The following is a 144179-nucleotide window of genomic DNA, read 5'->3' as shown; positions in this document are numbered from 1 at the left end:
TGTCCTCCTGCTGACAAGCCACATGGAGCAATGTTGATGGCAGCCAGAGTCTTGGAGCTGGAGGAGCCACATAGAGACCCACACCAATGCTGAGATGCTTCCACCACCACTGGATTCACAAGACTTTCCACCCACTGGCCTGTGATCTTCCGGTATTAGGTGTCATTTCATGTGTTGTGTTGAATCTGAAGAGGAATTTATAGACTGGTAACAGACATATGGGCTAATATTGAACTTAATAAGGACTTGATCTAGGCTGGGCTGGGATGTTTTCTTAATGTACAATTGCTCTTTGATATAAAGTTCTCTCTTACACACACACAAAAAAAAGATAATGGGTTCAAGAATTAAGAAAATGTTCTACAATTGATTGTGGTGATGATGGCATACTCTTTTCGGTATATTTAAACAATTGAATTGTATGATATATGAATTATATGTCACAAAAGGCTTTAGAAATGAATTAATGGCAATGGAAAGATTACTGCATAAATATATTAAAGAGCTTTCGTTTTCTCCTGAAATTGTGTATACCTCAATTCAGACTAAAGCAACGAGGTAAATTACACAGCCTAAGCTGTACGCTCAGATAACCTATTTATACTGGAAGCATCTTTGACTATAGATGGGCTTATGTTCACAAGTTTCCATTTATAAAACTTGAAATTCTAAGCCTGTCATGAAGAACAATACAAAAACATCACCATCGAGTCAAATTCCAAGTCAGAACAGCCCTATTGGCTACACTATAGGGTTCCCAAAGCTGTGAGCCTTCACGGGACAGACTGCCACATCTGCCCTCAGGGAGGCTGGTCGACTCAACTCGGTAACCTTTCAACTGTCCACCAGATGCTTGCCAACTGTTCTACCAGGTGTCTTTAAGTTGACAATAACGAGGTCATTTGGGGAGGAAGTCATAATGTCAGCACTGGAGAATGGTGTTCCATCTCCAGACATTTGCCAATTATTTCCTCGGTGCCTCACATCATGTAAAATTTTACTCCTTGAGGTGCGGTGCCTTTGCTAAAATCTGTGCTTTGATGACAAAGCACGAGATTCAGAAAATCAATTCTCCACTCAAATTTATTAAAGATCCATATGGGCCAAAATAGAACTGTGCTCCATAAGATTGTTCAATGATTTTTGGAAGTACATCACCAGGCCTTTATGCTGAGGTTCCCCTGGATAGACTTGAACCTCCTAACATTCAAGGATTCCACTCAATGACTTCTACCCAAACAAAAATATTTATCAAAATGTAATCATCTTAAAGGGAATCTCAAATAATAAAACAACATGCAATTTTCAAAGAACTAAGTAATATTTAAAATTATAGAACAGCTTGTTAACTTTCTCCCTAATATCTGACTGTTATTAAACAGGGAAAAATATATTAAATAGAGATATAAATTGGTATCTATAAAGGCCCCTCTCCTCATTCCTCCCTGAAAAGTTAGACAACAACCGGAGGGAACGTGTTTCCCATAAGTAGGGATTACAATTAAGATTGACAATGGCCTTGACTGCATTGACCTCAGGCTAATAATAGCTAATATTTAAATAAATGTTACCAAAGCACACCAGTTTGATACAAATATAGTATCTCAACTGCTATCTCTTTTTATCTTCACAAAATTCTCATGAGATACATTAAGCAATATTACCTTTTTCAATTTTACAAACAAGAGTTATGAGAAACTGAGAAGAAAAAGATTTGAAAATGCCTGCACAATATTACACAGGCTGTAGTTAAAAAGCTGAGACAAGACTGGAGATCTAATTCTCATCCACTTCTCCTTCCAACAGACTAGTCCTGCCACTCATCCTCCCAACAAGCACCCTCACTGCCACAGGAAATGGTAAATATTAGTGGGATGAAACTGAAAATCTTAGTATTTGCGAGGATGGATAGAGTCTTGAACACTCAGATTGAATTGACATACATCATAGGGGAAATTATTGAAATATATCAGATAGAATCATAATGCATAAAAATTATGGCAGGTGAGGACATGGACCAAGCCGAAAATGCAATCCCTCCTTAAACTGTTTGTTCTATCCTTGGATGGTTCCACTATTTCAGCTTGTGATTCATAGCCATTCCAGCATGTATACCGCTACTCAAAATGTGTATATAGAAACATATTTTAAATTTTATATATAATGATTACTTTGTAGTGAGTATGCAGTTGTTCCAAGCTCTAACATTATAAGGTTATCAGTTAGCTATTATCACCTGTAAACTCAGCGAGTGGCTTAAGGCACTCAATATTGATTACAAGTGCTCAGATCAACAGAGGCTCTTCTGATATGAGGTAGGCTCATTTATGTGTCTGGTCAATTGGTGAATTGACAGGGTGTATGGTGTTCTTGTTGTTCTTACGCACCACACAGTCAGTTCCAACTCATAGCAACCCGATGGACACAACTGAACAAACTATTGCTCAGCCCTGTGCCATCCACAGAAGAATTGTTATGTTGGAACCCAATGTTTCAGCCAATGTGTGAGTCCATCTTCTGTTTTGCTGCCCTTCTACATCATCAAACATGATTCCCTTTTCTAGGAACTGGACTCTCCTGAGAACATGTCCAAAGTAAGTGAGACAAGGTCTCACCGTTCTCACCTCTAAAGAGCATTCTGATTATACTGGACAGATTTGTTTGTGGGTTTTTGATATTGTCAATATTATTAGCACCATGATTCAAAGTGCATTCATTCTTCTTCAACATCCAACTTTCAAATTCCCATGAGGTGGTTGTACATACCATGGCTGATGTCAAGTGCATTTAGTCTTCAACATGACATCCTTGCTCTTCAATACTTCACAGAGGCCTTGGACAGCAGATTTCCTCACTGCAGTGCCTCATTTGATTTCTTCATGGCTGCTTCTGTGAGCATGGATTATGGATCAAGTAAAATGAAACCCATGACAGCTTCAGTCTTTTCTTCTTTTATTATGATGATACCTAGTAGTCAGGTTGTGAGGATTTGTTTTTTGTTATATTGAGTTGCAATCTCTATAGAATGCTGTTCTAAAACCTTCACTAATTGGTCTTGACTAGAGTAACAGAGTGATTGGCCCACCTAATTTTTTATCCTGCAGCAGAAAGTTCAAGGGTTCCAAGACAGCAAGCTGAAGCATACAAGGCTTCATAAGGTCTAACCTTTGATGTTGCACATTGTCACTCCCACTGCTCTCTACTAAGGAAAGAAAGCACATTTCTAGCTCAGAAATCAAAGGTGAGACCCTAGAATCCACATCTTCGTGGTGGTGCTATCGATAGGAGCCACTGACTTGGTTCAGACTCCTAGCAGTCCTCCGTACAACGGGACAAAACCCCGCTGGTCTTGAGCCTACCTCATAATTGTCCTTTTGTTTGAGCCCATTGCTGTAGGCACTGTGTCAATCCCTCTGGAGAGGAGGACCTAACAGTCACCTTGAAAAGGGCACGCCTGCCGGAAGTCACGAACAACTGGAGCCATCTTTTGTAATCAATCTCCTACAAATGGGGCCTCAAACAAGCACAGGCCCTGCCCAAGCAGAACTCAAGATATACAAGTATGTTGCTGAAGATTTCACCCATGAATACACTAGTCCTTAACCTCACCTAACCTCCTGTCCTCAAGTTGATTCTGACTCATAAGTGACCCTCCGGGATAGAGTAGAGTTGCCCTTTTAGGTTTCCAAGACTGTAAATCTTACCAGGTGGTTTCAAACTGCTGATCTTTTGGTTAACAGTTCAACCCATAATCCACTACACCATGAGGCTCCTTCTCCAAAGAATAAATTTAATCCCTCCTACATTATCAGTCTTTTAATACTTGAAGCCATCTTCCATCTCTCCTGTGAATTATTTAAATTGTGTCATTCCTCCTAACCTTCATGATGAAATATGTAACATCAGCTCCAAACCCACTAACATATAATCAGTTATGACTCATTGCGACCCTATATAGGGCTTTCCAAGGTTATAAATCTCTTTTAATCATTTTATTGGGGGCTCGTACAATGCTTCTCACAATCCATACATCCGTCCATTGTGTCAAGCACATTTGCACATTTGTTGCCATCATCATTCTCAAAATATTTGCTTTCTACTTAAGCCCTTGGTATCAGCTCCTCATTTCCCCCCTCCCTCCCCACTCCCCTCTCCCTCACAGACCCTTGACAATTTATAAATTATTATTATTTTGTCATGTCTTACACTGCCTGACATCTCCCTTTACCCACTTTTCTGTTGTTCATCCCCCAGAGAGGAGGTTATATGCATATCCTTTTAATCAGTTCCCCCCTTCGAACCCACCTTCCTTCTACCCTTCAGGCATCACCACTCTCACCACTGGTCCTGAGGGGTTCATCTGTCCTGCATTCCGTGAGTTTCCAGTTCCTATGTGTACCAGTGTACATCCTCTGGTCTAGCCGGATTTGTAAGGTAGAATTGGGATCATGATAGTGGAGGTAGGGGGTAGGGGAGGGGGGAGGAAGCATTTAAGAACTAGAGGAAAGTTGTACGTTTCATCATTGCTACACTTCACCCTGACTGGCTCATCTCCTTCCTGCGACCCTTCTCTAAGGGGATGTCCAGTTGCCCACAGATGGGCTTGGGTCCCCAATCTGCACTCCCCTTCATTCACAATATGATTTTCCCCCCCTTGATGCCTGATACCTGATCCCTTCGACCTCTCGTGATCATGCTGGCTGGTGTGTTTCTTCCATGTGGGATTTGTTGCTTCTGAGCTAGATGGCCACTTGTTTACCTTCAAGTCTTTAAGACCCCAGACCTATATCTTTTGATAGCTGGGCACCATCAGTTTTCTTCAACACATTTACCTATGCACCCTTTTGTCTTTAGCGATCATGTCAGGGAAGGTGAGCATCATAGAATGCCAGTTTAATAGGACAAAGTGTTCTTGCATTGAAGGAGTACTTACGTGGAGGTCCAATGTCTATCTGCTACTTAATACTAAACTTATAAATATATGCACACAGATCTATTTCCCCATCATCATAATAGGTATATTTACATATGTACATATCTGTGTTTAGACCTCTATAAATGCCCTTTACCTCCTAGTTCTTTCCTCTATTTCCTTTTCCTTTCCTCTTGTCCCACTCACATGCTCAGCCTTCACTTGGGTTTCAGTAATTCCTCTTGGTTATATTACCCTTGTTCAAGCCTTACCAGGCCTCCTACACCCTCCTCACCACTGATTTGGGTCACTTGTTGTTCCCTTGTCCCTGATTTTGTTAGCACCATTTCCTTTCCCCTACCTCCCCCTCTCCCATGTCCCCCCTGAACTGTCAGTCCGTTGTTTTCTCCTCCAGATTGTTCATCCAGCTATGGTCCCTTCTTGATTCGCTCCATTTGGGGGGATTCAGACTACTTCCTCTTTTTGCAGGCAAGTAGGGTATTGTAGAGTTTCATAATAAGTCCTTCGTCTGTTGTGTCATTGCTAAAAATCCTCTCCCAGTCTATGAGTTCCAAGGCTGTATGAACTGCCAACCTTTCAGTTAGCAGTCCAGTGCTTACCCGATACATCACCACCCGTACGTAAGAAAGTAATAGTGAGAAAATAGATCTTTTTTTAAAACATTTTATTAGGGGCTCATACAACTCTCATCATAATCCATACATATACATACATCAATTGTATAAAGCACATCCATACATTCGTTGCCCTAATAATTTTCTTTTTTTTTCCTTTTCTTTTTTTATATTTTATTAGGGGCTCATACAACTCTTATCTCAATCCATACATATACATACATCAGTTGTATAAAGCACATCCGCACATTCCCTGCCCCAATCATTCTCAAAGCATTTGCTCTCCACCCAAGCCCTTTGCCCTTTATATACCTTACACTGACTCTGAAAGCAGAAAGGAAAGAAATGTTGACAAGGCTATGCTGTGGCTTGTTTCACCCTAGAACTACATTGGCTACCTAACACACCATTGACTGATGGAATACAATTAAGTAAATATGAAAGTAAGCCAGCAGAAATTGTCCAAGTCCAAGTACATAAGGCATGGGAATGAATGAAATATCAAGAGGGAAAAATCCACAGACATAAAAGCTGGGAAGGTGTCCATGGTATTGGGCAAAGTTATCCTCTGCCCACAGGATTATGAAAAATGAGAAAAACGGTCAGAGATTGAGGGTAATTCAAACAGAGTGCTGACCATGGACATGCCGGTTGAGTAGGGAATGAGTCGAAGTAGTCCATTTGCAGCAATTTTATCACATATTTGCTGTAATAGAGGTGATGTCACATGTTTTTATCAATGAAGGGAAACTAACAGCATCCTCTTTTTAGGGAATGCAATAGAGTATGAGTAAACATTATGTTTCCCACATGACCAGAAAATAAACCACAAAAATCTACAGCAGGAAACCCTGGGATTACATCAAAATAAAGCAAACAACAAAATGACAACAGAAATACAGATGCAAATCACAAATACAGATGACACTGAATTTGTTTTCTCATATTACTGGAACTATTTGCGGTATTCAAACACAAAGGCCAGATTGACTCTCATTGTACCAGGAAAATATTTGGAAGATGTGAACGTGTTTCTTTATACAAGGGAGTGAGCGGTAGACCATTAAGGTGTCTGGTTTACAATGAGGTTTTCTTAAAAATGTTTTTTGACCCAAAACACTATCATCCACTTTGACCACCTATCTTATTCATCAACCTTAGCCCCAAATGGCCATTTCCAAAACTCAAACTCAATTTTAAAAGGCAAAGATATCCCATACTACTGGAACTGCATTTCCCAAGGCAATTCCAAAAGGAAAAACATTGTAGACACTTTATAATAAAACAACATCAGAATAAGTAGGCCTCTTCTAGTAATTGTATTAAAGAACGCTTTTGGTATGTAGGATGAAATTATATTTATCCAGGAAACACTAGAAAGATGTGTCAAATAACCTCTATTCTGATTCGTATTTGAATATTTAGATCAAAATAAAAACCCAAATTCACTATCATTGGGTCAACTCAGGTTCAAAGTCACCCAAGAGAGATAGGCTTTCTAAGGCTATAAATCTTTATAGGTATAAATAGCCTTATCTGACTCCCTTGGTGGGTTTGAACTCTAACCTTACACATTTTGCTTAGGATTGGTGAATGCTGACCCCAAGGTGAAATGCAGAATTCAGTTTATTTTTAATAAAATTATATTGTATCATAGTTAGGGTCCCTTGTTTACCAAATAGTCCAAGATTGATTTCACCTGCAGTGGTAGCATTGAGTAGTTGAGGTAAAGTCTACAATGTTTATAATTTATTCAATACTTTACAGAAAAGCTTTCCAGATCCCAATTTAGACAGACACCAGTGTATGTATTTACTGGCACATTTGGAAGCTAGTCGTCATCTCTTTTTGTGTACATTAATAGTTCTATATTGTTTTTATCAGCTGTTTGCTTATTTATTTGTATGTGTTTACTGCTCTTTTAAAAACCATTCTAAACCATTGAGCCATTCTAGTGCGAAATAAGAGAGAGACTGAGAATATCATATAACCAATTGCATGTTGTTGTGAGGATCCATCGAGTCGGCTCTGACCCATAGCCACTCGATGCACAACAGAATAATACACTGCCTAGTCCTACACCATCCTCACCATTTCTCATGCGTAACCCCCTTGTCATAGCCACGGTGTCAATCCATCTCTTGAAGGGCACCCTCTCCTTTGCTGCTGCTCTTCAATATCATGTCCTTCCCCAGGGACCGGTCTCTGCTGACAACATGTCCAAAATACGTAAGTCTGAGTCTCACCATCCTTGCTTCTAAGGAGCACTCTGGCCGTACTTCTTCCAAGACAGATCCATTTTTCCTTTTGGCACTCCATCGCACTTTCAATATTCTTCTCCGGTGCCACAATTCAAGTGTGTTGATTTTTCTTGGGTCTTCTTTATTAAATATCCAACTTTCACATGTGTATTTAAAAATATCACAGCGTAGGTCAGGTTCACCTTAGTCCTCAAAGTAGCATCCTTGATTTTCAGTACTCTTAAGAGGTCTTGTACAGCAGATTTACCTAATACATTTTGGGTTTTAAGCTCTTGAATGTTGTTCCTATGAACATTGATTATGGAGCCAAGTAAGATTAAATCCTTAAAAACTTCAACCAATTCTCCATGTATCATAATATTATCTATTGGTCCAGTTGTGAGCATTTTGGTCTTCTTTACATTGAATTTTAATCCATTCTGAAGGCTACAATCCTTGATCATCATCAGCAAGTGATTCAAGTTCTCCTCCCTTTCAGCAAGCAAAGTTGTGTCATCTGCATATTATGGGTTATTAATAAACCTCCCTCCATTCTTGATGCCACATTCTTCTTCATCTAAGTCAGTTTCTCGATTATTTGCTTATCATTCAAATTGAAAAAGTATGGTGAGATACAACTGTGACACATCTTTCTTGATTTTAAACAATGCACTATTCCCTTTTTCTGTTCACCCAGTTGCCTTTTGATCTAGGTAAAAATTCCACATGAGCACAATGAAGCATGCTGGAATTCCCTTTTTTCTAAAGGTTATTCATAATTTGTTATGATCCACCCAGTCAAATGCTTTGGCATAATCAACAAGACACAAGTAAGCATCATCTGGTATTCTTTGCTTTCATCTGAGATCCATCTGACATCAGCAGTGACAGCCTTTGTTCCACATCCTCTACAGAACACAGCATGAACTTCTGGTAGCTCCTTGACAATGTACGGTTGCAACCATTGTCCGATGGTTTTCAGCAAAATTTTACTTGCAGAAATCCATGATGCTGTTCAATAATTTGAGCACTCTGTTGAGTCATCTTCCTTTGGAATCAGTACAACTATGGATCTCTTCCAGACAGTTGGTCAAGGAGCTGTCTTCCAAATTTCCTGTCATAGACAAGTGAGTGCTTGCAGTACTTCATCACCTTGTTGAAGCAATTCAATTGGTATTCCATCAATTCCTGGAACTTTGCTTTTGGTTAATGCTTTCAGGGCTGCATGAACTTCTTCCTTCAGCACCATTGGTTCTTGCTCGTACGCCACCTCCTGAAATGGTGGGATGTTGACTAGGACTTTCTGGTAGTAACTTTGTATATTCTTTCCATCTTCTTTTAATGCTTCCTGTATCATTCAATATTATAGTTTAATGAATATTATAAAACTAATAATAGTCAAGAAATAGAACTCTTCCAGTCAGGTCAGAAACCCCTCCCTGAGTCTCAGCCTGGCTGTGGGCCCTCATTATTCCCAAATGCATAATTTTTAAAATAGCCTAATTTTTAGATACCCTAATTTTTAAAATAGCCATTTCTTTGGATAGTTTTAGTTATTTCCTATTTATGTATCTCTTAGAACCTAATTTTGTCTTATGAAGTTTAAAAAAATGATACCTTCCCTTTCCTGAAAGCTCTCTGTTAAAGGCCCCACGTGATTTGAGCTGGAGAGTTACCTACAGGCTGGGTTCTTCTGCAAACTCATCTTATGACATGTCCCTATCCTAGAGAGTTCCTGAAAATGGGAAGCTGTATCCGGAGGCCTGCTCAGAGTGTTTGGGTTTATTTTCTAAGCAGCTTTTTGAGAACAGACTTGAGGAAGTAAATGGAGTGCAATATCTCATTTTACTAAACATGAAAAAAATCAATAAGTCAATACAAAGGTAAAAAAATGTGGCCTCAGAGCAGAAGCACCCCCCCACCCGACACACACACACACAAACCCTTTATGATTGGTTTTCACAATACCTTTTAGGATGTTTCCAGCTGTGGGAAGCTCAAAAGATTAAGGACTTCACCCAATATTATTCAGCCAGTCAAGAATACACCTTCTGTGTCCCAGGCATCTGAGTTCATTCCACTAACCCACAGTCTCCTTTCATGTTTGAATACAATGGTGGCTTAATTTCTTTAATATTACGTGAATTCATTAAACATCTATGATATGCTAGATGATGGGGACGAACACACATGGCTCGATCCTTCAAATTACACAATAGTCTAATGGAAATAAGAAAATACCTCAGTTGTTCAAATAATTGTTTAACTGACAGTGTATTGTATGCAATAAGAGGAAAGCCCAACTAACCCACCCAAGGGGAGGGTATATTTATATCTCCACAGGAGAGGGAGAGAGAGACCAGGCTTCAACCCGATGCACCAAGACTTGAATACAACATACCAGCATGTACCAGGGAACCAATAGAGAGGTCTGCGGGGCCAGGCCCAATCCAGCACTGGAGACACAGTGTGGGAATTGTGCACAATCTGACCACATCATGCTGGGACAAAACATGAAGAGCATGCAGCAGAGCAGCAAGGGGAGTAAAGTGATGAATTCCCCAGGGAATCCCAAAAATAGACTTTGGAGTCAGTGTGGCATCCCATCAGGTTCGACTGGAAAACACTCGTAAAGAGCAACAAACAGACCTTGAACTATTTTTGTCAATGGCTTTCTTTTTGTTGTTGTTGTTTTATTGTTTTGTTGGTCTTGACTTCTTTTGTTCTTTTGTTTGGCTTTTCCTGGTTTTCCCCCCTATTAATGTATCTGCATGTCTGTCTAGATAAGATAGGCGGGATAAACAATTCAGAAATGAAAAGAATGGGACCAATGGTTCTGTGGGGGGTGGGATGCGGGAGAAGGGGAGGTGGGGTAAAGGAAGTGTAGGGGGGGGACCAACCCAGGGACAAGGAAACAACAAGTGAACTAAAATCAGTGGAGAGAAGGGTGTAGGATGCTTTGTAAGGCTTAATCAGGGGCAATGCAACAGCAAGGAATTACTAAACCCAAACGAAGGCTGAACATGATGGTGGGACAAGAGGAAAGTAAAAGGAAATAGAGGAAAGAACCAGGAGGCAAAGGACATTTGTAGAGGTCTAAATACAGGCATGTACATATATAAATATATTTATATATAACAAAAGTGGAATGTAACTATGTACTCATATCTACATGTTAAGAATTAAGGTTGAAGATGGACATTGGGCCTCGATTCAAGTACTTCATCAACACAAGAACACTTTGTTATAACAATCCAGCATTCTGTGATGCTCACCATCCTGTCGTGATCACTGGAGACACAATGGGTGCACAAGAAAATGTGGTTAGTGGATTCTGGGTAGATGGCAGACCAGGGGACCCGCATACTCTGAGAGCTCTTTCGAACAAAGCAGGTTTGGTGTCCAGGTAGCCGAGTGGAAGGAGTCTGGTGAGTGAAATATCTCCCGAGGACAGCACACCACCCCCACCACACGCATTTGTCCTGAGCAGGATCCTTGGCGATACAGGACCCGATTCGTGGGACACCTCCAGTCACTAGGCTGCTGCCATTGCGGGGACTAGCTACAGCCCCACTCCATCCCCAGATCGGGACCTCTTGCCTGCCCTGCTGAGACATGCACAGCAGTCACGGTACCCCCTACAGCAGCTGCCCACTCGTGGGACCCCAATAGGAGAGAAGCTTCCCTTTCCCATGGTTCCCCTCTTCCCACGTGGCAGCAATCTGCCCTTGGGCACGTGTCCCTTCCTCCATTCATTCAAGGCCTGGATAACTGGCCTGTAGGCCATCAGGGGCTGCCTGGCGACCCTCACAGGGGACCATTCACTGCCAGCGCAGCCTGGGACCCCCGTCAGCTTAGCACCCACTCCACGCCCGGCCCAGTGGCCGGTGCAAGCGCATCATAGCTCATCCAGCTTCTACCCTCGACACTGCATTAATGCCAGAGCCACATCAGGCTGGCCTGCAGAGACCTGTAGCCATGCCCGGGGCGCTGAGTCTGCCTGCTGAGGGTGCCCCTTCCAGTGTTAATAGCACCAGGTGAAACAGTGTTAGCATTAGCGACAGGGTTCCGCATTCCTGCGGGAGTGGCATTGTCCTCCCAGATGCGCTGTGGGGATTCCATCAGCTGGTGGCTCCGAGCTCTGAGCCTCCGCGGAGGACAAGCGCCATTACCCGGAATTTCCCCCCAGAGCCACTGCTGTCCGATCCGGCTTGGACCACATCATTGCGGGGCCTGCACTGCTCACAGGGCCGGCGGTTTAAGCAAGAAATGTCCCCGCCTGCTAGGGAGCCTAGGACACGACTTTTAAGTCCCCACCGGAGCCGTCTGTGTGCTGCAGCCAGCTCTCACCACCAAGGAGCCCTGTGGGGTCCCCTGTGTCAGCTCCTAAGCCTGCCCAGCCCTTCCCAGCCAGCATAGGAGGCAAGCGCTGCACCTGTGCCTCCCACAGCATCCCCTGCACCCCAGCTTTTTCCAGCCAATGCAGGAGGCTCGCCCTTGAGTTGCTGCTCATGCCTGTGTAGCCTCTGCCCACAGGCTCAACCCTACAGGTCTGCAGGGACCTGAGAGGGCTTGCTGATCTGAAGAACATTTTCTCCCCCTCATAGGCCAGCACTGGAGCCCAGATCAGCACCATGTCCCATGACAGTGAGGCCTCCCCCACCTCCATGTTCTATTGAAGGGGGAAAAATTTATATATCTATACATATATACATCTTTTATCTCATGCTGGTTTTTCTCTTTTCTTTCTTTTCCTTTCTGTGTTGCCTTTTCTCTCTTCTTTCTTCCTCCATTTTCATTATTGCTAGTACTTCTCTTCTGCCCCTTTTCTATAGGTTTTCCTTCAATATCTTTTTTCTTCTCCTTCCACTTCTACTATTATCACTTCTTTACTCTTTTATAGATTCTCCTTCTTCCTCTCTCTCCATATTTTTCTTTTTGTGATCAAAATTTTGTTAAAATTTATTTTTTAATTTTTAACTTTTAAGTTATTTTTTATAACTAAACAAAAAAGGCTGCTAAGGGTACCCTGACAAGTCAGATCAAAGCAGCCTGAGGGCATTCACTGAGGCTCAAGCCCCCACGACAGTTGCTGAAACATCTCACCACTGCAGGTCACTAAGCCATCGGGGAACTCGGACTACACAGCTGTCTGACCCATCCTCATAGTAGGTCATAGGCAGTCGCATGAAAGAATAATTAACAGTAACACAGATAAGGCTACCCTGGCCTCCCAGAAGCAAGTGTCCTATGAAAGGATCAAGGAAAATCAACAGACCACATCACTCCCAACAAAAATAAACCGGGAAACAAAACATAGTAGCAGAGCTAACATCCCTCATAGAAGAAAGAGATACAGATCAGCCACAGAAGGAAATCTTCAGAAGTCCACTCACAGTATTAAAAGAACTAAGGGAAGATACCCAGAATAAGGATGTAATGATAGAGGAGATGAAGTCCACAATAGAGGGGATGAAATCCACCCACCAAAGGGAACTGGAGGAGCTAACAAAGGAGGTAGCAGAAGCCACACACAAGGTCACAGAAGTTACAATTAAGCTTGAGGAGGCATAGAACCGTATCAGTGATCTCAAGGACACTCAAACAGACCTAAGCAAATGAGTAAGAAAGTCAGATAGGAATATTAAAGAAACAGAAGACAGCCTGAAATCAATGACAGATGCTATGGAAAGGAATAATATTCGAATAATCAGTCTACCAGAACACAATACAACACACAAGTCGACAGGCAAGATCGCAAAGGAATTTCTGGAAGCAAATTTTCCCATCCTAACAAAGGAGAACCAGACACTCATACAGGAAGCAGAAAGGACGCAACCTAGACTAAATCCCAAGAAGAACATTCTAAGACATATAATAATAAAAATATCCAACTTAGAGGAAAAAGAGAAAATTTTTGGAGCAGCAAGAGAAAGGAAGACAGTCACATACAAAGGAGCACAGGTAAGAATATGCTCAGACCTATCAGCAGATACCATGAAGAGGAGGAGAGAATGCAGCAACATCTTCCAAAAGCTGAAAGAAAAAAAATGTCTTCCCCAGAATCCTGTACCCTGCCAAGTTATCCATTAAGATAAATGGTGAGATAAGGTCTTCCAGGACAAAGAAAGACTCAAAGAATATGCTGTAAGTCACCCGACCCTGCAGAAGATACTGGCTGACTCACTATGGCCAGAGGATCAACCTCCACCTAGGACAAACTGGAGACCACCATATAGCCCATCTCCATCTAGAAGCCAAAATACCAGGAACAATTACCAGAACAACAGGGTCTCAGATGGAAAATAGGAAAAGATAGGAACTCTCCACTCAAACACAGCACACTTATATGAAGTGAGATAGGTAAAGACCCAAAACACAAAACAAGGTATGGTAACTATGAATCCATAGATAGTGATAATTGTGGATTCAAATGGACTCGATTCGTACATTAAAAGAAAAAGACTTGAGAACTGGCTCAGAAAACATAATCAATCAATCTGTTTCCTGCAAGAGACACATCTTCAGAGAGAAGAATATGCTAAGAATAAAGGGTTGGCAGAAAGTTTACTAATCAAATGGTAACTCCAAAAAGGCAGGGGTGGCTATCTTAATCTCTGACAAAATGGACCTCAAGATCAAAACCATAAAAAGAGACAAAGAGGGACACTATATAATGCTCAAAAGTTCAGTAATCCAGGAAGCACTTAGCATATTGAATATTTATGCTTCTAATAATAGTGCGGCGAATTATGTCAAACAAACCATTAAAAAGATGAAAAAAGAAATCACGGAATCAACAATCATAGCAGGTGACTTTAAAGCTCCACTATCAGAGAAAGACAGATCACTGGGAAAGCAGGTCAGCAAAATGGCCAGAAAGCTAAACAATGTAATTAGGCAACAGGGCCTGATAGACATCTATAGAGCTTTCCACCCAAAAGCAATGGGTTTCACATTCTTTCCAAATCCACATGGATCTTTGTCAAGAATAGACCACATGCTGAGACACAAGTCCAGCCTGAGTAAATTCAAACACATAGATATTATCCAGACATCTCTCTCAGATCACCATGCTGTAAACCAGGAGATTATTAAGAGGACGTCCAGAAAACCAAGGGCAACTGCTTGGAGAATGAACAACGTTCTTCTGCGACATGAATGGGTACAGGCCCAGATCAGAGAGGATGTTAGGAAGTTTCTAGAAAGTAACGAGAAGGAGAATACAATGTATTGAAACTTATGGGACACTGTGAAGGCAGTTATCAGAGGTAACGTGATATCATTAAATGCATATATGAAAAAAGAAGAAAGGCATATGACAGATACGTTAACACAAAACCTCCAACAACTAGAACGGAGTCAGCAGCACAACCCCTCCAATAGCAATAGAAAAGAAATAATAAAAATCAGGGAAGAGTTAAACCAGTGGGAAGCGAACAAAGCAAAATATAAATGCAGTTACAAGCTGGTTCTGCGAAAGAATTAACAAAATTGACAGTCCTCTGGCAAAGTTTACCACGGATAGAACGGAACAAACATCAATAGCCAGGATGAGGGATGAAACAGGGGCAATAATAACAGACCCCAATGAGATTAAAGGGGTAATCACAAAGTACTGTGAAGTTCTGTATTCTAATGAATTCAGAAACATGGAAGACATGGATAAATATTTGAAAAAACAGTCTCTCTCTAGATTGTCTCAAACAGAGATCAAGAACCTCAACAAACCCATATCGAAGGAAGAAATAGAGAGGGTCGTCAAAAACCTACCAACAAAAAAAGCCCCAGGGCCAGATGGTTTCACAGCAGAATTCTACCAAGTATTCAGGGAAGAATTGAAACCAATCCTCCACAAAATATTCCATAACATAGAATAGGATGGCAAACTCCAAAACTCATTTTACAAAGCCAGCATTACTTTGATACCCAAACGGCAAAGACCCCACAGATATAGAGAATTACAGACTAATATCTCTAATGAACATAGATTCAAAATTCCTTAACAAAATATTGGCCAATAGAATACAAAAGTATATAAAATATATCATCACCAGTACTAGGTAGGATTGATCCCAGGGATGCAGGGATGGTTTCAAATCTGAAAATCCATCAATATTATACATCACATTGAGAAGAAAAAGGATAAAAACCATATGATAATATCCATAGATGCAGAAAAAGTATTTGACAACATCCAGCACCCATTCCTAATCAAGACACTCTTGAAGATAGGATTGGAAGATGAGTTCCTCAAGCTTATACAAGCTATCTATGAAAGACCAACGGCCAACATCATAGTCAATGGAGAAAAGACAAGAACAATCCCACTGAAAAAGCCTCCAAGACAAGGATGCCCCGTGTTCCCACTTCTATTCAATAGCGTTTTGGAGGTTTGGCTAACAACATAAGACAGCAGAAGGACATCAAAGGGATCCAAATGGGAGAAGAGGAAAAGAAACTATTGCTATTTGCAGACGACATGATCCTGTACATTGAAAACCCCAAAAGTTCCGCAGCTGGAGTACTTACAGTGATAGAGGATTATGGAAGAGTAGCAGTAAACAAGATCAATAAATAGAAGTTGGTAGGTTTTCTATACACATCGGACAGGGTCATAGAAGAGGGGATTAAGAAGGAAGTACCCTTCGCAGTAACTAAGAACAAATTGAAATACACAGGAATATATTTAACAAAAAACACTAAAGACCTATATAAGGAAAACTATAAAACCCTACAACAGGAAATCAAAAGCGACCTCTACAAATGGAAGAACATCCCCTGCTCATGGATTGGAAGGCTCAACTTAGTAAAAATGACAGTCCTGCCTAAAGCACTTTACAAGTTAAATGCTATACCAATTCAAATACCATCAACCTTCTTCAAAGAATTGGAAAAACAGACCATCAATTTCATAAGGAGAGGGAAGAATCCCAGAATTAGCAGAGAACTCCTCAAGAAGAAGAACACAGTTGGAAGATTTGCCTTACCCAATTTTAATGCCTATTACACAGATACAGTGGTCAAAACAGTGTGGTACTGGCACAACGACACTCAGACCAGTGGAAAAGAATAGAAAGCCCAGGAGTAAAATCATCAGCATACAGACAACTGATCTTCAACAAGTTTCCCAAAACCATCAAGTGGGAAGCAGATGCCCTTTTTAACAAGTGGTGCTGGAAACAATGGATATCCACATGTAGAAAGATGAAACAAGGTGTTTACCTCACCCCATTCACAAGAATAAACTCAAGGTGGATCACAGACCTAGAAGTTAAACCCCAAACCATCAGGATCATCAAGGCGGGAATTGGGACTAACCTCAGAGCACTGGCCCAGGGAACTCATAGGCTCACTGCAATAGGGAAGGGTACACATAGGTGAACTGGAAATCGACAAATGGAATTTATTAAGGATAAAGTACCTGTGCACCTCAAAAGACTTCACCGAGAGAGTGACAAGACAACCCACATACTGGGAGAAGATTTTTAGTAATGACACATTGCACAAAGGGCTCATTACTAAAATCTACAACACCATCCTGACCTGAAAAAAAGGAAAACAGTTAACCCCCTAAGGAAGTTGGCAAAAGAACTTTCAATAGGGACAAGACCCATATGGCCAATAAGCATATGAGAAAGTGTTCCAGGTCATTAGCCATAAGAGAAATGTAAATCAAAACAACCACCTAACACCCCTGAGGCTAGCCCAAATCAGAGAGCAACAAGTATTGGAGGGGCTGTGGTGAAGTAGGAACACTCCTCCACTGCTTGTGGCCGTGTAGATTTGTACAGCCACTGTGGAAAGCAATCTGCCAATACTTAAAGACAATGAAAATTGATCTACCTTATGACCTAGCCATTCCTCTACTGGGCATATACCCAGTGGAAGCAGCAAATAAAATACGACCAGTCATATGCGCTCCAATGTTTATTGTGTCACAATTCATAATCACAAAGACTTGTAAATAGCCTAAGTTTCCATCGATAGACGAGTGGACTAGTAAACTTTGGCACATACACAGAATGGAGTACTATGCAGCACTGAAAAGCACGGACGATCACATGAAACACGTTGTTTCATGGAAAGAGCTGGAAGGAATTATGTTAAGCGAGGTAAGCCAAACTCAAAAGGACAGGTATAACATGAGTCCCCTGAGGTAAGTACAATCAGCATGCCAAGAATTGAAGAATAAACATCTATCTCGCAATAAACAGGTGGAAGCATCGATAGTTGGAGGGAGGGCAGGCCACACCTAGGGAGGTACATGAGAGCACAACATAAAGAACGGGAAGGGGGCAGGTGGAGGGAGAAGCGGGATGGGGAAACCGAGTGGATGGCATGGGGGGAACAGGGCACTAACCCACCCGTGGGAGAGTATTGGTTGTGTCCCCACAGAAATGGAACATGCATACAGACCCCACCATAATACGCCAAACCAGGAGGGCAACATAAAGCCGGAGGAATACACAAAGGGACTGGACCATACGCCGGCCCCAACCAGAATTAGCCCGACCCCCACCATCGAAGGGAGTACCACAGAAAATGAAAATAGATCGTCTGGTGTGGGAACGGAACTGACATACCACAGGACACCCAGAAGGAAGCTGAAGCAAAGGAAAGAGGAAGAATAGAGCGGAGCACACCTGGGCTCACCAAGCTCAGAGGACAATAGCCGACTCGATGGGCCCAATGTACAGAGAGGACCATATAGCTGGCCCCATGGCGAGATGCGACATCCTGCACTGACCCATGACCCTACACGGGACAGCACCGGAGACACAGTGGGGGGTGTGCGACTGAGCTGACCCCACCACACTGAGGCAAAACACTAGGGGTGTGCAATGGAGTGGCGGGGAAAGCAGAGCAAAGAGGTCCCGAGGGAATATAAAGGATGGACTTTGTGGCTAGGACTTGGCACCCCATCAGACTCATCCAGAAAACCCTCCTAAAGGTCAACAAACAGACCTCAAACTATTAACCGAATTTTTTTGTTTGTTTGTTTTGCTTTTTTGCTGTCTTTTTGTTTTGTTTTCTCTTCTTTTAAATTTTGTATGTCACTCATTTTTTTGTTTGTTAGCATGTTGGTGTTGCTGCTGTCGATGCCATGTTCTTATGTGCCACTTTAGTGCTGTCCACTAAAGCTGCAAGTCCACCTAAATAAGATAGGCTGGACAAACAATGCAAGAAGAAAACAATGGGACCAACAGTCTCGTAGAGACATGAGAGTGTGGGATGTAGGGGAAGGGAGGAGGTGTTCGCCAACCCAGGGACAAGGGAACAGTGAGTGGTTCAAAACCAGTGGAGGGAGGGGATGGGAGGACTGGTAGGGAGTCACCAAGGGCAAGGTAACTGAGAGGAATTACTGAAATGAGAATGGAGGCTGAACATGGTAGTGGGACAGGAGGAAAGCATAAGGAAATAGAGGAAAGGAGTAGGAGGCAAATGACAGACATAGAAGCCTAAGTACAGACATGTACATATGTAAATATATTTATGATTATGGGGAAATAGACCTATGTGCATATATTTATAGGTTCAGTAGTAGGGTAGCAGGTGGACATTGGGCCTCCTCCCACGCACTCCCTAAATACAGTAGCACCTTGCTCAGCTACACGGTCATTCCATGATACCTACCTTCCCGACATGATAGCTGAAGACAGATGTGTGCATAAGCAAATGTGGTGAAGAAAACTGATGGTGCCCAGCTATCAAAAAAATATAGCATCTGGGGTCTTAAAGATTTGAAGGCAAACAAGCGGCTATCTAGCTCGGAAGCAACAAAGTCCAAGAAGAAGCACACAAGCCTGGGTGGGCAGGAGGTATTGAAGGGATCAGGTAGCAGACACCAAAGAACAAAAACTATCATTGTGTGATCACCTTCCCCACATAAATGCTGAAGATGAATGTGTGCATAAGTAAGTGTGGTGAAGAAGGCTGATGGTGCCCGCCTATTGAGAGATATAGCATCTGGGAACTTAAAGGCTTGTAAGTATACAAGTGGCCATCTAGCCCAGAAGAAACAAAAGCCATATGGAAGCAGTACACCAACATGTGTGATCATGAAGGGCTGAGGGGACCAGGTTTCAAGCAACAAAGGTGTTGGGAAAAAAATCATATCATCGTGAATGAGGGGAGTACGTGATGGGGACCCAATGCCCATCTGCAGACAAGTGGACATCCCTTGCAGAGCGGTAGTGGGAAGAGATTAGTCACTCCGGGTTCAGTGTAACAATAATGAAACTCACAACCTTCCTCTAGTTCTTAAACACTTCCTCCTCCCCAACTATCATGATCCCAATTCTACCTTGGGGACCTGGTTAGACCAGAGGATGCATAGCGGTGCAGCAGGGATCTGGAAACACAGGGGATCTAGGACAGATGAACCCCTCAGGACCAGCGGTGAGAGTGGCGACACCGGGAGGGAAGGGAGTGTAGAAAGGGAGAACCAATCTCGGGGATCTACATGTAACCTCCTCTCTGGGGGATGGGCAACAGGAAAGTGGGTGAGGGGAGACACTGGGCAGTGTAAGATAAGATCAAATAATAATTTATAAATTATTACGGGTTCATAAGGGAGAGGGGAGGGAGGAGGAGGGAAAAAGGAAAATGAGCTGATTCCAGGAACCCAAGCGGAAGGCAAATTTTGAGAATGATGAGGGCAACGAATGTATAAGGATGCTTTACTCAATTGGTGTATGTATGGATTGTGATAAGAGTTGTATGAGCCCCAATAAAATGATTTTTTTAAAAAAGAAAGAAAATGTGGTGAAGAATGCTGATGGTGCCCAGCTATCAAAAGATATAGCATCTTGGGTCTTAAAGGCTTGAAAATAAATAAGCAGCCATCTAGCTGAAAAGCAACAAAGCTCACATGGAGGAAGCACACCCGCTTGTGTGATCATAAGGTATCGATGGGATCAGGTATCAGGCATCAAAGACCCAGAACAAAATCATACACAATATGAACAGGGGTATGGGGCATGGAGTGGAGACACAATGCCCATCTGTAGACAATCAGACATCCCTCACAGAGGGGTCACAGGGAAGAGATGAGCCACTCAGGGTGCAGTATAGCACCGATTAAGCACACAACTTTCTTTGGTGCTTCCTACCCCCACTACCATGACCTCAATCCTATCTTACAAATCGGATTAGACCAGAACATGCACACTGCTACAGACAAGAGCCAGCAACACAGGGAATCCAGGATAGATAAACCCCTCGGGGTCAACAAGGAGAGTAGAGATACAGGGAGGATTAGGGGAGGGTGAGGGGAGAAAGCTGGTTGATCACAAGGAACAATCTAGAACTCCCTCCTTGGGGGACAAACAATTGAAAAGTGGGTGAGGGGTGATGGAGGACGATGTAAGATATGAAAATAATAATCTATAACTTATCAAGTGTTCACGAGGGAGGGTGGGCCGTGGAGGGAGGGGGAAGAAATGGGGAGCTGATATCAGGAGCTCAAGTGGGAAGAGAATGCTTTGAAAATGATGATGGCAGCATATGGGCAAATGTGCTTGACACACTGGATAAATGTATGGATTGTGATAAGAGATGGAAGAGCCCCAATAAAAGTTTTTTTTAAAAAAAGAGGAAACCCAGGATATTCTGGCATGAGTAATAAAGGGAGTTACTGCATTTGAGGTGATGGTTCGGGAACGTGCTGTTGAACCTGAATGCTAAAATGTAAGAAGTAGGCAAGCTGGGAGGGGGTGGAGACAGAGTGGACAGAGCAATGGATTTCAAGCAGACTGGATTTCAAGTTCTTGGGAGGGGTCTAAAAGAAAGTCACTGAGAAAACTAACAGCTAGTCTGCCACCTACTTGAACCTGGTCTTAGGCAATTTATTTCATCTAAGTCACAGTTTCCGTGGGGCCAGTGATGATTCCGTAGTAGAATCCGAAGTTCATCACTGGTGTTTGCTATACACGTGGAAGACCTGGGTTCAAATCTCAGACCATGCTACTCCTCCTGTGCCATGACCTCCCATCCAGCAGTCAGAGTGTACCTGTTCTATGCTATAGAACAAGGTTCAGTGGGGGAACTCCAAACCAAAAAGGACTAGGAAGCAAAGCCTTGCAATTCACTTCTGAAAAACCTGCCAATGAAAGCCTTTGGCTCTAAACAGTTCAATTCACATCCGATTATGGGGCAGGTGCAGGAATAAGCAGCTTCTGTTCTATTATGCACAGGACCCATTCAATGGCAGCTAGCAACATCAAGTTTCCTCATCTGTGAAATGGGAATGTGAAACAAAAAAACAAATAATAATCCTGTAGGATTGTTATGGGATTAATAGGACTTAATGGAGTATTTACAATGAGAATACAGAGAAATCGACAGCCCTTAAGTACACTGGTAGGCCCTGAAGCTTTTAAACAGGATTGTAACAGGGTCAAAAGGATTGGGCAGAAACAAATGTCTGAAGCAGCAGCTATGGCAAAATTAAGAGTAGATAATCGATCACTTGACAACATTAGTACAATCACACACAGCTTAATGTGTAAAATACATTTGTACAAGTTGAATCTGTACAAGCTGGAGCAGTTAGGTACAGTTCATATAGAACATCAGCTAATCAAATATTTGCCTTACTATAAAGTATATAGTGTACCTTTCTAAGTATTAAAAATATTTCAGACACACTTCCAGATGCACTAAGACATCTTCTCTGATATAATAATACAGTAACAAATAATGTTTTTGCACATCAAAAGTTTTACTATGAACTACTGAGTATACGTTGGATTTTTAATATAATAGGCTTTATGGGGGCTGGGACATTTCCTGAGTGGATGTTATTTGGCACGTGACTGTACACTGTTTGCTACAAACTCCTGAGGAAAAGTACCACTATCAATTAAAGAAACAAATAGTTGGATTAAAATGGAAGTATCCACAGAAGAATAATCTCTTCTCCACAGCTAATGAATCATAGGTTATGAATCCAACATTTGAAAAGGGATGGTTTAGAAGATGCTGAATAAACCTGGAAATTGAAATGCTATGTTTCTGTCCTTTCGAAATTGTTATCTGTGTATGTGTGCCAAACCCAGACTGTAGAGATAAAAGTCAGGCAGAAATGAGTCAGGTCCATTGCCATGGTCACGCAGTAGGTAGCAGTGGCAAAGTCAAATCTGATTTTAACCTCCTTCAGGGCAAGGATTTAATCTTACTCCCTTTGCAGCTCCCGTCTGGTATTTTTCGGTAAGATGATTGTTGCAGTGAGTGAAACACTTCTGTGACATTTGAGCTCAGAACTGCCCCCATTTATGCCTCTTTACACCAGGAGAAGAGCATACAAAACACCCAACTGTGAAACCGAACCACGTGCCAGAGATACAATCAGGCTAGAGACCTTTCTTATTGACTCAGGAACGATTCCACTGAATGAAATACATTTCCACAGAAGCTGTTACTGGAGGACACTCTAGGCTTATCCTAGAGACTGCCAGATCCCCTCGGTAACACATTATGGTACACCTGGAAGACTTGAGTGCTTCCTTTACTTTAATTGACCCCTTCTATCTTGCCTGGGAGCCCTGGTAGCCTAGTGGTTATGTGTTGGGCTGAGAACTGCAAGGTCAGCAGTTCGAAATCACTAGCCTTTTCGTGGAAGAGAGACGAGGCTTTCTACTCCTGTTGAGTTACGGTCTTAGAAACGCACCGGGGCAGTTCTACCCCGTCCTGTAGCATCTCTATGAGTTGGCATCAACTTGATGGCAGTGAATTTGGTTTGCTTTGGTATATCGTGCATGACTACAAGGTGATGAACACTTTCTTGGTAAGCTCAAAACCTCTCATGTCTTATAAAAGTGTTATTTCAATAACTGGCCTTGGTCTCAGAAGTCCCAACGCAATCCGAAGAGAACTGGAATTGAAAGTATTCGATCTGGTGACTTCCTAAAGAAACACCCCAGAGAGCACGAAGATGACTTCTGCCAGGGTCATCTTCTCTCCCTGCTTGAAGTCAAGTCACTATGAGTAAGGATTGACTCAAAAATCGTGAGAAGGTCATATACCGCTTCTAACAGCACTACCTGCCATGGCACGATGGCAATGGACCTCACTTTGACTTTATCATCTCTAAAACAAGACCTACCCACTGCGCCTGTGGAAGCTATCAGGGCATAACGTCTTTGCCTCCTTCCAGCCGCACAGATGAGAACACAATCAACGTGAGCATCTCTTACCTTTCCAGTTGCTCTTCAGAGCAACGAGTTCCAGCCCCAATTTTCCACTGTCCCCAATTCTGAAAACAACAGTGTTAGTTCACTTTAATTTTAAAAGTGCCACACAGCACTGTTGAGAGGAGTGGGAGGGTGCCACGAAGTCAAAAGATCTGCTGTTTGCAATTTCAAAAATGGTCGGGAATTGTGACGTAGAAGTGGACTATTTTAGGCTGACCCTGATGCCCCACTAAGACACTGCAGCAATATCCTGAGTTGTGCAGATTGAAGGTTCGTTTACTATCTGAAAGGTTGGGAGCTCAAAGCCAGCCAGCACAGCGTATCGGGAAGCAAGCTTCGCAATCTGCTCCATAAGACACGGTTGAGCTCCATATGTATGGTTTGCGACGAGCTGGAGTTGGCTCAATAGCAACTAACAGCATCCAGGTTACATCAGACCTTCAGGGGAACCCACAGGGAAAGGGGCTCACTCAAGATAGAAGGCAAAGACATTCCCGGAAACAGGCTTCCAGAAAAGGAGCATGGAAACTCCTGGCCAAACCCTTTTGGACAATGCCTCCAAATTTAGTTGACCTATAAGCCACTTTTTTCTTCTTCAATGTAAACTTAATACAGCTGCCACAAAGGAAGAAAGACCTACCAAACAAATGCCCTGGGGCTTGAATTCTGATCTGTTCTCTCTCATTCTCTCTCCCTCTCGTCAGTCTCAAGCAGCTCATATTTCAGAAAATAAGATTAATTTTTACTGTGTACTGCAAATAAATGACAAATGGCAGTGCCTTCAGTTTTCAGCCACATGGGCAGCAGCTAGCCCTGGAAAAGCTATGAGGTGAGAGCATTCACTTGCCTTCAGTCTCTAGTAAATGAAATCTCTCTGTTCCTTATTCATCAAAGCACAAATGTGGCCACTGACACATGGAACAGTTATTGCTTTTTGATTACAGATAAATTGTCACTTCTGACCAGGCTAAGACATTTTTAGCCTTGGAACTTGGGCTGTTTAATTTTTAATATTTTCTAGAGGAAGAAATTCTACCTTTCATGAACTTAAAAGCCCGAACAGATTCATTCTCAATGATAAAGACACCTGATCTGCTGCGCCGACCAGCAGTGAATATTAGCATGGTGATATTGTTCTTAATCTGAATACGTGCAGGCACCAGTTATCCACCCTGCTATTGCTTGGAAATCAAATGAGGAAAGAGCTAAGTATAGAAGATAAAGTTGAATATAAAAACCTCCACCTTCACCCCATCTATTTTCAAATTTCCTGGAAATGCAAATATTGGCCTGGAGAATTTCAAAGGTCCCTCACAACTTTCCATCTTCGACATCAACAAATCAGTGTGAGCAAGCCCATACAACTCTTGCAAATATTTAGCTAAAAGGGCTGCGATAAACAAATGTAGTTGTAGATTGAAGCAAGATTAGTGATGCTCTGAGACTGGAAACTGTTGTGCAGGACAGGCATCACTTTCAGGGATCGGGAGCTGTTTTCTGCTCGGGATTATTTGAATATTTATAACATCATTCTGAGCCACACTGGTGAAACATCTAATTAACTCACCCCTAAGGAGACCTGCTACGAGTTAAAGAGTCACTATTTGAGTGGGCATCAACTCAAGCAGCGAGTTTGTTTGGGGATTTATAGGGCCCAAGGGCCAAATATGTCCCACCCCTGACTTAGGTTGTTACTCTTCATATTGTCTAAGTATGTTGATGTTATAGATTAAATTGTATCCCCTCCAAAATATGTTGGAATCCTAGACCCTGTAATTGTGGATACAATCCCTTTCAACAATAGGGTTTTCCTTTGCTGTGGTACTTATGCCACATCAGCGTACGCCTGTGTTCTACCTGATCCCTTCTGAGCAATGCAGACAAACAGAGCCAACTCAGAAAGCCCAGCTCAGAGCCGTGGAATCATTTCAACTCAGGAGAACCCTACACACAGTTTCCCAGACTCAATATTTACAGGAGCAGACAGCCTCGTCTTTCTCTCTCAGAGCAACTAATGGGTTTGAACTCACCTGGGATGAGCGACCCGACACCTAACCCACAAAGACAAGAACGTACAAATGAGGGAAGACCCTGGGTCCTAGTTTTCATTCTGATCTCACAGCTTCCTGTGTGATTCCAGGCAAGTCATTCTATTTCTCCATGTCTCACTTATACCTACTTTGTGAAGATAGGAAAGTATGTAGAAAGTGCTCAACCTAGGTAATTAGTTCTTTTGCAGTGTTCTTAGGAGGAGGCATAATTTAGAGTAAGGTCTGTTTGGATTCCAATTTTTCACTCCCCTTAGGACAATTTCCTTGAAATACTCCGTGGCTCCCTGCTCCCCCATTCCTTAAAATGGGGATACAAATATACATAGAATCTCATAATACAGTGTAAGTTCTGAGGCTTGGCACTATTTGAGGAGTTGATTCTGCCACTTTATCAGGAAAGCATCTGAGTCGCAGGATAGTCAGTATGCAGAATCAGCAAAGGTGAGGCTCTTCTCTTCCTGTTGCCAGCACTGTCCCTACAAGAACCTCTTTCTTACTGAAAAGAACAATTGTGTACTCCACAGGAACTCTGTGCCAAGCACCCTACAGAAATCACCTCCACAGGTTTGCTTCCATCTGTATGGTAAGGAATGTTCCACAACTTGGCTTTTGCTCTCCAGATTCCTTATTTAGTTATGTTTTTTTTTAATCTTGGACATATTTAACACAAGCAGCTTAGGGGAATTGAGTGATATCTCTGGCCTGGTCTAAAATATGAGGCCATCTGGGGACCATAACTTCCAGCACTCATTCCTGGTTGCATCACACCTAACCACAAACCCCATCCAAGCAGAGAGTCGCTCCGCCACTTTCCTCTTTCCATGGACTTAAATTCATAGGCCCACAATAACCTTTCAAAGCCCGCAAACAGCAATCCAGCCTCCATTTAGTCCACTCTGGGCTATTTCTCTAATGAGGCAATAGAAATATAAAGAAGGCAATATAGAAACAAAGCCAAATCATGCAGCCCAAGCCATTTCTCCATTGTTCTGGAATGTGTGGCACATGTTTTTTCTGGGAGCAAATTTATCTTCTTAATTAGATTTTATTTAGGCAACTTTTGAAATTAATTTCCATTCCCCAAGCACATTCTTTTTAATAGCAAGGGCAGGCAGCCTGGGATTAAATGTTCACTATGATTAAAGTGCATATGAAATAGTTCGCGTGGCTAAACAAGAACAACCCATCTTTGATACAGACCTACAGCTCTCAGGAATAGCATTTGGCGTCTTGCAGAATGACCGACAATCTATTAAAGGCGGCCTTCCTGCCTGCACATTTGGTCTTAATTCACATCCTGGTGCCATTCCCAAACTTTCCAACCCCATTGGACTAAATTTGCTCCAGAAATCCTCCCACACGAGATGCGATCATTATACCGCTCTTGACCACCTTGGCCCAAGCCAAGGAACACTGGCAGCCACACGGCCCCGAGGTGGCTTATTGTTACAAAGACAAGTTTTTTAGCGTGCATAATGGCTGCGTCTCCTGCAGCTCTGAGGTTTGGCTCGATTTGATAGGTTGATTCTGCCTGTGACCAAGAAAATAGCTGAGTCGCAGGGTGATGAGTGTCCCCAATCAACATAAGGTGGCCAGACGCTTAGGAAAAGGCACTTGTGCAATACACTGAATCAATGTCTACGTCCATTTATGGACTCTTTCTTTAGTTGTTACCGAGAAGATATGAGCAAATCAACAGCACATAAATAGTTCTCCCTCATGGAATGGAATTCTCAAAAATTACACTTGTGACCTACTCCAAAACTGCCACGTAAACCTAGACGCTTGCAGACATGTTGCCTGAGAAATCAACAAGGTGTTCCAATTGCATTCTTAGGTGCTGAATTTGATAAGCTCCTTCTTCCTCCTGGTAGTTAATAAAGAGAGATCTGAACTTGGTCAGCTGCTTGAAATGAATTGACCAGAACATCGTGTTTGTTTTTCCAAACAGTAAGGAAGGAACTGCCCCAACTCTAACAGCATTTACTGAGAGGAGACTTTTCCATACACATGTGATATAAATAGGTGTAGCTGGAAGCAACATAATGATAAATTTAGTAATACGATTTTCACCAAGCAATTTGTTCGATATGGCCTACTGCTAGCCCTAAGTGGCTTGTTCGCTGAGCAAAGGTTAATGGGAGAAATATTAGGAAGACACTGTAAACAGAGAGAGACTCTGGGGGCCTAGGGGGTTAAAAGTTAAGCTATTAACCTACACAAGCACACCAGCCACTCTGGGGGAGACAGATGAGATTGTCTGTTCCATGAAATTTTGTAACCTCTGTTGGATCCACCAGTCTTTGTATCCACTGACTTGGGATCTTCCTGCATTTTGAATCATTGCATGTGATGTGTGCGTCTGAAAAAGGATTGATGGACTACAGTCAGACTTATCGCCTAATATTTGACTTATGGACTTGATTTGGACGGAGCTGGGAAGTTTTCTCGATACCCGACTACTCCTTGATATAAAACTCTCTCTTACACATTTATGAGTCTTCCCGGATTTGTTTCTCTAGGCAACCAGCCTAACACGCCTGTGGTAGTCAGACATTGAAACTGGCCCTCAACTGTTCTCGCCCTTGGTATACATGCCTATATTACTCCTTGTAGAAGGAGCTTCAAAATTTTAAAGGAGAAATTCCATTTTTCCACAAAAATTTTGAAGCCCCCTCATGCAATCAACCCACAAGCTGTGACCAGTGACTATGTAGAACGTGATCCCTATGGTTAGGCTACAGGTCAGTTGACTTTGAGTTTGTGATTGATATGGAACCATCTTACCAAAAATGAATTTTGCTTTTAGTCCTGGTTCCTGAGGCTGAAGACGTAAACCTTTATGCAAATTGGTTGCATAGCCCCAGCTGGGCTGACCTTTATTTGATTGGCTAGGGAATCCAGCCTGGCAGTGGACCTTTAAGTGGATTAGCTAGAAGCCCCACTTTGTTCAGAAATTTATTCAAACTGGCAGTGAAGTCCCACCCAGAAACTGATCTTTAGCTGGCCAGTCATTGGTGGATTCGATGGGAGATCATGAGAGCTAGTTAACCTTTACCCACATTGACTGTGAGGGAGGGAGGGCTGCACAGTGATAGATGAGAAAACCCTAGAACCTGGGGACTCAGCTGGGACCTCAACTGAAGAGAGGCAAGAGAACATTTCTTTTGGACATTTGGCTGCCACCACAGATCTCAGACGCACTCCACAAGAGAACTGGCTTTAAAATTCTGCATAGCACACAGCTCTCCAGTGGATTCAGACAGTGGCAGGACTCAGACAGGGATGGACAAACTCCAGCTAACAGTTGAAATCTCTGAGAGCAGGGGCACCACAACCATGGGTGCGTTGGGGGGTGGGAGGGTGTCACCCACAGAACAGGTGCTGGGCGCTGGCTGGAAGATTGGAAGGTGAAAAAACAGGTAAGAGGAGTAGCCAATTACTGGGCCTGCCAAGTGACATCACTGAATTTTCAGTTTAAACTTTTCCTGCTGTAAGAGAATGAATGCTGTTTTTCAGGAAGGGTAAAGCAGATCCTCCTGAAGACACAAACATGTCTCCATATGGCGTTGTGTCTCTGCACCTAGGCTCTGCACCTTCTTTCACACTGTTCATACCTTTGTTTACATCCTTCTCTATAAATATCAGTTAATACTTAACCAATATTAAAGTTATCGCAAATAGGATACTTGGAATAGTCCTCTGCGATCATTGCATTGAATTATCAAACCCAGCTGAGGGGGTGCTGGCAAGGCTGGTGACCTTGAGAATGAGGGTGTGCTTGGCTTCCACCTCAGAGAAACTAGTTTGGTACAGATTCTCTTCTTGTTCTTAGGTGCTATGGAGTTGGTTCTTACCCATAGCAGCCTTCTGCACAGCAGCACTATACACTGCTGAGCCATCCTCATCCTCGCAATCGCTCCTGTGCTTGAGCCCATGGTTGCAGCCACGGTGTCCATCCATCTCCTGGAGGGCCTTCCTCTTTTCGACTGCCCTTCTGCTTCACCAAGCGCGCTGTCCTTCCGTTCTTGTAGTCAGGTTTATCCTGCGAGCTCATATCTGAGAATGTTCCTTTATTTCCTCTGATGAAAGAAAAGATATCCGGGGTGGGACTGACATAGCAGGTAACCCTTTAAAGGAAGGCAAAGTATCCGTGTAGTTCTCTTGCTGGCTTGGATACACCCTCCATGCGTTCTACAGCCTCAAGAACTAACATGACAGAAGCTCTAAATGCAAGCTTTGGATCAGACCCTAAGTCCTGGTAGTAAGCGAAGCCTTAGCTAGCATCTTCATTTCAGCCTTCTGAGACTCTGAGAAGGGGGTTCCATGCTGCCCTGCCTAAAGGAGTGCCCTACAGAAACTACGAGCGAATACACTTGTGTTGCTTTAAACTATTAAGTTGGTGGTATTTGTTTCAAAGCAATAAATAACGAACACAAGGGCCATCTGGAGGAGTGTAGAAACCTCAGCAGAAATGGGCTGCGGATGGATCACCAGCTGTCCAGAGCTGAGCAAGGTAATGTTGGCAGCCAGCAGAATGGGACAGAACACAGCAGGTGAAAGAACCGAAGGGTGGGGTGTTGGGAAAGGGGTGCCCCCAAACTGCTCAGGAGCACGCCACAGGAAAATTGGCTTTAAAAATGTGCCTAGCATTTTACAGCTCTCTTGTATCAGCTTACCACCACAGCAGTCACACAGACCAGGGCCTTCTCTCCGTTTTCTGACTCCAACCCTTTGTTATCCTCTCAGCCCCCCTCCCTTTCTCACTGTTGCCCTTCTACCTGCAGAGACCTCCAGCTATAATTTTGAAAGTGGTCTCTAGTGTTCCTTGGTTTTGTTTTTTAATAATAGTTTGTTGTCAGAGTGTATACTGCAAATTAAGTTACCATTTTAACAATTGTTGTGCAAACATCTGGTTACCATTTTCACAATGGATCCACAGTCTCATTTCCACTGTGTTGTTCTGCTTCCACCCATCTAGCTTCCCTTCCCCTCCTGAGTGCTTCTGGGTAAATGTTCATGGCTAAAGGGAGCACATTACTCATGAATCTGTTGTTTATTTTATACACTATTCTAGTGTTTGGTTGAAAACAGCCTCCATAAATAGAGTCCGTTCTAAGAGTATTTTAGAGCGAGAGCTTCGGGATCAGGTCAATACATCAGGTTTTATTTAGGAATGTAAATGTTGTTCTATATTTCCTGCCATCTTATCAGGGGCCTCATACAGGGTTCCCTGGTCCGAACAGCTGGTAGTAGAAGCTGGCACCAACTAGTTCTTCTGATTGCAGGTGAAAGTGATTCATAAATGCTAATGGACGAGTTTCTTCTTTGTGTCTGTATCCTTCATTCTCTTCTGCTCTGTATGAGTGGAGGCCAATGGTTGGATCGTAGAAGACTTTCAAGCTTTTACAACACCAGACACTACTTACTAAACTAGGCTGTAGAATAGTGTTTTCCAAAATGGGAGATTGATACCACCCTATGGGGGTCACTGGAAGGATTCAGTGGGGCTACAGAAGTAGATACATACACCTTATCTGAGATTATGTGACAAAAGGTTTTAGTTACCAGGGGACAGTTGAGGGGTTTTTTTTTGTTTTGTTTTTTTCCTGAATACTGGACAATAGGCCAAATAATGGGAATCTATAGTCTAGAATGTTATCTTTATGAATGATGCTACACAAATTGGCTACATTGCCTCCAAAATGGTTCTAGGCATTTGAACACAGTAAACAAGTCCCATGAAGTGGGTATCTATGAAGTCTTCATAACTGTATTCCATGTGCTCCTGCTACATGGATTAAATTGACACTTCACATAGATGGCTGCTGGTTTAAGACCCCAGACATGGTCTTTGTGATAGCCAGGCAGCATCTGACTTCTTCACCGCACACACATCTTCAGCAATTTCTTCATGAGGACAAATATCAAGTAGGGTCATGCCAATAACTAGCTGTTCTTAGATTAGGGTTATAATTAAGTATGAGTCCCAAATCCATTCATGAATCTATGGCTTATATATATCCTTGATTCACTTTAAAAACATCAGGATACTTTTAGTGGGGAACATTATAAATCATTCCCATGGAGCATATGATAGTTATATTGATAGTGTACTTAATTTCCCGATGTTATCAAATCCAAATACTATTTAGAAAAGAAAAGTATACATGTATAGGACAGTTTTTCAAACCAGAATACATAGATTGATGACCTGTACAGATAAAAAAGTCAAGTGAGTAGACCCTACTTTAACAAAACATTGGGGTTGTAAATAGGGCAAATTTTCCGATAATAATAATTTATAAATTATCAAGGGTTCATGGGGAGAGAAGGGGAAAATGAGGAGCTGATACCAAGGGCTCAAGTAGAAAGCAAATGTTTTGAGAATGATAATGGCAACAAATGTACAAATGTGCTTGACACAATGAGTGTATGTATGGCTTGTGATAAGAATTGTATGAGCACCCAATAAAATGATTTTTAAATTTTCATTAATGCTCATTCACAAAAGCATAACCAAGCATAATAGACTTATACACGCCATTAAAAAAAGCAAAGAAAGCATCCAAATAGCAGATATATGGTAGTCAAGAGTGGCCATTCATTGAGCAGCCACACAGCCAGAGATCCTAACTGAAGTACAACTTCCAACTCCATAACCTTGGGGTAGAAGTCATCTGCACCTTCTCACATTAGGATGGTTCAGCCACAAGTCCAAGAAAGCATTTCAGTTCCTTAAATTTACTATAGGTGAGTTTAAGTACAAGGCAGTTCATTTGGCGAGGTTTCTGTGTTAGGCTGGGTTGACTAGATAAACTAATCCAGAAGCACTCATATATGTGTGAGAGAACTTTATATCAACAAGTAGTTATATATCAGGAAAACATCCCAACCCAGTCCAGATCAAGTCCATAATTCTGATACTAGTCCACAAATCCCTCTTCAGACTCACACAGTCACAAGCAACGATGTAAAATGCAGGAAGACCACAGGCTGGTGGGTGAAAACCTCGTGGATCAAATGGCGGTGGAAGCATCGCCAGGGCTCTGGCTGCCATCAGCGTGGCTCAAAGTGATTGGTCAACAGGAAGGTGAAGCCTAGAAAGAGACCCTCACAGGTTTCAACAAGCCTCTGCATGGATTTTCAAGAGAATGTTGAAGACAGAGGGAGAAAGGGGAAGTTCCCAGGACTCTCCTCATGAGAAGGCCACACTCATAAGAGGTGCCATCAGGCTATGGCCTGATTGGGTCTAGACTTCACCCCTTCCCTCTCTTTATCAAGTTGACACAAGATTATGTAACTACCACAGTTTCCAAATCAGAACTTTCTGGTATGGCCTATGAAGGAAGTGGTGCACCTTGAAAGGACAGTCTAAACTCCTGGTTGTCTATAGCACATGCCCTCAGTCACCAAAGGCTGGTTAGAAACTAGGTCAAAAGTGCCCAATTAAGAACCTAATTCCAGGTGTATTCTTTCCTTGGGTGTCAATGTAGGTAAAGTTAGGTGTTTTTCACAAATAATGCATGCATGCATGCATACAACACCCATAGCATGCATAAGAGACTAAGGCATGACAGGGTCATGTGGCTAGTAAAGCACACACAATGTACATGTTATTAACACTTTAAAATAGTGTTAATATAATAACTAAGAGAAAAACAACAAAAGAAAAATTAAATAAAGGAAACTGCAGAAAAACTAAAACCTTTCATTCGTCAAAAGACTCTACTAATAAAAGTGAAAAAGCTAGCTACTGACTGAGAATATCTTCATAAACCATATATGCATTCAAATGACCATAAATGCATAAAAAGATGCTCAGTATTGTTAGTCATCAGAGTTATAGAAACCCAAACCACAATGAAGCACCACTTCACTACCCAATGTTGAGAGTAGCAGGGACAACCAAAAAGACAACAAATTTGACTTGGAAGCAATAGAGCCAGAATGCTCCTTGGAGGCAAGGATGGTGAGACTGCGTGTCAGCTATGTAGACATGTCGTCAGGAGAGAACAGTGCCTGGAGCAGGACATCAAGCTTGGTAGAGGGGCAGTGACAAAGAGCAAGGCCCTCAACGAGGTGGACTGACTCGGTGGTTGCAGCACTGAGCTCAAGATGGGAACACTGTGCGGAGGGTGGAGGACTGACAGTGTTTTATTCTACCACGCACAGGGTTGCTGTGGGTAGAAACCGACTCAAGGGCACCTAACAACAACAACCGAATGGCTGAGATAAAAAGAAAATAACAAATGTTCATGAGAATGTGGGAAATTGGAACTATTATTCATTGCTGGTGATGATGAAAAATGGTACAGCCATTGTGGAAAACTGTGTGACAGGTCCTCCAGAAACTAAAATTATACCCAGGCTACGAGCCAGGAGTTCTACCGCTAGGTATATAGCTATGAACATTGAAAGTAGCAATGCAAGCAGGTGCTGTATGGCAGTGTTCATGGCAGCAATGGTCACAGCTGTCAGAAGGTTCCAACAAGCACCTATCAGTAGATGCACGCATAAACAAAATGTAGCACATACATGAAATGGAATACTACTTATCCAGTAGGAGAAATGAAGTTTGAATACATGCTACATGATTAGAGTTCATCATAAAAGGACAAACATATCTTGCCCTGTTGAACAAAATATATGACAAAATAATAATTTATAAATTTTCAAGGGTTCATGAGGGAGGGGGGAGTGGGGAGGGAGGGGAAAAATGAGGAGCTGATGCCAGGGGCTTAGGTGAGAACAAATGTTTTGAGAATGATGAGGGCAATGAATGTACAAATGTGCTTTACACAATTGATGTATGTATGGATTGTGATAAGAGTTGTATGAAACCCTAATAAAATGATTTTTTAAAAAGAGTGAAAGGGTGGAGTTTAGCCTGTTAATCAGGTCGCAGCTTGATGACCTCAGATGGAAGTGCAAAGGAGATAAATAGCTTGTTTGAGGCGGGACAAACCCTCACTCCCTATAAGACATTTCTGACGACGAGCCAGATGGAGCTATACTGATGCAGCCAGAGGTCTGGAGCTGGAGGAGCCACATGGAGACCATCCCAGCATGGAGATGCTTCTACCACCACCGGATCCACAAGACTTTCCACCCATTGGCCTGTGATCTTCCTGCATTCAGCATCACTACATGTGTTTTGTGAGTCTGAAGAGGACTTCATAGATTGGTATCAGACATCTGGGCTAATATCAGACTTATGGACTTGATCTGGACTGGGCTGGGATGTTTGATCAATATTTAATTGCTCTTATATATAAAGCTCTTTCTTACACACGCACACAAAGGACAAACATAATATGACCTCACTTATGTAAAAAGACAAGGAATCACAAATATAGAGAGACATCATTAGTGACTGGCAGAGGGGGGAGGAAAGGTGAGGGAAAAGTCACATTGACTAAGGGTAGTATAGCACAGCTGGTTATTGTAACTACTGTTGACGCGTTTTGCACCAATAAAAGGTGAAATAGCAAAGTGATGTCATAAATACATTTAAAGCAACCACACACAGAGACGTAGAATGGGTGATGAGTACTGCTGATGTACAACCAAATACCTCATGGGCTTTGATTCCTAGGTTTGGAAGTTTAGCCTCATGGGTGCAGGGGGCGTCCCAGTTAATTGGCATACTAATGTGTTTAGTGCTTAGGTTTGAGTAACTGGGCTCTTGAAAGCTTGCAACTCACTAACAAAGGCATAACAATTGATTTCTTGCAACTCACTAACAAAGCTTGCAACTCACTAACAAAGGCATAACAATTGATTTCTAGTCACTTGGGATAGCAGAGGAAGAAGGAGAGTCAGCACTAGGACCAGGATATGTACTGTCTGGTTAATTGCCTCCTTTGCTATGAGACCAGAAGAATTGGATGGTTCCTGGAAGCCCAGGACAGAGCATTTTGATCTTGGACTCTGTAGGAGAATCCTGCCCCAAACTAGGAAAGCATAAAACCAAATTTCAAATGCTCAGGATCTCTAGACTTTCAGGAGCTCAGGAAGGTAGATGAAACTCTGAAATGATTGCTCTGAGATGATCCTCAAACCTTAAATGAAAAATATCCCCGAAGTCTTCTTAACTCGCCCCCACCAAAAAAAAAAAAAGTTTAGCTGAACTAGTCAAAAAAAAAAATCTGCCTTAAGCATTGTGCTCTTTTATAAACTATCTATAAGGATCAAATTGAGAGCAGTAACTCGCTTGAAAGATTAGCAGGCAGTGAGTTTATGTCATTGAGGGACAAAAATCTCAGAAAACTCAAGTGAAAATAGTTTCACAATTCAAAGAATGTAGCCAATGTCCCTAAATTGCACATATAGGAATTGTTAAATTGGTGTATGTTTCCTATGTATATTCTCAAGAGCAACAAAAGAAGTAAAAATTAAAGAATAAATGGAGTGAGACAAAAGGGTTAAGAAGAAGGCCTGTATCCCGCCCCCCCCAGAATCATCGATCCCATTCTTATTGTCTCGAATTGTTTATCCTGCCTATCTTATTTAGATAGACATGCAGATACATTACTAAACGCAAAAAAAAAAAAAAAAAAAACAGGCAAAGCCAAACAAAACAACAAAGGAAGTCAAAACCAACAAAACAATATAACAACAAAAAGAAAGCCACTGACAAAAATGGAAAAGCTTATCAATCTTTCAGGGTCTGTTTGTTGACCTTACGAGTGTTTTCCAGTGGGGTCTGATGGGGTGCCTCACTCTGTCTCCAAAGTCTTTTGTTGGTTTTCCTTTTGCTCCCCTTGCTGCTCTGGTGCACGCCCTTAGTGTCTCACCCCAGAGTGATGGGGTCAGACCAGGCACAGTTCCTGCACTGTGTCTGCGGTGCTGTCATAGCGCTGTCATTCAGTGAGAGGTGTCGTGTCTCGTGGTGGGGCTGGCCCTATGCTCCTCTCTGTGCATTGTCTGCTCTGAGCAGGAATATTGTCCTCGGGGCTTGGTGGGCCAGGATGTGTTCTCCTCCCTCTCCATCCCTCTTCATTTCTCCTGTCTGCTCTAATCTGATATGCCCCTCTCCCTGAGCTGTAGTTTCAGTGCTGTCCTCTGGAGTGCATTTTTCTAGCGGGTGTGGGGAGCGGGGAGGGGTTTGTCCACATAGTTGGGATTGCAACTAACCTGCAGACCTCTCTATTGGCTCCCTGGTACATGCCAGTATGTTATATTCACGTCTTGGTGCATTGGGTTGAAACCTGATATAAAAATATCCTCACCTTTGGTGCGTTAGTGTCCTGCTCCCCACCTACCCCCTCCCAGGGGAATGGACATCAGAAAAGTGGGTGAAGGACAACAGAGGATGATTTAAGATATGAAAATAATAATCTATAACTTATCAAGGGTTCATGAGGGAGGACAGACAGGGGAGGGAATGGGGAAAATGAGGAGCTGATATAAAGGGCTCAGGTAGATCGAAAATGCTTTGAAAACGATGATGCCAGCATGTGTACTAATGTGCTTAACACAATGGATGATTGTATGGATTGTGATAAGAGATGTAAGAGCCCCCAATAAAAGTATTTAATCAAAAGAAGAATAAGAAGAGGCCTGAACCTGGGACCAGAGAATGGAGCAGAATGCATCAAACTAGAAGGACAGGGGCATCCTTTCCTTCTCCTATTAGTGTATTGGACTCACCCCTGGTGAGGATTAGAACTGAGGGTGGGTCTTCAAGGGAAGGTTTGACAGCCACATTTATTCATGCATGGGGCAAGAGGATTATTGCATTCAGCTGTTTGGCACCGAAAATGTGAACAACCATTCATAGAGAACACTGAATTTGGGGAACAGTTAATGATGATGGTTGAACATATCTAATGTCATCAAACTTTACTTATGAATATTAGTGAAATGCCCAATATATGTTTACCTATATTTTTGCCAGAGTGAAAAAATCTTTTAAAAAAATTGTCATTCATTAATCCATCATATTTATAGAACACCGACTATGTGTCACTATTTTAAACAACAGAAGCAGGGAGTTTAGCAACCATTCGATACATGTATAATAAGTCCAGGAAGGCTTGGTGGCACCGGTGATTGAGTGCTGGCTATGAGTTTGGTGGTGTGAACTCGAGTCACCCTGGAGAAAGCTATGGCAGTTGGCTTCCGTGTGCAGCCCACCCTTGGGAACCCTAGGAGGCAGGTCTCCTCTGTCCTGCTGGGTCACTATAGGCTGGAATTCATTTGAAGGCAAATGATGATGGATGAAAATAACAGGGCAAAGCAAGGTGTAGATCGTAACAGAGGTACTCTTTTAAGTGGGTTGTCTGATAGAAGACAGCAAAAATAACCGAGTATTATGAGTCGATGTTGACCCATAGTGACCCTACAGGGCAGAATAGAAAGAACCCCTGTGAGTTTCCAAGCCTGCCACTCTTTACAGGAGTAGAAAGCTGTGTTTCTCCAGATTCATTGCTGGTGGTTTCAATGGCTGACCTTGCAGTTCACAGCCCAACATGTAACCACAATGCCTCCAGGGCTCCCTAAGCCACAGTAAAGATCCTGAATTTTATTCTAATGGTGATGGTTAGACATATATATTTTAAAGCAAGAACTCAGAAAACCAAACTCACTGCCATCAAGTCAATTCCAGTTCATATCAACCCTATAGGACAGGGTTGAACTGCCTTTGTGAATTTCCAAGACTGTACAGAAGCAGAAAGCTCGGTCTTTCTCCCAAGAAGCGGCTGGTGCTTTTGAACTGCTGACCTTGCAGCTAGCAGCCCAACATATAATCACTACACTGCCAGGGCAATAGGTGTGACATTATCTGATTTATATTTTAAAAGTTTATTTGAGATGCTCGGTAAGTCATTAACTAAAGAGGGGCATGGCAGGTTCAAGATAACTATGAATGTTTTGACAGTTCTTTTATTGAAGGTCTGGTCAACGTTTTCTCCCCTTGCATCTGTACAGGATCAGTGACTGCTCTGACCAACAGGATACAGAGACAGGGATGGCACATCAGCTCTTCAGGCCAAGATTTTAAAGAGCCTAGTCACTTCCATTTCCAGTGTCTGGAACACTCATTCTTTAAGCGAGCCACCATGATTTAAGGAAGTCAAAACCACCTCGGGGAAGGCCTTATGTAGTCTGAGGCTCTCAAACAGCCTGGCTAAACTCACAGTCAACAGCCACCGTGAAATTAGCAGCCATCTGAGTTGTCATCATGGAATTCGATCCTGCAGTCCTAGTCAAGTTACCCCAAATGATACTGCAAGAAACAGAACAAGTCATCCCACTCAGATGGATCATGGATTCTGATAAGAAAGATAAAATTGCTGCTTAAAGCAGATAATTTGTTATGCAACCGTCAATCATCAGAACAAAAAGCAAGGTGGGAAACAGACGACCTATGAGAAAGGTATTGCTCTAATACAGGTGTGAAATAATAATCCTTAGTCGAGGCTACTGTTAAAGAGTCCTGGTGGGGTAATGTTTACATGCTGGGCTGTTAGCTGAAAGGTGAGCAGTTCAAAACAAGCTGCCTCTCTGAGGAAAGCAGATGAGACTTTCTACTCCAGTAAAGAATTATAGTCTCAAAAACCCATTAGGCAGTTCTACCCTGCCTTACAGGGTTGCCATGAGTCAGAATTGACTCTTGGACAATGGGTTTTTAGAATCTGAGAGGATGCTATTAGTGGAGGGCTAAAATTATTAAGATTCAGGGTGTGTTGTTAGCTAGAAGCAACTGATGATCATATATTATTGCCTAAAGTTTTGTAGCTGGGTTGAACTCTGATTTAAAATCAATGGCAATAGTTTACATTATTATGTGTTTAAATAAATGCCAGGCACGGCCTGGAGAGTTCTTCTATGTTTTACTTAATCCAAACCTCTTGATGACCTATGAGATAGGACCTAGTAGTGCTCATGAGTTACAGATAAAGCAACTGAGGCATGAAGAAGTAACTTTCCAACGTGTCTTATTAGAAAAGGGGAGGAGTTAGTAACTTGAATACAGGCTGCCTGACTCCAGAATATTCTAACCCATCTCAACCACTGTGCTATTCAACGTAGACTGCAGTCTGAGCTATTCCAGTAATGATATGACTTTTGACAAGTTATTTGACCTTTCTGGGACTTGGTTTCGCAATTTGTAAACTAAGAAGGCTGAAAGATGAAATTCATGGTCTCAGCAAATCATATCCTATGACTGTAAGGCCAGAATTCCTAGAATTTGTCATGTTTGTTTCTGGAATTCAGAATGGATAACCTCAAGTATAATCCCAAGAAATTAGAGACAGAAAGTTTAATACAGAGTCTTGGTACACTCCAGGCCTGTACAATGTATTAAAGATTGGACACTTCAAAACCAGCTCCTTCGAGGCAAAAATCATGCACCCACACTCAGAGTTTTCTGTCCTCCCTCCCTTTTCCTTCTGGCTCGTCATCCCAATGTAATGAGCAACACTACCCAGAAGCCTCTCCCCAAGTTCATGTAACACTGACTAGCAAACTGCAAGTCCACTGTAGGACCAAATACCCACAAAGCTCCATGCAGATGGGGCAGAGGAATATTTAGCATTGCTTCTACATTCCTGGAGTTTAATTCTGTCTGTGGCACTGGTCACATCACCTCTAGGACATTACCACAAATAAATTAATTTTTTAATAAGAACACATCATTGGCTTAGTCTAATTTCAAATGCCCCATTTATCTCAAGTTATTTCCAATCCTTACGATACTAAGAAAACAACTATGTATGAATTTAGGAAAACACATTGATCTTAGAGTACTGGGGCTATATCATAGACCTACGAGATATTTTTTATTTTTTAACAAATTTTCTTTTCTTAATGCTTAGTATACATCAGTATAGTGTTTCATGTATATTCTTTCCTATGAAATTTATGTTTTGCTACCATCATCCCCATTTTATAGATGAAGAAATTAACATTTAGAACCAGAAAATGGCAGATTTATGTTCAAATTTCTCAGCACCTTCTCATAAACCCTATACCATATAGCTCTCCTGTTTTTTATAACATGAAACTACAGTGATCTCTCCTGTAGATGTTGCATTTTAATATAACAGAAGAATAAAGCTCTCATAGCATCAGGCCGTTAGTCATCAGAAAGTCAAATTTTCTACACCTTTGTGTTACACAGGTTTCTCTAGAGAAACAAAACCAGAACACTAATAATTTTGCATATACTTATATAGATAGATAACATAAGAAATAAACAGTCCATTAATCTATAAAGCAGTACAAATGGCTCAGTGCAACTCACTTCCATGAGACAGCTAGTACACTGGCAGTCATTCAAGTCTTGAGGGCCGCCGGGTAGTCCTCCAGGGAGTACTTCAGACTATCCGGGCACAGGCAGGTCACCAACAGTCAGCCAGATGACAGGGTCCAACAGTCCTCAGCTCAAGAGATGTGCCTTCCAGTAGTGTGGAAAAGCAGGTCTTGAAGGAGCCTCAAGTTACAGCGACACAGTCCACGGGTAGGCGTCCCACAGGTAGTGTAGCTTGTAATGGAGGCACAGAACAAGCAAGGCAGCTGCACACTGGTCCCATGGTGTGTGTGTGTGTGTGTGTGTGTGTGTGTGTGTGTGTGTGTGTGTGTGAGAGAGAGAGAGAGAGAGAGAGAGAGAGAGAGAGAGAGAGAGAGAGAGAAAGAGAGAGAGGCTCACTAAGCCATTTATCTCTCTGCCCTTCAACTAATCTCACATGTGTTCATTGGCCATGTTGGCACAACAAACCTGCCTATCACAACCTTATAAGTACTAAGGATCCTTTTGAAAATGATGTAATTCTATGGGGCATGAATATTTTAGTGGGGGAAATATCCTAAGCGCTCTCTACCTACCAACACACTGCTACTCATACACCAAGAGAAAGGGCTACTAATACTTTGGGCAGATTTTATGATGCTGACAGAGTCAAACCAAGTAGTCATTGTGCATTAAAGGCTAATAATCAAGGTAATTCTTTTTTCTCCTACTTCCAACTCCCATGCCTTTTCACTGGAGTATTGATTTTTTGGGACTACCATCATTAAGTACTGTATACTTAGAAACCTAAAATAACCAAAATTTATTGTTAGGTCTGAAGCTGGAAATCTGAAATCGGCATGTCAGTAGGATCCGGCTCTCTCTGAAAACTTTAGAGGAAAGTCCTTCCTGGCCTCACCCTATCTTCCTGTGGTTGTTGACAATCCTTGGTGTTCCTTGGCTAACATAGCATGACTCCAATCTCTGCCTCCATCGTCATTCTGTGGGTCTTGCTTCAACTTTCTCTCATCTTGTAAGGATATCAGTCATTGGATTAAATCTCACCAGTCTACAATGACCCTGGATCTTCCCTGGAGGTGAGGCAGGGTGAATGGGGAATGCAACTTGAGAGACAATCTAACAGTTAAGACTAGAATTGAATTGAACATGTTGTTCTGACATTTGCTACTGTACTTTTACATGGACTGCCTACTGAGCTGAGAAAAGGCTCCCTTCAAATTTCGATCTGTTGTCTACCCTCCTATTTTCCTGTAGGTAAATGACTGGGTAAGGGACCAGGAGCTAAGCCAGACCCATTCATTTCACCTCTCTGATGCTCTCCCCATGCAGTGAGTTTTGCTGGTCAAGATCTACTTGGAGATTTGTGGACTCGATGCTCTTTCTTCTTGACTAACTGAGCTTTAGCACTCTCATTTCTCTAGACAAGATCCCAGGTAGTTGGTGATGGGGACCTAGGTCATTGGGCAAAAGCATTGTGCATTTGAAGACCACTAAATTAGGCACCAGGAGCCCTGGGGGTGTAGTAGGTTATGCTTTGGGTTACAACCAGCAAGAACGGCAGGTCAAACCCAGCAGATGCCCATCAAGAGAAAGATAAGGCTTTCTGCTCCATAGAGGTTTAGACTCTCAAGAGCAGTTCTAGTCTGTCCTCTAGAGTGGCTATGAGTTGGAATTGACTCAATGGCAGTGAGTGAGTTAAGCAGGGCCTGGTTTCCTTTCATTGTTCTCCTAGGTGAGTCATGTATTCTCACCTGGCCAGGCCAGGTCATCTTGCTTTCCTGTGTGACACTTGCTCCTCTTCCAGGTAGATCCTACCAGAAGCCGTGCTAGGATATCCTGAGGTCTACATTCTTCTCTCTTCTCAAACATGACCACAAATGATGACAGGTAATTGTGCGTGTATCAGTATCTATTGAATTGTTGAGAGAAATGAAGAGTCAAAGATCTGGGGCTTGTGGAAGAATCGGCCTTTGGTTGAGCCAATGGTCACAGCCCACCTTTCATTAGGGAGTCCTACATTGGTAAATTGATGCTCATAAATCTAACTAAAATGTAAAAGTTGTTTTTATATTGGTAGTTATTTTTTCTCATGCATGTAGCTTCCTGGGAAATTTCCTACGGTATAAGGGTCATGGAAAACTAATGCACTTGGTGGGTGGGGTTCTTGACTGTGTTGTCCTGTTAGTTGCTGTTGAATTTATTCCCACGCATGACAATCCTGGGCAGGCATTCTGTAGGTTTCTTAAGGCTGCGACTCTCGCTAACTATTTGATCTCATAAGACCGTGGAAACCTAACCCCAGTTCCCACATACGGTAACTAACCCAGCTTTTAACAGACAACTCTGCATTGTTGTATCAGACATCACCCTCATTTTAACAAAACCAAAATGTTACTTGCTGTGTTTTCTGTGTGTGTACACCACAAGAAATTTACCTGAGGAAAATGTGTGCCCGATACAGGATCTAGGCATTTCTCTTTCCCGTCCCACAAAAATCATCAAAATTACACCCTAATTCTTAACAAGTCTCTTCTCCTTGGAAGTGGGAACTGGGAGCCATATTTTCTCTTGACTACTTGGAAGCAGCAGCATGGTGGAAGTTTCCCTATTACTTTGCCTTGTTGCAACCAAAGGCCACTTACTTAATTCAGATTGAGGAGGATAAAGTTCCACTTCAAGTTCTATTTCCACCATTCTCTTGATAAGTTTGTCACCACCAGAAGCATGTACAGCAGCATTGTTTCAATAGGAAAGGTGGGCACGCACTTCAGTGGACCCACAACCACCTGACACATTTTCAGAAGCATCGACAGGAAGGAAAGTGCCATAGAACATCCCATTAAGACAGCCTGAGTGCTCAGTTCCACCGTACTATCTTATAATTGAGGCTGGCCTTTAGAAATCACACAGTCTCTCCCAGATAGAAAAATACTGTCCACAGCCTGCTCAGCTTCTGGCACCAATCTCTGCTCTGGACACCAATTGAAATGTCTTAGAATGAGAACATCTTTCTCCCTGATCTGTTTCTTGCCAATGTCCTAATTCTGCCCTTTACAGGAACAGATAGCAGTCTAGGGCTGCTTACATTCATTACCACATTTACTCTTTTAAATTAATTATGGTTCCCTTCTTGATCCATCACCCTGATCAACCATCAAGTCTTCTCTTCAAAAGATGAATCCTAATTTGACTGGACGTGTGTTGCTATGGTACATGTTTTTCATAGCTCATGCCATTTTGTTTACTTATCTATGGATGTGCTCCAGTTTGTCTAATTTCTTATTCAAGTGGGATGCCACAAGGAAGCACTGTAACAGCTATGTTGTGGCTATCACAGAATAAAACAGAATCTTCCTTTCTGTGATAGAATAATGTATCTTTAGCACAGTCCATGATTGTGACACAACTTCACTACATGCAGCATTCCAGTGACTCCCTATCTTCAGGAATCAAGAACTAGACCACCAGGCTGTGAGGACCATGTTCCCAATTATGGACGCCAGTCCACAGAGAGGAACACATGGCCAACCCCACTATGAGACATGACATCCCTCACTGACCCATAGCCCTACAAGGGACAACAGCAGAGACACAGTGTGGGAATTGCACCCAATCTGATCCCTCAACACTGAGGCAAAACACTAAGGCGGTGCAACAGAACAGCAAGGGAATGGAGCGGTGAGGTCCCTAGGGAATGCTGTAGGTGGACTTTGGTGTCAGGGCATGGTACCACAACAGACTGGACTGGAAAACACTCCTAAAGGGCAACAAATGATCATTGAACTAACTACAAGATTTTCTTTCTTGTGTTGTGTTTATTGTCATTGGTTTGTTGTTGTTTGTTTTATTGTATGTTGTTGCTTGGTTTTGCTCTGTCTTGTTTTTTTGTGCATGCTATTATCTCCGCAGTTCTGTCAAAATAAGAAAGGCTGGATGAACAATCTTGGGGAGAAAACAATGGGACTGAAAGTTTCAGGAGGACATGGGAGAGGGGGTGGGGGAAAAGGTAGTGATCCAAATCGGTGGTGAGGAGGGTGTAGGAGGCCTGGTAAGGCAGGATCAAGGGTAATGTAACCAAGAGGAATTACTGAAACCCAAATGAAGGCTGAGCATGAGAGTGGGATAAGAGGTGATGTTCACCTTCCCAATATAACCGCTGAAGACAAAGCGGGTGAATAAGCAAATGTGGTGAAGAAAGCTGATGGTGCCTGGCTATTAAAAGACATCGCGTCTGGCGTCTTAAAGGCTTGAAGGTAAACAAGAAGCCATCTAGCTCAGAAGCAAAAAAAGCCCACATGGTAGAAGCACACCAGCCTGTGTGATCACGAGGTGCCAAAGGGATCAGTTATCAGGCATCATCAGAACAAAAAAATCTTACCATAGTGAATGAGGTGAGGAATGTGGAGTGGAGACCCAACGCCCATTTGTAGGACACTGGACATCCCCTTACAGAAGGGTCTGGGGGAGGAGACGAGCCAGTCAGGGTGCGATGTAGCAACGATGAAAAATACAACTTTCCTGTAGTTCCTAAAAGCTTCCTCACACCACCACCCCGCTACTATCATGATCCCAATTCTACCTTGCAAGTCTGGCTAGACCAGAGGATGGACACTGGCACAGCTAGGAAGTGGAAACACAGGGAATCCAGGGAGATGGTCCCTTCAGGACCATGGGTGTGAGTGTTGATACTGGGAGAGTAGAGGGAGGGTGGTTTGGAAAGGGAGAACCAATTACAAGGATCTACATGTGACCTCCTCCCTGGGGGGCAGACAATAGGAAAGTGGGTGAAGGGAGACGTCGGACAGGCAAGATATGACAAAATTATAATTTATAAATGATCAAGGGTTCATGAGGGAGGGGGGAGCGAGGAGGAAGGGGAAAAATTGAGGAGCTGATGCCACGGGCTTAAGTGGAGAGCAAATGTTTTGAGAATGATGAGGGCAATGAATGTACAAATGTGCTTTACACAACTGATCTATGTATGGATGGTGTTTAGTGTTGATTGATCCCCTAATAAAATGATTTTTAAAATGAGAGAGAGAGAAAAGGAAGGAGTTTGGAAAATGACCAAGTCCCTAACTCTTCCTCATTGTGTCTAAACTCTTTTGTGGTTCTAAAACCTACTGTGTTCCTCATGTGTGGAGGGGTTTTACTGCCCTTGCTACACACTGTAGCTGACTAAAGTAAACGGCGAGCGAAAGTTTTGGTGCAAGGCTACAGAAGGTGATAGAAGGGGCCACTCGAAGGAAAGCAAGGAGAGCGTTAACAGAAGCTGCTGGCCGCACCTCACTGGCACATTCTATTGACCTGACAGAGGCCACGCAGAGCACTTCAGCAGTAGCGGTGAATGGATGTGCTTTCTCATCCACTGCACTATGCTTTTTCAACCTGCTAGTTTTGCCTTTCTCAAATTATAATCCCTAGATACTTCCATCAAACCACTAACGCCACACTCACTCTCATCAAGTCAAAACTGATTCACAGCAAACCATAGGGTAAGGTAGACCGGCCCCTTCGCATTTTCAAGACTATAAATATATAAGGGAGCAGAAAGACTCGTCTCTCTCCCAAGGAATGGCTGGTGGTTTTGAACCACCAACCTTGCAGTGAGCAGCCCACTATATCCCCACTATATCCCCAGTCTCCTGAAAGGCAATTACATCAGAACCATAAAAGGACAGATTTGGTTTGGATGCCATACCAGCCTATTGAATCAGATTCTCCTATGGGGCTCTGGAATCTTTGTTGTTGCTGCTGTTTAAAGTAAAGTGGTTCCTAAGTACAGCACTGTTTGAGAACCAATATCTTAAGCAATTCCACATAAACAAAGATCCTTCTCCTGGGAGGATAAAAGGATAACATAAACCAGGGAACCCTTTAGGAAGGTGAGAAAAAAAACTGCCATGTGTATAAGGAGAAACTCCTTCTTGACTCATTTTAAAGACTGGCTGTGTTGCATGAGAGCCCCATACAGTAGCTGGGGCTCACAATAGGCTTTTGTTTGGTGGGAAAAGGTTGATAAAAGCTGTTTGGGCCCCTGAGACTAAAGATAAGGAGATGAAAAGATCTGAATAATTGTTAGTCTCCTGGAAAGAGTATCATTATAGGAGCTATCAACACCTGAAGTATACCTATGATTTACTGACCTGAGATGGAATGGAGTTCAAGAGCAAGATGAAGCTCTAAAAGTACATCATAAAGGACCTTGCATTCTTGATAAGGAGTTTATAGATTTTATCTCTGAGATAAAGAGATGTGACCCAGACAGATTAATTGTTCCCCAACGCTCTTTTCTCTCCTCCTAGATACAGAAGGGAGTGCAACCAGATTGCATTTCCCAGCCTTGCTTCGGTTAGGTGTGGTCAGCTAACTGGCTTCTAGCCAGTGGGCTTAGGTTGGAAATGTTATACGCCGTTTCCTCTCCTGTGCCAGAAAAATTTCCAACACTCTCCTCTAGGTCTCCCAGATTCTCAATGGGATCAAGTATAGTAATAATGGGGAGATGTGAGACTGATCAAGGTTTCATTCTGTTCCATGTAAGGTCATGATGAGTCAGAACCAACCGATGGTACCTAATAGCAACAACAAATGAAGGGAGAGCCCAAAGGTGACAGTAGAGTTAAATGATGGGAAAGCCTGGTCCTTGACTTTCCAACTCATTGGTGGCTGTCTCCTGAACACTCATTGAACACTATGGCTTGAGCAAAACATAAATGTTTATTTTGTTAGGTTATTGAGATTTGGTGATATATTCCTTACAACAGCGAGGATTACATCAGCTAACAAGTTATTACCAAACTTCGAGTGATATGATAAGCTATCTCTATAGGGAGGCCTGGTAGGGGTGACCAAGGGTAATGTAACCAAGAGGAATTACTGAGACCCTAATGAAGGCTGAACATGATAGTGGGACAAGAGGAAAGTAAAAGGAAATAGAGAAAAGAGCTAGGAGGCAAAGGGCATTTATAGAGGTCTAAATAAAGGCAGTTACATATGCAAATATATGTATATTTGAGGATGTGGAAATAGATCAATGTGCATATATGTATAGATTTAGTATTAAAGTAGCAGATGGATATTGGGTCTCCACTCAAGTACTCCCTCAATGCAAGAATACTTTGTTCTATTAAACTGGCATTCCATGATGCTTACCTTCCCAACACAATCACTGAAGACAAAGTGGGCGCATTAGCAAATGTGGTGAAGAAAGCTGATGGTGCCCCACAATCCAAAGATTTAGTGTCTGGGGTCTTAAAGGCTTGAAAATAAACAAACAGCCATCTAGCTCCAAAGCAACAAAGCCCACAAGGAAGAGGCACATCAGCCTGCATGATCACGTGGTGCTGAAGGGATCAGTTATCAGGCATCAAAGAACAAAAAATCATTTCATTGTGTGCTCACCTCCCTGATACAATCACTGAAGACAAATGGGTGCATAAACAAATATGGTGATGAATGCTGATGATGCCCAGCAATCAAAAGATACAGTCTGGGGTCTTAGAGGCTTGAAGGTAAACAAGCGGCTGTCAAGCTCAGAAGCAACAAAGCCCACATGGAAAAACCATACCAGCCTGTGCAATCACGAGGCGTCAAAGGGATCAGGTGTCAGACATCAAAGAACAAAAAAATCATATCATTGTGAATGAGGGGGATTGCGGAGTGGAGACCCAAAGCCCATCTGTAATCAATTGGACATCCCCTTACAGAAGGGCTGCAGGGAGGAGGCAAGCTAGTCAGGGTCCAGTGTAGCAACAATGAAACATACAACTTTCCTCTAGTTCCTAAATTCTTCCTCCCCCAACCCCCTACCCAACTATCATGATCCCAATTCTGCCTTGCAGGTCTGGCTAGCTAGACCAGAAGATAGAAGATGTACACTGGTACAGACAGGAACTGGAAATGCAGGGAATCTAGGATGGATGATCCCTTCAGGACCATGGTGAGAGTGGCGATACCAGGTGGGTGGAGGGAGGATGGGGTGGAAAGGGGGCACCAATTACAAGGATCTATATATAACCTCCTCCCTGGGGGACAGACAACAGAAAAGTGGGTGAAGGGAGACATCAGACAGTGTAAGATATGACAAAATAATAATTTACAAATTATCAAAGGTTCATAAGGGAGTGGGGTGCAGGGAGGGGGTGGAAAAATAAGGAGCTGATGCCAGGGGCTTAAGTGGAGAGCAATTGTTTTGAGAATGATGAAGGCAATGAATGTACAAGTGTGCTTTACACAATTGATGTATGTATGGATTGTGATAAGAGTTGTATGAGCCCCTAATTTAAAAAAGTCTAAGTTGTAAACAAACAAATAAAAAAACAAAATAAAAAAGAAAGAAAGAAAGACCATCAGCATGTCACATCACTCTGCAAAATTCGATGCAAAATGTAAATAAGGACTCAATTTAATTGCACGGAAAACTTGCAATTTTTTAAAAGAAAAAAATCTTTTGTTTAAAAGAAAAACAAATCAAGATCAAGAACGACTATAGAGCCCAAACAGTTTCTGCAGTTCATTTAACATAGTAAACTATCTATGGGCAAATAAACATCTTTCAACTAGCAAGATCAAAAGATAATGTCCATATTCCTCTGACCATGCAGTGGTCACCAGGTCACTCACTGCTCACCAGCCGCTCCTCCAGAGCAGGGAAAGGTTTTCTGCTCCTGTGAAGATTTACAATCTCATAAACCTTCAGGAGACGTTCTCCTTTGGGTCAGCACGAGTCAGAACCCACTGGAAGGTAGTGAGAAAAAGAGAAGGGAAAAAATGTTCAAAATGAATCTGAATTGTTTTCAGGTCAAGATATTTTCCTTTCTATATAAACAGTTGTGCTGCATCTAAGAAGTATTCTGGGCACAGCTGATACTGTGATCTGCTGGTTTCCCTCAGAAGCATAGTGAGATACACATTATGCTGTTCACTGAAAAGATAGCCGTTCAAACCCACCAGAAGATGCTTGGGAGAAGATGAGGCTTTCTGGACCTGTAAGAACTCAGAAAGCCACAGGGAAATTTCCAGCCTGTCCCCTAGGGTCACCATGACTTAGAATGGACTCCTGGGCTTTGAGTTTGTCTTGGATTTTTGAGTTTCCCCCCAAATCTATAACTTCCTTCTTCTAAGCTATCATAGTTTAATCAGGGCATGTGGCCAACCAATTAGAGACTGTATTTTCCAGTCTCACTTGCTGCCATTTAGGACCAGGTGACTAAATTCTCTTTGACAGAATGGAAATAGAAATGATGGCCGTAAAAGAAAAAAAAGAAAGAAAGAAATGATAGTTGTAATCAACTCAGCTAGGGAGCACATTTCTTAATATAATAGATAGTTCAGTGGGTTTTGTCGCTTTGTTTTACTTTTCAGAGATCCTGAAAACCTGATATAGTCCATAAATGTTCATTTATTTATTAACCTATATTATTTCTGTCATGAATTAAAACAATAAGTTTAATGTGATACTATATTCTGGGGGGAAAAGATCAAATGAAAGTTAAGGACAAAAAATGGACTCTGTTTGGCTCTGACTACCACATTTCACGCCTTCCATTTGCAAACTCACTTTGTAGGCCCACAAGTCCCTTTAGGACAAAGGCAACATTTCTAAGCAGTCATCTTTTCCTACTCCTCTTCTTCAATTTGAAAATTATGTTTCTCTTTTAAGTTTTATAAAATTAACCAGCATAAGTTAGGGAATTAGAAAAAATACAGATAAGAACCAAGAAAAATATAAATAAATATCAATAATTCCATTTATGAATAAAATTATATCCTAATATTTTCTTTTTAATAATATTCACTTATAACTTTTTATATGATGCAAATAACATTATCAGCATAAGGAGTTAATTTACTTTTTTTCAGTTCCTTTGTCATTGTTTTTTTAAGACAGCTTAGCTGTCTTAACATAAAATTCATACCTTTACATTCTACAAGCCAGTGAGTTTTAGTATATTCAGAATTGTGCACTCACCTAATTCCAGGAAATTTTCCTCACTCCAAGAAGAAACTAAAGATCTAGTCTCCTGGTCCCTGGAAACCGCTTTCTCTATATATTTATTTACCTATTTTAGACATTTAAAATAAATGAAGTCATAGCATATTTGTCTTTTGTGTCTGGATTCTTTCACCTAGCAGAATATTTCCAAGGTTTAGCAATGTTGTGCCTATGTCAGTACTTTAATTCTTTTTCAGGCCAAATAATATTTCATTATGTAGACCTACCACATTTGATTTATCCATTTGTGAAATGATGGACATTAGGGTCCCTAGCTTGTTTGTTGTTGTTGTTTTAGGGCTTTTTAAAAAAAATTATCAATGTTTCATTAACATTAAATGGCCTTTAAAATCATAGTTAATGCAACCAAGTATATGTTTTAGATAAGCAAGAACCCATTGAATGTGATTATATAAGTCAATCCTCTACTTAAGAAATTACTATGCAAAAAAGATAGTCTTATAGAAAAGTATTAGCAATTCTGCCTCACTTATGTTCCAAAGGGCAACCAAAATCGGATGATCCTTTCTAAACACTAGTGCATCCTAGGGGGGAAAGAGGGTGCAAACACGGAGGTGTGTACAAGTAAGGGGGGGGGGCGGGGAAAGTCTCTTTCATAAACCATCCTCGATGGCAGAAGATTCAGAAATACACCACCGAAAATGTTTGTCCTCTTTCCGAATCAAATGATTTGCCTGACCTGGGGCAGATTGAGGTCACAGACCGTCAAGGTGTGGTCCTAGCTTTCCTTAGACCTGGAGCAGCCTGAGGCAGTACTCGCCCTGCCCTGAAAGGCTGAATATAAATCGGGCTTGTTGGCAATTTCTGCTGACGTGCTGCCTGACACATGGCTAAAAGCCTTTCTCAGAGCTGAGAATAAATTCCAAGACAGCATTGACAGCTCTAACAATGATGCCACATGTTAAAGTGTTTAAAAGCCTCAAAAGGAGTAGTCATCCAACACAACATCCTTTCCTTAGATAGACCCTGCACATCGGAAGACAATGGGGAAGGGAGGGGTGGCTGCTGTGCTTAAAAGAAAGGAGGCATAAAGATCCGCTCTGCAAAGACGAGAGACCGATGTTTATAAGCAATATTTGGATAAACCAGCCCCTGTTCTGCCCTCTTCTTCCCAAGTCCAAAGGGATCAAGTGCTTCTTACACATTTCAGCCATGAGCAGACATTTCAGCCATGAGCAGATGTCTACTATGTAACGAAGAAATTGAGACAAAAGAGGATACAGCATCACTTGAAAGAGTATAATAAACACAAATTATGCTTCCTCCCAAAGACTGCACAGCTTTCCTTTGCAATCTGGCTTATTCCACGCGATTTGTTTCTAAAGGACTCAGGTTTGTTCTGGGATGGGGTGGTGGGAGGTGGCTAAACTGACATTGTGTCCCTCCATCAACTTCTATAGAACATGTGCAACAAGAGTGCTTCTAAGATTCACAGGCTTTGATTTAAAAGCAAAACCACAAAGGGGGAGAGATTTGCACATCTCTTTGAAAGGATAAAAGCTGTCCCTTTTTAGCAGTGTGCCTTTGCAAGACTGTGCCATGGATTAATTTTTAACCAATAAGACCGTATGTACGTGCATGTGTGTATGTTGTCAGAGAGTTCTTTTGCAAAAAAGAATACGCCTTAAGATTTACAAGAAGACTTGGCAATGTGGAACAAACTGAGGGACCTTCTTGAGTCCAAAGGGGAAAAAAATTCCCTGGTGGTTGTTGGCTCACGGATACCCTGAAAAATGTCCTGGGATGGGGACCATCTGGATAAAGATATTCCCACCCCACCAAACAAAATACAAGTTAGAAAACAGGAAGAACACCGCCCCCCCACCCCCCCACCCCCACACAAAGCTGAGCCAAGAAGCCAAATGACTGCTGAAGGACGGCTCCACTGCGTAAAGCCAGAAGGAAGTGGAACTCCATTGGCACTAAATACAGTGGGAGGGGTGAGGGGAGGTTTCAGAGCCTGTGGAAATGCCCCCGAATGTCCAGGAGAAGGAAAGAGCATGGATTTTACTGAATACGAAACTATAGAAAACTGCCTGGTCAAAGGAAAAGGGGATGACAAGAAATTAGGGAAAAAAATTCTGTCACCATTTTTCATGCTTTCCTTAAGCACTCACTAGCGATCCACAAAAAAAGGCTATTCCCTGGTGGACTTTGGATAGAAGGATGGCCATTCCCTTGGATTTATTGAACTGTTTGAAACCTCATAAGGCCTACAAGGGGGGAAACTTTCATCTGTTAAATCAGATGGACAGATTCTCAAGCTATAAATACACAAAGAGAGTCACAAAAAGCCAAGGAGGGACCTTTACCAACATAAAGTATACTCTCAACAAACTCAATCAAACTCTTAGCTTACTATTATTTACTATACTCTTAAATTGCTCTTGCTAGACCATTGTGGTGGTGGTCAGTTGCTGTTGAATCGGTTCGGACTCTGTACAACAGAACAAAACACTATCTGGACCAACACCACTGGCACAATTGTTATTACATTTGAGTCCAGGAATGCAGCCACTGTGACAGTTCATCCTGTAGAAGGTCTTCCTCTTTTCTGCTGCCCCATTACTTTACCAAGCATGATGTCCTTCGACAGGGACTGGTCTCTTCTGAAAACGTGTCCAAAGTATATGCGACAAATTCTCATCACCCTTCCCTCTAAAGAGCATTTTGGTTGTACTTCTCCTAAGATAGATTTGTTTGTTCTCCACTACACAAGTTTCTCTAGATTTATAGAAGAAGAAAAAAAAACCTACCCATAGTTACTAGTGTGCCATGGGGTTCACACAGATGGGCTGGCTGCAAAATCATTAGTGCTCAAGCTTCCCCCCTTACATAGAAAAATTGCAATAATTTTACTCGGAGTATGTGGTAGTTACATAATCTCATGTCAACTTGAGGATATTAAGAGTGAAGGGGTAGAGTCTAGCCTGGCAATCAGGTGAAAGCCTGATGATGCCTCCTTGTGGGCATGACCTAACCATGAAGATTCTGGAAACTTCCTCTCTTTCTCCCTAGAGGAGGGCCATACTCTCTCTGCTTCACTTTCCTGTTGAGGAGCCATGTGGAGACCCTCCCCAGCACTGACATGCTTACACTGCCACTGGATCCATAAGACTTCTCACCCACCAGCCTGTGTCCCCTCTGTATTCAGCATCATTGCATGTGCTGCATGAATTTGAAGAGCAACGTGTAGACTAGTATTGGACATATGGGTTAAATCAAACTTACCGACTTGAGCTGGACTAGGCTAGTATGTTTTCTCAATATGCAATTGCTCTATGATATAAAGTTCTTTCTTAAACATACATGAGTGTCTCTGGATTTGTTTCTGTAGTCCACCCAGTCTAACACCATCTCACCCAGACCATACATTTGAATTGTGGAGCTGGAGAAAAATGTTGGAAGTACAATGGACTGCTAAAAGAGCAAATGGATCTGTCTTGGAAAACATGAACAGAGTGCTCCTTAGAGGATGGCAAGACTTTGTTTTACTTACTTTGGACATGTTGTCAGGAAAGATTAGCCCCTGGGGATCATACTGGGTAGAGCAGAGGGGCAGCGGAAAAGAGGAAGGTCCTCAAAGAGATGGACTGACACAGTGACAACAACCATGGACTCAAGCACTGGAACAATTGTGAAGATGCCACAGGACTGGGCAGTGTTTCATTCTGCTGCGTACAAAGTTGCTACGGGTCAGAACTGACTTGATGGCACCCAACGACAATCACAACGGAGTCTAAAAACACTGCTTCTCGTTACAGTGGTGAAGAGTCCCACTCTTCTTCACTCCTCATTAGTCCATTCCACCTCTCTTTCTTTTCCCTCTACCTTTGTGTTGTGTAACCAGAAATTTTCTGACAAGCAGTAGCCCATCTTCCACTTGAGAAGTCGGTTGGTTGTGGATTTTTTATTTCCCAGAACAGCTGTTCTCAACGTGTAGTACATAGTTCTATGTTGATCCACAATGACGTGGCTAGTGACCCAAGGTGTCCTCCTTAAATAGAACTGAGGTAAAAAGAAAGATTGAGTGCTGCCTAAATAAATGAACTCAGAGACACGCTGGAACTCACTAATCCAGGCCACAAGACACCCGTTGTTATGGAGTCCATTCTGACTCATAGGACAGAAGAGAACTACCCCACCCACCCCAGGGGGTCTCCAAAGCTATGAAACTTTACAGGAGCGTACTGCCACATATTTCTCTCAAAGATGGGTTTGGACCTTTGACTTTTCCGTCAGCAGCCGAGCCCTTAAGCATCATGTTTCCAGGTCTCTTTGGGTTATAAGATAGTTTCCAGCTATTATTAGAATTTTGACAAAAATCAATCCATGTGACCAGGCAAGGTCCTGGTTGCTAAGCACCCACTTTCTAGTCGGGAGTTTTGTATCACCATCCAATTTCAATTGCTTCCCGCCCCCCTCTCCTAAAACGCTTCCTTTCATGGGTCTTGCCATCTTCATCTCTGAAATTGAAGCTAAAAATATATAGGCAATTTAAGATGACACTAATTAGGAAAAGGACATAAAGGGGATGTGGGTCATGTGGTTGTCCCTTCCGTTCTCCCACCTTCCTTCCTTCATCCTCCCTCAGCACCACTCTCCCTCCCTTCCTTTCTGTGCTCTTTTGGCAATGAGAGATTTCTCCTTAGAAACATGTTAAACATGACTCCCATGGATAAAAACGTAGAAGTGGAACCAGAGACCCTGATTCCTGCTCAAGTTCCCCCTTCAAGCAAAACTTCCATTTGTCAGTCCCACAGACCCTTCCACTGTGCCTGTGGACCCACAACTGATCGGAAAAGTCTGTGCTGTAGGTGACAGAACACCAGTGGCTGGAGTCCCAGCTTTGCACTTAGAATAACAGGAACTTGGGTCCTGCCACACCACCCCAGGGAGGAGGAGGACCAGGATGACCTAGGTGCTCAGGAGACCATATCCACAGGAGGTAAAAAAGTTAAAAATAAAGTATAAAGGAAATCTGGCAGTAAGTCTAACTGGTGGTAGAAGGGAGGTAGCATAACACCTAAAGCTCAATTAGACGAGCTTCTCTTAAAATTAGTTCCTATGTTAGAGTTTTATTTGGGTTCCATTATTTATTTTTAAAAATACCAAAATAAAGGTCATCTATTCAATCAGATCACCACTGTTTGTCATACTATGGTGACATGTGTGCTACTGTGAATTAAAACAAGCCCTCAAAGGCCAACATACAACCCTGAGTCTATCCCACTGGGATTTCTTGAACATCTCAAGAACAAATTTAATACACGGGACACTAATGATAGAAGACCTAATGAGTGGTGGGATGACATCAAGATCATACATGAAGAAAACAAAATGTCATTAGAAAGACAGGAAAGAAAGAAAAGATCAGTGTGGATGTCAGAAGAGGCTCTAAAACTTGCTCATAATCAGAGAGTAGCTAAGACACGTGGAAGAAATAATGAAGTCAAACAGTGGCACAGAATATTTCAAAGGTAAGCTGGATAAGACACAGTACAATATTATAACGAAATGTGTAAAAACCTAGATTTAGAAAACCAGAAGGAAGAATACACAGCATATCTTAAACTGAAAGATCTAAGAAAAAAAATTAAAGCCTCAAGGCACATTATTGAAAGATTCTATGGGCAAAAGATTGAATGATGAGGAAGCATAAAATAAGATGGAAAGAATACATAGTCATTGTATCAAAAATAAGCAGTACACATGCCATCATTTCAAGATGTGGCATCCAAGAATCAATGATAGGAAGGAAGGGAGACATTCAAGCTTCAATAAAACATTAACCAAAAACAAGGCTCCAGGAATTGATGAAGACCAAATGAAATGTTCCTTTCTCTTTTTAAATCATTTTATTAGGGGCTCATACAACTCTGATCACAATCCATACATACATCAATTGTGTAAAGCACATCTGTACATTCATTGCCCTCGTCATTCTCAAAACATTTACGCTCCACTTCAAGCCGATGAAGCCCTAGAAGCACTTACTTGTCTATGCCAGGAAATTTGGAAAGTAGCTATTTGGCCAACAGATAGGAAGAGATCCATATTTTTACTGATTCCAATTTTTTTAAAAAACCAACAGAATGCTCAAATTATAGAATAATATCATTAGTATCACATGTAGTAAAAATTTTGCTGAAAAGCAACAAGAGTTGCTGTGAATTGCCAGAGGTTCAGGCCAGATTCAGAAGAGGATGTGCAACAACAGATATCCTTACTGATGTCATATGGATCTTAGCTGAAAGCAAAGAATACCAGAAATGTGTTTGCTTATGCTTTATTGACTACTCTACGACATTCAAGTATGTGGTCCATAACAAACTATGGATAGCCTTGAGAAAACTGGGAATTCCAGAACACTACATTGCAGAGTTTGTACATGGAGCAAGAAGCAGTTGTACAAACAGGCCAAGGGAATATTACATAGTTTAAAATCAGGAAAGGTGTGTGTCAGGGTTGTATACCTCTTATACTTGTTAAATTTGTATGCTGAACAAATAATCAGAGAAGCTGTATTTATATGAAGAATATTGTGGCATCAAGGTTGGAGAAAGGTTTATTAATCACCTTGGATATACAGATGATATAACCTTGCTCTCTGAAAGTGAGGAGGTGTTGAAGCATTTGCTGATGAAGTTCAAGATTGTGGCCTTCAGTATATATAACGACGCAATTTAAAAGAAGACCAAAATCCTCACAACTGGACCAGTAGGTAACATCACAATAAGTGGAGTCAAGGATTTAGTCTTGCTTGGATCCACAATCAATGATCATAGAAGATTAGCCAAGAGTTCAAAAGGTGGGTTGCATTAGATAAACTTGCTACAGAATATCTCCTTAAATTATTGAAAAGCAAGGATATTATTTTGAAGACGAATGCACACCTGGCTCGAGCCATTGTATTTTTGTTTGCTTCATGTGCATGTGATATTGGAATACTGAACAAGGAAGACTGAAGAAGAATCAGTGCATTTGAATTATGACACTGGAGAAGAATATTAGAAGTCCCACAGAAGAAACAAATGGCCCCCAAAGAACAAACAAATCTGTCATGGCAGAAGTATGGCCACAATATCCTTAGAGGCAAGGATGGCGAGACTTTGTCTGAAGTACTTTGGACATGTTGTCAGGAGGGACCAGTCCCTGGAGAAGGACATCATGGTTGATAAAGTAGTGGGGCAGCGACCAAGGGGGTGATCTTCAACGTGACAGAGTGACACCATGACTGTGCCAATGGGCACAAACATAAAAATAATTTGAAAATGCCACTGGACTGGGTTGTGGCTCATTCTGTTTAACCTAGAACCAAGCCCATGGTACCTAAGACCAACAGCATTCAATCACATAGGAGTCCTGGTGACATTGTGTAATACGTATTGGGCTGCTAATAACAAGGCTGATCATTCAAACCCACCAGGGGCTCCAAGGGAAAAAGATGAGGCTATCTGTATTTATAAAGATTCATACTCTCATAAGCCCTAAAAAGCAGTTCTACTGAGTCAGAATTTCATTGAAATGGGGTTTTATTTTATTTTTTTAAGTTCATTCAATCACAAACGTTTATACTAAAGGGCTCACTTATTTGTTAGTTTTTTAGATAAGGTTATCTAGAGAAGCAAAACTAGTGACACTTCTATGGGTTTTATATAGTAAACAATTTATATTAAAAATATGGCTTACACGGTTGTAGAAATAGGTAAGTTCAGTCCGGTTCAAATCAGCTTCTCCTGACGTGGAAGCAGAGGAACACAACACAGGAAGAGGATATAAAAGCAGCAGAGGTCACAGGTGGATGCAAAGGCCCAAAGTCAGTCAAATGAATCCACTGTTGGTATTCACTGATGGCTCGTGCTCGGCAGGTGACGCATCAAGAAATTAAGGGACCAAGCACAAAATTCTGACCTGGACGAAACTGAAGGACTAAATAGGATTTCCATCAGTTGGGTCTCTCATATACAGAAAGGCTTATGACACCAATGAGGGGCCCTCAAACTGTGATCCAATTAATAGGGTAGGAAATCAGGAATATAGCCAATTTATTAATTTCCCAGTTGTTGAATGAATGTTACCAGTATTTTCTAGCAATCTTTCTGCTATTGACATTTTCAGGTATTTTAAACAAAGCTTTTGTGCCAACCTGACCGATAAACACATGTGGGGTTAATTGAAGGGCAGAGGGATAAATAGCTCGGTGATCCTTGCCTTTCTAGTTCTTGGGTCTCTTGTTTTGTGATGGCCAGACCAGGGTGCAGCTGCCTTAGTCAGTTCCCTGCTTTAGCTGGCAAGGCTCACTTCTTGCAAAACATCCCTGAGAAGTCACACGGACCTACCCCAATGCCGCCCTGGGTGCTGGAGCAGCCTTGTGGAGACCCCTGCCAGTGCTGAGATGCTTACACACGCACTGTTTCAGCTTTCCTCTTGCAGTCAGTATCATAGTCTGTGTTTTGTGAGATGGAGGAGGACTTTGTGGATTGGTATCAGACATATGAGTTAATGTTGGATTTGTGGGCTTGGGCAGCACTGGGTTGGGATGTTTTCTTGATGTGCACTTACCCTTTATAGAAAACTCTCTCCTACATGAGTTTCTGTGGATTTGTTTCTCTAAAGGACCCAGATTAACACATGGGTCTTCAGTCATGTATTTCAGAATGGATAGGCCCTAACTTTCTTCAACCATAATTTGGATTTCAGATGCAGTGGGTGGTTATTTTGATTATGTTTCACATATGTTTGAAGGGTTTTGTCAACGGGAGCCTAAAAATGTCACTTCTTAGAAATGTTCCTTTTGCCCCGCTCTTACTGTTACTCCTTGTCATTTTTGCTCTAAAACATGCTAAATAATTCCACCCAACCAATGTTGTTTACACCTTTCAAATGCTCGTAGCGGGTACATAGGACTGTATAAATACTAACGAGGAAATCAGTCTCAGAAAAGTGCTAAATAATCACATTGTTGGAGTTATAACAGCAATACAAAGCACTTTCATTTTCACAAGTACATTTTGAATGTAATAAAATAAAGAGTGTTAGTTAAACAGAGACATTTGCACCATGGGAGGTTGTGGAACTATTCATAGGTAACATTGACAGTGGCTAATATATGAAAGGGACTGTTGGGAACGGATTATTATTATTTTCAGTGGAAATATACTTATAGTATTCAAAAAGATCAAGATAATTTTATCACCAAGTATTTTCAGGTTCTTGATATTTTTCATGTAAATTTCCATATTACTCTGTATCGTTCTAGGGAAGCAGAAATTCTTCCAACATTTCTCTACCTTATTTCTTTTTTCTCAAAAAGCTTCCAAACTTAGGTAAAAGAAGTTGGTAATGTTTAACTAGGAAAACTACTGGTTGGAAATGTACTTTGAATCCTCCAGCCATAATTTTGCAAAGAATAATGATCAGGTTCCTTGGCTGTTGTTCGAACTCAGTTGTCATGAACAGAATAGAATCCTAGTCTTTGTCTCCACTTAAGAATGGTGTTATTGAAACTTCGAAGATAGAAACCCCTGTAATCATCAACACCAACCACGAGCAAAAAGTATTTTGTGCCAACAATAAATGCATGTTAGGTCTTCTCCCATACCCCTTCTGGAAAAAAAAATTGAAAACTATACTTTGGCAAATACTCACATTTTTGGGAATTTTATTGACTCACACAATCATAGCAAGAGAGATAGACATGCCAAGTCAATACTTAGTATTTCAGAATTACCCTAAAAGCATTTAATGTCTCTAAAGTGAACCCAAGGCATAGATAAACTATAGTTATATGATGAATTGGGGCTCAAACTTAATCGTAGCCCTAATCTAAGAACAGTTCATTCTTAAGGTATGGCCTTACTTGATACTCAACCTCAAGAAGAGATCACTGAAGATATGGGTGCTAGAGCAAAGTGTGGTAAAGAAACCAGATGGTGTTCAGCTATCAGAAAGAATCTGGCATCTTAAAGGCTTGTCTTCAGGCAAGTAGCCAACTATGTGAGACATCAACTAAGTCCACATGGAAGAAGCCCATCAGCCTGTGTGCTCCAAGGATTATAAACAATAAAAGTCAAATACAAAGGAAGGAATGCTATCAGAGCTTAAATTCTGAACACCTGGTTTGCAGAAGGTAATGGATAACATTGGAAACCCAAATCCCATTTGCAGAATCCCCATGTGGCTTAAGTCTCTGGTGAATTCCCTGACCATTGTCCAGGGACATAAATAGCCTTGCTATTATGCAGACTGTAGCCGCTTTGTTTGTTTGTTTGTTTGTTTGTTTGTTTGTTTGTTTGTTTTGGGAATTGAGGGGGTATGATGGATTTCTGTATACGAAATCCAGGATAGGTAAAACTAAGATAGTGATTGCATTGATGGTTTTTGGGGGTATAGCAGGGGATGCTGGTAGTGGAAGGGGTGGAGAATTTATAACAATGAGTAATAGAAAGAAGAAAATGTTCTCAAATTGATTGTGGAGATGGTTACAAAGCTCTTTGTAATATGATTGAATTATTGAATTGTACAATAAGTGAATGATATGCCAATTAAACTGTTAAGAATAGAAAAGAAAGAATAAAATATTAAATTCTGAAACAACTTTAAAATGGGTAAAAACAGAGGCCAAATGATCAGGTGTTACATTTTAATCTAATTACGTCTGCCATAAACTTGACAATGCTCTCTGTCTGGTAGCAAGAATGTTCACATCTCGGGACTATGGTCAAAGGGGATTCACCTAAGGCTTACACCATGTGGGGATCCTACAAATGGATTTCTTTCTGGCTTCTACTGTCATCCACAACCTTCTGCTAAACTTGGTGTTCACAATTTAAGCTCTGATACTATTCCCTCTTCATATTTATATTTTATTATTTATAATCCTTGGATCACACTGGTGATTGGGCTTCTTCTGTGTGAGCCCAGTTGACACCTCTCTGTTGACTGTGTTTAAAGACAAGCTTTTATTAGAAAGAATATTTTCTTTCTAATAGCAAGGCACCATATAGTTTCTTCTCCATAGTTTTCTATAGCACCCATATCTTAAGTGATCCCTTCATGTGGGTGAGCATGAAACATGTCATGGAACTAATCTGAGATTACACCTAGAATTAAGTGTGAGCTCAAAATCCATTTATATACCTATGGTTTATATATGCCTGTGGTTCTTTATAAACATTATTATCACTTTATGTTAGAGAACATTATCAATAACCCCCTGGGGCATAAGTTGACAATAATCTAGCCAATGATATAGAATTTAAAACAGTGTTGTGGAAAGGGAACTACACAAGTCTGCTTTCACCCCTCTCAGCTCCTGCAGCTATTGTGCGGCTCCTGAAGTAGGCAAGTGCATTGGGACAGGCAGCTGTGGGCAGGTGTCAGGATGTCCCTTCTCCTGCCGACTCTGGGCTGGAACCGATTTGTGACTGCTGAGGAAGGGACAGCTGGTGAGAGACAGAATGAATCTCTGAACTTAGCAAAAAATTTCTATTAGGATATCTGAACGCCACTATAATCTCATGGGACCACAGATGGGACCCTACCCAAACAGGCTTTAAAGGATGCAGCCTTGTATGGTAGAAGTGTCATACAGTCCTCGATAGCTTTAGCTTTAGTAGAATTATCTTTTCATAATTTGTTCCTTCTGTTTTTTTGTAAAAGGTTCATGTTAAAAATAATAAAACTACCCACCTTGGCAAGACTTATCCTGCCATAAAATCTTTCCATTTGAGTAAGTGTAAACATCTTCTCAACGTGAGCAGGAAATTTAGGCTCCACTAGGGCATGTTCATGTACAATAAACACAACGTAATAAAGATATCGTCACCGCAATAGCAGCACAAGTCTGCAGAGAGCCTGAGAATCCCATAATCTCATAATGCTATCATTTCAAAGTACCTTTAATGAGCATCTGTAGAAATTGAGTTATGTCTTTTTTCAAAAGATTTGTAACATGACATGAATTCCCCATAGACACGCACCTCACATTAACATCCGATTTAAAATGTTACAAAAACGACATTATTGCCCAACATCTGCTTTATCATCCGATGATGCTGTTGTAAAATTATGATGGGAAAGTTGTTTCAGCAGAAGTCAAGAGAGACCCTTCTGTTGCCATTATCCTTAGATTACTTTCCTATTACTTCCACATCAGATGCATTTCTGGGGAGATAGAGGACCATCTAGTCAAGAGGAGGCTCAGATGAGGGAGGTAAAAGTCTTGAGATTCCATACATTGTCTTGGATTGTTTGATTTTTTTTTTAGCTCTAAGTCACATGTAAAAGCATTAAAGATTAATGTATAAATGCCCTCTTAGGACTTGGCTGTTCATTATGGTAAATGATGGCTTGTTTGAAATTTGTAAATAAAAAATAATTTCTTCAAACTTCATGAAGATTTTCATCTAAATCAATAAGACTCTTGATATCATTTAGAGTGGCAGGAGAGTCAGATGGGGAAAACATTTTAAAATGCAAATCAATACAGGAATCCCATAAAAAGATTGAAAAGCAGTATCAGTAAAAAATAACTACTATGGTCCTTATTTATTTTCTGAGACAAAAATTGAACTAGGCATGGTATATTGAATCACATCAAAAAGTCATCAATCTCCAGACTAGAAAAGCAGCCCATTCTGGGATGCTGTGATATTGGCAGATTTATAAATGAGCCTTGGTTCACTCAATCATTTTAGAACATATAATATATGATCTTTGAGTCTTTACGGAGGCATGTTACTCCAGAATAAAAGTACTGTAAACACCACACTTCACTTGAGTACCCATATCTTCAGTGATCTGTCCATGAGGGTATCTAGTTAGGGCCATGTCTTAAGAACGAATTGTTCTTAGATTAGGGCTAAGGTTGAGTGTGAATCTAAAGTCTAATTTTACAGCTATGGCTTATATAGGTCCCTGGTTCATTTTAGAAACAGCATTATCATTTTGTTTGAGAAGATTATAAATCATTCCCATAGGGCACAAAGCAACTCTAGTGATATTATCTGTTTAGCCAGTGGAATAACATTTAGAGCATTGTTGACAAAAGGAGTTATACGTGTAAAAGCCAGCTCTCGAGACTGTGGTATGTGAATTGTTGATTTGCACAGATCAAAAGCTTAAGTGACTAGATGAACAGGAAGGGCTTGGAACAGGGCAAAAGAAATTAGATGGTGCTATCAGAAAGAGGAGCACCGAGGGTCTTAAAGGCTTGTCTCAATACTCATAGCCAAGTAAGTGAGGCATCAACTAAGCCCACTTGGAAGAAGCACACCAGCCTGTGTGATGCAAAGATTATAAATAATAAAATCACAATCCAGAGGAGAGAATAGTATCAGAAGTTAAATTCTCAACACTAAGTTTTCAAAATATTATGGATGACAGTGGATGCCCAAAATCTATTTGCAGGGTCCCCATGAGGATTAAATCTCTGACCATTGTCCAGAGATGTGAATCGCTTTGCTATCAGATAGAGAATATTATAATATAGATTATGGAGGGTGCAGTTAGGTTACAATGTAACACTTTATCATTTGACATCCCTTTTGATCCATTTCAAACTTTTCCCAATATTTAATATGTGAAACTTTCTTTTCAATTGAGGTTTTTCTCTGTTTTATTTTGTCATTGTTGGATATTTTTTATTTGTTTGTTTGTTTGTTGTCTTTTAGTTTTATTTTGTATATTTTGGTTTGGGTTCATTTTGTACAGGAAATCCAGAATAGGCAAATCTCTAGTCAATAATTAGCTTAATAATTACCTAAGGACATGCCAAGGGAGGTTGTGGGGAAAGGTGTGGCTATCAACACTGAGTACAAGAACAAAGAAAATGTTCTAAAATTGATTTGGTGGTGATTGTACAATTGTTCTTAATAGGATTGAACTATCACATTGTATGATGTGTGAATCATATGCCAATAAAATAATTTCAAAACAAAAGAGAAAATACATCCACAGAGTGCTATAGATGCATACTAACACAGGAACATACCTACAACTCATCCCCTTTGTATTGTGATTTGGGTGACAGTTTACTGAGCACATGAGGGTTCCATTCAACAGGTCATCTATTTTGTTTTGTAACATTGATTGCAATCCCCAGAATAGAGCAGCATTCTTCCCACTGGATTGACCACTTCCATGTTATCCATTCTAAAAAGAAGGCAAAAAATATTAGGAAGAATTCAATGTTTAATTCTAAAACAGTATCGTTTTATTTTCTGCTACTCCCCATTTCATCCAGTAGAAAAAGCATTAAACTTTTTCTTTATGCAACTAATGAATCAAAAATATTCTGTTGGTAAAGGACTGATGATTAATACAATGGTACAATGGTTTTAAACCTCTATGGAAATATACACTTACATTTAAGCTAAAACCATCTAATCCAGTGATTACTCTTTTCCTTGCCTGAACCAAGAAGAATTTAACTTACTTAACAATGCTAAATATTTATAGGAGAAACACAGAATTTCTAGCGAAATTAAAGTTTATATTTTAACAGTCAGAAGTTAACTTAGAAGTCAGTTTAATAAAAATGTCACATTTCTAGAAATATTAAAGTCTTCAATAGCCTGATATAACAGGAGGAAGGATGGTGGTGAAGTGAAATTTCCCCACTTTTAGTAAAATAGGACATAGTTGTAAAAGAATGTTGGACTACTCTGGAAACATATGGGCCAAATAAAAAATGCATAGCCATTATTTTGAAAGAATTTGCTGACTTGAAGAAGTTTGAATTTCTAAATTAAAGATTAAGGTCACTTTTCCCACAGTATGCACTCAATAAACATGGATTTAGCAACAAACAAAGAAAGAATGATTCTTCAGTTTATAGACTAAGAAACTGAGGCTAACAAAGACTTAAATATCTTGGCCAGGTCACATTTAGAAGATCTAATCGGAGCTTCAGGCACTTAAGTCCTCATCTTTGACTAAATTAGAACCAAAGCCAACTCCATGCCATCAAGTCAAAGGCCTACGCACAGTGACCCCATAAGACAGGGTGGAACAGCCCCTGTGACTGTCTGAGACTGTTACTCTTGATGGGAGTGGAAACTCCCATCTTTCTCCCTTGGAGTCTGGGGGTTTTGAACTGCTGACAACCCCCTTGAAATGCAGACAACTCAAGTGAATTCCAAATTCTTCCAGGGGCATAGGAGGGTTGTAGAAGAAAGGGGGAAGGAGAAAGAAACTGTAGTGGGATTTATGTGCTGGGAACAAGGAACAGCGAGAATTCAAATTCCAAAGTTCAAAGGACAAGAGAAAAGTTCCATCCATCCTAAGTAGGGATTGATGGCAGGCAGGAATCAGACAAAAGAGAGGTGACGCCAAGGTTTCTGAAAAGTGGTCATTATACCACCTAGGGAGCAGACAAGTGAATCAAAGTAAAGGAGACATTTCCAGACTACTGAGCTGGGTTCCAGAGTGAACCTAAGAAGAGTAGTGTACACTGACCTCTCACATAGAGGCGCTACAGCAAAGAACAGAGACTGGTAACTTGCTCTAAAATCTGTTGGACTTGACTGGTCATGGAGCCATGGGAAAGCTGTGGCTTTGATGTCACCAACACAACAGTAGCCTTCAGACACTTGGGCAGTCAAGGACTATGTTCAAGCCCTCGAAGTGCTGGTCGGTTAAGCACTGGGCTAACAGGAAAGTCAAACCCAACCCACCAGCAACTCTGCCGAAGTAAAAGGAAGAGCATCTGCTTTGATAAAGAGTCGCATCCTCAGGAACTATATGGAGTAATTCTAATCTGTCTACAGGGTCACTGTGAGTCAGAATCAACTTGATGGCAATGGTTTTTGTTTTGTTTTACCACCAATAGGGATGTGGTTACAGAGACCAGGGAGTCTCTCAGTGGTGCAATTTGGTAAGCACTCAGCTACTAACCGAAAGGCTGCTGGTTCAAACCTACCAAGACATGCCTCAGAAGGAAGGCACTGAAAGATGGCATGGCCATGGAAGGCCGTACAGAGCCCAGCTTTCTATTGACGTCTGGTGCTGTCATGAGTCAGCGCCCCTCTGATGGTAACTGCTGGCCCCAGGCCTGCTTGGTTGGAAGGTCTGCTCAGTGGCCCCCCAAAAAAGAAGAGACATTCATTCCGAGCTGTCTCCATAGACTACAAGGCACCCAACGTCCCTGTGTCAAAGTAGCATAAATGGTGGCCTTGAAGCCACATAATAGTAAAATAAAAGAGAAACTAAAGAAGCAGTCAAATTTTTGCAATATTGACATCAACTAAAGAACCAAAATGATGGCATAGCACATACAAAATGTATCTTAACTCACTATTGACTGTTTTAAACACCAGTGTGCCATTTTAATCATAACTTGACAAAGGCTGTTTAATAGTATTATATTCAGTGACTGATATGGGACTCTCATATGTTGACAGTAGGTACCAAAACTGACAAGTGTTACATGACCTTGAGAATTAAGGGCTTTAGAAGACCTGGTGGTGCTTATAACCAAAAGGTCAGTGGTTTGAATCCACTAACCTCTCCAAGAGAAAGATGAGCCTGACTGTACCCATAAAGATTTACGATCTCAGAAAATCTATGGAGAAATTCTACTCTGTCCTAAAGAGTTACTATGAGTTGGAATAGACACAATGACAATGGGTTTGGTTTGACTTTGTTGTTGTTAGTTTTACATCCCATAGAGCCAGTTCCAATGACTCATAATGATTCAATGTACAACAACAAAACACTGACTGGTCTTGGGCCATCCTCACAATTGTTACTGTTTTTGAGGCCACTTTAGCAGTCACTGTGCCCCTCCACTTCCTCAAGGGTCTTCTTCATTGTCGTTGACATTCTTCCAAGCATGATATCCTTTTCCAGGGCTTAATCTCTCCTGTTAACATGTCCAGTGGATATGAGCCCAAGCTCACTTCTAAGGAGCATTCTGGTTGTACTTCCTCCAAGACGGGTTCGTTTATTCTTTTGACCGTCCATGGTATTTTCAATATTCTTCAAACATATACTATAATTCAAATTCACCCATTCTTCTCCAGTCTTCCTTATACTTCCTTATCCAGCATGTGTGTGCCTATGCAGTGATCAAGAATATCATGGCTTGGGTCAGGCACACCTTAGTCTTCACAGCTACACATTTGCCCTTAAAGAGGTCTTATTCAGCAGATTTGCTAATGCAATATGTCATTTGATTTCTTGGCTGCTGTTGCTATGGACACTGATTGTGGATACAAGCAAAATGAAATCCTTGAAAAGTCCAATCATTTCTTCATTTATCATGATGCTGTCTATTGCTCCAGTTGTGAAGATTCTAGTTTTCTTTCCATTAAGTTTCCATCCATGCAGTGCTTGATTTTCATCAGTAAGTGCGTCCCTCCTTTTCGCTTTCAGCAAGAAAAGTTGTGCCATCCACATATTGCAGGTTGGTAACAAACCTTTCACATCCTGATTGTGAGTTCTTCTCCATTTGGTCGCGTTTCGTGGGTTTATTATTAGGTTTATAAGGACCTTCAAAACTGTACTCATGCCTAATAATTCTACCTGCAGGTATCTATCATGAATAAATAACCTGAAATTCGCATACTTATGATATACTCGTATAATGTTCACTACAATAGTAGTTATATTACTTTAAAAATTGAACTTGTATCCAAACATAGGTGCATCATAATATGTACTTATATATTCCATGGAGTGTTAGGCAATCATAAAGCATGTTGATTTTAAAGAATTTTGAAGACCATATATTTTTTCAGGCAAACCATAAAATCAACATATACTATTTGATCTCAATTATATGTGTGTATGCATACCGGGGAAAATATGTATTGCCAAATATTTATCTATATGAATGTAAATATATTTTTCTACATAGATATAAATATAAGTACAAAAAGAAAAATATAGAGATAAAAGACACATAAAATGATCAAAATTCACCAGAATTTCATCAAAACTTATAGTACTTTATAAACTTACAAGTCGACTTGAGTTAGTCATTCATTCTTAACTCTCTAAGGTTCATATAATGAATCTATATTGGTTTATATAGATTTGATCCTTTTTTTGCCTTTCACTTTAGTTAGAAAGATATAGTTGGGCTTTGGAATCAGATCAGACATATTAGAATTCCTATTTTATCCCATGCATGAGTTCTGTGACCTTGAAAAGATTATGAACCCTTCCAGAGATAAATTTTCCTCCTATGTAAAATAGATATAATATCACCTGAAAGGGTTGTGAAGACAAGATGAGAATATGAATATAAAATATTTGGCATTGGACTAGGAAATAGTTTAGAGACTCAATAAAAGGCAACTATTGTAATACTATTATTTAAAATAAAACTGTTAAACAACATATTGCTTTGGGAAAATCTGCTGCAAAGGTTCATGTGGTAGTTAGACAATTTCACGTCAACTTGATAAAAGAATGAAGGGGTGGAATCTAGCCTGTCAACCAAGTCACAGCCTGATGAACCTCCTTGTGGGCGTGGCCTTCTCTTGAAGATTCTCTTTCTCTCTGCTTCACATTACTGTTGACAAGCCACATGGAGCCAAGCTGATGGCAGCCAGAACTCTGGAAATACTGCCACTGCCATTGGATCCACAAGACTTTCCACCCACCAGTCTGTGATCTTCCTGCACGTGGCATCATTGCATGTACTAAGTGAGTCTAAAGAGGAATTTATGGACTCGTATTGGACATATGGGCTAATATCGGACTTATGGACTTGATCTGGACTGGTCTGGGATATTTTCTCAATATACAATTGCTCTTTGATATAAAACCCTTCCTTATACATTTATGACTGTCAATGAATTTGCTTCTCTAGTCAATCCAGATTAACACAGACTACTTTGAAGTTTTAAATCGTGAAAAGATCAATTTGATACCTATAGTGTGTCTCACTCAAAGCATCTATGATCTTTTAAATCACCTCTTGTGTATGTGAAAGCTGGACAATTAAGAGAGAAGATAAGCTGGTGCATATGAACTGTGGTGTTGAAGAATATGAATATATTTATTTTAATAATCTCTTGTATGATTTCTTTTCTTTTTAAATTTTTAATCATTTTCTTTTGAGTTCTTATCGATATTATAACATTTCATAGTTCAATCACATCAAGCAGTATTGTACAATTGCTACCACAATCAGTTTCAAAACATTTACTTTCTTCTTGAACTCCTTGATATCAGCTCCCTTTTATCCCCTCCTTCCTAGCCCCGCCCCCAGGAATCCCCTATTCCCCCCTTATAATAGTATTTTTTGCCATATCTTACACAAGCTAATATATCCATTTACATACAATTCTACTGTTTGAGCCCATTGAGTGGGTTAATCAGCCATCAATGCTATTAGCTCCTTATCCCCAACTCCCTTCCCATACAGTCAAGGAATGATTACTCCTATTACTATTTCTGAAGGGTTATCTATCTTGGCTTCCATGTACTGAATGATCTTAAATATACAAATGAACATACACAAATGTAACATGATTAATGAGGTAAAATGAATAAAATATATAATAGTAAGGGGAAGAAATATTAGCTAACTAGAGAATAGTTATGTGGTTCATCGGTGCAATACCGCACCCTGGAGTTACCATGCTTTCCACGTGGCCCTTTTCAAAGGGACTGCTCAATTATTTTACAGATGGATTTGGGGTCTCCACTACATCCATGACCCTTCACATCAATTTGGTTACTTGTATTTGAACTTCTGATACCTCTTCCCTCGACACCTCATGATCACACAGGCAGGTGTGCTTTGTCCATGTGGACTTTGCTGCTTCCCTGCTAGATGCCCGCTTGTTTAACTACAAGCCTTTAAGACCCCAGACATTATATCTTTTAATAGCTGGCACCATCAGCTTTTTTTTTTTTTACCACATTTGCTTATGCACACATTTTGTCTTTGGCGATTGTATTAGGAAGATGGTGTCATACCATGCCACATTATTAGAACAAACCAATCTTGTATTGAGGTAAGATTGAAATAGAGGCCTAAATCTGCTTCCTTGTTGTATTTTCATAAAATAGAAGACTGGTAAGTATATATTTTTAAATAAGTCTTAGAAATATAAACAAGACACGACTTAGAAGGGAGGATGGCAAGACTTTGGAAAGATGAATCATTAGAAAATGGCGGCCGGTCCAGCATGGTGGAGGCAGTGTCTGAGGGCGTCCTGGCTGGCCCAAGCGATGAGCCAGTCCCAGATGACGCCATGATGGAGACTTCTGAGGAAACCAAGGAGCCTGCTGAGGCGGACATCAACGAGCTGTGCCGGACATGTTCTCGAAGATGGCCACTTACCTGACTGGGGAGCTGATGGCCACCAGTGAAGATTATAAGCTTCTGGAAAAAATGAACAAACTAACCGGCTTGAAGTCTCTTGAAATGAGAGATGTTGCTGTAAACATTAGTAGGGACCTAAAGGCCTTAAACCAGAAGTATGCTGGACTGCAGCCTTACCTGGATCAGATCAATTTAATTGAGGAGCAGGTAACAGCTCTTGAGCAGGCAGCCTACAAGTTGGATGCATATTCAAAAAAACTGGAAGCCAAGTACAAGAAGCTGGAGAAGCATGGAAAACCTCTTCCTGTGGGACAGAGTCTGTTTAATTTTTTTTACCGTTTAAGAATGTTTGATAGGCTTTGAACCCTGGGGCTGATGGAAATGTCAAAACGCCTCAGAGGGAGACGATGCTGGACCATGCCCACACTGGAGCAACCTGGAGGACTGGGTCTCCTGCACACAACTGGCCCCTCGGCAAGATGCCGAGGGTCCAAGCCAGCTGGAAACAGGACGACACTGCTCCCCGCGGGGGCAGCCAACTTCTGAGCCTTTGGAGGGCGATGGCCGCAGTCAGAGGAGCTGCCTGAGGACAGAGCTAAAGCGAGTTTCTTTCTCCAACAAGAAAAGTGGCTGGGCAGGTGCCACGCAGACTTGACAAGGCCAGACTGGCCAGCAAAACCGTCAACTGCCCGTGTTCTTCACCAGTCCCGACGGGCCCCTGGGCAGTGGCGGTCCTGGTCAGCAGCTCAGGCCGGGCTGTCCAGGGAGGGGCACGAGAGGGTGGTCACTTGAGAAGCTTCACGGAGAGGTGGAGCTGAACGTCGCAGAGGAAGCCGTCCGTGAGGTCACGGGCCGCCTCCTGCGCAATCTGGGCAATCGGCTGCCCCTTCGGACCAGTCAGGAGCCTCATATGGGATTCTTTGGGCGCCAGAAGCCTCTGGAGAATCATCAGCCGGCCAGCGGCCCCTCCTCCCAGACATGGGCTTTCCGCTGGCTGTTGTAGGGCCCCTCCTGGGGCAGGTACCGATGATGTTGGCACAGATCTCCTCAGGATTCTGCGTAGTGAGGACTCCACTGTAGAACTCCCAGGGCCCAGGCCGGTCCTGCGCCAGGAGATACTGCTTCAATGTTCCCGCATCGTCTTGGCTTAAGGCTGATAACACGAAGATTTCCTGGAAGTGTGGCCAGCCTGCCCTTTGAGGGCCTCCCCCCGCTTGGGTGCCTGGGCCTTTCACTTCCGGGCTGGAACCATGGGTGCTGGAGGGCGAGTGGAAGGCCTGCTTCAGCTTGAACTTCTTCCCATTGACCACACCTTCAGTGAGGGATGCCGTGAGCCCCAAGAGAACGGATTTCTGCTTCAAACAATCTTCCTTGTTCAAGACAAGCATGCTAGGGACCTGGGAGAACAAGCACCGGAGCACCTGCGGGCTAAGCTGGTTTCGAGCCCACTTGTCTGAGACATCCACAAGAACCACAACCAGATCAGCAGACTCCTTGCTCTTGCAAGGATCTTCCAGCAAAGAGTGCTCCAAATGGTTCTTCTTTTGTTGAATGGGGCTGATAAGGCCAGGTGTGTCCAGGAGAATCACCTGGGCCTCCTTCTCTGTGATGACCCCCAGAGCTTGGCAACGCATGGTGTGTGCCTTCTTGGAGACTTTTCAGCCCAGGAGTTGGTTGGAGAGTGTTGTCTTTCCTGCATTTGGGGCTCCTAGGAGAACCACTCGCAGGACCCGGGGGTTCTCGGACATGTTAGGATGGTGGACCAAGAGGAGATCCTGTTCACCTCTGTCCATGGACACTGCGGGGGTACAGGAGTCAGGGGACTGCTGGACTGCGGGAGTCCGAGGAAGCAGTCCAAGGCAGAGCCCTGGCCATGATGGCGGGACCAGAAAAATCCGCGCCTGCAAAACAAGACACACACCTCCCCGGGAGCCCAGGGACGAGGGGAGCCGGCTCACCCAGCCCCTCGAGGCTCCGGGGCCCGCTGCCAGACCCTTAGCACCGCAGTGGACCAACTGAGGGCCACAGCCTGTTTGCTATTTTCTTAAATGGCGGATCTTTCTATTACAGTGTAAATTGTGTTTGCTATTAATAATGCTAATGTATTGTTAAGAATCTAAATGAAAAAGAAAATAAAAAAGAAAGAAAATGGCACCATGATTGGTATGGTAGAAGGACAACAAAAATTAGGGAAACCTTCAATGATATGGATTGACTCAGGAGCCACAAGTGTGCATTCAGCCTACCAAGCAAATGAATATGGTGCAGGGTCAGGCAAACTTTCATTTTGTTATATTCTGACCACGGTACACATCAGTACCAACTGAAAGGCACTTACCAACAACATTACAATATTATCCCCACTAATCTTGTCCTGTTTCCCATACTGCCTCACCCTCTAGCCCTTGCCCTCTCGGTACACATGCATCCAGGCTTCAAATAACAGGTTTATGATGAAGTTCAATTAGTACCCTCTGTCAGGCAACCCACTATCTCCTGGGTTCTGAGAGACTAAACCCTAGGATTAAAACTGAACAGTGCCGAGAAGCACAGTGGTCTGTGCAATTCCATCCCGGCAGCTTCCCTGCCGGTCCCTTGTAGCCCCACAATCACTGCCTTTCTTCTCTGAAGCACTTTAGAGCCATGCTCCCTGTGAACCTGTGTTGAGTAGTACAACGTCCTACCTCTCACTTTCCGTAAAATGATTTTATGTTCCCTCACTGTAGCCATTATTTTAGAACTTTAACCTTCAAATCACTCTGTTCATATGTTGCATTAAATAATATGTTCAGCACACAATATCCCAGTTGTACTCACCCCAAAGTAAAGTGTACAACCAGTAATTCACTGCAAAAAGCTGGTGGGGGGCAAGGGGAGTATGGGCATATAGAGACTAGAGGCAATGTGGAAATTATAGATTAATATTCAGCCCCCTCCCAAAAAAAACACTAAACTCAGATTTTTAAACTGGGAAGGTGAAAACTGTGGCCTATAACTTACACAGTACTACAGGAAAAACTTTAACGTTTACAGATTCGTGAGATTGAAAGCTCCCATTCCAAGGGAAAAAAATAAAATGAAAAATAATTTTCAGGTATTAAGGCTCTTTCCTGGCAGAAATTGTACTTGGGAAAGCAGTGAATTCTCCTTTATTTGGTACTGCAAGAGTAGGTAGGGCAAATAGATCATACAGTATATTGAGATTATTTTTAGCCCTTAGATTTTGCCAGTCAAAATTATTTAATTATTCTACTCTATTCCTTTCCTTTAAATATTGTGTATGATATATAATATGTGGTAGAGACATTTTTCAGATTTCTGAGGTATTTATACTTGAGGTCAATATAAGAGGAAAAAACGACCCATGATTTTCTATACATTAAATGGCACTTGTAAATCATTCACGGACTCATTAATTAAGAGTCTGTTCTGTGCTATGTTGTGTTCTAGGGCCAGAAAGGCAGCCATGAGCAAAACCTACAAGTCCTTGATCTCATGACTACACATTTCAAACCATCAGCAAACTAGTAGAATAACATAGACCCCCTTTGCCATTGAACAGATTCCAACTCACAACCAACCTATATAGCCATCAAGTTGATTCCAACTCATAGCCGACTTATATTGGGTTTCTTAGGCTGTCAGTGTTTAAGAGAGCAGAGAGCCTCATCTTTCTTCCATGGAGTAACCTGTGGGTTTGAACAGCTGACATTGAGGGGAGCAGTTCAACAGTTTCCCAGCAGTGCTATGAAGACTCATTTTTGCAATAAAGATTATGTCACAAATAAATTAATAAGAATGCTCTGTATGTTTCATGCCCTGAAAAAGCAGAAGCAACAATAAATAAATGGATATATGGATGGATGGATGATGAGAGGCTAATAGGAAGAAATTATTTACAATGGAGTAAGATTACATGAGTTTTTCTTTATGGTGAAATATCTTATTTCTGATTATAGACAGAGTTTACCTTGAATCCTTCTGAGAGTGACTAACGCTAGTTAGGAGATTGGGCTTTTTGATAGGATGCTCTACAAAAGAGTCTAGCACTTAGAGATCTCCATATGTGCCAGCTGCTGACCTTGCCTGGCCACCTCCTCAGAAAGGGATATTTTCCCAGGCCTGTATTTGATTTCAACACTCAATTACTTTGTTCAACCTCACCCACATGCTAGTACATGTCCAATGAAGTGTTGATTTTTTGTTCGTCTTTAGCTATAAACACGGTACAGATCCAACTCCCACATAAACAGTATCTGCTTCAAAATCATGTAGCAGCCACATATTTGTTTAATGAAACAAGGCCCAAATGGAAACGTTACTATCTAATTTAAAGTTTAGACGCCTGGGGACAATTCTGATAATGTTTAGAGGTGGATAATTGTGGGAAGCAGAAGAAATGAAAGATAAATATTGGCAGTAGCTGAAAGAAAATGAAAAGGCTGTACTCAGATCTCTGAGCAACACCAATAAATGGCAAGATGTAAAAGACCAGAGGTTCATGAGTATTTGATGTCTAGGTACATATTCTCCTCAAATACCAGGAGCCTTCTGCTTCCCACTAACACAAATGTTTAGGAAAAGGAGGAAGAGGTATTATAACTACAATGGCCTTGCATTTACAACATTTCACTGGAAGTCATACAGACTAAGGACCTCTGGGGAGATAAAGAAAGCACCTGAACCATCTTGATCTTGGGAGGTCAAATTCCACCGGATGAAAACAGGAAGGGAGATGCTCTGACAGTCCTTATTCATTCCTAGGGAAGCGTCTCGGGGTGATGTCTTGAATACTAGACAAAAAATTGTTATGTCAAACTTGCCCGGAGGTGCCTCGGAAGAAAGGGTTGGCAATCTTCCCACAGGTCAGTTTTGGAAACTCTATAGAGCATAGCTCTTCTCTGCACACATGAGGTTGCCGTGAGTCAAGGCAGAATAGACAGCAATTAACCACATGCGTTCCCAGAGGAGTGGATACCTGGACCAACAAACATGAAAGATTCACTGAAGAGCCAAAACTTGACCAATGGAAGAAGTGTAGGCACTGATAACAAGACTTTTTTGATTTCCAAGATTAGAAATAGAAAGAAAGAAATTGTATCATCGAGCTTCAATATTTGAACATCTTAGAAGATCACGTATTACATGTTGACCAGTTATTTACAAGAAGCATTTAGATTTTGTTATTTTCATTGAAGAATACAAAACATTCCAAATTTACTTAGCATGGGAATTTACTTTACTTAGAAACATCTGATGGTCAGATTTTGTTCTAGTGATAATTATGCTTTCACTGTGTTAGTTTGTGGCTCTGCTTTGTATGTATATGTAGCTGGCATGTTGTTTTTCTCCCAGAACAAGCCCTACAAATATCCCCTCAGGTGCCCCTACTGACTGATCAGGAAGAACAATGTAAGAAAACGCTGGAACAGAAGGAGCAGAAAAGGAAGAATCCAGGAGCGAGGCTGGAAGAGAAATGGATCGAGGAAAAATAGTTCATCTGAGACTACGGTTTTTAGGGCGTCAGTCTCATGGACATTGACCATGGGATGGTGTGGTTTCATCGGCCAACTTAGACGCATCAGACTAAACTGACACTTCCATTGTTCTGTTCCTGACTGTGGTCACGGCAAGGTGGGCCTCACCATGTGATGCCAAGGTGCTAATAAGACTTATGAGTCCAATACCTACGCAAACCCATTTCCTATCCACTACTTCACTGCCAGAGACATCAAACTCACTCTCTCTGGTGCATACATCACTACCATCTTGGTGCACACTTATTAAAGGCCTTCTGACCTTACAGTTTCCCTATGGGACGTAGTGGCTGTAATGTAAAACGACTTTTGTAGTACCGCTGTGGGCTGGTGCCTTTATTTTATGCTCCTGCTCCGCCCTCCTCCTCTGCAGAAGACAATCTAGTGGAGATCTCTCTCTCTTTTTTAATTGATTAGTACTTGAAGCACGTCTCATGTTTGACGAATCTGTAACTACAAACTTGGAAGCTTGATAAAAGGCAAACCAATTTCCCATTAGGAACCTCAAAATGTGGGCCATTCATCAACTAGGATCAGCCTTGCCATTGAGCTGTACACCTGGTCAATCAGACTCACAACTCACGACTTTGACTCAAAGCATCGGGGATGGTGGAGAAGCCATTCCTGGGGTGGGTGGCAGAGTCCTGGCAGGAAAGCCTGCTTTCTTACACAGCAGAGGCAGGAAGGCCAGGGGGCATATCAGAGTTGGCAGCAACAGCCGTGCAAGTTGAGGCAGCTGCAACTTATTGGTATCAGTTCTGAGGTATGATTTTGGCAGAGGCCAAAAGCAGATGCTTCCAAGACAAGGAGGAAACCAGAAACAGAGGGGGAAAAAATCACTTGATCAAAAGAAAGTAAAAATAAAATCTTTATTAACTTTCTATGAGAAAAAAAAAGCCAATGCTATAAATCTCTTCAGCATTTGGCCGAATAAAATGTTCCCATCTGAAACCTTGCTGCTAGACCCAGATAACTTAGGCTCAACTGCGGCAGGTACTGCTCCCTAACACAGACACACCCATGCCTTCAACACCTGCTCCCATTCGCCTGGGACTGTCCTTTCTCACAGCCCCTCGCTGCAGCCTTTTCTAACTTTTACAGAGGCTGGCCTGATTCATTCCTTCATTTGTTGAGTTCTCTGTGTGCTTGGCAAATGCCTGTTGAGAGTATTTACCATGTACACTGTGCATTAAATGCCTTTCCAGGGGTCATTTAGGTTTGGGGGTGCAAATTATTAAGCACTTAACTTGAGCTAAAGGGTTGGGGTTTAAAATCCACCCGACAGCACCTAGGGGGAATAAAACCACTGGTGTACTTTCCAAAAAGTGCACGTGCACACACACACACACACACACACACACACACACACCACCCCCAGCCTTGGAAACTCTATGGAGCACAGTTCTACTCTCCACAAATAAGGTAACCAAGAATTTCAGCAGGCAAGTTCGGGGTCTGAACTTGGCCAGTCAGACTCACCTAAGCAAGACTTTAACTTACAGCATCGGTAACTCAAAAGTAAACTAACAACAGCAGCAGCAGTGAGACCTAGCACCCTGCTTGTGAGTTGACAAACACTAAACAAAAAATAGACAAGTAAGTCATAGGGTCAAGGGTCTACTTTGGGTAGGAGCCAACTATAATGAGAGTGGAAACTTTAATAATTAAGGGACAGTTTGATTGCAGCCTGGAAATGTATTGGGAAGAGTGTCTTTTACCAGTGAGTGTAATAGAGGGCCAGCTCGTAGATTGGGGAGTTAGTGAGCATGCGGACATTCTACATAAACATTCTTCTCCAACAGGGAGCCCTGGAGGTGGGGTGGTTTCAAGTTGTCTGCAATCTGCATGGTTGGTAGTTCAAAACCACCAGCAGTTCTGCAGGAGAAAGACTGGGCTTTCTACTCCTGTGAAGAGTTAAGTCTCAGAAACCCATAGGGTGTTGCTCTGAGTCGGCGTTGACTCGATGGCAGTGAGTCAAGTAAGTTCTCCAACAGTCTTTTCCCAGTGATGCATGAAGTGTTCAGAAAAGTTATGGAGGTCAAGATGACAAATCTTTAAATGACAAGGAAAGCAGAGTATTTCTCCTGCTTCGTGAAGGGCTTCAAATCAGGTTCCTGAACCATAAAAGCAAAGGTTTACCTGAGCAGACCTCATCGCATACTTCTTAAAATAGGCAGATAAATCATGAGTTCTTTTCAGGCCCAAAGGCACTGTTCAGACCTACAGAACACGAGGAACTGGGGATAAGCAAAACCCAATATAGGTTGGCTGAGTTTCCTCTTCTGCTTTAGTTGATGAGCATGAAAAATTACAAGGGGTTTCCAGGAGTTCTTGGGAAAATGCCACTACCTTTTAATACAATTTTTCAAATTTCTAACTAACATTTCGAACCTGCGATCTTTCTTTATGGCAAGATTTTCTCTCACATACTTTGCCTATCAGGAGAGCCCAATCCCTGGGAAAGTAGGTCAATGAAAAACAGGCAAGAGTCCCCCTGACAAGATGGATGGACACAGTGGCTGCATCAATGGCCTCCCGGATAAGAATTGTGAGGATGGTGCAGGCGCGGACAGGGCTTGTTCTGTCAGACATACATTGGGTTGCTATGAGTCAGAAGCAACTTGATGGTACCTAAGAATAACAACAGTAATGTTTCTTAAAATCTTTTCTATAATATCTCAAAAACATATCAACTTTAACATATTAAAAATTAAATCTTGGTTTCGCTCTGCAATTTCTTCTAACTCCAGCCTGCTCTAAGTGAGTAAATAGCACCTTTTCTATCCGCTACCCTCAAACCTGGAAGTAAGATTTGTGGTTTCTTTATCCTGCATCCCTCTCATTCTTTCCAAAGTCCTGACTATTTTATCAACAAAATACACCCAAAATCTATGACCTCCTCCCCACTCCAGCACCATCCCTGGATGCCAAATGGCTACGATGGTATCCTAAACTAAAATAGTTATATTCTATGTCTGTTCCTGCTTCTTCTTCAACTAATTCTCCACAAGCTTACAGTGGTCTTTTAAAAACATAAATTGAGATGTGTTGTTTCCTTTCTTAAAACTGTTTCATTCTCCTTAGAATAAATTCCAAAATGTTTAACATAGCCACATTCCTTGAATGATCTGGCCTCTGCACATAGCTTCATACTGAACTCAAACTCCTCAATCCAACCCCCTACACACACACGCGCGCGCGCACACACACACACACACACACACCTCCAGTACCTCTGGCTGACTTTCGGTTCCTCAAATACTCTCATTATTCCGTTTCTAAGGGTCTTTATACATATATTTTTACACCTGCTCTCCAGTACTTTGCATGGCTAATTCCTACTCACCGCTCCATTCATATTAATGTCATTTCCTGACTTCTCAAACTAACCTCACTTACAATCTTTGAATATATCTTATATTTCTCATTGATGGTTCTAAAAATAATGTTAACTATTCTAAATTTTTATTTAATCGATATCAGTTTCCTATGCAAACCCTAAGTTCCATGAAGATGGGAATTGTGTCTGGTTTGTTCACTACTGCATTCTCAGCACATACATCAGCCTCTGGTCCATTGATAAACATCTGTTGAATGAATAGAAAGCATTTGTTATATGAATAGGAAATTAACATTTTTGTGGAGCTGTATTTGAGTGTCCCCCCTTGAATTACAGAGGGTAGGACATTGCTCCATTCCAAAAGGGCAAAAAGCACGAGGCATCATTAGGACACCGAAAAACAACATGCGGATTAAACAACACAGCCAGGACTCTGTGATAAGCCCCAGCTCAGTTCTCTCTGGCTAAGTGATGCACAGAACAAGGGGTACGAATTTGTGCTGATCAGAGTGAAAACTTTAGTAGGCACCATTGCAATTATGTATTTTAACTTCTGCCTCATGTCCTTCTTCAAATGACTCATGAAGGTCAAGGCTCCCTGAGGGGTGGCGTAATGGCTTACAAGTTGGGTGGCTAACCACAGAGTCGGCCATTGGAAGCCATCTGCTCTGGAGGAGAAGAGGAAGCTTTCTACCCCCTGTAAAGAGTCAGAGCCGTGGGAACCCCCCACCCCCAGGGCAGATCTCCACTGTCCCAGAGGATCACCATGAGTCAGAGTTGACTCAATGGCCATGAGGGTTAGGACTTCAAGTACATCCACAAAGGTAGGATGTCCTTTGCCTGCAAACGTAGCCTGGCTGGCCGCCACACAGCACAGACTGCACGCTGCCTCTACTGTCCAGGAGGGCAAACCCGAGCATTTGACGTTTGATTCCATAACTGATCTTGGAACCAGACATGATGGAAGGAAGCCAAGAGAAGGTTGCCTGGATGAAGACAGCCCAGAGTGGTGAATAATATTCCTGCAGACTTTCAAGTAGATGGAAATAATAAACAAATCTCATATCAGTCTTGGCTCAGTCAAGGGCTAGTGATTAAAATATAGTCCAGACCTCCTGTCAATATGCTTGAGAATGACATGCTCCGACAACCAAGAGTCCTTGTAGCCCACCATTGCCAGACACTGTCCCAACCCTACTCACATCATCAAAAAGAGGTAATTTGCTTCTTTTTTTTATTGCCTGCCCCCAAACTTTCTCATTCAAAAGCTAAAACAAACAAACAAAACACCTATGCTAGGGATTCTTCCCTTAGCCAGTTGCATACTTTCTCAAGTATAATTTTATCCTATTCTACAGAATACTAAAATCATATGAATTAAAAATTAGACAGATACTGGGTCATTAGTTATATTGGTAAAGAAATCTAAATCTATGGTCTAACCTGGAAAATATACCTGAAACTTGAATATTCTGATAGAGTGTCTTCTCAGATAAACAGGAAGTGAAATACTACTCCATCGAACCATCTCACTTAGAAAGAAGTTTGACTCTCTTTTTGAAGCGGTAGTAAAACTTAATTAACATATGTAATATGAGATTTGATAGTGAGGGTTAAACAGCTTTTTCAAAATATGTTGCTCTTAAACTTTTGAGGATCTTTACTGATTTGTGGTTTTGCTGTGGGTTTGGGTCATTTTGGAATGTTAATCATTGTCATACAATGTAGTTATAGCTCAGCAAGTACAGGAGATTAAACAGATTTTTCATGAATCCCAAACCATCATCTCATGAGAGTTGGTGTCTAGCGAAAGGCTGGGTTAGTACTTCAACAGCATTTGCTTTCTTGCTCCTAGAAATAGATTCCATAAACATTGCAATCAACGGAGGTGTCTGCTAATTCAAGGCCTTTAGATCTGTATACAAACAAGCTGTTCTAAGTGGAGTTCTATTGGTCTAAACCAAGCCCACTGCCACCAGGCCAATTATGACTCGTGGTGGGTGATTCCACGTGTTTCTGAAAGAACTGTGTTCCCTCCTGGAGACTCCCCAGGGCTGCAATGACTTGTAAAGGATCCCTAGTGGCACAGGGGTTATGCACGAACCAACAAGGTGGTCATTTGAACCCACCCAGAGGCTTTGCAGGAGGGAAGCTGGAGTCAGCTTCTGCAAATGTGACATCCGAGACAGTTCTAGGAGCAGGGCACCTCTGTCACTGGAGGAGCAGGGCACCTCTGTCACTGGGGGTCCCGATGAGTTGCCTGTAGACTCAACAGCACTTCACTGCCATGAGAAGAGCGATGCTACAGAAGTAGATTGTCAGTCCCTCTTCCATGGGACCACTGGGTGGATTAGAACCACCAATCTTTCACTTAAGTCTCACTCCCTCATTGCCGTAGAGTCCACTCCAACTCACAGAGACCCTATAGGCCACGTAGAACTGCCCCTGTGGGTTTTCAAGGCCGTAAATCTTTACGGGAATAGAAAGCCTCATCTTTCTCTCGAGGAGCCATGGATGATTTCAAACTGCCAACCTGTGGGTAGCAGCAGCACAGAGCAGAAAGCATACTCGGGGACTTCCCATGTGTCTAGATGATGTCAAACAGAGTAATCTTTTAACTGCCTTAAAATCCTGTCATAAATCCTAAAGCAGAAGCTTTAGAATGCTCTTGGAAATCCACAGCAGAGAGATACTGGTTGGGAAGCGGAGTGGGTTCCAGAATCTAGAGAACGCTGAAGTTATTTGCTCAAAACCCTGTGATGTATGATTATCAAGTCAAGATTCCTCCAAGAAATATTTTGTAACAAGGTATTTCATAATCAATTGTTTTCCAGCTTGCAGAATCACAGCTGTTCACAATGAATACCCTCACATCCAGAAACTGACGCTTCTCAGGCTATTTTTCCCTTTGTACCTTGTCTGCTTTCCCTTGTGAGGACACAATAAGTCTTATCCAAGAGCTGAGTGAGAGTCAGCAATTTTTGAAATAAGCAGAAGTAATGCACAGACAATCATAAAGATTGCTTTAAAAAGAAAGAGGCCGTGGAAGGCAAAGGAAGCATTAGGAGACAGTGACCATTTGAACCAGGCTTATTCTCAGGTCCAAATAACCTACTCAGACACTCTGGCACATGTAGTCAGCCAGCCAAGAACAGTATCCTGGAAGAGTCTGATTTCCAGAGGTCTTTGCACAATGCAATCTGCGCTGCCTCCCTGGTGATGGCGCTCACTGTCTCACCTAGAAGACTCAAGAAAGTAAGTGCCCTGTGGAGATGCCTGTGCGGTCTCCTAATCCAGCAGGCCCTCTGGTCTTCCAAGTCCAAGCTGAGACAAGCTCCCTGAGAAGCCAAGCTCTAGGCAAATACATCCTTTTAATCCATCTTTTTACATCCCTGGACTGTCAGAAGTCAAGACACACAGACCAAACCCCTGGACTCTGAAGCCTTGTTCCTTCTTGAACGGACCTCAGGACCTGAGCCAGCCTATCATATTGGAAATGGAAGAAATGATGACTTAACGGAGATGTATTTCTTATCTGAGATCTCACAGCCTATAAGTGCCCAGGTCAAGAGATAAAACGACCGTTTTGCCCAAATTGTCCAAGTTTTCTTCTCGACTTTACTACCACCTAGACCAGGTAGCTAGAAGAAAGGCCAGTTCATGCTTTCTATATTTATTTTGCAACTGTATTTATTAGATGATTGTCTTCATTTCCTAGAGTTGCCATAACACCACCACCAACAACAACAACAAAAAAAAAACCCTATAAAATGGGTTGTTTAAAGGACAGAAAGAAGTGTATGTTCTCTTCGTTCTGGAAACCAGAAGTCCAAATCAGGGTCATAGCTATATTGATTCCTTTGAGGATTCTCTCTCTCTCTCTCTCTCTCTCTCTCTCTCTCTCTCTCTCTCTCTCTCTCTTTCTCCCTAGCTTCTGGTGACTGTCGGAAATCTTTGGAATTCTTTGACTGTCTGTTAAATGCATCTGCCTCTGTTGTCACATGGGGTCTATCTTTCATAAAATACCACTCAGCGGGGAATAGGATTCGAGCCCACCTTCCTCTGGTATGGTTTCATTTAATTTCACTGATTAAAAAAAATATTTCCAAACAAAGTCACATTCACGGAAGTTGAGATGACAATGTATCTTTTGGGGGACATGATTCAATCCATGACCAAAAAAGAAGGGTACTGCTATGTGAGAGTGCAGAAGCAAAGTGCCCAAGCAGAAAGAGCAGCGTCTGCAGCATGAGACCATCTCCGTGACGGGTATAAAGAGAGAGCTAGCACATCATTTGTCATTTCAGCATGTTTTACACATACAGTTCAGTGATACCATTTACATCAATCATGTTATGCAACCATCACCAAGATGCATTGCCAAATTATCTATCACCACAAACAGAAACTTGGCGCTTCCCAAACATTGATACCCCCTTTCTCCCTCCCTCCCACCCCTGGTAGTCACTATTATACACTTGCCTCTTTTAGGGATTCCACATCAGTGAGCCTGTACAATCTCTACGGAAGTCCCTGCTCCTGGTAGGGTGGTCCAGCTAGCAGCTCTCTGCTGCTCCACATTCCCCAGCCATTCTGGCAGAGCGTCACCTCCCCAGCCTTGAGCGCTACATATGGTGTAAGATCTCACTGTGTAAACTGACAGCAAATCCACTCCAAGTTCTCCTCCAGAGAAGGGATGAGTGGGATCCCCCACGTTGGGGAAATAGACTCTGGAAATAACAACGTTCACATGGAAAGGGGGCTGGCCCCACAGTATAGATTCTAAGCAAGGGTTGCTAAACCTTCTTGTGCATGGGTGCCTTTCGTCATCAAGGTAAGTCAAGGGCATCTTAGAATAATGTTTGAAAAAGACAAGTGATATGCAATTATTAATATAAAATATATCTAAAATCAAATTAGTCATATAGTATTTTTCTTTACTCACATTAGATAACATTCTAGTGGCAGATCTAATAATTATCCTATTTCCAAAGTAACCTCAAATGTAAATAATATCTCATTATATATAAAACAACTAATTGTGACACAAACATATCTGTGATTTCTATTAATAGCTAAGTCACAGGTACCATAAATACTACTGTAATTAGTTGCCTACACTCGTAATGAAAGAAAATGCTAAATATCACTCGAAGTTGGGGGGGGGGGATATAATTATTTTTCAGTCCAAATGTACAGACTTCCTGAATTCCATTCATCAGCTCCAAGTAGAGAAATTCTGTTCTAAAGAATCATCATTAGTCTCTGCCATTATGTCTCTCTGATAGCTGATTGTCTCAACTAATGAATCCACACCATGCACACTTGAGCATACTCAGTTTAACATTTCTTAATGTCATTACCTTTAAATTGAAGGTTAGCCAGGAGCCTGTAGGAATTAGATTACTCTACCATCACTTTCACTAAACCAATAGCTAATATATTCTCATTAGCTCAATTAGCTCATAAGCATTATTTCTCAGAGTGAGATCATAGCACGAGCAAATATTGATTATCCACATGCATTATAGCAGATCACAGGTGCAAGTCTCTCTCCGGGTTTGTATATGCAGGCTGGCAACTCAGCTAAGAAACTAGAGGGGAAATACTCCTTAAATGAGTCTTGTTGTACTGTGGTTAGTTCCCAACTCACGGCGACCTCAGTGTGCAGAGTGGATCTGCTCCAAGGCATTGGCAAGGCTGTGTCCTTTTGGATAGCTTTCTATGGGCACCTCTGTGTGAGCTCAAACTAGCAACTATGCAGCTAGTGGTGGGGCTCTAACCATTTGTGCCACCCAGGGACCGCACATCAGAGAAGTGAAGACAGGTGGCAACAGCTGTTGCCTGCCTCCACTGCATAGGATTAGGCAAAATCATGACTTCACAGAAATTCTATTTCTGCAGAACATTGCCATTGTCTTCTATTGTATTCACTCATGTTTCTAGCCTATTCTCTCACTAGTTTCTCCTGAGCTTGGGTAGGTAGTGAATGCATTCTTCACTGAACCATTTCCAATCGTGTTCTCTTTTTCCCCATGCATGTTCATTCTTGTTTTTTTAAGTACATAAATCATTGCGATCTAGCCGATGCCAAATCACGGTGACTCCATGCTTGTCAGCATATAACTACATTTCATATGGTCAACAATGGCTGATATTTCAGAAATAGATCACCAGACCTTTCTTTGGCAGTACTTCTGAGTTTACTTGCACCTGGGATCTTTTGATTAGCAGCTGAGCACGTTAACTGTTTCCATCGCTCAGAGGTTGCTAACTCCCAAGTTCAATGATTCCTTCCTGACACCTACAGTTCTGCTTCTGAATGGAGTTCTAGTAAACACAGTTTGCTTCATTGACAACCTTTTAGGGCTGTGATCAGCACACTGTGGCTCTTGGCCTATATGCAGCACTTTCAGGACACATGCGGGGCTCTGAAGTAAAATGGAAAATGAAAATAAAACTCTCGTAGTTACATTTGATGTTAGATAATGGTGATTAAACTTGTCCGAATATATTGATGGCTCTCAAATTATGTTTCAGTTGTTGTGAGGGACAGGACTAGCTCTTCCATCTCAAAAGTTTGCTGATTCCTGTTCTAGAGCATGGTAGTGTCGTTTCCAGTTGGCCCTGCCATTAACCGAGCTCTGGGAAGGAACAGCAACCTGAGCCAACCGCAGATACCGGAGAGCTTGGGGGTAATGGACTGCAATGTGAAATACTTTTGTAGAACAGTGGGAGATGCTGCCTGAGAGGAAAGAGCTTTGGGTAGAAAGGGCCTTCCCCGTGGTTAAGAGGGGGCCGTAGCAGGGAGAGGGAAATCAGACTCAACATCAGCACTCTGTCATTCCTTTGAGGAGGGCAGATATGTCTCCACTTTCCAAGCTTGTCAATTTGAATACTCACCATCTCTCCCATAATACTGTCAACTTCTCTGGTGGGTTCAATAACCCATTGAGATGGCCACATAGTGTTCACAGACCACATTCACACATACAGAGTTTATTTGGGAAGTACTGGGTTAGAAGCCAGGATCAGAAATGCTCAGGATAGAGTTCTTTGGTATGGAATTCCTCCCTCATCCATGCCCACGTGCCTAGCTCTCTCTCAGTTCTTCAGGTCTCTCTCCTGCTCAGATAAGAATCACAAAGTTCTTTTGGCATCACCAATAAGTGGCCAGAGGGCACTCTACTTCACCATAAACCTCAGCATCAAGGCACTGGCTCTAGCTCCGTATGTCAGGAATCCTAGCTCCCCTCATTAAGTGCCCAGCAGCACCACTCTACAAAAGCAGACTTGCTGACTGAATGCACTCAGCTTTACTCTCTCGGCAAGCCGAAAGCCCACTGCTATGTCTCCTGTTCTGGCCCTTGGTTCTGCTGCTCATCTGCTGTTTCTCTGGACTCATGGCTCTCTGTCTCCTTAATGAAGAAGGTTCAGTGCACAGGGACTTCTAGTCCAAATGGCATGCTCCATCCATCTGACTCCTCTTTCTTGATATGGTGAGATCACCCCAATCCCTGCATCTGAGATGATTCATTTTATACCTAGCAAGATGGCAAATCTTACCAGTCCCGCACTTTTGAATTCTGTACATCCTGTTTACATGATCCTATGCAGCAACTTGATGGAGATTATAGAAACCATGGCTAGAGGGTGAGTGGGTTGGAAAGAGGGAACCGATTACAGGGATCTACATGTGACCTCCTCCCTGGGGAATGGACAGCGGAAAAGGGGGTGAGAGGAGATGCCGGACAGAGCAACATATGACAAAATAATAATTTATGAATTATCAAGGGTTCATGAGGGAGGGGGGAGCAAGGAGGGAGGGGGAAAAAAAAGAGGACCTGATGCAAAGGGCTTAAGTGGAGAGCGAATGCTTTGAAAATGATTAGGGCAAAGAATGTACAGATGTGCTTTATACAATTGATGTATTATGCATTGTGGTAAGAGTTGTATGAGTCCCTAATAAAGTGTTTTAAAAAAAAGAAACAGAACACTTAAGAAAATAAACAATGATCAGCAAAGAAGTTAATACATTTTCTGCTCTTTCTTTTCTTTACTCTCAGGCAATAAGCAAGTTGTTATATAATCTCCATATTGTGTTTGGAACTGACAATAAGATGTGAGAGAGTAAATGGTTAACATGCTTGGTTCATGTCCCCTTAACTGGCAACTGGTGCCGTTATCAACTTGGGAGTTAGGAGAAAGGGACAAAGTTGTGTAATCATGCGTCAGAATTCATGGCAACTAACACAGAAAGTGTGAATAACCACAGAGGTTAGGTAGCTGAACTGCTGTCTCAAACGGGTGAGTCGGTTAACTACGGGACTTTGTTTTGGCTAAGTAAGATATAATTTTAACCTTTGGGCCAGAGTTGAAAAGAGGTTCAGAATGAATAAACATCCATGGTGGTCCTTTACTTTGATGTGAGTTTGTTCTTACCATTAAATAAATGGTGAGCAAGTATTTTAAGATCATCAGTTTGAAGAAAAATCACATCTTTGCCTGACTCCTATGCCAAAACAAACCAAACAGCACTGTCATCTGGTCAATATCAACTCATAACAACCCTACAGGAATGAGCAGCGCTGTCCTTTGGGGATTCCAGGACTGCAGACCTTTATGGGACCAGATAGTCTCATTTATCTTTCTGAGACCTGTTGGTGCATTTGAACAATTTACCTTGTGGTTCGCAGCCCAGGGTTCAACCCACAGCACCACTAGTGCTCCTCCTTCTATGTCAAGGTTCCCCAATGTCTTTCTCTATTATATTTTCCCTACCATCTTGCCTATCTACCGCACCCTAATGTCTCCATCCTCTGAACCCCCCTTGCCCTTTGTTATCTTCTGTCACTCAAACAACATCCTCCACTATCCATTTAGGCTCTAATATTCCTTCTAATGGTTACACAGAACTCAGACAATTCTCATGATTACTGGGTGTATTGGTCTGGGTTGACTAGAGAAGCAAATTCATAAACAAGCATATAAGAAAGAGGTTTATATAAAAGAGCAGTTGAATATTGAGAAAACATCCCAGCCCAGTCCAGATAAAATCCATAAGTCTGATATTACTCCATATTTCCAATACCAATCTGTAAAGTCCTCTTCAGACTCATGCAATACATATAATGATGCCAACTGCAGGAAGATCACAGACCAGTGGGTTGGAAGTCTACTGGATCCAGTGGCATTGTAAACATCTCAGCACTGGCAGGGGTCTCCATGTGGCTCTTCCAGTTCCCAGGGCTGCATCAGGGTGGGTCCATGTGGCTTCTCAAGGAGTCAGCCTTGTCAGTAGAGAGTCTTCAAGGGAGTGAGCCAAGAGAAGAGAGAGTGTCTCCCGCTTCCAAGAAGCAAGTCCAGGAATTCCCGGAATTCTCAGGAGAAGACCATATCCACACAGCAGCCTCATTGGCTATGATGTGATTGACAGACTAGACTTGATCCCTTCACTCATAATCCTTTCATATTGACACCAGATTATGCAACCACCACAAAGGGTTTATTTAGAAGTGAACAATTTGCCCTGTACGTGAGAAATGTTCAGGGTACAGCTGTTCATCAGGACATGTTACATAGTTCTTTCGGGGCTGCTAATCAATGCCCAAAGGGCATGCCACTCTGCCGTCATCCACAACCCAAAAGTATTCAGTGGAAGCTCAGTGGGTCAACAAACTTTGCTTCTTGAACTGAGTACCCCGAGACACCCCACTCTGCAAGCCAATCACCAACTCAAAAGCATTCTGTTTTACTTGCTCCCTGAGCTGGGGAGTCCACCAGCCTGTTTCATGCCCTGGCATGCGGTTCTGCTGTTGCTCCTCTGACATCACAGCTGTCTTCTGGATCTAAGGATCTAAGGCTCACAAGGATCTTGCGGTCCAGAGGCCACCCTCCACTCCACTCCTGGCTCCTGGTGGTAGTGAAATCACCTCGCAGGTGTCTCTGAGGGTTCATGTTATCCAGTGTTATTCCAGTGACTCTTGTTCGCAATTGCTCACAAGTGATTCCCATCAGCATCTTCCTCCATCTTGTTACCCAGCCCCAGGCAAGAAAAGGTCGTTTGGTGGGAATTAGAGACTTGGGGCAGAAGAGCTACCTTAAATAATCCACAGCCCCTGCGCTGCTGGTTGATTTCAGTCATGGCAATGCACTCTATATTGCTGTAGGTTATTTGAAGATGTGCCTATTTCCTTCTCTGGATGATACACTTCTTTGAGGGCAAGATTTACTTTCAATTCCACCTAGTATTCTGCTCAATATCTCATATCAGATAAAAAACAACTGAACAAATGAGAAAGCAAATAAACTATCTGAATGCTAAATCATAAAATCAGAGCTTAATTAGAACAAGAAAAAAAACTGCAGATGAATTCATGACACGTGATGATTCATTTGACATAGAATGGAGGTGTGAGCAAAGGACAGAGACTCAGTGAAAGAGTTTCCTTCGGCGTGGTCCTGACCTACAGGAATAGAGCCTCCCTATCCAGGCCTCTCCTCAGGCCATACTTAAGGGGCGCGTGCTATCTGACAGAAGTGTCTGAGTGGTGCAAATGGTTACGCATTCAACTGCTAACCAAGAAGTTGGCTGCTTGAATCCACCCAGGGACGTTTTGCAAAAGAGATCTAGCGCTCCACTTTTGAAAAATCAGCCATTGAAAACCGTACAGAGACCAGGTCTACTCAGATACACATGAGGTCACTATGAGTCGAAGATGATAAGTTAAAAAAAATTACTCAAAACAGCACACGAGCAATAGATGACTGTGCCTCACACATTCTGGTAACTGCAACTGTCCCTCAACTATGTAGCCTTGCCTGTTAGTATTTCACAGTCCTGATAGTTCTCGATTGATCTGCAAGACTCATGTCTACCTGGAATCACTGTCTGTTACTAGCTCGATCCTTCCAGAACTAGCACCCAAACTCAGCAGAGAAACCACAAAGCTCCCAAGTCAATGGTGCCTTACGCGGTCAATTGGATCACTTCCCTTTTTCATTCCCCCACAGGGGATCTCCAGCAAGCCAGTCCCTATCAGTCTCACTGCAACGATTATGGGACTCCCCGGTCATCACACCAAGACTCCAGTGTATTGCTTCCTGCTACATACTGGGTAGGAATCTCATTTGGATGGGTTTGGGCTGTCTGACTACCCGGGATTTTCCTAAGGTCCTGGTCAGAGCTTTTCCCCATATCACAGGCTGCAAGTGTTACCTATTTACACCGTTTCATGTTTATTTATCATGTCTGTTTTCTGTTTTATGAAGTTCCCACCAAAAACACTACTTTGAAAACAATTTTCTAAGTAAAAAAAAAAAAACATTAGGTTTCAGATGACCGCTCCCAGAGTGCTGATAAAAAGGTAGCCAAATGGACGCTGGCATTGCCCATTTGGCTGAAGGAAAGTCAGTATTATTCACGCTGTTGAAGTGAAGACAAAACTCTTCCTTCACAAAGCACCAGAAGACAGCCTTTTGTGAACCTGATTACGTACTGAGATTTACAGGACTCTTAAAGAATCTCTTGTCTGTAGGTTTCTTCCCCAGCACAACAGGCTGCCAGGGAACCTGGGGCTACCATACACACACTTACTCAGTTGAGTGAAGGCAATGGGTTCTGGCATACCCCACGTTGGGTAGTGAATGTCCCCTACAATACCTTAGACATTGCCAGTAATAGGCGCATGCTGCTTCTTGAGTCATTTCATCCCTCTTTTGGAAAACTCAGTTTAAAAATGAACGTTCAATGTCTAATAGGAATAAAAGAGTCCCAGTAGCACAATGGTGAACCTGAAAAGTCCACCGCTCAAACCTCCCTGGTACTCCACGGGAAAAAAGATGTGGCTGGCAGTCTGCTTCCACAAAGATTGCTCTCTAGAGACCCTGCTTGCTGTCCAATTCGACACTCTCCTATAGGCCTGCTGTGTGGCAGAGCCAACTTGACAAAAGCAGGCTTGTTTTATGGTAACAGAAAAAAAGGCACTCAAGTGGCCACCACTTACAATTTTTAATGTTCACGCTTTGTCACTTTTGCTTGATATTTACAAGCCAAGCAAAGGCAAACTCACTGTCAAGTCAATCACAACCCAATAGGACAAAGCAGAACTGCCCAAATGGGCTTCCAAGGCTTTTTAACTCTTTGTAGGAAGAGAAAGCCTCCTCTTTCTCACATACCACAGCTGCAGCTTTTGAACAGCTGACCTTGAGGTTAGCAGCCCAAAGTGTAAACCACCAGAGATCCCATTAACACAAATTGACTATTACAGATTCAATGGAAGCCCCTCCCCAGCTGTAGGCTCATTTCATTCCCCAAAAGAATGTATTGTGATTACTTCAAGACTTTTCCTTAAACCTTTATATATTGAGATTCAATTATATGAAATTGTTGTTGTGCAATATCTTTCCTTTTTGCCATACATTTGTATGTATACACACACATATGTATGTTTCGTGGAATTGACTTTCTTAAGTTTACATAATCACACTCTGCACCTTGCTAAATTTCACTCAGTGTTGTGTTTTTAGGGATATATAGCTATGCTTGAGAACTATAATCATGTGAGATTCCATTATGTGGTTATCAGATGCCATCGAGTCATTTCTGACCCATAGCGACCTTGTGCACAACAGAACGAAACGCTGCCCACTCCTGTACCATCCTCACAATTGTTCCTATACTTAATTCCATTGTGTCAATCCATCTCCTTAAGGATCTTCCTCTTTTTCACTGCCTCCCTACTAGACCAAACATGATGTCCTTCTCTGAGGACTGGTCTCCACTAGCACATGCAGAGTATGTAAGATGAAGTCTTGCCATCCATGCCTCTAAGGAACCACCTGCTGACCACACTTCTTCCAAGACAGATTCCTTTGTTCTTTCAGCAGTGCATGGTATTTTCAATATTCACCTCCAGCGCCAAAATTCAAATGCATAGATTATCCTTCAGTCTTCCTTATTCGTTGTCCAATTTTGACATGCACATGAGGCCATTCAAAATACCATGGCTTGGCCAAGGCACACCTTAAGTGACATCCTTGTTCCTCAACACTTTAAAGCACCTTAACTTTAAAGTTGAGCAGCAGATTTACTAATGTTATGCATCCTTTGACCTCTTGACCGCTGCTTCCAGGAGCATTGATTGTGGAACCAATCAAGACTAAATCCTTGACAACTTCAACCTGAGATTCTCTATCATGATGTTACCTACTGGGCTGGTTGTGGGGATTTGGATCTTTGTTACATTGCACTGTAATTCACACTGAAGGCAACAATCCTTGATCTTCCTGAGCAAGTGTCTCAGGTCCTCCTCACTTTCAGCAGACTAGCATGTGTCGTCTTTGGCATATTGTTAATAAGCCTTCCTCCAGTACTGATGTTGCTTTCTTCTTCTTATAATCCAACTTCTCTGATGATTTGCTCAGTATACACATTAAATAAATATGATGAGGATACAAGAGGTTCACTTTTCCTGATTTTAAACCATGCAGTATTCCCTTGTTCTGTTTGCACTACTGCCTCTTGATTCATAAGCACAATAAAGTATTTGGGAATTCCCATTCTTCTCAAGGTCACCCATCATTTGTTATTATTCACGCAATCATATGTAGTGGCACAGTCAATGAAATGCTAGGAATGTCTCTTTGGTAATCTCTGCTTACAGCTAAGATCCATCTGGCATAAGAAATGATATCCCTTGTTCCATGGCCTCTTCGGAATCTGGCCTGACATTCTAACAGTTCCCTGTCAGTGTACTGGATGATGGTCAGCAAAATTTTACTGGCATGTGTTATCAATGGTATTGTTCTTTAATTTGCCAATTCTGTTAGGTCCCCTTACTCTGAAATGGGTACAACTATGGATATGTTCAGTTGCTCAAGTAGCTGTCTTCCAAGTTTTCTAGCATCGACAGTGTCTGTCTGCTTCCAGTGCTTCATAAACATGTGGAAGCAATTCCTTTCCATCAATTCCTGGGGACTTGTTCTTGGCTAATGCTTTCAGCGCAGCTTGAACCTCTCCCTTTAGTACCATTTGTTCTTGATCATATATTACCTCTTGAAATGGTTGAATGTCAACTCGTTGTTTGGGGATAGGGACTCGGTGTGTTTTCTATTTTCTTTTGATAGTTCCTGTACTGTGCATAGTTTAATCGTAGAATCTTTCAACATTGCAGCTTGGGGCTTAAACTTCTTCTTGAGTTCTTTAAGTTTACCATATGAGGAGTGTGTTCTTACTTTTTGACTTTCTAATTCAATATTTTACTTTGTCTTCTTGAATTGCCCTTTGAAATTTTCTGTTCAGCTTTTTTTTCCATTTGCCTCATCCAGTAGACGATTAAAAGAAAATTTCAGTCTCTTCTGACACTTTGATCTTTGTTCTTTTCTTTTTTCCTCTCTTCTTCATGACCTTCTGCTTTCTTCATGTCTGATGTTCTTGATGTTAGCACACAGCTGATCACATTCATTAGTGTTCAACGTATCAAGTTGGTCTTGAGATGTTCCCGAAACTCAGGTGAGATATGCTCACATCACATTTGGCTTTTGTGAGCTTGTTTGCATTTTCTTCAGTTCCAGCTTGAGTTTACATATGAGCTACTGGTGGTCTGTTCCATAGGCAGCCCCGCCTTGTTTTAGCTGCTGATATTGAACATCTCCCTCATTTTTTCCCACAGATGTAGTCAATTTTATTTCTGTGTATTCCATCTGGAGAAATCCATGTGTATGTATCATTGTCTTTTGTGTGGTTGGAAAAAGGTTTTTCATGATGAAGAAATCATTTGCCCTGCAAGATTCTATCATGCCATCACCTGTTTCTTTTCTTTAACCACGGCCATTTTCCCAACTACTGCTGCTGCTTCTTGGTTTCCAGTGTTTGCATTCCAATCACCAATTATTATCAATGCATCTTGATTGCATGGTTTATCAATTTCAGACTGAAGAGATCAGTAGAATTCTTCAATTCTTCAATCTGAATCACTTACTTTAATGGAGGAAGAAAGGTGAGAATTTTTATCCCAGTAAAGAGCTACAGTCTTGGAAACCCACAGAGGTAGTTCCACCGTATCCTATAGGGTTGTTATGAGTCAGAACTGACTGGATGTCAGGAAATAGTCATCACTTTAGTGTTGATGCATAGATTTGAATAATAGTGGTACTGACTGGATTTCTTCATGAGGATTGATATTCTCATACCACAGATGTTATTGTATTACAAGAAAGATATTGAAATATCCTTTTTGAGGGTTAATGAAATGCCACCCTTCTTAAATCTACTATTCCCAGCATAGTAAACTGTTTTTTATTCAAAATGGCAATATCAGTCCAATTCGGCTCACTAATACTTAGAATATTGATCTTTATGTCTTCTTTTTCACTTTTGAGAGCTTACAATTTTCCTAGTTTCATACTTTGTACAATCCAAGTTCCAATGGCTAACTGATGTCTGAAGCTGTTTCTATTCCTCTGGATCATGACCCATTAGCAAATAAAGATCCTGGAGGCTTTTCTCCCACAGTGCTCATTCCATCCACATCATCAACTCTACTTCAAGAGGGCAACACTTCCTCAGTCATATTTTGAGTACCTTCCAAATTGAAGGCCTCAGCATCTGGCACTATCGCTGCTGATGTTCTGCTTCGATTCATTGGGATTTCAGTAACGGGAAATATTGTGACGCTATCCGTAGGCTGATTCCTTGAAAGCAGGCAGCCTATTCTGTGCTCAGCCGAGAAGCCCTGCTAAAACCCACTCACTCTCAGTGACCCTGCTGGTATTTGAAATACCGGTGACATCGTGTCCAGAATCACAGCAGCACACAAGCCACCACAGCACCAAAATTTGGCAAACAAGTGATGGGGAAGATATGAAAAATGAAAATCTACATTAGGGGCTAGAAATGGGGGATGTGAGGACTTAGAATGGGAAGGAAATTCAGAAAGACACTTCCAGTGTTCTAATCACCTAGAAATCGCCTGAGCTTTTATTAAAGTGACCTTTTCTATGTTCACTTTGTGATAAGTTTTCTATTGCTACAGTAGCTAATTATCACAAATGTAATATCCTAGACTTTGGTGTGCTGAAGGTCAACCACGGGATCAGTGAGCTCACATCAAAGTGTCCTCAGAGCTGCATTCCTTTGTGGCAGCTCTAGGAGAGAGTTTATTTCTGTGCTTTTTCTACTTTTCAGAGGTCACTCCATCCCTTGGTTTGTGGTTATCCATCCCTCTAACTTCAAGATGCAGAGGGTGGTATCCTTACATCACATCTCTGTATCCTCCCCTTCGTCCTTGCTCTTTCACATTTAAGAACCCTGAATAATGGGTACAGATGGGGCTGTTCACTCCACAGTCAACAGTTCAAAACCACCAACTGCTCCATAGGAGAAAGATGAGACTTTCTGCTCCCATAAAGTCCTATAGGGTCACTGTGAGTTGGAATCAACTCAATGGTAGTGAGTTTGGTTTTTGTGGAGGTTGTAATTACGTTGAGCCCACCAAATAAATCAAAATAATCTTCCTACTTTCAGGTCGGCCAATTAGCCATCTTAATTCCATCTTCAATCTTAATCCCCCCTTTTCAACCCAGTAATGTGTTCCCAACCATCAGAAGGTAAGCATCTTTGAAGGACCATTATATCACCTACCACACATGGTATAGGTTACTTTGGGAGCGTCCTCAGCTAGGATTAAAGGAATAAATGTGAATAGGGAAATACACGATAACAAGGAAATTCACTATTTTTGAAGACATATTGGTTTTGTTAAGAACATTTATACATTTGATACAAGTATTTACTCTCAAAGATAATACAAATTGAAAAACAATTAAAAGTCACAAGTTTCTACACAGGTAGAAGAGGGGACTTCAAAAAGTTCATGAAAAATGGAATTAAAAAATAATGGAATCCTCTTCACAAACTTTTAGAATCCCCCTCATATTTTATTCGTTTTCATTTCTCTGAGCACCAAGCATAATGCCTAGCAGATGGGAGTGAATGTTTGTTGAGTAGAGCGAAAGGATTGACAGAAAGAAGAATACAGTTATACCTTCGCCTATACACACATTCTGGAAGGCAAAAGAGGATGTGCGTTAAGGTAGGACTTAGAAATAAAGGGGAGCTGAGGAAGTAGATTTTTGTTAATTCCAAGTCTGTATTACATTATCTTATTTCAGATATCACTCAAAATAGTAAAATTAAGTGGGCTTACATAGGGAGGAAAGACAGCTTTCTCTCTCTTCAAAAATGCAAAATATTCGCAAAATAAGTTCCAAGCTGGTAACTTTCAATTCAGAGGGTAAATTTTTACGGTTGCATTAAATTACAGCCCCCTGAGGTTTCCATAATGGAAATGCTGACAGACCCTGAAATATAGCAGCAGTGCTCAGGGACTCCCACCCGCTCACGCTATTTCTCTCGCCTTCCCTACTGTAACTCCCATTTCCACTTCCAAGGAGGAACTGAGCTATTTTTTGGACCCGTGTTTGATTTTCTCACTCCAAGAAAATCCTACTTTCTACAAGAAAAATTCATTAAACTATTATTTATTTGCCAGGACCCACAATATCACTGATTGACATGTCTGACTAGAACATGTGGTCTTGCAACTCCTATCTTACGTGACCACTATCCTCCTAATGAGGGCCTTGGAGGGGCAAAAAAGAAACACTAACTTCCAACTCTTGAAGTCTGGGTCCCTTGCTAATTTTGTAAAGAGATCTGAAAAATGGCAAGGGAGAATCAGCTGGTAGCAGGAAGTGGTGGGAAGGTGTCTTGGGACGCTTTGCCTCTAATAGTTGTCAAAGCTGCCGTCCTCTTTGGAGAATTCAATGATTGTGATTGTCTCGGCATCACCCTGTGGGTTTACATCCCTTGAAGTCTTTGGGTGGGGATCTTTTAAAGATGTGAATGTGTTTTGTGGTCTGTGTTATGCCGATTGATCTTGATGTCCCCTGAGACCAGGGTTCTGAGGCCCACATCATATTTGGCTATGTCTAAGAAGTTTTCATAGCTTTCCCCACTGTATTCTTCCCCACATTCATGGATGTATTTGAAGCATACTGTACATACTCAAATATAAGCTGACCTGAGTATAAACCAAGGTACCTAATTATTACCTGGGAAACCAGAAAAACTGATTGACTCGAGTATAAGCCTAGGTTGGAAAATGTAGAAGCTATTGGTGAATTTCAATAATCAAAACAAGTAAAAATAAAATTACTAAAAATTGAGACCTCAGTGAGGTAATATATTTAAATATTTATTTTAAATAAAAACATAAATCAAAGGACAACAAGTTATTTAACATTAGTAAAACAAGCACAGTAAGTGGAACATAGGTTCATCAAAAACAATAAGGTATCAACAATGATACCTTAAGAGTACTATTCCCTGAGCTCAATCAGCAACCAAGCTAAAATGTAAAGAGTTAAAATCCTTCAAAACTGGATTCCTCATAATCATCCATATCCCAGTGCAGAGCTTCAGCTGGTGTGAGGTCCTCATAGACGCTGTCCTCACTGAGATCGCCGTCATCACCATCACTGCTGTCATTTTCATACAAAGCGCAGTCTTCACTGCCATCCATAGCATTACTAATACTACATTTCTGGAAGGCACGTCGCACCATGTCTTCTGGAATGTCTTCCCATGCATCTCAGACCCACTTTGCTATTAACTCAGGTTTCATGAGATTTCCTCCTTTTGTTAGTTGAGATTGACCAGATGACATCCATTCATGCCACATCCTTCGCACACAGTCTTTAAAAGGCTTATTCAAAGTTACATCCAGAGGTTGCAGTACAGATGTAAGCCCACCTAGAATAATGACTAAAGTAACTTTACTAGATTTTTGCCAATTTTTTAATGTCATCCGATAGGTGGGCTCTGAACATATCCCAAACAAATAACCATGGCTTTTTCTTTAAGGCTGCTCTGAGTCGTCGGTTCCAAATTTCTTCCAGCCAATTTTTTTGTCCCATCTTCATCCATCCAGCCTTTAACATGTGCATGCACAGTAATTCTTGGTGGGAAATTGATCTTTTTAGGCAAGGTCTTTCTTTTAAAAATAATGACAGGACGCAGTTTAGTTCCATTAGCCAAACATGATAGAACAACTGTAAAGTGTTTTTTTTTTATTTCCTATGGTTTTGAGAAAAATGTTTTTTCCTCCTAAACTTGCCACAGTTCTGTTGCTTGGAAGATCAAAAGTCATGGAAGTTTCATCCGTATTCCCAATATCTGCCAGGCCATAATTATAAATCCTTCTTTGTTTTGTAATAAATGACTGGAATGAAATAATTTTTTTCTTCAAGGTATTGTGGCAATCTCTGGGAAATCTTTTTTCTTTGTCTCAAATATAGTAGGCCAAACCTATTCATGAAGCGGGTACACCATCCTGCTGACACAGCAAATTTTTCAATGCCTGGTGCTTTATATTTGTCATCCTTAGCCATTTGTAGAGCATGTATGCGGATTCCCATGCGTGTTATGCAGTAACCATTTTGATGACACTCCATAACCCATTTATACAATTCACTCTCTAGAGCCCCATAAAAAGATGTTAAACCACGATGAACTTTTTTAGCTCTTGGAATCTGTTCAAGACAGCCTTCATTTTCCGCCACTCCCTCACTTGCTTTCCGTCAACCCAGAATTCCCTTCTTGCAATACTGTTATTGCTCTCTTCTGCTCTTGACACAACCTTCATTTTGAAATCAGTCTCATATGACCTGCTCTTTTGTTTTGGTTCAAGAGTATCCATTTCTAATAGGATTAAAAAAAACAAGACTTTGAAAAAGTACTTTCATGGTAATGCCTCCCCCCCACACGTGTTAGCCGAGAGGAGGGGGGAGTCCATGGGGGAAGGGGATGCAGGATGCAGGATGTGAGTTAACACAGAGACCAGAGGGGAGAGAAGGAGCACAGCCACAGACACATCCTTACAAGTTCAGCTGCCGGCGTAAGTGAATCACTACGGGTGCTTCTGTGAATTGTAGCTGTCCACGTCATAGGACGGCTCTGATTGGTTAGATGTGAGTAAACAAACATTCAAAGCCCTGCAGTGTCAGTGGGGCTTTGAATGAACAGCGGAGGAACGGCAATCACCCGCGAGACAACGGGGCACTCTTCCCGTTACCCCGGGGGTGCTCCAGAGAGATGTTACACCTCACTGGGGTACCACTGACCCGTGTATAAGCTGAACCCCAGTTTTTCAGCCCACCCTTCCTCCGACATCTATTCAACCTATGTGTCTACCGACGCTACCCATACGTCACAATTATTACAGGATTGTGGACATAATGATATTACCTCTTGTTGCCTTCAACTGTTATACTTCTCTCCAGTGTCTTCTCTTGCCTCCATCATTTCTGTCCACCTCTCTCTTATTATATATTGCCTTCCTCTTCAATCAAGTTGGCACATGTCTATCCTCTAGTTAGTAAATCACCTGCTCATCCCCTTTTAACCCCTGGTAACCACAAAAAAACCAAAGTTCCTTTTAGTGTGAAACCCCATTTTCAATTTTTAAAAAGAGTAATTTCATATGATTTTATTCTTTTGTGATTGGATAATTAATTCCACAGAGAATAATGTCCTCCAGGTTCACTCATGAGGTGTTTCATGTTCAACATTATTCTTGAACATGGCATCGTTTCCCATTATGTGTATGTATGTACCATAGTTTGTTTATGCATTCTTCCATTGGTGAGCATTTAGGTTGCTTACATCTTTTTATTATGTAATAGTGCTGCTAAGATAATGAATGTGCAAATATCTTTTTGTGCCTTGGCTCTTCTTCCTCTAAAATATATACCAAGTAATGGGATTGATGGATTATATATTTATTTATTTTTGTTTTATTAGCTCTTGTTGATTTTTTTGTCTTCTTTTTTGTCATGTTTTTCTCTGCTTTGTTTTGGCACATATTATTGTCCATATATGTCTATCTGGACAAGATAGGTGGGATGAACAATCTGGAGGAGAGAACAATGGGACCAACAGTTCCAGGGTCACATGGGAGAGGGAGAGATGGGGGAGTGGAGGGGGATGCCAACAAACCCAGGAACACGGGAAGAGTAAGTGATCTAAAATTGATGGCAAGGGGGGCATAGGATGCTTGGGGCGGGGGAAGGGGGAGCTCGATCAAGGGCAATGTAGCCAAGAGGAGTTACCAAAACCGGAATAAAGGCTAAACATGACAGTGGGATGGGAGGAAAGTAAAAGGAAATAGAGGAACTAACTGGGAAGCATAGGATATTTATAGAGCTCTAAATACAGACCTGTATACATTTATATACAATGACAAGAGAATAGAGTTATCTTCATATATTTATAAAGTATTATGGTAGCAGATAGACATTAGGCCTCCACTCAGATACTCCCTCAATGCAAGAAAAATTTGTTCTACTAACATGGCCCTTTGTGATATTCACCTTCCCTGATACAATAGCTGAAGACAAAATGGGTACATAAGAAAATGTGAAGAAAGCTGTTGGTGTCCAGCTATCAAAAGATACAGCATGTGGGGTCTTAAAGGCTTGAAGATAAACAAGTGGCCATCTAGCTGAGAAGCAACAAATCCCACATGGAAGAAGCACACCAGTCTGTGTGATCATGAGGTGTCCATGAGATCAGGTATCAGGCATCAAAGACCCAGAACAAAACAAACAAACAAAAAGTATATCAGTGGGACTGAGGGGAAAGGGAAAGTGGAGACTCAAAGCCCATCAGTAGTCAATTGGACACCCCTGTCAGAATGTCCACAAGGAAGGGAAGAGCCAGGCAAGGTACAGTAAAGCACTGATGAAACACACAACCTTCCTCTAATTCTTTAACGCTTCCTTCCCACCCACTATCATGACCCCAGTTCTATCTTACAAATCTGGCTAGACCAGAACATGTATACTGGTCTGCATGATGAGAGCTCAAAACACAGGGAATCCAAAACAGATAAGAGCTCACAGCACAGGGAATTCAAAACAGGTAACCCCCTCAGAACCAATAAGGGAAGCAGTGATGCTAGGAAGGTAAGGGGTGGGGGGAATAAGGGGGAACCGATCACAATGATCAACGTATGGCCCCCACCCCAGGAGGATGGACAGCAGAAAAGTGGGTGAAATGCAACAGCAGTTGGTGTAAGACATGAAAAAAAAAGAACTTATAAATTATCAAGGTGGCACGAGGGAGGGAGGGGCGGGAAGGGAGGGGGGGAAACATGAGGAGCTGATACCAGGGGCTCAAGTAGAAAGAAACTGTTTAGAAAAAGATGATAGCAACATATGTACAGATCTGTCTGAAAAAGTGGGTGGATGGATGGGTTTTGATAAGAGCTGTAAAAAAAGAAAGTGTGCCATCGTTTTCCACAGTGGTTGCACCATTCTGCAGTCCTCGCAGTGTGGATGTGGGGCTCAGCCTCTGCACACCCTCCCCGGCACTCGCTGTCTTGTCTTGTTTTTAAATGTGGCTACGAATGCTCTGTGGAATGACACTTTTTTATTTGCATTTGTTGCTGTAAGTTAACTTTGGATGGTTAACTGCAAAGCCAGCAGTTCACGCTCACTAGCCACTCCGTGGGGAAAGATGACACTGCGCACATACAGATTCACAGTTTGGGGAACCCTATGCAGGATTTCTGTGGGTCCTAAGGGACTCAGAGGCTGTGGGTTCGAGTTCATGTTTGTTGTTCATCTGAATATTTATGTTGTCAAAGTCCTCTATTCATTTTTCTTGGATTATTTGTGGATTTTAGTTGAGGCGTTAAGATTTTCTGTAATTATTAGAGATTAGTCACTTGTTCAATAGGACATTGCCAATTTTTTTCACAACTCTCCTGATGAAATCTTCTGATGCACATATAGGTCTAATTTTTAGACAATCCCAGTCATCTAGTTTGTCTTCTGTTATTGTTGTCCATTAGGTTTGAGAGTGACAAAGATGCTATGTATTAAGGATCCCATTTTGTTTCTCCCGCTTTGTTTCATTAATGATCTTCATGGCTCTGAGTTTTCCATGTAGACCAGTGGTTCTCAACCTTCCTAATGCCATGAGACTTTCATACAGTTCCTATGTTGTGGTGACCCCCAAAATCATACGATTATTTTTGTTGCTACTTTATAACTATAATGTTGCTACTGTCATGAATCAGGCGACCCCAGTGAAAGGGTCATTCAACCCACAAAGGGGTTGCGACCCACAGGTTGAGAAACGCTGATTTCGACCTTTGATCCATCCTGAGTTCGTTTTTACATAAGGGGTGAGATACAGTTCCAATTTACTTATCTCCAAAAGGATATACAGTTTTGCCAGCACCATTTGTGAAAAAAAAAAAAAAAAACCAATCTCTTCCCATTTAAAGCATTTCAACCCTGTATCAAAGATCAGCCGTCTGTAGGGGGATGGATTGACTAGCCCTCCCTCCATCATGTTCTATTTGTCTTTTGTTCTAGCACTGAGCTGTTTGCCTACTTTGGTTGTGCAGTAGGTTTTGAGATCAGGAAGTGGGAGACCACCTGCCTATTCTTTTTGAGTAGTGCTCTGCTTCCCCAGGGTCTGTTAAGGAGGTGAATGCCTTTGGGAAACGTCTTCTATACCCGAGTGCAAGATCAGCAGAAAGCCTTGTCTTTCTCCCATGAAAGGGGTGCTGGTTTCAAACTGCTGCCCTTGTGCTTAGCAGCACAACACAGCACCACACTTCCACCAGACTCCGTGCATTTGCAAAGGTAGCTTCGGACTGTGTTGCATAATCTAATACAGAAGAGTTTTTGAGTTGTCCAACATTTTTTTCAATCCCCATTATCCCACATTAGGAAACTTATGAAAGATGCAAAACATACCTCTTTTACTTGTCAGCAGGCTCTTTCTCTCCGGGCTCTCTGCCTAGGACTATCCAGGCCAACAGTATCCCGACTCCACATCCTATCCATCAGTCTCCCCTTCAACCCACTTCTAGCTTGCATCCCTGGCATCCCTGCCTTGAGGCTCTCAGGTTGCTGTGAGTTGCCGGAGGGTTGACTGCACGTGTGTGCAGAGTAGCGCTGCTTGGTGGATTTTCCAGGGAAGCAGATTGCCAGTCCTGATTTCTGAGGAGCCTCTGGGTGGGGGCAAACCGCCAACCTTTCGTCTAGTAGTTGAGAACTACTAGACATAAGCCCAGATGTTTTCCAAACATTTTAAGTTATTAACTCTAAAAAGGCAAAAAAGAAATGAAGAATTTTCAAATCTGAAAAAAATATATGTGATACCATGGGCCCTTTTTGGTACTCCCTCAAATGAAGTCACATATTTTATTGGTAAGTTAAACCTGAATATGTCCCTTCTACCTGTCTTTCATTCACTAAAGAAACGGGTTAGCCATTGCTGATACCAAGACTGTCATGGGTTGAATTGTGTCACTCCACCCACTGCCTTGAAATAGGTGTCTTCTTGGCTGGTCAGTGATTCTCAATGGCTTTCCAGTTGCATAATAATGTAATTTGGCAGTTGTGTAATGATATAATTATCCCCCATGAGGTGATTTGATGTGATCTGAGGATCAGTGATAAGGAGATTAAGGTGGAATGAAACACCTTTGCTTAGTTCCCAGTCCTATGGGATGGAAAGGGAGTTTTCTTGAGGTGTGATGTGTATCACCTTGCATTTACAGGAGACAAAAGGAGAGGGAAATGAGCAGAAAAGAAGGGACCTACTACCACTTAGAAAGAAGAGCTAGGAGTGGAGCACGTCCCTTGGACCTGGGGTTCCTGCACTGAGAACCTTCTAGATATAGAAGAAGATTGGTGCCACAACCCATGAGCTCTCCAAGGGATGCCAGACCTACAGATGTTGAAATATGGCAGAGATCTTCCTCCAGAGACAGCAGAGAGTGAGATAGAGAGATGATTGAGAGATAGGGAAGTTGTCCTTGAGCAGATGGACTGAATTTGATCTTCTCGTTTCTAGCTAAGAAACCCACTGGGGGTTGCTATGAGTCAGCACTGACTCGATGGCAGTGAGTGGTCTTGGGTTTGGGTTTTGTTTTGTTGTTTGTTTTTCGAGTGGTTCTGTGTTGGGATGCTACCAGCAAGGTCAGCAGTTTGAAACTGCCAGCCACAGCTCTGAGAAAGACAAAGTTCTCTACTCCTGGGGAAAGTTTCAGTGCCAGTAACCCGTCCTGTAAGGTTGCTAGGAGTTAGAGTTGACGCATTGGCACTGGGTAGTTAAGGGAGGTACATGAATAAATAGAATACTAGGAAGAAACTTGTAAACAAAGAATGGCAACACTGCAAATACTTAAGCATGTCTTCCTCCTCTGAACCAAGGTATGTCCACTTGAGATCAAAGGTACCTATAATATGATCTTAGATACATGGGCCTGTGCATCTGAAATACAGGGTTTGTGAAAATTACCAAACATCCCTTGGACCAAATCTGTCTTGGAAGAAACGACGTCAGAATGCTCTTTAGAAGCAAACACGGCAAGCCTTCATCAAACGTACTTTGTACATGTTCGCAGTCGGTACCAAACCCTGGAAAGGACTAGTATGCTCGTAAAATAGAGGGTCATTAAAAAAATGAGGGGAAGGAACATTCAACGAGATGGATTGACACCCTGACAACACAATGGGTTCAAACATAGGGAGGACTATCCGGGTGGCATGGGCCAGACGTGTTGTGTGATCCGTGGGACCTCTCAGGGTCAGAAGTAACTGGCTGGGACCTCACAGAGCCAGCACTTTCTCCAACCAAAAACACCAGTCCTCCTGGAAATCTTTCTCAGCCAGACCCCCTTGCTTATGTTTGGTTTAATGACAGCAAAAGCCAATGGGGGGGGGCATGATTTGATGAGAAAAGAAAGCAATTATGTAGCTTATAAAAATGGCCAACGTGATTTTTCCCCGCATCAAGCTGTCACTGATTTTTTTTTAAAAGACCAACCTGTCACCTGAAAAAGATAGCAACGAAGACTGGTTGGTCTTGTCGCAGATTAAGAACATTTGGAAATGCATCACAGTCCTTTATCCCCATGGCTTGGGCAGTGGGTGCAGGGAAGGGCACCCGTGGCTCTCTGCATCTACACATTGCTCAGATACAACTCAACACCGTCTTCAAAGGTGCATTTGGAAATATTTATTGGTAGGAATAGCATCCTAGGCTCCTGGATATTTTATTGTTATCATTTCAGAAATCTCACCTGCCTAACAGATTGCTTTGCTTAAAGTGAAAAAAAAAATCTTGTGTCTATTTTAAGCATCATGAGCCTTAATTTCTTAATCTTCTGTTCTTGAGTTCTATAATAAATTTATTCAAAGCTGCACATATGCATTAAGAAGCACACAAAAGTCACCTTTTCTTTTCTCCCCCAAACAGTAAAAGCTTTTTGTTCTCTTTTAAAGAACTTGTTTAAAGCAAGTTTTCTAAGCCAACTTTGTCTTCTACTAATCACAGAACCCTGACTGAGGACCCACAGTTTCTCTGCCCTCAGTCATTGGTGTGATCTCATCTGTCGTTTTACCCCTGGCCATCTAATAATAGCTACTTTGGACTCATTAGGAAATGCCTTAAGACTGACAAAGATTTCAAGATCTCTTCCGGAAAGGCATTCCTAACCCACACATCCCTGTATGGGCACCAAACCCAAGCAGTAACCCTTACGAGCCTCTGAGATGAAGGTGTTTGGCCCTAAGATAATGGCCCAAACAACAAAATTAATTCAAACGTCTACATCGCTAAACATCCTCTCTCTCTCTCTCTCTCTCTCTCTCTCTCTCTCTCTCTCTCTCTCTCTCTCTCTCTCACCCCTCCCTTTCTGCCACCAAACCAAGGGAAGGAATGAAAAAAGATAATTTTCCAATACGATTCAGAGAGATACAAGGGTCTTCCTGTACACACCAACATATTTCCATATTTTAATACATTGGTCTGCCTTAGAAATTCAGAGATGGACTTTTTAAACTGGCCTCTTTGTAACTATAGTGTTTATGCAGACAGAATGCATTGTCTTTCAAAGGTTCTTGGGGTCAAAAAACTATGTACGTTAAAGCAAATCCCCTTAATGGCCTTTGTATTCATAAGTAATATACACATCTGCATGATTAATAATTACAAACAACAGCCAGTACGAAGCATGCTAAGTTCTAAGCCACCCTCTATGGCTTGCCTTGCACTGTCCCTCATCAATGCTCTTCTCTTACCAGCTCACTGTCCTCCTCCTCCAGCCCACCAAGAGCCTCTCCTCTCAGGTCCAGCTCAAGCCCCCCTGCTATCAATCAATCTTTTCCTAAATGCTGGCCTCTCCTACCTCCTACCACACCCATACCTTAATATGCATCTACTAGCATAGCTTGTTTGGTGAGAAGGCTGCACTGCCTTGAACTGTAATGAACAGGACACCAGGTTTGGTAAAGGACAGCTTCAGCGAACAAGAGGAATATCATCAACAACAGAGACTCACACAGTGATTTCAACAATGGATTCAGCCATACTTAATTAGTGCTGTGAGAATGGCATAGGACCTGTTCTACAGCGGGTCCCTGTGAGTCTAAGCCAACTGGATGGCAGCTAACAACAGCACTCCATCTTTTGTTTCCTGACTATGTGACATGGGCAAGTGAATTAACACCTCTCTACCATGATCTTCGCCCCTGAAACATGATGAGCATTTAAAACTTTGAGGAGTCCCTGGTTGGGCGGTTAGCTCAGATGACTGGTCATGGAAAGGGTGGGTGGTTGAGTCTATCCAAAGACTCCTTCAAAGAAGGTCCTGGGCAGCTCCCTCTAAAATCCAGTCACAGCAAGCCCGCCAGAGTTCTAGCGGGTTCGCCAGAACTCAGAATCAACGCAACAGCAACTGCCTCCCTTTACTAACATTTCATAACTCATGGTGCTGCTGCCAGGGTAAAAGAAATTAAAACATGTAAGCTTGCAGGAGAGTGGCGTGGAAAATGGTCAGCAAATGTTCATTGTTTACAAACTGGAGCAGAGGCACCATCATTTCACTGCGTGGGCCTTCAAAAATAAAGCCGTGTCTCCCTTCGTGAGCTCCGCCTGCACCTCAGCTCTTCTCATCTTTTCTCCCCCAGGAGCCCAAGCGGAACATTCACGTGTCTCCCAGCCAAGATGACGTTCTCCATTCTCCTTCCTCCCCAAGTGCAGGCACTCTGTACCGTTTTGCAAATATATAGGTTTTTAATTTGTATTTTTTACTGTTATAATTTTTGTATTGTAGATATCATATTTATGTATTGTATGTTTTATACTGATATGCATGTGTGCATATTTATATGTGTATGTATTTTAATGTTTTTTATTTTTACATAGTTATATATATGTGTATGTATGTATCCTTTGGGTTACATCAGCAAATCTGTGTCCACTGCTAAATGAAATGGAAGAGCTTACCTCAGATGCTTTCATCCCCAAAGGACCATGGTGACCATGCTCTGTCAATATTTCTTGATCTGGCTCTGATTTGACTTTGGTACCCAAATTCACCTAACTTCTCAAGTAGCCTCAGGTAACCATCCCTTATGTATCTAGAAGCACAGCAGCCTCAAAGGATAGAATTGCATCAGGATTTATCCCCCGGCCAGGAAACACAGGTATCTTTCCACTTCTAAGCACTGGCCACTGAAGATTCTCAAGTTTATCCCACCTCAAACTGCACGGAGATTAACCTTGACTGCTTGTTTCATTAGCAGACCTTTGGGTTACTAGCAGTGATCCGGTGTTATGAGCCACGAAGTTTAAGTAGCCAGTTACCATTGAGTGGTTTCCATATGTGCCAGAGAAGAACTGCACTCCATAGGGTCTGCAGTGGCTGACTTTTCCAAAGTAGACTAACCTTTCTTTCCCCCTTAACTGTGTCTAAGTGGACTTGAACTTCCAGCCTTTTGGTTCACATGTTAATTGCTTGCACCACCCAGATATTGGATTTGTAGTAAAGCTTAAGCCTCAAGCTATCCAGGTGCTTCTGATGAAAGTGTGATTATCTTTGGATGACCCGTGGGAATGCATCTTTTCCTGGTTTGTTTTTTCCAGCACCAGACTCCATGTCTGGTACGTGTCTGTTGATCTGATCTCAAAGCAGTCAGTACCATCTAGGGACAAACAACTATGAAAGTGAATTAAAGTGGGGTCATTACAGATAAGAGTAGAGATTGAACAGGTCCTGTCAGATAATAGTACCTTCTTTTCCCTGCTTAGGAATCCTGGTAGTGGAGTGGGTTATATGTTGAACTGCTAACAGTAAGGTCAGCAGTTCAAACCCACCAGTTGTTCTGCTGGAGAAAGAAGAGGCCGTGTACTCCTGTAAAGATTTACAATCTTGGAAGCCCACAGGGTGGTTCTACTCTGTTCTATAGGATCGTTATGAGTTGGCATTGATTCAATGGCAGTGAGCTTGTTTTGTTTGGGTTTGTTTCCCTGCTTGGGAGTCGCTCTTGGTCTCGTCTTGCACCTGGCAACCCTTGGCTGGTTCTTAGGGCAACCAGCTCTTTTATATCACCATCGTGGCCTCTGCAGGCACACATGGGCACATAGTTCTGTTTCTACCATCCAGACCAGTTGTAAAACAAGCTCAGGTGACAAAAACTACAAGTAATTGGGAGGAAAAGGAAGAAACTTAGGCATAACTCCCAGAAGAAACTGAACTGAGAGCGTTCAACCCGCCTCTGTGTTTCCCTGTGGCTTTACAGGTACTGGTGGCTTCGGGGACCTTGCGGCTCTGCCCACCAGCATGGTACATGTTGTCTAATAGGAGTGAGATGATGATTAGGTGGGCAGGGAGTGCGGCCAATGCAAATGTTGTGGGCTGAAAAGAACACTTAGAGAGTTTTGAAATCTTTTACAGGGCTGGCTGCACTGTGTCCTGACTTCCGCCCACACACCATCACTTACATACCCCGCCTCCTTCTCACAGCGAAGCAGAGGCAGGAAGAGCATCTTCCCAGACAGTTCCAGGTTTGGGATGGCTCCACAGCAGGTACATTAGAATTGAACTGAGTAAACTTCAGGAAGCAGAATGCCTGGGTTCTAGTCACAACTCTTCCACTGGCCAGTCTTTTTCATTCAAGTTGTAATCGTTTCTTATGAAAAGTGAGGTTTGGAAGACAAAGATACCAAATTAACCTAAGTTCCCTCACTCCTTGCCATCAAGTCCATGCTGACTCACAGTGACCCTCGTTCAAGTCCTTTGACTCATTCCTACTTCAGAGCCCTTGGATGGTGCATTGTTAAGGTGTTCAACTGGTAAAGGAAAACTTAAAGGTTAGAGTTCATTCGAAGGTGCGTCAGAAGAAAGGCCTGGTGATCTGCATCTGAGGAATAAGTCATTGAAAACTGTGCAAAGCAGTCAGGGTCACCAGGAATCAGATTGACTTAAAGCAACTGGTTTCATTTGGTTTTGTTTGTTTATTTGTTTGTGTTCCTCCGTGAAGCAAGACTTTGTGCCATGCAGGATCCCAGAATCTATTAACTAAAAGCAATTTTGGTAGGCAACATTTTACAAGTGCTGATGTGCAGAAAACCAATAAACAAGAGTAAGTACCTAGAGATGATGAATTATTATAAATGAGCACAAGCACCTCCAGAATGATGGTGTTTTGCCGTCTTCTTCTTTATTAATGATCTAGACAACCGTAGTTAAAACAGACAATGGTGACTGGAAAGAAGATGAATATTTCACACTTTGCATTCAAGATCCTCTGTCTACGAAAAGAAATTTCATCTTATAAATTCCTCAGGTTATTTATTGAGTTACTTCATGGTATACTTCTCTTTCTTCCCACCTGAGTACATATGGAGAGGAGAGCTCAGATTTTTTTTCCTATTATACTTGAAACTCGGGGTCACTTCTTAATTTTGCACTAACGAATCATATTCCCTGATTTTTCTTTGCTGCTTATGGATTTTAATATTTGAAAATGGGTAACTGCTCATAACTTGATCCCCAAAGTGTGGGAGAGCACAGAACGTCCGCAAATAGTGACACTTCTTTGCTGTGCCAACCTCCATCAACCCTTCGACTCATTACCTTCTATCAGCAAGTAAAAACACAAGGACCCTACGTGGAACTCTCCTTGTCACCTAAACGCTACATGCGCTGTGTCTTAGTGAAATGCATTATCTACAAATCAGGATTCACTAAATATTTCTTTAGTACATTGACTAATCTAAAATTAGGTACCAGTTTAAGCCTTGTTGTTAGGTGCCAGGGAGTCGGCCCGGGCTCTTAGCCGCCTGATGAACAACAGAACACAGCCCTGCCTGGTCCTGTGCCATCCTCACAAATTGTTCTTCTATGTGACCCCATCATTGCAGCCACTGTGTCAATCAAAATGCACTCATACTGCTGAGGGCCTGCTTCCCTTGAACCGCCCTCTGCTTTTCTAAGAATGACTGGTCTCGGTAAAGTCAGGCACTGGCTTCTCCTGATACATGGCCACAGTTTAAGCTTTTGAAAGAAGTTCATTGCCTTCTCTTTCAACTGACATGGTGGTGCTAGCAGGCAAGTGTTGGCCTGCTAACTGACAGGTCTGCAGTTCATAACCACCCGATGCCTCACAGGAGCAAGAGGAGGCTGTCCGCTCCTAGGAAGATCTGCCGTCTCTGAAATCCTATGTAGGTGGGTAGAGGCCAGAAGCCACTGGCAGTGACTTTGTTGGAACAGGTTTTCCAGTTTATGGGCCCTGGTGGTGTAGTGTTTATGCCTCCCATTGGGCTGCTCACTGCAAGACCCGCAGATCCAAACCACCAGCTACTTCGCAGGAGAAAGAGGGGGTTTTCTACTCCGTAGAGAGTTGCAGCCTCGGAAACCCACAGGGGCCATTCTACCCTGTCCTAGAGGTCACTGCGAGTTGGCATAGACTCAATGGCAGTGAGTTTGAGTTTTCCAGTTTAAGAAAGCCTTTACTACTTTCACATGTTTCATTTGATACTCACATAATTTCAGTTTGTAACCCATTTAAAGATTACGATGCTGAGAAAAGGCAAGAAGACATTCCACTGTCTTCTATGAAAGCCTAAAGTTATCCCACAGGGAAAGGGGAAGGTTTTTGTACCCTTCCCACGGCCCGAAGCTTTCACAGAGAGAAGACAGAGAAGAATGTGACATGTGTGGAAAGCCAGTAGATTTTCATTTGCGTTCTGGTCCTCCTACTCATTAGCTGTGTGGCACTGACCAAGTTACCTAACTTCCCTGAGAGTCTAATTGTGGACCTCTAAAAATCGAGCCAGTAATCTCCTACCTCGCCAAATTATTGTGATAGTTATGGACCTTGTGTTGCTCCCTGGCACCCAGTCATCCCTCAGAAAAACACAACGATGCTTTATCGTAAAAACACACAGTGCCGCCTATTCTTCCTAACTAATAGGCCTCATAGACATCAAAATGAACCAACAAGCCAAGTAACATCCCCTCCGTGTCCCTAGGAAAACACAAAACCAGACTACGTTATAATCAGCCACACTGTTCCTATAGCTTGTATAAGGACTGGGTCTCTTTATTGCAGAGGGCTCACTTAGACTAGACACAAAAGGGAGTTTGAAAAACAAGCCTCTCTTTTGGCAATTTCCTCTGCCATCTTTGACCTACACCGAGAAGCAGCTATTTTATTCTTCTTTACTATTGATCAATGACATAGTTAGCAGGTGATTTACAAGCCGGTAGCTCGTGGTGTCCTGAGTGAAGCGCGACAGAGCCGAAACCGCTGGTGTTTCCATCTATCACCTTTCAGTCGCTAAACCCAGGATTCAGCTGTCAGTCTTTGTCAGGAGGACTTGCTTCCTGCAGGAGCATGTGGTCCATGCCTCACGCTAGCCTACCTTCCTCCCATCCCACCCTCCCCAGACACTAGGAACATAGGATTCCTCCAGGGATGGCTTGGATGCGATCCAATTCAAAGGCATATAATTGACAGCTTTTTCAGTTTCTTTCTGCTTTTTTTTCTTTTCTCGAAGGCCTCTTTCAATAGCCATGATGCTGTAGCCAGACTTGCTTTCTTTCTCACAAAGCACTGCCTCACCTCCAAGACGGTTGCTAGGATATGAGCGATATCACAACTCCTGAATAGACAGGCGGAAGGAAAAGATGTTCCTCTTCTTTACAAATGTCATTCCAATTCTTGCTCTGCTTTTCTTTAAGACCAAACTGAAGACAACAAAATTGGGATTATCAGAATAAAGTACTCAAACTTCAAGTCGGAACTAGGAAAACCAGTGTTTGAGTGGGAATGGAGCTGGGGAAGGCCAAGTGGGAAATACAGGTTTACTTTCAACAATAGTCAGATGATTCCCCAGAGGGAGTTCAGATCCAGGGCTAAGGAGCAGAGAGAGAGAAAGAGAGAGAGAGTGTGTGTGTGTGTGCGTGAGAACATGCCTATGTGTGTGTTAGCTATCTAGTATGATTAAAACAGTAACATCATGTTTCTAAAAACCAGAATTTTGTTTTCTCAAAGTTTAGGGGGCTGGAAGTTCAAATTCAGAGTGTTGGCTCAAGTGGAAAGCTTTTTCTGTCAGCTCTGAAAAGAGGCGCTAGTATCTTCTGAGTGTCTGCTCCTGAACAATGCTCAAGTGACTTGGCCTTTCTCTTCCTCCATCTCTGCTGGTTTCCTTACTGTTAGATAGCACAAGAGCCTGGCTCAAGACAAATGCTGCTCTGGGCATGCGTCATTAACATAACACAGACAACCCATTCCCAACAGGACAAAATTCATAGGCCCAAAGGTAAGGATTTGCAACCTACTATTGAGGGGAATGATTCAATCTGTAACCTTCCCCCCCCCTTCCCACCCACCCCAAATTCAGGTCCTCACCACATACAAAGCGCATTCATCCTGCTGCATCATCTAGACGTCTTGAATCCACTTCAAAAAGCCTCATCTTTTGAATTCTCAAAATAAATAGGGATGAGACTTTAGGCTTATTCCATCTTGAAACAAAGTTAGTATTTATCTGTGAAGCTGTACAATCTGAACTACAAGTTATCTGTTTCCAAAGTGTAAGGGTGGATCAGGCAAAAGGCAGGTAGGTAGACATGTTCATTACAAATGGGAGAAATTGGAGAGAAAGAAGAGAGAGCATACAGCAGGCGAATTTAAAAGCCAGTGAAGCATTGGTTCTCAAGGCCTGAAAATAATACTCTGTTCTTTGGGATGAGATGGGCAATCAACTTGCCCTCCAGACTCTGAGTCTCAGGTCAAGGTCTATGGACTTGAAATTCAACTCTACCTTCCACGTAGCACTAGAATGGTAACACTATCTCCACCAGTTCTAGGTAGTATGTGCACCATCCTGGCACTTGTGAATTGTGACCCACCTCCCAGAACTGAGATAAAGAATATCTGGCCCTTTGAAACCTAGAACATGGCCCCACCACTAGGAATTCAACGGACTGGGGTCCACCCTTCAAAATGGTGGTATCCCTGCTAACACTGTGCCTTCCAACCATTTTGTGGATCTCTGAGTTACTGCAAATATGGTCCTTTTCTTTTCTTGGAGGACAATAGATGGCGTTGCTTGTTGAGTGTGACTTGTGGGCTTTCTGTTGTGGTAGTTGGCTAGATCCATTAGGCTTCATCTCTTTAACAAAAGACTATGTAGTGACAGACTTGATGAAAATTCTAGGATACTTGTCCGTCCTTTCTTTGTACAACAAAATTTCCCAAATCTTCATATTTCGTTCTCATTTTGCAGAGTTTATTTTAAATTCATCTCTTTCCTCTCATATTTTACTATAAGAAGGGGAAAACACACGTCTCTCCTTTGAGGTCTCTTCAGTCAACTGTCCTAGTTCATCACTTGCATGCTCTCCCTTCCCCCAAACATGTGAACCTAATTTAGACAAGCTCTTTGCCATTGCATATGACAGCATCATTCAAACTAGATCTTTGCCACCCGTCACCCACTGTCTAATCGCATCATCTTCTTTTAGGACTTCTTAAGAAGTACTTTGCATGTCCACGTTTTTAGCAATATTCTGTTTCTGATTCCATGTGCATTCCCTAAGACAATAGAAACTTTCTCTATAGCTATTTGAACTTCCTTCTGAGCCCTCACCAGACCTTCAGTTGACATCTATAACTTTACCAACAGTCTCTTCAAAACAATCTAGGCTTTCTTTTACTGCGAGGACCTTAAAACCCAGTTCCAATACCACTTTTTAACGTAGGTGTCTGTTAGAGCAGCACCCCACTCCTGGTACCGATTTATGTTTAGGTTGTCTGGTGTCGCTGTCACAGACACACCACAAACAGAAGTTTATTTTCTCATAGTTTAGGTAGTGAGAAGTCCACATTCAGGCATCTGCCTCTATTGAAGGAAAATCTTTTATATCTGAAAAAAAATGATCAACGCAAGACACATTTTTCACTAACCCTTTAAAATTGACATAACAAAGACTATTCCTTCCCAGATGAGATTATAATCGCAGGCATTGGATTTAGGATTCACAGTACTTAATGAAGGAGGACTCAATCCAATCCACAACAGTGTGTTTGTCTGTGCACAAACATGTGTACGTACATTACAGAAAAAGAAAGGCATGAAGTCAACCAGGCACAGAAATAACTCCCTTAAATCAATTATTCTTGTTAGGTGTTTTTGACTCCAAACAACCCCACATAAAAATCTGGGGAGGGGAGGAGTCCATAGTGTTTATTAAATATTGGAAATCTTAAAACTCTGTTAAGGGCTATCTAATGTGATGGCTTTAAAATATATTCAAAATTATTTTTGTGTGTGAGGCAAAAAATATATACATGTTTTATTCCAGCAAAAAAGGGGGGTGGGGTGGAATGTCCTTCTATACACCATCCTAATTTAGCTGGTGTTGATTTGAAAAAGCTAGAGCAGATATATTTGTGCCTCTATATGTACATATTTTCAGTTTTTATTTTCATCGGTGTTTATTCCATTTGGATCTTTTACACACATCCCTAAAGGACATCCAATGTATCCTAATACTGCTCCCACTTACTTCTCATCAATCGTATAATACTGTTTGGATTACATTCCATTTGAGTATTAATCACGTATGTGATTGGTCAAACTGTACAAGACATGAGGGGGAAATAACCTGTTATGCTCTGTGTGTTACAACGAGTCAGCACATCATTTTTTGATAATCATTTGAAACTTCACATCTCTTAGGGTTCTCTATGCAGTCTCCTTCAATGTCTAGTGCCGTGCATATCTGTCTCTTCTAGATGAAACTGCTGGTGGCCCAGGAGCTCGGGGTCAGGGATCCTGGAGGCAGGTTCTGATTTGGTCTTTGTGTCAACTGAGTTGTGCTGGTAAAGGCACTCTGTGTTTCCAGACTTGAGTTGTCTTTGCTGATATTTCTATTTCAGCATTACCTCCTACCTTAGTCTTGTTTTGTTTTCCCCTTGCTTTAGGTTCTGAGAATGGTTCATTTTTGTCCCTGCAGATTTAACTGCCTCCTAAATTTGTTGGCTTAAAGCATGTGTCTTTTTCCCAGTTACCTTTGCAATTATGACTGACTGATCTGGGTATAAGCAGTTGCTTCTAACGAGACTACTGCCAGTGTATAAGCAGTTTTCTTAGATCCAAAATTTTTTCTTGCTGAAAGCAAGCCTACCAATCCTTAAAGTGTGATTAGTCTGATTAGGGGAAGAAAATCTTCAGGCAGCATCTGCAGATACATATATGCATCTTTTCTCATTTGTACTTTGCACATTATCTCATTTTTCACAGACACAGACACCATCATTGTAATGTTAAGTTGTAGTGTTGGTGGGAGGAAAGCCCTTTGGCTGGACTAGGCTGATCTTGGACATATGGAGACTGGAGAGGAGGTGTATGTGTGTGGGGGTGGGGGGTGGGGACTGCTCTGATTCCGCTGGCTCTCTTTTAGATTTCTAGTTCCGACTGCACTGCATTTATAGTTGCACATATCACACTGATGGGCACCGAGGTCAGCTTCCCCATCCGAATGGCTATCATCCCTGTGACTCTCAGAGCCCAAGTTCTTGTATCACGGAGATCCATTCATACCCTTTCCTTCCAAAGGCGCAGCAGAGGTCTCTTCCGCTTAAGCAACAGCTGTATTTAGTGACTTACTTCTAACTGAGAGAATGTGAGAGAATGACATCAGCACTGTGTGACTTCTGGGATTAGGACCTAAAGGCAGAATGGCTTCCTTTTATGCTGCAGGAACCAACTGCCATGCCACAAGGATACGCAAGCAGTCTGTGAGGAAGCTTGTAACCAACTTTCAAAGGAAAGCCACCTTGGAAGCTGATCCGCCAGTCTTGGTCAAACCTGAGAGATCGATAGACTCAGCCCAAATTGTTACTGCAACATCTTGAGACATGCATGCGCGCACACACACACACACCCCTCCAGCCAGACCCACTGTGAAGTCCTTGCCAAATTCTTGGCTCAAGGACTGTTTGTTGTTTAAAGCCACTAACTGTTGGGTTGATTTGTTTTGTGGTAGTATATTTATAATACCCCACCTTCCTCCCCACTAACATATTAGTTCAGATAAACTAACCATGCAGCCACTGAGGACATCACGTTTAAGATGAAAATAGTTCCTGGAGAGGGAGAGTCAGATATTCTTATATTCCTCTGTCATTAGGTGACCACGTCATGCTCACAGAGAAAATAAGCAGACAGCGCACAGGCGTGGGAGTGGGGGCAGCAGTGGCGGGGTTCACAAGGTGAAAGGTAGAATCCTAAGAGAAACATTGACCTTTTTTTCCAACGTGACCCACATTTCTCTCTCATTCATCACATGCCTGAGTCCAGCTTCTGATTCCAAAGACTAGGACTCACCAGAGAAAACAAGGCGACAAGCACAGGCTATGCCTATCTGTACAGAGCACTGGGCTCAGTAAGGACACAGCAAGTCGTGGCCAAGAAAGGCCTGGCATCTCACCAAGTTGACCACCTTAAGACTGAAGGACCGACATTTCAAAGGACTCAAGAATGTTGTCAAGCCCAGCATGTGGCATGCACCATACAGGATTACACTAGTCAGTATAAACACAACAAGGTGCTTACAGGCACAGGTCCTAAATCTGGCCATGCATTGACACCTGGGGAGTTTGAAAAGAACACAGTACACTTAGCCCCATGTTGGACCTATGGATTTGGAGTCTCGTGGACAAATAGCATCAGAAGATATGGGATCTGGACTCTAACTCAGACACACTTATAACTTGAGGACTTAAGTCGGAAAATGCACAGTCTGAAGAAGCAGACAAACAAGTTCTTGCTACACCAATACCCTATTTGTTGTATTAACATATGTATTATTCCAGCAAAACTGTGATGGACTTTGTTTTATTTTGTTTTTTGTTTATTCAGATTAAGGTGTTTCTCAGAAATGTTATGTCATTGGGGGTTACCCTCTTGAAATTATGTTATATGTTTTTCTGTTTGGGGGTAAATGAAACCAAGAATTGATGAAACTATAGGGACAGCAAGTAGAATAAAGGTTTGGGCAGGAGGAGGGGTGGGGCAATTCAGGGGTGGTGGAGGGGTCAAAGAGAGATAATGTCAAAGCATCCAGGAAGAATAAGTATGTTTGGAAACTGATTGTAGATGCATTTTTACAATTTTGGTTGATGTGATTGAACTATGGAATGATTTGACATATGTAGTAACTCCCAATTAATAATTGAAAAATTAAAAACGTAGATCCAGGAATGGGTTTTGGGCTTGCGCTAATTCCTAGCTCCAACTTAAGAAAAATTAGAAGACACAGATACTACAGCAAAATGTGGCAAAGAAATTAGATGGTGCCCGACTATCAGATAAAATAATCTGGGATCTTAAAGGCTTGCCTCCAAACAAGCATCCGTCTATGTGAGATGTCAATTAAGTCCACACGGAAGAAACACACCATCATTAATCACCAAAGGATTGTAAATCATATTTTCTGAAATTGAAGGGGGGATTAGTATCAGAGCCTAAATTGTGAGAATCCGGTTTGCAGAAGGCTGTGGATGAGAGTGAGAGCCCAAGATTCATATGTGGGAACTGCATAGGAAACAAGCCTGCAGTGACCTCCCTCCATCCACAATTGAGGGAGGGGAGGAAAGGAGTTACTGAAGAGCGTGCACTGGAGAGATGAGTGTAGAAGACCAAAGGCATCAATCTGACGACCAGTCAAAATTTTGTCAGTTGACTTCTTGTCATACTGGACCTGATCTGGCTTTCAACATTTTCTGTGTTTTTTTTTAATTTGTTCATATTGGGTGTATCTCAGAGGTGCTATGTCATTGGGGGTCACCCTCTTGAAGCTGTGGTATATATTTTTCTGGTTTTCGATATATGAAACTCAGGATTGATGAACCGATGGGGACAGCAAGTCGACTAAGGGTTTTAGGGGGGGGGGCTCAGTGGTGGTGGGGAGGGAGCAAATGGGAGACGATGCCAAGGACTCCAGAAGGAAAAGGATGCTCGGGAACTGATTGCAGTAGCAATTGTACAATTCTCCCTGATGTGATTGAGCGATAGCATGAGCTTATATATGTATTAACTCCCAATTAGTAATATATTTACTTAGGAATTAATATGAAATAACAAAATTAACAAAAAGAAGATATGGGGTCTAATGCTAGACTCGTGGATGGCTTTAGACACACAGTAAGCCCCCTGGCTCTAGCTAGATGCCCCAAATACAGAGAAGAAATGATAAGTCCCCACTAGCACACAGAAGTCATGAGAGTGAAGGAGGCAGTGCCAGGAGACCATCACACGCCTATCCGAAGGAAGCAGCACGTAAATAAAGAGCATGCTACAGCTATCTTCATGCTCTAGGAGCACAGCACATGGTCAGCCTTTCTGACTCTCTGTGGAAGCCGACTTTCCTTTAGAAAGAAACCTTTGAAACTAGTCAGTCTCCAGTTGGAGTGCAGGGCTCAATCCAAAGACATGTGTTTGGAGGTGTTCTTTGGGATAGCTGGTTTCTGCTGTGGCTGGTTGTTGTTGTTGTTGGTGGCAGCAGCAGAGGGGTAATGAGTAGGCCATAGCATGTATCTTGGCATTTGTACCCATCATCCCGAGAACCAGCCTGATCAATCTCCTAACATTGGTTCTTATCACAGAAGCTCATCCACAAAATTATAGCCCTGAAAAGCTCTTACAAAATTGTAGAGCATGTTTCCAAAAGTATTTATAACTATTTGTAGCAGAAAACTGCAGTTTAAAAGAAAAATTCACTAATGTGTTGATAGTGATTGTGACTAGGTAGTGGGATTTCAGGTAAGTCAACATTTTTCTTCTTACAGTTTTATTTGGTTTCCTTTTTAAAATAAATGATAATGGCCATCTTAATTACCTAGCCCTGCTATAGCAGACGTTTCACAAATGAATGGCTTTAACAAAAAGAAATGTATTTTCCCACAGTGCGGAGGCTACCAGCCTAAACAACGCTCCGGCTCTCGGGGAAGGCTTTCTCTTGGGGTCAGCTCTGGAGAAATGTCCCTGCCTTTCGGAGCCTCTGCTCACAGGTGATCTTCATGTGGCTTGACATCTCTCCTTGCCCATGTCTGTTTGTTAGCTTCTATAGCTCAAAGGGCATGGACTGCAAATATAACCTACACTAATCTGGCCTGATTAGCATCGTAAAGACAACCCATTCCCAAATGGGTTTACTTAGTACCAGAAACACAGAGGTCGGGATTTATACCACATATTTGGGGCTGGGGTGGGGGGGAGGAGGGAGAGAATTCAGTCAGTAAGGATAACCATGCAATATTTATGTTCAGAATATAGTGCCTTTTTAAAAAATATCAGAGGATCCTGAAAGGAAGGAAGGGAGATGGTAATACCTGAGCCCAGAAGCCTGGAGAAACCTGCATCCAGGCTAGCCCCACGAGGCTGAGCTGGGACCACAAAGGCAGGGATGGTGTGAGACCTGGAGGCCGGGAGAATGATGGACATTATTGGAGGTGTTACCCAAGGCAGAAAGAGGACAGAATCTGCAGGTTTCTCTCTTCCTCTCATCCTCCTATTTTCCTGCTGAGTTCCCTCTGTGGCTAATCCTGGCTACTCAGAGGAGAGCTTAAGAAGCAGGAGGAGGTGAAGACAAGTGACCAGCACCATCTCCTTTCACAGCCATTTTCGATTTTGCTTTTAGATGATTCCGAGTATACAGGAGAGAGAATCCCACACTATCCCACAGAGCTCCTAGCTAGATTACATCCTGTAATTTTGTGTGGAAAGGCCCTAAGGCATCAAAACCTTAGAGGTGGTTTTGTTGATGAAGAAATGGAATTCACAAAATGAGCTCCTTTGCACTTTGGCAATGCTGTATACCTAGGTTCAGATATTTAAGCCTATTCATAAAATTTATAAATAGATAGCTCTCTTGGAGACAACTGTACCACTCGTTTGCAGGAGAAAGAGGATTAAACGAGGTCAAGTTTTGCAGGTAAGTCATCACTTTCTTCCTCTGCTTTGTCCTTTGTATAATCAGGCAGAGCTCTGAAACATAGAGACTCCAATAGAACAACAATAATAACAATCCGCTCGAAAGAAGGCAAGGCTCTAAGAATCTGCCGAAAACAAGGAGGGAATCGCCTACTTACAAGAACTGCAGACTTTTGGGTAGCCCTTACAGTTCCAAAAGAGAAGCACCAGCTAGCGCTCCAGTGCCTGCTCATGGTGCTTCACCTTTGAAAAGTTTAGCGTCTGTTGTGTTTTATAAAATATTCTGGAGCTAGGATTGAGTTAACTAGGTTTCATTTTTAATTCTCTTTATACACATATGCCCATTCATTTATTAGAATTTTTTGCAACTGCAGCCTTTGCTAAAAGCCAGTCCACAAACAATAAAACATTTCATTAAAAGAGTTAAGACCCAGAACAGCAGCAATAACATCACAACTAAACATTAGCAGCCTGCTACAGCAAACCTCCAGTGACCATTGCGCTATGCCGCCCTGTTGAAAGAGGTAAGGTTTCATACTGTTTTTTAAAAGTCATTAAGCCCAGCTTCTTCTAGGCCAAGCAAGGTAAGTAGAGCAATTCAATTTGTTTGCTAATCATAGAAAATGCCAGAAAGTCTTTTAATTCTTCCTGTCTGTTATCTTTATGATAGATGATAGATAGAAAGATAGATAGAGACTGATGAGATAGGCAGACAGTTAAATTTACTGCCTATTGTTGACCCTGTAGTGAATAATCTTATCAAACTATAATAGCTTATCCATGAAAGCTTAAAGAGGCTCAGGAACCGCTGCTAACCCAGGAAGGGCAGAGGGGTTAATTTGGCACCAACAGGAAGTGACACTTGTTGCCTGTGTTGGTTGAGATCTAACAAATCTATAGATGAAATTATGTTTCACAGTGAAACCCAAGGAACGATAGATACACAGAGAGAGCATTTCAAAGGCTGAATGTGTGGGAGAGATTGGCTGTGAGGACTACGAAGACAGGCACAGAGAGCCCAATGTCTGAGGAGTAGCTTCCTTCTGAAATTCTGCCCTTAAATCCTACTCATGTTGATCCTTTCCCTCAAAATTCTAGATTTGTCTGAATCCCCTTAACAGGGGCAAAACGCCAACTGGCAATAAATAAAATAAACAAATACCTTTGAAAATGCAAACACACCTGGAAAAGGTAATGTGACTAACCTGATTTCACAAAAGTCCTATATATATTGAGCACAAGTAAAGCACAGGCTCCCTTGAAGATGTTTTGAGATGAAGGTGAAAGTTGAATGGGACAAGGAAGGCAAGGATTCTGTGACCTGGAAAAGCAGTCGTCCGGTGGACGGCGACAGGACGAGTGCAAGGAGTGTCTTAAATGAACTGCATTTGTCCGTCGGTGGTGCGATGGTTAATGTGCTCGGCTCCAAACCGGAAAGTCGTAGGTTTGAGGGCAAGGGAAGGCCTGCTAATCTACTTCCAACTGCTTAACCATTAAAAACCCTGTGGAGTTCAATTCTACTCTAGCACATATGGCGTCACATATAGCAGAACAGCTATCTAAGGAACCTCACCCCATGACCCCCCTGTCGCCCACTCCTGCTCAGTTGAGGACTAAAGCGAATCCCCTGGATGTTGGCAAGAAACAGTGTCCAGGCAGATTCCCAGGCCTGGAATTATGAGCTCACCGAGGTGCCAGTAGACGGCCTGTTCTGCATCCAGGGAACCTGAGGGAGTGCAGGAGCTGCCGAGAGAAGGGGCCACCACGTCCTGAGGAAAGGAGCTGAAATATCCGTGCCCCTTGGCCGACATCCTGGCTTTGTAAGGAAATAATTCTCCTGTTATGCTTCTGGGTTTGGTGATCTCAGCTCTACATGGTATTTAGTGGTTATGTTGCAATGAGCATTCCTGCTTTCCCATAATTGCCAACTATCCCGGAAGCCTCCCACAATCCTGAAAGGCAGAAACAAGCAGAGTTTCAAGATAAGGAGACCGAGCCTTAAAGTTACACGACTTGCCCAGGGCCACAAAGCTTATTGCAGACACTAGCAGTCCAGTCGGATCTTTCTCCTCTTAGGAAACACCAAGACTCCGAGAGCAAAGATCACTTCAGTAGCCCTACAAGTGGTTTTGTTGAAATCAGGTTTTCCACAAAATGAGCGTAGGAACTCACTGTGTTCTTCCCGTGTTCTCGTCTTGTCCCTCTCTGACGAGTATTCTCCCTGCCTGCCGCTTCTCTCCACCCACTCCTTCTCTCCACCTCTGCCCTTCTCTCTCTTACCTCTCCCTGGAGTGAGTTTCTTCCTTTCTTTACATAACTGCATGCTCTCACAGCAGTGGTAATTAAGCTAATAGCATTAACTCCACAAAAACAACCTGACAAACTTTTCTCAACTAGGGTTCCTCTCTCTAAACAGAAAAACTGCTTATTCCCTCCATTCTCCCAAGAGAGGTGCATAGATCACATTGTTCTAGATGATCACACGGAAATGAATTCATTACATGCCAGGGGGGAGTCAAAAAGTACTTCTAGGAAATCAGAGACAGCTGTATTATGCAAAAATATAAGACTGTGAAGCAATTACTCCTCAAGACATCCCCCACCCGGGTCGATACACTCCTGAAAGTGGTGACTCCAACGCTTCTGCGAAGGATCTGTGCTCTTCCATTTACACCAAGTAAAACATGGCAGTTTCCGCAACCTCGGGGGATTCAGCAGTCTTTCTTTCCAGTGCTGTTGAGTTGGGGGAGCAAACCGCAAACTAAAAGTCCAGATTAGGGCTGTGAGGTGGATGAGGTAAAGTTTCCCAATGCAATTCTCGTAGGACAGTGCTTGCTCCCCGTGCAGAATGAGCAGGTGTGTTGTTCTGATGGGGACAGAAAATTCCACAGCACAGCTTGCCTGACCTTTTTCTCACTGATAGAGTGTCCAATGTTCTTAAAACTTCTTCCTCAAAAGTCTCCAGGATCATCCTGTGTCCTTCCAGAGAATCTGTCACAATTACCCCTTGGGAATCCCAAAGTAGACAGTCACCAGGGCTCTCTGAGCTGCCCTTTCTGCTCTGAATTGAACTGACCCAGCAGGTCACCTGAGAAGCCACTATTTTAATTGGACCTTTGTTTTTAAGGCGTTCAAACAAAACTAACACAAAAGTATGTTGTGAAGAACACTTGTCTGCAGTCATCCTCGGATCATAAAGACGTGTGTAACCATGCATTTTGTTGGAAATAAAGCCATGCATGTATGCAATGGAATCATACTTCGCTGCAATACTTTTTATTACCTAACAATAAGCCAAGCCCCCTGCCATGGAGTGAACTTCCCTGAAGGCCACTTCCTCTTTGAGTCTTCCCAGTAAATGAGGCAAGCAATACGAAGATCTTCCGCAAACATCTAGCCATCTAACATGGAGAGATGACTCGTCCTACCGATATAAACGAGCGAGATATTAGATGGGTGATTGGGTTTTCTGCTCCTCTAGGATTTCAGAGTGTCTTCAAACGGAAATACCAAAAGTGTTCTCAGGGTGAAGAACCTGACATCAGATGCTTACTTAGCAAAACGCTGTTCGCTCAGGAAACCCAAAACAAAGGATACAGCTGGCCAATATGTTGCCTTTCTGACGTTTCCTCGGGGATCTGCCCCTTTCCCCCTCCCCTGTTAAGACCATTTAAGGTGTGTGTTCAACTACAAAATATTACATTAAAAAGCGTGGCCCAAACAACAACAACAGGATGGACTTGGTCGTGAGGGTTTCTGAGGGTATACATCTTGACTGGAGCAGACAGCTCTTTAGATCTCTCCCACAGAAGGGCTCATAGGTTTCTGGGCTACTGGGACCTTGTGTTAACAGTGCAAAGCTGAACCCACTGTATCCCCCGAGCTCATAAAATAGATGCATAATTCTGTTGAAGAACCTGACTGAAAAGGGGACCACTTGACCTGAAGAGTTAGAAAGAAATTAGAAAAAAACTAATGGTTTTTGCTATTTGTAAACATGCATTCAAGGGGTATTAAGAGGTCAGATTACATGAAATAATACGTCAGTGACACAGATCAAAAATATTAAGAAGTGAAGGTATAACGTTTAGGAATAAACCCCAATAGCAAGGGAATTCAATCATTCTCATATGCAAATTTTGTAACATTCACACACCACCTGTGCTATTGTTTACTTAATATTTTTCTTTAAATACTTTCATGTTTTTATACTAAATTTATTTTAAAGAATGATTGAATTGTATGATATGTGAATTATATGCCAATAAAACTATTAGAAAATAAAATAAAAATAAAAGTAAGCTTATATTATTACAAAAAATGGAAAACAATATCATCTATACACACACACATAATGCTATATTAAAGGCTCTCTATTATATTGTCAGTCAAAGATTGAGTACTACTCTTTGGGCTTAAAAAGTATTGATGTCTTTAAAGACATGCCAAGACTAAACTAAGTCAGTCTCCTCGACATAAGCAGAAAATCTGAAAAATATTCAAATTAGTAATCAGTATGCTACAGTAGTGTATAAGGTAGGCTCAGCCCCACCTAAAATTATCTTGCCCATCACCAATATTACTCATCTCAGTCTTTGGAAAGCCCTGCACTTGAAAAAAAAACCCATATACAAAAATGTATTCAACCCAGTGATTTTCATTTGCTCCCTTGGAATGTCAAAGGCAACAGCTCTCTCAGTGAAGAGCTGATAGGCTAATGGGGGAGACCCACATCTGAAAGACGCCAGAGCCTCAAAGTCAACTCCGTTTGCCTTTTAAAGGACGCCTAACACTTGGCTAAACGCACCACATTTCAAGCTTTGAACAGAAGATGGTTGCAGGGACAGAGTCCTCCTCCACCATGAACGAGCAAGTCTCCATCAGATCACCCACGTGGTAGGAAACGTGTGTCTAAGCAAGGACAGCAAGGGCTCGCAGCTCCGAGATGTGAAGAATTAAGTTCCCACAATTAATCAGTCTTTGATGACACAGATCATTTGCATGATTCTCATTATGAACTGAAACTCTACAATTCCATCACAGGGTATTTTTTCTTGTTCAAGTTTGAAGGCTATTATTGTGAAATGCTACCCTAATTGCTATGAAGATAATCAAGGGACTACTTCACACTCTGATCGGGAGATATTTATTTTTAGCCCCTTACCCTTAACCGTGCCATGGAAACCTCTACATGCCCTGTCCCTTTTATTGGATTATACATAGTAGCCTAAAACAAATAAGAAGATGTTAATAAACAAAATTTAAAGTAAAATTGACTCTCCCGCTTGAAAATTATTCTGATAATAAACAGAAACACAGCACAGGGTTTTTATGGTTCGGAAATTGTCATGGCGACAGAGGGATGCCAGGCAGCTGTATATGTTTTTTGTGTGTCTCTTAATGTTCTCATTTGTTAAAAATATTTTAAATATTATTTGGATCGTTGCACCAGCTGGCCAGAAATGAATTTCAGTTCATTTCATGTTACCATTTCTCTAAGGCCAAAGAGCCCCAGCGTTCTTGCCGTCACCCACGTTAACACCATCCACATGTGTAAATGAAGGAGGCAAGCCTTACAGCTGAGAGGTTTGTAGCTCTCCATTTCACTCCCTGCGTGGTTGAAAAATTCCCAACTTCATTAACTTTCAGAAACCATAAAATGCTTTGAGCTCCACCAAGAAAGACGCTATATAAATACAATGTCTCATTATTAGGGGGCACTGGAATTTATTAACAGTTTAGCTGCTCCATCAGTTTCTTGGCACGTAGTTTTCATTCTGACTTGCAGCAAACGGCCTGTGTGGCTGAAACAAAGGCCACTCTCCCTCACTGAGAGCAAAAGGAAAAAAAACGATATAGTCTCATCACCCAGAGCCAAATAATTAACTGTGCCTGCTCTCACCTTCACACCACCCGGAATATCAGGCTAGGTCACGGCCACCATCAGCCCAACCCAGTTATGTTGTTTCTTTACAGTGTCACCTGTAGTGAGCCTCACAGTTGTCCACCACAATTACTGTTAAAAAAAATGTATCCAAAACATTTTTGTATTTCTTTAACTTGTTTTCTTACTCAGTATTGTAACTAAACACCTTAGGAAATAATTCTTTTCATAAGTTTAGTATCAGCTATCTAACCTCACATTTTACTTGCCAATTAACTGACAGCTATTTATTGATGGTCTATTCTAATTAAAAGAAAATTTCTGATGTGGAGTGTTCTATGCTTAAGGTATTGTATTGTTCTGTGTTAGGAAAGAAATTGGAATACAAAACACTTCTAAGGGATTTGGGATTCAATTAAAGACATAAGATGTATGTCCTAACAATATAGAGCAGATATTTGCTACTTGATGAACGAATTAAATCAGACGCTATGTTAATTACCAGTGAGCGTCCCAGTAGGAAGTAAGAGGAGCAAGTAAGAGTACCAAGACTCAGTGTCACCAGGGAATGCATCACCTAAGTCACATTGGGACTAAACCAGTCGGCCATCATACCAGGTTTTCATTCAAATCAGCTAGAAAGCTTTACAGTCATGCTGATTCCTGAGCCCTAGCCCAGACCAATTAAACTAGAACCCTGGAAGAGGAGACCAAGCATAGTATTTTTTAAAGCTCTCCCGACAATTCCAGTATGCAGCCAAGGTTAAGATCAATTAAGCAAGCCTGTGAAGGATTCCATTGGACAGAAAAGCACTCAGCCGTTCTAAAGGAGAAGGAAGTCTCTCCAGGTGAGTAGGGAGAGTAAGGTACAATAAGGAAGTAGAGAGTCCGTGCAGGACAGATGGGACAGAAGACACCAGAAAGCATGCGCAGTGAAGTCTGGGTTCATATACGGAGCGCTGTAAAGTCTAGACCACAGCGTGACTGATCATCTCGCTCTTTGCCATAGCCATTCTAAACTGAATCTCCCTTCCGGGTGATGGATGTTTTAATCTTTTAAAACTAGTCATTCCCTCTCTAAAATCTTTCATTCTCTAGGCTAAATCCTCCTTAATCCAACCAATTCATTTCACAGGGAATACCGTGGGGGAGAGAGACGTTCAAATACTTAACACGCTTACCTATGAACTAAAAGATTGGAGGGTTGAGTCAATTTATGCAAGCTGCAAAAGAAAGGCCTGGCAATCTACCAATCTGGCAATCTATTTACCAATCAATGTTAATCCAATTTACTGGTCACAATAGCCCTACACTGGAAACACCCCTAAATGTCCATCAACAAATGAATAAACCCAAGGTGGTCTATAACATGAATCAGTCCCAAAGAGAAATGAAGTCCTGGTGTATGTTACAGCATGGGTGGATTTGTAAAACATCATGCTGAGTGAAGTAAGTCTATCCCAAATGGATAAATATTGTATGATCTCACTTATATGTAATCTCAATAGGCAAATACATGCTTAATACTTGTCCCTAGAAGTGAGTTGTTGTTGTTGTTGTTGTTATTAGGTGCCATCGAGTTGGTTCTGAGGTATAACAGAAGGAAACGCGGCATGGTCCTGTGCCAGCCTCATGGCGGTTCTTATATCGGAGTCCACTGTTGCAGTCATAATATCAATCTATCTCACCGAGGGTCTTCTAGAAGGGAGAGGAAGAGAGAAATGAAGAATCGTGGTTCAGGAAGCATTGAGTTTCGGTGTATTGTGGTGAAGGAAAATTTGGCATGAATATTGGTGTTGGTTGCACACCATGATATAAATTGTACACATGAAAACACTGATTTAGCAAAGTCACGTCATGGATCCTTTTGTAACTGTTTTTTAGGAAAAGGAAAGAAACCCTGCGGAGCACAGTTCTATTCTGCACTCATAGCCATCATACTGTCATTGAGAACGGATAGCAACTGGCCTACGTCTTTGGAAGACACTCTTTTCAAAACCTTATCATGCACCTGTCTCTTTTCATAAATAAGCTTTCTCAGAACTTGAAGACCAAAAGAAGTCAGCCTTTGGAAGTTGATCTCCCAGCTTTTTAAAATTAGATCACTTCATTGCATGCATAGAGCATTTAGTCCACACAATGGATGTGAATGATGGTTTGTCTTGAATGGGTACGGATGATGGTTTCTCTTACTTTGTTTTGATCTATTCTGTTTTAATAAACTCCATAGGTGTTTATGTGTGTACAGCTGATTTTATTACTATTATTATTACTAACTTTAGCTCTTTGCATTCATCCCAGTTATAATTCAGCATATTGGTTTTGGCCCGCTCTTCCAGCTTCCTTCCTTGAAAGTCAATTATGTTTGATTAACATCATCTGGATGTGTCTATTTCCAGTGCCAAAGAGAAGTGTTCATTAGCCCTTTGGTGAGATGCACAAATTACTCCACCAAACAGTAAGAAACCAATTTGGACTCTTGAGAACAATTTAACTCAATTTCAAGACACTTCACTGCCATTTCCCTGGTATGAGTCCCACCTAAATAGTTTATGAAAAGTAAGGGCAGGAAGGAATCAGTAGATTAAACAAAGAAGTGAGGTGAGAGTTCCTATGTGACTTCTGTGCCCTTGGATTATGCAAATAGCTTCTATACTTCTCTTTTAGACGTTCAGCACATGATGGCATGGTAGGCTCTTAACAGTCTTCTATGCTCTCCACTACATACTGATTTATTGAAATCTAATCCAAAGTTTTCATTTGTTGTTTCTTATAACCTTCTCCAAGATGGATTCTATAAGAAATCTAATTTCTGGTGGGAAATTAGCAACCCTCTGACTCTAATTAGCAGTCTTCTCCAAAGAGCAGCCCCTGGCCTCTGCTGGACGACATCTCTGCTCAGGGCCTCCTCCATCTATAAACCAGAAAATATACTGACCTACTTTCTTCACTCTCAGTAGTCAACAGTGATGTGAAACACCATCCATCCACAAGCAGCAAAGGACAAACATGCATTTCTATAGCAGAAGAGCTGTGTGCTCCAACATTCACTTCTTAGTTACAACAAAAAGAATCCCATCTATTTGCAAGATTCTTTTTAATTGACTAGTTCGTTTTCCTAAATCAATGTGGTCATCCAACTTGAGCTGCCAAGAACAGTGATTCTCTTTCGTTCTTCAGAACTTTCTGCTGTCTTCTTCAGAAACACAGAAGGAGACACACAACTTCTCGGTTCATTTTCTTAAATCAACTTGATAATAAAACTGGAGCTTTCAAAGAGCAGGAGTTCTCTTTTGTTCTTCCTAAAGTTCTACTATTTTCTTCAGAAATACAGAACAGAGACACCAACTTCTCAGAATCAGAAATAGATATGGGTGTGAATTATTGAAAGCTGACAACATGTATGAACAAACATGTGTGTGGTCAGCAGTGCACACATATATGGAGGAGTGTTTAGTCATCACTACATGGGGGCAGCATAGGACATAGAGAAAGAGAGTTCCGGTCACTCAAACACTGAAGACGAATGGCTACTTCACTTGTCTTTGTTGGCGTTGAGATGGCAGGACTGAAGAATCATGTGGCACTAATTATTTCACATTCAAATCATAGAGTTTCTAAAAATGTTCCTCGAGCTTAATTTTTTTCCCTTTACTGATATTAATAATGATAGCACTTAGCATTTCTAAAACACTTTTCATCTTCAAAGCACTATATGAACATTACCTCATTAACTAACATTAACTAATTATAATTAAACTTGCCTTAGGCTCACAAATCAGAACTTTAAACAGTGGGGGAGGAAGAGGAGAAGAAGAAAAGCTTTCTAGGCAGAATGCCCAAGTTTCCTCAAATTGAATTTTTATCCAAATTATCACAAACTTCAAAATAATCTGAGAGATAACTTAAGAAGTCTCCCCTGTCCCCAATATGTAAATTTTTGATGAAAACACAAATCCTACTCCACGGTCAAGGCAGTCAAACAGCCTGGTATTGGTACAATGACAAATGCACAGAAGTAAAACCATCAACCTACAGAAAGCTGCTCTGTGTCAAAAACCAAAATCCATTAAATGAGGAAGACATCATCTCTTTAACAAGTGGTGCTGGCAAAATGGAGTCTCCATTTGCAGAGAATGAAATAGAACCATGTACAAAAACAAATTCAAAATGGATCAAAGACCCAAATGTAAAACCTAGAACTATAGGGACCATCAATTAAAAAAAGAGGCAAACAGAGACTCTTAAACATGGCATGAATACACCCTGAAGCATCATGAACCATATACAAACAGCAAAGCAAACCCTGGATGACTGAGGTCACCTAAGTTTCAGACACTTACGTGGGTCAGAAGAGTTTGCCAACATAGGAAGAACAGAATAGACAGATCAAGAAAAATGTTTGGGGATGGACAAATAGGACAAGGGACTAATCTCTAAAACTTATAGAAAACCTCAACACCTTAACAAGAAAAAGACAAATAATCCAACTTAAAAATGGACAGAATTCAGGAACAGACACTTCCCCAAAGGAGACAATCCGGAAGCCAACAAATATGTTGAGAAATGTTCAAGATCATTAGCTGTTCTAACGATGCAAATCAAAGTGTGAGATTGACAGCAACGTTAAAAAATAACTGAAAACAACAGATGCAGATGAGGGTACAGAGAGACCCTCACACACGGCTGGTGGGACTGTACAACCATGTAAACACTGTGGAATCTAGTGTGACACTTCCCACAACGTGGAGAATGGAAATTCCTTGGGATCCAACCATCTCTCTACTTGGCAAAATCTTAGCGAAATAAGAGCAGCAATATGAATAGATACATGCTCACCCATGTTTACTGCAACACTATTCACAGTAGCAAAAAGATAGAAACAACCTAAATGCCCATCAGTGGAAGAATGGAACATTAAACTTTGGCACATACACACAATGAAAAGCTATGCAATGTTAAATAATAATGCATCTGCAATGCACCTCACAACATGGCTGCACCTGGGAGACATTGTGATGGACGAAATTAGCCAATCACAAAAGAACACAACCTTTCTATGAGACCACTATTTTTTTTAAATCAAGAAAAATTTTCATGCTAAAAGAAAAATAGCTGATGATTTCCAGGGGTAGAAAAGGGAGGGAAGGATGAGACATTGCCAGCTGGAGGGTAGATAAGGGTTAACTCAGGTGAAGTGGAAGGCAATATATAATAAGGATAGGTTGGTCAAAAATTAAGGAGACGGGAGAAGACACTGGGAGGTTTGTAAGAGTTAAAGGCAACAGAGAAAAATACTTTTACAAACACAGTCCTGCAATAGTGGTGAACTATGAGTAGATGCTTGGATAGACATGCAGTCTGAGCAGGTGGGAGGGAGAAAGGGAGCAAGCCCTAGAGTAAATAGAGATTTAACAAAGGATATTTGTATATGTGTATTTACCTTTGATACAAATATATTCATGAATATGGTGATATATAGAGGTGACCAATTTATGTATGGTTCTTAGACAAACAAACCACCTTGAGGGACTGAGTTTCTGGGCCTGGGGGCTCAGCACCATAGATCTGTCTGTCCAGAGGACAGAAGGCTGATGAATATGAAGGACATGTGGAAACAACTCGTTCAATAGACTAGTAGATCACACCACTGTTGGTCTCTACAACCCTCAGACCAGAAGGACTGGATGGTGCCCGGCTTCTACTACCAACTGTTCTGAAAAGGCCAGCATTAGAAGACCTGGGATAGAGTTGGAGAAAAATGTGGAACAAACTCAAAATTGTAAAAGAGGCTTTCTGGTCCAATAGGTATGGCGGGACCCCCAAGGCTACGATCCTTAGCCACACTTAAGGTCTGAAACAGAACTCAACTTTGTGTCAGAATATGCAACTCTTTAAGATCAAAAGGGAAGGATTTATCCAAGGACAACGTTTGGGGGGTTATGAAATAAGGAAAAATGGAAACACAGAGAGGAAGTGGGATAAGTGATGGTCTATTGAGAGGATTGCAATGTTTTCATTGAAACAAACTGTATATGAATTATTCAACATAAAGCTGTAATCTTCTCTGCATACCCTCGCCTAATTCACAATTAAAAGTTTAAAATATAAATAAGAGAACATAAACAGCTATATATAGAGATAAATAGTTATAGATACACACATATTACAAGAATCAGTCTTTAGAAAAGAAAATCATCTTTCTTACCTTACTGTGTGTTCATTGAAGAATTTGAATACCACTTACATGTGTTCTCAGAGACAACATGCTCAAATAATAAGCCAAAGAAATTGATTTTCCCAGAGCAACCTTCTCATTTCTTACTCACACACACAAACAATTGCACACACACACTACTAAAAGCCATCAGAACGCTAGGCTTTGAATGCAATGAGTTCAGTGTCCCTACTCAAAAACCTGTTTAGGCCCCATCTCAGACACTTTGATGTATCGAAGGAATATCTTTTTTATTAACAAAGCAAAAACTTCAGTTTCTTAAGCTCAAGCGTTCTGTTTCCATAATTCCTAGACAGAAAAACTACATAATCAAATGAGTCTATCTGGACACTGATTTTCTGTACATTGAATGTATTCAATCTATATTTAGAAGACCAGGTGAGAGGTAGAGCTTAAGGTCACTTAAAAGATGTCCTTGTTTTCATTCTCCGAACTGCTTGAGTGAAATATGTAGCTATGTTTGACTAGAAGCCATCGTTAAGAATTTGTTCTAGTCTGAACTCGCTCAGACTCCATTCTAAAGAATTCACTGTAGTAACTTCCAAGTTCTGAGTTTTATATCAAAGCTGTGTTCCTCCTTTATGTAAGCTCCTCTGAAAATGTCAGAGTTTGCTGGAGGAGCTATTCAAAGCCTGGCAATAATGACCACGTTTATCGTGGTTTGGAGTTTGGGGTGTGTGTGTGTTTAGTTCGTACTGTTTGTATTTGTGAAATTATTCTGTTCCTATCAACAAACCAAACCTTCCTGCTGTGAGGGTAAAATCATTCGCACATGCTTGTGTCCCTCTGTGCTACTTTAAAGGCGCCTGAGCTTGGAAAGGCTGCTATCTTCACTTCTCATTAGTCTCTGAGAGAGACTGATACAGCTGGGCTGACGGTGGTTACTCTCAGTGTCAGTTATCGATCAGCTAAGATGATGTGTGCCATTTATCTCTGCTGAATTTGATCTTTTTATTGTGCTCCTCAGACCTCGGTGTAATGAGAGCCTGCGGGTCAGTGCCTGGCGAATTTTTACCCACTGAAGTCACTTCCACTTTCTTAATACCTGTGTGTCTTCCTATGAAGATGCACATCATTTTTCTTCTCTGAAGGCGGAGTGTAAGAGCTGATAGAGGGTATGGGTGTAAATGAAAGCTGAAGAACCATCAAAACGTCATCTAGGTAAAAGGCTGGCACATCGCAGCCAGTGCAAACAAAAATTATATTTATATATATATATCTCACTTTTCAAATATGATCCTTTGGTTTTTGCTTTGCAAAGACATACAACCATATTTGAACTCTTTGTGCTCTTCCAAGAACTGACCTTTTTTCTTCTTCTTTTTAAGGAACAGAATTAATTCAGGACTTGGAAAATGTCCAATATCAAAGAGTAAAAAAAGTATAGATTATACAAAATTCAACACGTCAGATGACAAGAGGTGTGATCTGTAGGTCAACTCAGTCACAGGCCTCTTTCAGAAACATGGGACAAATAAAAGGGACACAAAATCAATCAAAGGGTATGAATTTGGAAGAAGGATATTTAAAACCCCCTTCCCATAAGGTTATTGGCATATGCCATTTTTTATATGATGGCCTGAGGCAGAGTCACCTAAGCTCTAATGCTCATGGAAGCTTGCCTTTATTTTTTACCTTTTGTGTGGGAAGCTGTCATTATGTACAAAACTTAGCACCTTAATCCTTGAGAGAGATTTATTCACTACTGATCAAAAAGTAATTTCTGGGCATCATTAATGATACCTCTATTGCACCCTTGAATTATTGATCTACAAAACTCTAATCTCAAATGGCATAAAATCTGTACTAGCAACAAAAACCTTGATCAATGAGACTTTCCACAAATATCATTTAAATATAGGTAAAATTAGGGATGGGGTTTTTTTTTGTGTGTTGTTTGTTTGTATATTTGTTTGGGGAAATTTTTGTATACTATATATACCATGAGTTGGAACTGAATTGATGTACACTAACAACAACAACGGATTTACTGAGCTTCACAATCCATTATACACACACCAGTGTTATCTAGTGACTCTAGAAGATAAGCTGCCCCTGAAGGTTTTGAAGACTACAAATTTTTACAGGAGTAGAAAGTGTCATCTTTCTCATCTTTATGGCCGAGTAGTTGATGGTTTCAAACTTCTGACCTTGCAGTTAGCAGCCCAACAAGTGAGTAACCCACTATTACACCAGGCACCAGTGTTCCTTTCACAATACTATGTGATCACTCACAAAGACTGTGCAACCCAATATAAACATTTGAGGCCCAAAACCTGTGCTCTGCATAGGATCAGTGCAGAGCCTTTGACACAATAATTCTAGATGATTTAAATTGATGCTACTCAACACTGTGTAAAATCTTCCAAGAACTCTTGGGTCTGTGATATACAGAATCACACCACCTTCATTTATTTGATCTGTTCTGTTCCATAGACTATCGGGGAGGTCTCAAATTAGAAACTGAGTTCTGAAAGAATAATGTTTTCTGGATAGAGGTAAAAATAACTTCAAAAAGTTAAAAATGTTCATCTTGGAAAGAGAAAAGGCCTGTGATCGATGTTATTTGTTTTAGTTTTCAAGCAGACGGAGGTTCTAGTTGTGAAAGGGATTGGGAGTGGAGGGAAAGATCGATTTAGAAACTTGAGTTTTCAAAGGAACAATGTAGCGTTTATAGATGATCTCAATGGCATACCCTTGCCCTGTTCCATGATTTCCCCCAAAAGGACCTCAGTCTGGGAGCCTCCTTCACCTGTAATTTGCATCACAGTGGGGAATGGAAGCCAAACCAGGGAGTTAGGCACAGAATAAGGGAGGCAGAGATCCTGGATTCATGTTTGGTAAATGAACTAAAACTATCTCTGTGATGACTTACTTGTGTATTCCAAACAAAATCTCTTAAAAATAAATTCTATGTGTTCAAACTGCAAGTGTTCCTACCAGGGCAGTATGGGGCACCCAGGGCTAAACTGAAATGACCATGCTAAAAACTACAAAAATCTCAGCAACATGTATTTTCCTTTCCTGGGAAGCCTTGAAATGATGCTTTAGCAATATAATTAAAATACATATACTCAGTGTTTGTTTGGCAAATGCAAACACATAGAACAAACATGCTTCGTAAATGAACCAACAATCCGCTATGCTGGGAGAAATCTATTTTTACACTGAATACTTGAATTGGCATCCCTGCTCTGTGGATAGCCTCGCTGTAGGCTTAATTCTTGTGTCGACACGATGAATGGATTTTGGCTTCCCACAGTCATCCATAAACTTATGAAAAACAGGTGCTCAGAATTAAAGCTCTTTTACCATTACCTCCTTTGGGTTTGGATTTTATCATTCACAATCCTTGGATCACACAGACTGGTGTGCTTCTTCCATGTGGGCCAGTTGACGCCTCACTCGGATGGCTGTTTGTTTGAAGACCAGTCTTTAAGGCCCCAGAGCTACTCTTTCTAATAGCTGGACACCATCTAGTTTCTTTGCCATATGTTGCTATCTCCCCCATATCTTCAGTAATCTCTTCTCTTGTTTGTACATAGGTTCTAAGTAAGTGCAAACAAACCACATTCACACTCCTGTTACTAAAGGAAGGAGCCCTCGTGGCATAGTTGATTCTCTGTTGGGCTACCAAACACAAGACTGACAGTTTGAATCCACCAGCCTCTCTCAGAAGAAAGTTGGAGAGTGCTCCCATACAGAGTTAGTCTCAGAAACCCACTGCCATAAAGTGTGGCTATGAGTTGGAAACAACTCAACAGCAGTGAGCTTGGGGGTTGTTTTTATTTTTGTTGTGTTTATTTCTTTCCATTTGCTGAAGAATGAACTAGCATGAAAACTAGTGTTTCAAATTTTACACAACAAAAACCATCCTGCAAAGAATATAACATATTGCCCGGATAGTCTTTGCTTGCTTCTTACCAATCCTGTTTGTAAGTGCAACTAGGAAACCCAGGCTCCAAGAAGCCTCCAAATTGCTAGTGGAATTGCTAGTGTTTCCGTGTGTCAATTAGTCAGCAACTCATTTCACAAAACCATCACCAAACAGATCTTTGTCTTTTTTTTCCCCTTTAAGACACTAGTTACTCAAATGTCTATTAACAGATGAACTGATAAACAAAATGTGGTACATCCAAGCAATGGAATATTATTCAGGTATAAAGAGAAATCGAGTTCTAGTATATTCTACAACATGGATGAATCTTGGAACATTGTGCTAGTAAAAGAAGCAAGGCACAAAAGGACAAATAGTGCATACCCCACTGATATAAAATATCTACAAACACAGTCACCTATCTCTCAGTGGAATTCTGCATGCTGCTGTGATATCGGGCAGGTTTCAGCAGAATTTCCACACGAGGAATGACTAGTGTTCTACTTTGAAAAATTAGCCAAGGAAAACTCTATGGATCACAGCAGTCTGGTTTAAAACTGATCTTGGGAATGGTGTAAGATCATGAAGGGAAGAATTTTGTTCTATTGTGTATGGAGTGCCCATGAGGTGGACCAACTTGACGGATTTTTAAAACAGTATGAAAAGAAAAGACAAATGTCTAAGGTTAGAAAGTAGATTAGCTTTGACCATGGGCTATGGAGAGATTTTTTGTTTAAAGAATACTGAATTTATGTTTGGAGTGATAGAAAAAGTTTTGGAAATAAATAGTGGTAATGGTTGCAAAATATGGTGAATATAATTAATATCACGAAATTATACACTTAAAATGGTTAACATTTTTAAAATTATGTCATATATATATTACCAAGATGTACATGACTCAAACCATGGTCTTTTCAATCACCTCATATGCATGTAAAGAATAGACAACGAATAAGGTAGACTGGAGAAGAATTGTTGCATTTGAATTATGGTATTGGCAAAGAATATTGTATGTGTGGTGGGCTGCCAGAAGAACAAGCAAATTTGTCTTGCAGGAAGTATAACCAGGATGCACCTTAGAAGTAAGAATAGTGAGACAGTCTCACCTACTTTAGATGTGCTATCCGAAGGGACCAGTCCTTAGAAAAGGACACCATACTTTGGAAAGTCAAAGGTCAATGTAGAAGAGGAAGATCATGAGTGTTGGATCGACACAGTGGTGTAGCTATGGGCTCAAATACAGCCACAATTGGTACAGGGTTGGACATTTTTTCATTCTGTTGTACCTAGAATTCCCTAAGTTGGAACCAACTCTAATAGCACATATTTTATCACAAATCATAAAAACTTCCAAGGGGGAAAAAATCGATTTATTTAAAAGGTGCCAGTTTATTGTCACTACTGATATTAACTGAGGTCTGCACCAACCAAATCCAGATGCTGTAACACAGCCCTGGCAAAAAGATCTAGGAATGACATGATTTCATTCCATAGCTTGGTTTCAGTGTAAATAAAAATGCTACAAAATTGCAGAAACCTTTAATAAATAAAAACATAAAAATGTGAGCTAGTGTTTGTTTGTTTGTTTGTTTGTTTTGGCATATCCTCCATCTAAGTCTATATACTTCTGAAAGACTTGTTTCCACCTTTCTAACCTTTCTCCACAGAACTTTACAATCTTCAATTCACGGAATGTCTACTGGCAGTTTGGGAATTCTCAGGGGACTCATACCACGTTCTTTTTTAATGTTCTGTGGGTTTAGGGATCAAAAGGAAGTCTGAATGGGACAGGATCAGGATTTTAAGGTAAGGTTTCCCACAAAATCTCATAACACAGCTCTTGCTACACTTAAACAATGAGCAGGTATATTAATGAGATGTAAACAAATTTCTTGGCATAAATTTCCTAACCTTTTTCTCAACAAGGTCATTTTCAATTTTCTTCCCATTGTGATTCACATGTATTTTTTAGAAATAACCCATTGTGATTGACCTGTGTTCGTTGAGGAAATCAATCATGATTACTCCTTGGTAATCCCAAAACACAGTTGCCATAACTTCTTGAGCAGATCTTTCTGCCTTGAATTTACCTGATCCCAGATCCCCTTGAAAGTCAGTTTACATTGGACTTTTTTCCCCTTTGAAAGCACCAGAATGAGAATAAGACAGATTATTACTTAGATATTTTGTTTGCAGCTTTCCACTGTGATCAGTGTACTATTCAGCCAATTATTTTTTCAAAATAAGCCAGTGCATGTCTGAACTGGAATCCTAGAAGCAATCTTTTTTTACTTTCATATTTCACAGAGGGGAAAAAAGAAGTTTGAACTATCATACCAGTTTTATCTTACCCCTGAAATGTCTTAAGAATATTATGGGAAGGAGGAGTCAAGATGGTGTCCAGCTAGAATCGCCTGCCCAGTGCTCCTGTTGTTAGATCAGAAAATTAAGAGGTCAGGAGGCCAATATAGGAGGTTGGGTGCTAAAAATTGATTTAGTGTACTAGGATCTGGCTCAGACACCTCTTGTGATTTCCACTCACAGAGTAGAGAACTCGCTGAAATTCTCTAAGTTCACTATACTTGCCTGAGGTCTATGCTAATCCTTCACCAGATCTAACAGGATGACATCCACCATCCTTTCCTATGCCCAAGATATGATACTCACAGCATGCAGTAATTTCCCCAGGCTGCTGTCTAAAAGTGGAGAACCTCCAAGAACTAGCCATACAGCCTCACACCGGATTTCTGCTCTGTGCTACCCACCCTACTCTGGCCTTCTCCCTCTCCAACCAGGAACGAAGTGACTACATCAGCAATCCCTTTCCCCCATCTATCCAGTTCCAAACACACCAGCATGGATGATGGTAGATAATTAATCACTAATTTTCAGCAATTAAAGAGACCCTGTAATATTTACCCATGATATAGGTGTGCAGGAAAGACAGGAATGGCACAGGAGTGCAGCCGAGGGAGAATTCAGATCCAGTCAGACCCCAAACCACTCAGCTAATCTTGTACCCCTTCCCTGGGGGACGGTGAAGCACAGCTCTCATACCAGGGCACTCCACAAGTCCATTATTAATTGTAATGATTACAATTCTAGCCTGTGATCCTTTGTTTAACTTGAATGTAAGCCACCAGCCTGGCCCTGGTCTATTAGCATGAGAGCACACCAAGACAAGCATAACTCTAATCCCCAGAGCACTGTCTAGGATTTTAACATAACAAAACAGGAAGAGCTAGGTAGCTGAAAGTCACAGCCCTAGCCAAATATTGGAGCTACCAGTTTTGGGCTCCACAGAGTCTTTAAAAGACTGAAAATTTTGGCCAGACAATCCAGACAAGACCTGTGCCCATACTGCAGGCCCGCCCCATCCAGGCTTTGTGGCATATCTACAGTCTCTGGCCTCAGCACAACCTTTGAGGCCCCACACTGCCTGCAGCCACTGAGTCACCACAGCACTTCACCTACAGAGCAGCCAACCCAAAACCAAAGTAGGACCTGAAAGGTGGTCCCCAAATCCACTCTCACCAGTCACACAGAGAAAGAGTTCAGGTCCCCTCAGTATCCCAGAACATGGCACCCAGTTCATCCAAAATTACATGCAGACAGCAACATACCTAGACACCCTCAAGGAGAAAACAAGAAAAACACAACAGTGGAAGAAATCCTGAACCTAATGACGCTCAAAGAAGCAACAGACTTTGATCTGCAACAAAAAGAAATCTTCAGAGTGTTGCTTGGAGCAATATAAGATATGAGGGAAGAAACAGAGAGTAAGGATGACAAAAGATGAAGTCTATGATAAAGGGGATGAAATCCACAATAGAGCCACACATCAAATGAAATACAAGAACTAATGGATGAGGAAACTGAAGCAAAACACAAAATAACAGGCCTCACCAACAGGCTAGAAGAGATTGAGAATCATATCAGTGATCTCGAGGGCAGGCAGACTTCAACAAATGGAAAGACAGTCAAACAAGATAATCAAAGAGGCGGCAGAACACCTGATATCAATTACAGATGCTATGAAGAGGAACAATATTCAAATAATTGATCTTCCAGAACAAGACACATTAAGTCTATAGCTAAATTGGTGAGGGAATTCCTAGGAGCACACATCCCTGTCTTAATGAATGAGAATAAGGCATTCATACAGGAAGCAGAGAGGACACCAATTAGACTAAACCTCAGGAAAAACTACATAAGAGTTAAATTACCCAACTTTGAGGTAAAAGAGTAAAATAAGAGCAGCAAGTGTGTGGCGGGGGGGTGGCTCACATACATTTGCACTCAGGTAAGAATATTTTCAGACCTATCAGCAGATAACATGAAGAAAAGGAGAGTATGGAGTAACATCTCCCCAAAACTGAAAGAAAAAGCACCATCCTGAGAATCCTGTACTCTGCCAAATAATCTATTAAGATGGATAGTAAAACAGGACAAGGAAAATTCAAAGAGTATGCCATAGGACACCCAACCCTGTGGAAAATCCTTGCCAAATCACTTTGGTCAGAAGATTAACACCAACCAAGCACAAGCAGGAGACTGCCATATAGCTCAACTCCACCTAGAATTCAACACACCAAAAACACTTATCAAGATAACATTGCCACAGAGGGAAAAGAAGTGAAGAATGCAACCCCCCACATAAACTCAGCATACTGATATGGATGGAGATAGAAAAACACCCATCACAAAAGGTGTGAGATGACAGCGATGAATCCACAGATAGTAGTAATATCTCTAAATGTGAATGGTCTAAACTCCCCTATTAAAAGACAAAGGTTAACAGACTGGTTCAGGAAACATAACCCATCAATCTGTTGGCTGCAAGAAAAACTCGCAGACAAAAATAGACTAAGAATAAAAGGTTGGTAGAAAATGAACCAGGCAAATGGCAGCTTAAAAGAGCAGAGGGTTGCAATCCTAATCTCTGTAAAATTGACCTTATGGTGCAAACCATAACAAGGATGGGCAATATATAATGCTCAAAGGGTCAGTAGACCAGGAACCAGTAAGCATAATAAATATAAATATGTGCCTAACAAGAGACCTGCAAAATTCATCAAACTATTCAAAATATTATAAAAGAAATTATAGACTCAGCAATCATAGTAGGTGATTTTAATACACCACTATCAGAGAAAGATAGATCAATGGGAAAGAAGCCCAGCTAGAAGGCTACAGAGCTAAGCACTACAATTAAGTGACTGGACCTGATAGACATTTATAGAGCTCTCCATCCAAATGTCAAAAACTAACATTCTTTTTAACTGTACATGCCTCATTTTTGAAAATAGATCACATGCAGAGACACAAGTTGAGCCTAAGTAAATTCAGATACATAGAGATCACAGAGCACCATGGCATAAAGCTAGAGATCAACAAAAGACAACCAGAAAAACTAGAACAAAAAAAAACTAGAGGATGAATAATGATCTTCTGCAACATGAATGGGTACTGGCCCAAAATAGAGAGGAAATTAGGAATTTCTAGAAACTAATGAGAATGAGAATGCAACATACCAAAACCTATAGGACACAGCAAAAACAGTTATCAGAGGAAGTTTGATAGCAATAAATGCATATATGAAAAGAGAGACTTATGACTGATACACTATTACAAACCCTTCAGCAACTAGAACACAGTCAATGGAACAACCTCTCCAATAGCAAAAGAAAAGAAATAATAAAAACCAGGGCAGTGTTAAACGAGTGGGAAAACAAGAAAACAATGCAAAAAATCAGTACAGCAAAAAGCTGGTTCTTTCAACAGAATCGATAGTCACCTGACAAACCTAACTAAGGAAAGAAGCAGACATCAATAGCCAAGATGAGAGATGAAACTGGAGGAATCACAATGGACCCCAATGAGAGTCAAAAAATAATCACAAAGTACTATGAAAGTCTGTCTTCTAATGAAATAAACAACATGTAAGACATGGACAAATACCTTGACAAACAATCCTTCTCTATATTATCCCAGATAGAGGTCAAGAACCTCAACAGACCCAAAACAAAAGAAAAAATAGATATAGTTATCAGGAAACTACCAATGAATAAAACTCCCGAACCAGATGGCTTCACAGAAGAAATCCACCAAGTATTGAAGGAAGAGCTGGCACCAATCCTCCACAAATTATTCCAGAGCATAGAAAAATATGGAAAACTCATTCTATGAAGTCAGTATAACTTTGATACCCAAATAAAACAAGGATCCCACAGGAATAGAGAAGTACAGACCAATATCTCTAATGAACATAGATCCAAAAATCCTTCACAAAATATTGGCCATAGAATAAAAAGTATAAAAATAT

At 41.7% G+C, this 144179-nt stretch overlaps 1 long non-coding RNA gene and 2 pseudogenes across 1 annotated transcript; 1 reads left to right on the top strand and 2 right to left on the bottom strand.

Annotated features, from left to right (window-relative positions):
• Positions 1-63817: 63817 nt before the first annotated feature.
• On the bottom strand, positions 63818-123705 carry LOC142424401 (uncharacterized). Its single transcript, XR_012779366.1, has 3 exons — positions 123540-123705; positions 104308-104657; positions 63818-65468 (listed from the first exon to the last, which is right to left on the bottom strand). It is a non-coding gene; the product is annotated as an uncharacterized LOC142424401 (long non-coding RNA).
• On the top strand, positions 71411-71961 carry LOC142424739 (biogenesis of lysosome-related organelles complex 1 subunit 2 pseudogene; annotated as a pseudogene).
• LOC142424738 (GTPase Era, mitochondrial-like) lies at positions 72383-74328 on the bottom strand (annotated as a pseudogene).
• Positions 123706-144179: the final 20474 nt, after the last annotated feature.

Source organism: Tenrec ecaudatus, chromosome 13, assembly GCF_050624435.1.
Source record: "Tenrec ecaudatus isolate mTenEca1 chromosome 13, mTenEca1.hap1, whole genome shotgun sequence".
In the NCBI taxonomy this organism is placed as follows: Eukaryota; Metazoa; Chordata; class Mammalia; order Afrosoricida; family Tenrecidae; genus Tenrec; species Tenrec ecaudatus.
The sequence above is the reverse complement of the archived record's forward strand: the minus strand, read 5'-3'. Positions and strand labels throughout refer to the sequence as shown.